The sequence below is a fragment of the Notechis scutatus genome, chromosome 2 (genome assembly GCF_049901735.1).
Source record: "Notechis scutatus isolate UNSWTSFEM ecotype Mainland chromosome 2, rNotScu1.2, whole genome shotgun sequence".
NCBI classification, from domain to species: Eukaryota; Metazoa; Chordata; class Lepidosauria; order Squamata; family Elapidae; genus Notechis; species Notechis scutatus.
In genome coordinates this window covers 111104429-111225983 of record NC_142010.1, presented here as the reverse complement: position 1 = coordinate 111225983, position 121555 = coordinate 111104429, and the positions used below count along the sequence as shown (strand labels likewise).

Here is a 121555-nt window from a genome sequence, read left to right as displayed (position 1 = left end):
TGGAAACAGTGAAGGACCAGCCTGCAGTGCCTTTGCTAGCAAAAATGGAGCTTGGTGGGAGCACGTGCTTCCCGCCCCCTCAGCTCCATTTTTGCCGGCAGAGGGCTATCAAAACAAACTAAAAGCAAAATAAAACAAGAGAAATGTTTCCTCTTTTGCATTTGAGCATCCAAGGGAAAGGAAAGGAGAAAGGGAAAGAAAAGGAGAAAGGGAAAGAGGAAAGACAAAGAAAAAGATGGAAAGAGAGTGAGGAAGGAAGAAGAAAGGAGAAGGAAAGAAGGAAAAAGAAAAAGGAAGGAAGGAAGGAGAAGGAAGGAAGTCCTACCTTAGCATTTGGCCACCAGCAGACTGCAAGGCTTCTCTGGAGGACAAGGGTTTGGCGCTGTCCCTGCTCTCACCTTCCTCCACTGGAGACAATGGACCCCCCCAGTCCCGCACAGGTCACCTCAGGTGCCCCCAACATGAGTGATGTCGAGCTGGCCAAGCCCACCCCAGCCATGCCCCCCCCCATGGTCAAACACAACCTTGATGCAGCTCTCAATGAAATAGAGTTTGACACCCCTGGCTTAGTGAGTGATCAGGCAAGGTTTTCACCAAGTTCAACAGCTGTTTTCTGTAGCCAGGACAAATGGACATTAGACCTGGCCTCCCTATTTCGTACACGCTTTATTTAACTTATTAATTTTTAAGCCAAGATCAGATAATCAGAGTTGGAAGAGACCTTGTAGGTCATCTAGTCCAAACCCCCACCCAAGCGGGAGACCGTACACCATTTCTGACAAATGGCGGTCCAATCTCTTCTTGAAGGTCTCAACTGATGGCGCTCCCACAACTTCCGAGGGCAAGCTGTTCCATTGGTTGATTGTCCTCACTGTCAGTCAAAGGGAGTCTTCCCTCAATTATGGAACTATACTGTAGTTCGGTGACTTTCAATATTTCAGAGTCATTTTGGATTAAAAAAAATGATCTGGGACTTGAAATTAATTTATAGAACAAGAAGACAAATTTTGGGATTTTAAAACTCTTTTTTGGGAGGGGCTAAGATGCTTCTTTTTTAAGGATTAAAATATAGATTTGAAGAATCTGTATCTGTGATCTTTGAAGCTGCATTCTTTTCCTTTCTGATTTTAAAATTTTCACCTACCTCACTGCTGATTGGTTTGGCTCTACCAATGTATGTAAATTGGAATAGCTCTCTGTATCTGCCATCCCACCCCCCTTCTCTGAGAAATCATAATTTGCAATTATTCTCTTGTACACTAGAGTGTGCTATTTAATACGGTGGAGAGAAATCACACCAAATTCTTAGAGATGTTAGTTCCTAGAAGCTAAGTTTGAGAGAACTCAAAAATTACTGGATAATAAATTATATGATTCTTGTGGAAGATGGACAAATAAAAGATAAAATGGAAATTAAAATAAAAGGACACCTTATAAATTCATCTTAAGTTATTATTGTCTACAGAAAGAAAGAAAAATACAGGAACAATTTTCTTATGATCATTTTCATTTGATTTAAGATTAAAAGCTGAAAACTTGAATATAACTAGTTTGAAAGAAGCCTCTACATGGAGTTTGAGAAAAAGAGGGGAGGAAACATTTTATTTTACTTGATGTATACCACACTCACTGTATTTCATAGATCAAATGGGAACTATATTTTGTCCAAGGGTTATTGACTTTCATACTAGAAATATACTATATTTTGATCAAAATGTATCAGAAACAGAAAAAATGCATATTCAACAATACTCTGGAGATTATGGATAAGGAATTGGAGAAAATGCTGATAGGAGTCATATGTTGGAAAGGGAAAATATGTTACATATAGATTATAGGGCTTTTTTTTTGGTCATGTTATAATGAAGGTCGATTACAGATTTGTAGCAAGATGGCCTACGACTTTTTATTGATTATGCTGAGTAAATTATTTTTGTTTGAATAAATTTTAAGTTAATAAGAGAACTGTAAAAGGAAAATAAGGGTGTGCATACATATATTTGATAGAGTTTGAATGAGAAAATAATTAATAGAGATGTATTAATGATCACTATCAAGGTATATTTTTAATTGATAGTGATTAAACTTCTAAAATGGGTATAATATTAATTTTGATTGTTGGTGAATTTAAGGAATGAAGTTTATGGTGAACTTGTGTTTTATATAAGAATGTAAAGATAGATGTGTAATTGAGATTAGGATGAATAGAATGGAGGAAATATGGGAATTTTTAAAGGATTATATTAGATAACAGAATGCATAGAGATGAAACAAAGGTAAAAATCGGGAATGAAAAAGTGGATTTGGAAAAATGAATTGAGAGATGCTAAAATTGAATATTTTGTTTATCTTAAGATTTTCTTTGTTTATTTTTAAATTATAAATTATATTTAAATTTTTATTTGATAATGAATAAATATATGAATAAGTATTTTTGAATTAGTGATTGGATAATTAGATTGACTGTAGATTGTACATGTTATTGAACTTAGATATTGGCTATGCTATGTTTAATTTATGTTTAATTTATAATAAGATATTATTTAGTTATATATTTGTATCTGTACTGAGGAAAATTGGAAGTCTTTTTAAATATATTTTGCTTATCCCTCCACCCCCCTTCCCCCCACTTTTTACTTTTCTCCCTTTTGAATCCCTTCTCCCATTTTTCATTATCTTGTATTTTATTTTCTCTTGAAACGTTATTTTAAAAAAGACCAAAAAACTAGTGTGCTCTGTGTCTCTCACACATACATGTATGCAAACATAATTTTGCCGTGGGATGATTTAAAAAATCTCCACATATTACCATCACCTAAGTTTTTTCGTGCGGCTGTTGATAAAAATAGGATCACCAACATGATCGTCAACGTCCGATGACGGATATGGCACAAGAAAAAGATATTCCCCTATCTCTTTTAGAGTCTTAATCTGACTTTGAACTTTTGACATCTTTTTGTTACTGTTTGCTAGTTTCATTTAATCAGAATGCTTTTGCAAACAAACAAGAGGAATCTGCATTCCTGAAACTATGCATAACAATATTATTAATCCTTGGATAATCAAGGGCATCTTCACATCATTACAATTTTTACTCGATTTCTTCAAAAGCAGTTTAAAGTTAACTAATGGTCTTCCCTGCCACCAATTTCAAAACATAGGCTAGCACGAGCCACTCAAGTCTTCCATCCAACTATCCTACAGGAGAGCATGAAAAAAATGACGCAGAGTTAGTGGCCGCGAATCCATTATTTTTAGTTCCTGGTACTTGCTCAGGGCTTTGCCCATCCTAGCAGAACAGCCAATGCTGTGAGCAGATGCAAAGCTTCCAAGGCACCAGCTGTCAAATTGTTTTAAGAACATTTGCTGAAATGATACCACCTCACTACAGCAGCTGAATCTCTCTGCAAAGGAGGGGGTGGGAGGTGGGAGAAGCTGGCTTAACCTCAGAAGGGAGAGGAAAGCCAGTTCCTCAGTAATAGGCAATAGCCTGCTTGTCTATGGAAGCTGCAAAAGGACAGTTTTCAATGGTTTTCATGTGCACAGTTAAAAGAAAGGTTTAATATGGATAAAAAGACTCTCTGAATTGAAAAGCAAAAAGCAATTTGAAATGGAATTATGTAAAATGGTGAACATGTACCGTTTGCGGCGTATAAGACGACTTTTTGCCCTGAAAACATGCCTCAAGGGGGGTCGTCTTATACGCCGGCAAATCGGTATATCTTCGCCTTGTTGGTGAGGAGGCTCGCTTCTCCCTCTCCTTGAGGTCATAGCAGGCGCTGGCGAATGCAAAGGGTTCCTCGTAAATTAGCTGCAGATCTCAGAGCGGGACTTTGCATTCAGTTGTAGCCTTGAGCGTCGGGTTACCCGTAGTTCTGCCAGGAGGGATTACGCCCTGCAATCCGGCCGGCTCCCTCTCGCTGAGGTGGGGCGGAGGTGGGATGTGGGTCCCTACTACCGCTAAGGCTCAGCTAGAGGTAGCGCAGCTCTTGACCCGGCTTGCTCGGTTTCTTCCTTCCGTTTGTTTTGCTTCGCTGGCGATTTCACCTTTTGTGGAGCTGGGCGAAGGGACTGATTGGACTCCGCCTCTGGGGCTTAGACGTTACCCAGAATCAACCTGGTTTTCAGGCGCGTCCTTGGATGGACTCGGGAAAGGCAGGTGGAGAGGCTAGAAAGAAAAAGGATCTGGAACTCCTTCTTTCCTGCCAGATCCCTGGCAAGCAGCGTTAGGTAAGACCAGGCAGGGCCTGGCGCTTTTCCGAAAGGACTTGCCTGTTGAGTGACATCAGCTTCTGAACTAAAGCCCACTATGTCAGATACAATAAAGCAGAATGGGTGTCTTTTTCTCTTTAAAGACGAAACAGAGGTTGGGGGTGGGAAGAGAAGAAGGGGAGCGATCATGTTAAAATGACAACTTTCTAGATCCAGTCCCAAGGGGGAAAGGAAAAAAAACACAAACGCCTAATTTCCTTAATTTCACTGCGATTTCTCCTCTTTCTCACATCCCACATTGTCTTCTCTTGCTGCGGGAGCAATGTCACCTTTTACTCTGGTATCGATGGAAAAGCAGGTTTGGCAGTGGTATCAAGTAAAAGACAAGTGAAAGGCTGGAGGATTGACATCAAGATCAACTTATCTTCATTATGGGCAGCTTTGCAGGGTAGTTCATATTTCAGTTCATATTTCAGTTCATATTTTAGCAAGCATAATTTAATGATAGTGGCTGGCAAGTCAAATCTTAGATGCATTGCTAAAATGGGATCTGCAAATGTGGGGTTTTCAGAAAGCTAAAGGAAGGGGAGTGTGGGTGTGAAAATTTGGATATAATTAATCATGGCTAGTTTAAAATGCAACATTGCCACAATTAATATCAGAGTGAAAATTATGCTTCTGCAGGCCATATTTGTGTCTTTCCGGCTTAGCTGAAATAGAATTCTTTTAATAAAGTTGCCTGTCCATGACAAGTCATGGTAAATGGGTAATTTGAAATTTAGGCACACACACACATTTTATAAAACTATGAACTATAACCTGCTCTGAATCGGAAAATTACTTATGTTCTATTATTTGGCATACTTTCACAGCCTTGTGAGTTTTCCTGCATGTCATAAGCATTTGAATATAAATTAACATGTTGAAATCAAATCTGATGTTCTTTTACCTTTTATTTGGTATGTGGAAGGTGTGCGGAAGAGGGGTAGTCTTATACGGCGAGTATATAACAAACTCTATATTTTGAGTGGAAATGTTGGGGGTCGTCTTATACGCCCAGTCGTCTTATACGCCGGCAAATACGGTAATAACAAAAATATAAACTTTTGTTAAGATTTGAAACAGAAGAACAGATTAAAGACTGCATGACAAAATGGGCTATTAGATTTGGATATAACTGAGATGAACACTTGGGAGAGACGGTGGGTAATTTATTACATTGCATAATTTAAGAGAAAAATTTTATAAAATGAATTGTTGCTGGTATATGACACCAGATGAATTTTAAAAAATGTATAAAGGCATTTCAAACCAGTGCTAGAAATGTAAAATGTATGAGGGAACATTTTATCATGGTGGACTTGTGAAAATGCTAAGAAATTTTGGATACAAATTCACACCTGATACAAAGATTTAGAGACCAACAGTGCAAAGAAACTAGAATTCTTTTTATTGAGACTTGAGAACAATGAATGAGAAAAGATTTGTGATAGACTGATTGTTGCATTTCTTTTTCATTTCTTGTACTTTTCTCTTTCTGTTCCTTTGTTTCCTTTTTTTCTTTTGATTAACCTTTTATTCTATGTAAAAATTTGATATGAACAAATAATCAAATCATTCTGCCCACCTGCACATTTAGTAGGTCTTCAGGGTTTCAAGTGGGAAAATTCATGTCATTTAAGACAGGGGTCGCCAAACTTTTGGAACTCATGGACCACCAAACTCATACTTTTAAATCCCAAGGACCACTAATACAATTTTTTTAAAAAAGATAATATATTTAATGTTGTGGCCCTGACTCCCGAGCCTATGCTGTCAGAGGAAGACGACCTGGAAGATGACGGGGAGGAACTGGCAATGCCTTCCTCCCTAGCACCTTCCTCCCTGGCAATGCCTTCCTCCCTGGTAATGCCTCAGGTTCCATCAGACAACCGAGAGGAACAGCCTGAGATGAATAAGGAGGAAGGCATGTCGGAGGAGTCCCTGACAGGGAGTGAAGAGTAGTAGTCTTGGCTCGACCCCAAGCGGCGTTGTAGGGAGAAACATGAGCAGCAACGTAGGAGGTGTGGGAGGGTCAGAGAGTGAGCTGAGTCACTGAGCCACACCCCACAGGGGATAAAATTGGGTGTGCTTTTTCCTTAAACTTTGTACGGGACAAAGTTTAACTTACTTTAGACTTTATTAATGACTATGTTGAAAGAACGATTGTTTTGTGAACTGCCTTGTGCTTTGTGAAGTAAGACCCATTTCCCTCTGTGTGAGTAAGACTTTGATTTACAATTGCTGCCAGCTCGGACTTGGTAGGCAGGATGTAGTGGGATGCCAAGAATGGTATCAGTTACAGAGGATTTGCTCTGCAAAGTTCGAGCCAGCTTGCCCGTCTGTGTTTGTGTGTGTGTATAATCCCTTACCTTTCGGGGTAAAGGGAAGGGGAGACAGAACAATTTAATATTTTATTTTTATTTTTATACTATTAAGTGTGTGTGTGTGTGTATATGTGTATGTATGTATGTATGTATGTATGTGTGTGTGTATATATATATATATATATATATATATATATATATATATATATATATATATATATATATATATATATATGTGTATGTATGTATGTATGTATATATATATATATATATATATATATATATATATAATCGTAAATGCTTAATCATAACTGTGGGATAGAGCAAAGGGAAAGGAGGGGCCCCTCTCATCTTTTGTGGGGGAAAGAGGGAGGATTTAAGAAGCCACATGGTGCCTGGAGGCTGGGAAGATCTGGACGGGAAGGGACCGGCTCCCCCTCAAACGGAAGCAGAGCCATCTCATATCTCCCCCAAATCAGAGGAAACCTGTCCCTCCTTTGCCAGGTGTGGCTGCCTGGAGTTGGGGGAGGGAAGGAGGGCCGGGCTGGAATCGTTGATGAAGACAGGCTCCTAATAACCAGGCAACACCCTCCCCCTTCGGCCTCCACATAAGAAGAGGACTCCCTGAGGCTAAGCTCCAGATTTCTCCCGCCACTTCCAAGAAGAGAAGGGTCCCTCCCCGTGTGGAGGCCGAAGGGGGGGGGGTCGAGCTCAGAAAAGCTCGAGCTCTCACCTGCACAAACAGGCTGGTTATTAGGAGCCTGTCTTCCTCGGCGCTCTTTTGATCTGTGCATTTGGCCTCTCCCCCCACCCCCCACCCCATGCCAAAGGAAAGCCAGATGGGCTTCTCCTTCCCTCCTACCCTTCCCCCTGCTCCTTTCCCACAACTCAATCCTACTTCAGGACAGAGGAGAGTGTGCTGGAAATGTGTGTTGGCATTTCCAACACTTCTTTCCCCAGCACTCGCCCACAATTCTTCACGTTCCTCCAGGCCTGGCTTGCTGAGGGGGGAGAACAGCCCTGATGTCTCTGCTTCCCCCCCAGGAAAAGAAAGCGAGCAGAAGCATAGCTCTCGCTGGGGTGAAAGAGCAGAGATCGGAAGGCACAGGCAACAGAAAGTGGCGCTTTTCAAAGGCATCAGCTTCCATCTTCTCTTGCCTGTGCCTTCCTCAATCTCAGCTCTTTCATCCCAGCAAGAGCTATGTTTCTGCTCGCTTTTCCTGTGATTTCCCCAGGCAGCGATGGCTGGGGCCGTGTGGGGGGACGGGGGACAGCAGAGCAGAGCGCCAAGAGGGACGAGGAAACTGACAACGCTGACAACGCCCCATTCTGGACCTCAGAACTGGATGGTAAGTGCAAACTTGCTCACTCCGCCCCCTCCCACCACCAGCAGCTGGTACTTTTCCTGCCCTGGGCCATCCCGTGGCCATCAAGGAAGAGCCCAGGCCAGGAGAGGCAAACTAGAAGGTGCAGGAGCACCACACAATTAGTGCGGCGCTGCTGCACCTTCCGGCCATCTCCACTTCAGCCCGCCTGTGCCGCCAGCCCCCTCTTGCTGCAACAGCATCATTACCTCGTCCTGGCTGGCAAAGGCTGTGCTGCTTTTTGCAGGTTTGTGTTCGGCCGAAAGATGGGGGCCAGCGGGTAGGCGGACCATAATCCGGGGCGCAGCCTGGATTAATTGCTTTGGGGGGACATTTCTCTGCGGCCCGCCAAAATTTTCTCACGGACCACCGGTGGGCCGTGGTCCACCGGTTGGCGACCACTAATTTAAGATACACTGCAGTCAGAAATAAATCATCTCAGCTGTTATACACAAACAATTGTGTGCACACTTTGCATGGAGTGCAGAATGGTTCCCACTGGAAATTCTCTTAGTTCACAGACTATGCTAAGTAGTGACTGATTTAACTTTACCAGACATAGAAAGATTTGTTCTGAATAAATAAAAGCCACTAGAGTAACATCTTTAACATTAATTTTATTAGCAGCTTGCCATGTACCTTTAAAGTTACAAAGCCTATTTCTCCAGCAGAAGCAAATTTGAAGATCTCTTCCACAATTCTGTCTTTGTCTGTCAGTTCTCGACATCAGAAAGATCAGTGGCTTTTCTAGGGACAGATCTAAGGCACAGGTCAAAAAACAATAATGATAAAAACTACTATTTTAACCAAGAATCCCCAAATATATTCAGTTTCTCTTAAATATCAATAAAGGAGCCTTTTCCTTGTAAGCTCTGGGTCACTTTGCCATAATACTGAGTTACAAGTTAGGCCCAGATTGGAGGCACAATACAGTAGTATGGCTTTTAAGTATGTGACATATGAAAAGAATTATCTCATTTCTTTCAAATGCACATTTATTTCTCTACTTATGATAGGGAATGTGAGCAGGCTGTAATTATCTTTTTCTTGCCTGAAAACAAAACTATTTGAAGCAACTCAACTTCAAGGTGGGAATTGGAGACTACTACAGTAGTTGGTAATTTCTCACATTTTTCATATTTTAAAGTGCTAATTTTACATTATTTACCTAAAAGCATTTTAGTACAACAAACCCATGTTTATAGTGGGGCAAATCCAAGAGTTCCTCAAAAGGTTACAGCTCCTCACCATACAAATAATCTGTGTAACAGCCTTGCAAGAATCAACTGAAAATGTTTGTGAAGAATTATCTTCTTTAAGGGTCTAGAATTTACTCCATATGCAAAAATAAAAATGCAATGTAAAGTATTAAAACTAAGTAATTTTAGAGCAATGTGCAGATACTGCAATGGCAATTTCCCTTAAATATATCAGGCATTTCCTTTCGATTAATATAGAAGAACAGAATCTTTGGGAAGGGAGGTATTGTTGACCTTTATTCCTGAGGTTTTATGAAAAGAAAAATCTGCTCCTAACTAGACATTTCTAACCACATTAGTGTGTATAGTCCCTCTTGGATAAAGAAAGACATGTCAACTAGGAACAGAAGCAAGACACAATATTAATTCTCTCCTTAAAAACATTTTTGCACCATAACTTTCTTCCCAAACCCAGTCTAAAGGATAACTTCCAATGTTCCCAGCCAACAAAGACCCTGGTCATACTGGTGAGAGATGAAGGAAACTTACACTAACACCTATCAGATAGCTTAGGTACAAAAAGCAAATACTGACAGATGATGCAGAAGGAGGACAGAATTCCTTAATTGCACATTTAGAACTTCATAGGAGAGCAGGGTTACTGGAGCAGTAATTGGGAATGAAAATAATGTAGGAAAGTTTAAGCATCAAAATAGTTCCTGTTGCCTACATTGGAAGTCCCTCTTGTATGTGTTTAATTAGTACTGGTTGCTATGCCCTTAATTTGCTGCATTTAATTTGTTATTATATTACTAACTCAGGGAAAATTCGGTCAATATGCTGCCCAGTCAACTCAGCACATTTTGTTAGCTTTAATTTTTTTAAAAATATTCTGGTGTAAGGGAACACTTTTGGAATAAAAGAAACACGTCAATACCATAAAATAACAGAAATCTAAAGAGCTTTGGCCAAAATAACTCTTCCGGGTTTCCTTTCAATTATAAATTAACTGGTCTTCCCCAAAGTACTCTCTAACACTTTACTCTCACAGCAAAGAAATCCTGACTGAGGCAAATGCATGTCTTCTATTTAAGGCAGCTGCCAGTAAAATCTGTATTAAAAGACTGGAGACTCTCCAGTCACAATCATATGCCTAGCCAAATAATAAAATTCAGTTCACTCATACTTGCTAGAAGAAGAAAGTAGGCTGCCCTTAAAACCTGACAGCAATATGACTTTTTCCCCCCCCAGACATACAAATGGTGTATGGTGCAGATCAAATCCTTAACCCTGGAGCCTCTATCTCCTCAATTGCCCTCTCCCTCCGCTCCCTCATTGCATCGTTACAAAGTGTAGCTACAGTGAAACTTGGAGAGACAACAGTCTTCTGTCACAACCAGCAAAATGAAGCAGGGCCTTTCATGAGTCACGTTTCAAAAGTGGTCAGCTCCTGCCAGTCCGTTTCGCTTTCACACTTGTCCCGTCTTTTGAAAAATGTCTTGATCTGCCTCTGCGCTTCTTCTTTCACTGAAAACAGAAAGAGTGCCACCTGAGATAATGACCTTCTTAATCACAGTTTATTTATCACACCTCTCATTAATTACCAAATGCAAATGGTGCCTTTTGGCTCAAACGGCATTTGCAAAATACAGTCAACAGTACATGGTAGGACACAGAATGTGGTGAGAATAACGTTAAGAATAGAATTCTTTATAGGCCAAATGTGATTGGACACCAAAGAATTCGTCTTTGGTGCACAAGTTCTCAGCGTACATACAAGCAATAAGTGATAAATCATGATTATAGTCATTATAAAAATACATTCATTATAAATTATAAGATACAACACTTACTGAGTCATAGGATACTAAATAAGCAATCAACAAAAATCATACTAGGAAATATAAATTGTAAAGTTACCAGCAACAAAGTTATAGTCATAAGTAGAAAGGGAGATAGGTAATAGGAAAGATAAGAATAATAATAGTAATACAGCCTTACTAAATAGTTTGACAGTGTTGTGGGAATTAGTTGTTTAGCAGAGTTATGGCAATGGGAAGAAAACTGTTCTTGTATCTAGTTATTCTGGTGTGCAATGCCCTATAGCGTCGTTTTGAGGGTAGAAGTTGAAACAATTTATGTTCAGGATATGAGGGGCTAATAAATAAATAAATGAATAAAAGTGAGCTAATGGTGAGCAAGAAAAATGTGCAGAAAACAATCTCCAATTACTGAAAGTCATATATATCTCCAATTCCTATACTTTATCAACAACACAAACATTTTCAAACATTTCCATTATATCAAAAATACTACAAGCGTAATTATACCCTATCTCCCCCATACCAAAAAAGGAGCTGAAAATTACAGATCTCTACAAGTCAACAATTTTGCCAAATATGAGGGACAAAGCACAAGACATTCCTTTACCCCATCCTTTATTTGGCAACTCACCTGTTTTGCGGAAACTACTTTTATCTGCAGCCAACAAATGAGAGAGGTGTCGAGCAAATCCCTTGAACAAATCCTGCCAGGTAAGAGATAAGGGAGCAGAATAAGCATCATGGAATGCAATTCCCTCATTAATATCTAACTCTTGTGCTTCTATGCAAGACAAAGTAATTGATGCCCAGCTGGGCAGCCTCGTAATTAAGGTGCTCTGTTTATCATACAATAGGGAACATGGTATCTGTGATTCAAATAGGTGCCTGGGCAAACAATTAGACATCACAAGTCAGTCAAGGCTGTGAAACTAAAATAAATTCCACGTTCTGCTAGATCAGGGAGGGGCAATTAATCTTCCCAAGGGCCCACATGAGAAACTGAGACTGTGGTGAAGAGCCGAACTGATTTGATGTCCTCAAATCACTTCAATGCCTCAGATTGCTTCATTTAAAGGGCGAGTACGATGCAGGAGCAGAAAAGTGCTACGTCTCCCCACCCCTCTACACCTGTCAATTGACTGAAGGAGCGAGCGCAGGGCAACTGCAGAGAGTTGAACCCGACTTAGCTTTGTCTCCTGCTTATTTACATTTGATTTCTAAGTTCCAACTGACCTCATGCGGGCTGGACGGGGACAGAAAAAAAGCCGAAGGTGGCTCAGAGGCCATAAAACGCCCAGGCCTGAATTAGATGCTTGTATAATAGTATTCGATCCAGGGATCTACAAGGGATTTTGATTTTTTAATTTTGAGAATCTGTCTTACACAATGACTCCCCTTAATGAGGTAGCCAGAAGGCACACTGGGAAGTTGCTCCCTGCCAACCACTCAAACTTTCAGTGTTTTCTACCACATGTTTTATCTTTGCCTTGTTCTCTTGAGGAGTTAGGTAGGTACATCTAAAAAGCACAGGGTTGTCATCTGCCATTTTTATTTTCTAAGAATTATACTAGACCCCAGAAGCATTATTGGAAATAAAACAGATGCTTGATATTGGTGGTTTGCTTTGATCCACGCTAGATAGGGTCTGGTATGTGCTAAGGGAGGTATCACTAGATATATCAGTATTTTGCTTATTTTAAATGAATAAGCAAGCAATAAATAGGTTGTTCCCTATCCAATAGATTGTGCTGAAGTAATCTGGGCCGACTCCAACTCATAGAAGCCTTTACTGGACATACTGCAGTATACTCTTTATCCTTGTGGTAGAGTAGCAAGTATAGAATTCAACATTTTTGTCCTGGTAAGAAAGCAAAGTAGCTCTAGTGATGTTACCATTCTGATTAAATGCACAATCACCCATAAGTGAGATCAGAAGAACAGCTGAACTGATAAGAGAGGTTCATGCAGACATCAATGTCTTGAAGAGGAATAAACTGCTGACTTACATGCATATTCCTCAATGAATGAAAACTACAACTGAGAAGGCGCTTCCAGGCAGTGGGCTTCTACGTGATGTGCAAAACATTATTTGGTGAAAGGCTCCGGCTTTGAAGTGGGCTGTTCAACCATGGAATGGGAGTCGCAACAAGACACTCAAGAGCAGGGGTGTCAAACTCATGTCGTCATATGATGTATCGAGACTTTTTTCCCATTCGCTAAACCGGGGATGGGCGTGGACAGCGCATGACGCAGCTGGCCCGTGGGCCATGAAGTTTGACAGCTCTGCTCAAGAGGGTTCCAATTTGTTAAACTGCTTGTGGAGTATTCGGAGAAGCCCATTTTGAGGTCAGATTAGTTCTGGGTCACATGAAATGTTTTGTTCTAGGGTGGAACCTTTTGTGGTGTCACAATTTGCATGTCCCTACTTACTATTACTTACCTATCCCGAAACACTGCTGCTATGTTACATTATTCCCCTTGAATGTGTTTTGTTAGGAGTTGATGGAAGTAATGGGGAAGACAGAAAAATTATAAATGGAGGACAGTGCTGTCTGCTCATAAAGAAAGCAAGTTAAATACCGATAACTTTTTGCCTGAAAAGATGCCCAATTGGGGGCGCTTATAGCCGGTGTTCGCAATAGTATTGGGAAGCACCGCGGCGCTCATGCTGAGGCACTTTTGGGGGCTGCGCGTAGCCGAAGAGGCGGCCGCGCCGGGCTGCGGGCGGGCGCCGCGGCCCGCCGCGTGCCTCGGAGGGGCAAACCAGGGCCGCTGCGCCTTGACAGCGCCGCGGGCTTCCTTTTGCTCCTTCCGAGGCAGCGGACGGGCCGGCGCTGCAACCCCAGGGGTCCTCAGCGGGCCCGGCGTCGGGGCTGGGAGGCGGCGCTCCTTCGTTCACGCTTCCTCAAAGGCCTCAAAAAAAAAGGCAAAAGGGAAGGCGGCGGAAGAGGGGCGGTATTAACAAACTATATTTTGAGGGAATGTTGGGGGCGCTATCGCCGGGTCGCCTTATCCGCATTACGGTACATGCAACTGTTTGAAAGTACTGTGCTTATTTCACTGGAATACAGTGGCAGGAAAATAATAATAATAATAATAATAACAAGCTTAGCTCTATCCAGCACTGTCCCATCCGCACCCTGTAGGACGAAGGACTAAGATGACACGACTGTGGAAATTGTAATTCCCATGCATTTCCTTAGATATCGTCTGCAACAGCATTTAATTTCATACCTAACTTTTGTGTCACCATGGAGGCTTTAACCGATCGGGAAACATAAATCAAAAAGAGGAGGAGGAGGAGAGGGAGGGAATTAAATAGTTCATAACCCACCTTAGATGCAAATTTCCCACTTTTGTAGAAAGGAGTCAAATATTTTACAACAATATTTGCTGTTTCCTTAAGCGACAATGTTTTAGAAGGTGGCTGGATGGCTCTCGTGGTCCCTTCTTTATCATCCTGTGATAAATTTGGGTCAAAGGTGACTTTCTTTTTTGCCAGGCTATCAGCTTTCCCCTCTGACTGTGACAAAATGGTGGACTTGTTCATCATCCGTAGCCTCTTTTCAGCAGGGCTTTCCAGGTCCTGGAAAGGCAGAAAGAAGAAATCCTTTAGGCAACTTTACACGGCTAAACCTAAGCAGCCTTCCAGAAATACAAGAAACACATGTTTTTTGTCTATAATCAGAGGTCTCCAACCTTGGCAACTTTAGACTTGTGGACTTCAACTCCCAGAATTCTCCAGCCAGCTCTGCTGGCTGGAGAATTCTGGGAGTTGAAGTCCACAAGTCTTAAAGTTGCCAAGGTTGGAGACCTCTGGTCTATATGATTTACAACTTAGCCCTCAACATTGCGTGTGTCAAGAGATGATAATGTGATCTGATTTCTTAATTCAAGAAGCAGAAGGGGGAAAAAAAACACCTTATTTCTTTTTTATATCTTTACCAAAGTTTGAAAGAAAAAAAAGATGGAAAATAGCAAGAACTAATTCAGTATTTAAAATAAAGAGGGGGGATGAGAAAAAGACAAAAAGCAAAAGTGCAAAAAAAAGTTATAAAAATGTTAAAAGGTAAAGGTTCCCCTTGCACATACATGCTAGTCGCTTGCAGCGGTCATGCCCCTGGTGGAGACTGACTCTGAGCAGTCAGAGGAGGACCCAGGCCCACCCCTATCCATCCTAGGGCATGCAGGGAGGAGAGGATCAGGGTAAAAGCAGTGGTCTACTTGGGAGGAGAGGATCAGGGTAAAACGTGGTCTACTTGGGAGGAGAGGGATCAGGGTAAACGTGGTCTACTTGGGAGGGAGAGGATCAGGGTAAAAACATGGTCTACTTGGGAGGAGAGGGCCATGATCCTCTTCATGGGTTGCAGGTGTGAGATCTGCATGAGAGTTTGGACCTGCTTGCTAACAGACGCTGGAGACAATTGTGTTTATTCCTAAGCAAGGTTTATCTTGGTTGGCGATTCTTCCAACGGACTGGCTGGTTATCTTCCTGGTTGGCAATTATCTATCCTGGTCTGTCGTGGAACTTTATTCAATGCGGTTTTGTTTTGGTTTTTGCTTCAGTTATCGGCCCTTAATTTGAACTGTGTTTCTTTCCTTTGAAAAGTTATTTTGAAAATAGTTAACTCCTCCACTGTGAACAATTAAACAGTGAAGCCAAGTTGAAGGCATTAAAGGACTTTTTAGTTACGTTTTGGGTTTTGTTATATATATTTCTGATATACTCTGGGTCATCACAACAGCTTTACAGGGCGGTGCTCATCTCCATTAAAAAGCCAAAGAGCCAGCGCTGTCTGAAGATGTCTCTGTGGTCGTGTGGCCGGCATGACTAAACGCCTCGGCGCACTGAATGTTGTTACCTTCCCATCAAAGTGATCCCTCTTTTCTACTTGCATTTTTATGTGCTTTCAAACTGCTAGGTTGGCAGAAGCTGGGACAAATAACGGGAGCTCACTGCCGTTACGACACTAGGATTCAAACTGCCGTGATCTATTAACCTTTCTGATCGACAAGCTCAGCGTCTTAGCCACTGATTCACAGTGTCCCTATAAAAATGTTAAGTAATGCCATAATGACAGAGTAAAAACTGAATTTTCATTTGCACTTATCACAGTCGTAAAAAAGAAAATAGGAAGTCACTTCTTCTCAAACAAATTATTCCCATATGGAACAAGGTGCCTCTCCATAACAACTCATAATTCTGGAACTTTTAATTTTTAGTTTTAATTATTTAAAGGCACTAATGTACAACAGAACACATTTTAATGTTACTTAAAATTTTTGTTAAAAACAACAAAAAATAAAAATGGCAATAATCATAAAGGGTATTTCACTAATTCTATACAGTTATGATAAGATTTGTTTTTCTTAATTGAGCAATCCAAACCAAATGACAGATCTAAAAAAAAAAAGCCAGTAACACTGACAGATACAACAAGAAACAATATAAAATTTTGTGAAGCAGGTTCACAAAAACAGTTTCTTTTTAAACTATCTAATATTTTCACTTAGTAATATATGAAGATTCATTATATAATTAATCAGGAAGGTCACTATCAAAAAGTGTTAACAGCTTTTTTTAGTTTTAATTTCTTTTGGAAATAACTCAGTAATATCTTGTTAAATAACTTTTATAAACAAAAGGTACAATGGAAACCTCTTCAAGATAGAGACAGAAATTTGGCAGGCAGGCCCAACAAAACACAACAGAATATTCCTTTGTTATCTACATTTCTCAGTGAAGATGCATCATCATCTCAAAAGATATACACTCATCAAAGGAAATTATCATGACTTTTCTGAAGCCTGGTTCTATCCTCATTAATAGTCTGAAGCAAAGGATCAAACAGATATCCAAGAACACAAATTAACAAGCACAAAATCTTCAGTGCTAATCACATCTCTTCCTCTACTCTGTTTGACCCTTTGCTTTAATTTGGACCAGACAAAAGCCACAAGACTAACAAAGACTTTTTTGTCTACATATCTTCTAAGGCAAGATGTCATATTAGTCATTGCCCACATTCTGCTATTACATGATCAAAAGAGGACAATCTTTGTTTGAGAAAAATAAATGAATACTATTTACTCATTAAAAATAGGAACAGTCAAAAATAAACCAAAAGAAGGCCAGTTCCCAAATATGATATTAACACTGATTTGTGCATCACTAAAATGCAATGCAATGAAACCAATATAGTGTTAGCATTAAATTCTAGAAGTAACCCACACAAAATCCTGTTTGTGCTAATATTATTGTGTTTTTATTATTTTTCTGTCTGCTGTGTGTTTTATTTTCTGTATACGTATATATTATATACTCTTCTCTTTCCCCACTCACAGTCATGTACTTCAGATGCATGACCAATTAATTACATTAATTAAGTCAGACAGCCTTAATGTCACTGTCATTTGGTGGTTAGCACTAGAGACAAATTCTATAAAGAAGAAACTGACTTCTCTTGGATGAAGCATCATGTATTTATCAATTTATTAAATTGCCACCTGAATCTTAGTTGGCCTCACTGCAAATGTCATTTGGAATTAGTTCAGGCAAACAGAAATCATCTCACTTGCTACTTCCTATTCACTCCTATATTCCTGTTATCAAATCTCGGGCCCATCCCTCTATATGCCTCTTTATCTCTCTCCCTCCCTTTCTCTCCCTCTCTCTCTCCCCCTCCCTCCCTTTGTGTGTATATATGGATGGATAGAGAGACAGGCAATTTTAATAAAATATAACTCACTTCAGCTGATCCTGGTCTTTTTCCATTAAGATATTCACAATCATTGGTTGTATCTTCTTCAACCAAAAATTCAGCCCTTCAAGAAAAAAAAAAAGTATAACAGATACATCTTGTAAGAATAATGTTACATCTTTATGGGGACAGAGGAAGAAGTGCCTGAAATTAGCCTACACTTAGATCTCCAATGTCTACATACTGAGCTATCCTTCTGCTCAATTTCAATCCAAATATAGATAAGGTTTAGCTTTTTCACCTTTAGTTGTACTCGTACAACCTGTGTCAACTCTCAGGATGAGCAACATGCTTAAATTCAATTGCTTCTCCAGTGTGATTACAACAATCTCAAATTTGACGGGAGAAACTATAGTTGAATCATTGCTTCTATTCAACTGCCCACTGTCTATCCCAACTTCAAAAAAGGTAATAACTGAGAGGCAAAGAAAAACATATCTCACTTTAGCTTTTCAAAACTTGATCCTGAGTATGAGTACTCTCTCCCTAATCTTTGACCGCTCAAAGGCATATTTTCTATATTCTTGGATTCCTGCTCTTTTGCGGGGGATGAACTTGATAGTTCTTCTTTAAAGACAGTGGCAGTTTCTGGAGGTTCAGCTTTCACTTCACATGCTCTTCGGGAGGGAAACTGAGGCAGTTCATTGAGACAGTTGATGTTCTCTTCTGCCAAATCATTTTCTGAAGCCTTGACTTGACATCCTGCTTTGGGGATGGAGAAGAATTTGGAGATGTTCTGAGATTCTTTCCTAGCGGCTTCTGCCAACAGCAACTGCTTCTTAGTAGGTTTTCTCTTTTCAGGACTAATTGCTAAGGCGGTGACAGCCTCAGCAGTGTCATGCTGTCCTTTCTTTTCAGGGGATTCACCACCGTTTTTGCATATTTTGTTGGTTGCTTCCTCCTTATCAAGAATGTCCTCCATATCCAAAGGCTTGGGACCACAGCTACTGTCCTCCTTCCAGTTTGAGCCAATTTCCTCTTTTATAACATTAATGTCATCTCCTTCCTTAGCAGATAGAACCTCTGAAGCAGACTGGAACATGCCAGACATCCTTCGAAATCCAATCCCCATTCTCTTGGGTTTGAACTTGGGGAAAGAGATGAAAAGTAGTTAGATTTCTAAATCGTTTAAACTTGCCTAAGAAAATTTGAAATCAAAAGCACAATCATTTACGATCTTTTTTTTTTTTTATTTCTAATGCATGCAGAGCTTCTTTCCTGCCTTCACAGGAAACATTTTTTAAAAATTCAGGGAAATATTCAGAGATGAATCTGTCTTGAAAATAGCCCATGTTGAATTGTATAGCCCAGTCAAATATCAGGGCCACAGGGAAAGGTTTTTTATTTTGTATTAGGTCATAAAATGTTATAGAAAATTTGCCAAATTTCAATTTCAGGGGAATTATGGGTTTTGGATTTTGGATGCATTCTGTAAGTTATCCTATTTGGAGTACTTTGGTTCAAAAACTGTTCCATATGATGCACAATTTTGGCCAGTTAAAGTTACACACAAACAAACAGGAGAATGTAATAGTAATATACTAGACAACATGTGATGCCTTTGGGCCATCCTTGCAGAGTTATTTCCTCATTAGATTTCTCAATGCCTTCAACGAGAGAACTAATGTACTGCCTTCACTGGAAAAATTGGGATGCATTCAGAGACATGTACCTGCCTTGAAAATAGCCCATGTTGAAGTGTAGAGCGCAGACCAACAGGAAGCCCAGGAAATGTTTTATGACATTTTGTATTACGTCATACACTGTTTGGCGTTAATTTTTATGTCATAAAATGTTGTATAAAATTTGCCAAATTTCCATTCTATGGGAATCATGGATCCCAGATTTTGGATGCATTCTAAAAGTTAGCCACTAACCTTATTCCAAAAAGTTTTGCCCTATGGTGTACCATTTTGGCCAGTTCAAGGTTATAAGAAAGAGAATTGTAGTAGTACATGGATAGGTATTTTTCCTATATGGCAAATGTCTATGGAGATTCATCCAGATCATGGTTGTCCCAAAGGTGCTTTTTCAAGAGGCAACTGGAGTTCTTGTTTTTCTTTGAAGATGTTTTGCTTTTCGTCCAAGAAGCTTCAAGAGAGCTGAAGAAGCTTCTTGGATGAGAAGTGAAATGTCTTCAAAGAAAAACCAGAAAGTCCAGTTGCCCCTTTTGAAAAAACACCTTTGGGGCTATATGGCAAGTATAACAAAGGGACTTCTGAAAACTCAAGGTAATTATGCATCAAACAAAATCTGTTGCAAAAATCACCTACCCAATAATGAATTATAAACAAAAGGTTCATAGCACTTACAGTATTCACTTTGGATGCTTGACAGAAGACGTCATCATGTGTAGTAGTTGGTTCACCTTTCATCTTGGGATAGTCACTGATTCCCAAGTCCGGGAGAACGTACAACTCCCCATTTTTGGAAGCTTTGTTAATTTCTGTGACCTTTATTGAAAAAAGGGACAGAGTAAAGAGGGCTATCCAGAGGATTCTGTCTCCCATACTTTACTGTGTTTGTTTCAATATACTAGTCCTCATTTAGTCTACATAGTCACCAACATTGGAATTTCTACTGCTAACTGACACACTCATAAAGCACAATGTCAAGTCACTTCACCGCTTTGTGACAGAACATCTGGCACTTCTGGTTGCCATTATTAAGCAAATGGGTGTTAAGCAAGGACTTTACGTGGTCACTTCCTGTGACCTCCTACTGACTTCCCCTATTGACTCTGCTTGTAGGAAGCCAGGAAAGAAGGTTGCACATGGTGAACCTGTTATTGTGGGATACTGCGGCTGACCTGAGTACAAGCATCAGTCATAACTATTACTTGATCAGCACTGTCATAAATTCAAACGGTTGCTGAATGAGTGGCTGTTAAGCAAGGATTATCCGTAGTTGCAACAAGCAGGAAATCCATATAAGGAAATGTTGAGGAATTAGGCTTTCCTTATGCAAACCAATTAATGTAGCATTACCATCATTCCCAATCAGGTTCTAACAATCTCACCTGGATTAACTTTCAACTATTCCTCCCTTGTCTGAACTCTCATTCAAATGTCTTGAGCACAGATAGCATGGACTTTTCTCCCCTTATTTTGTCCAAAACAAAGTTCTGGCTTTACAATGAATCATTCAAAATAGATGCACTCCCCCCTTTTTTAAATGCATATCCTATCCTAAGCTTAAATATAGGAATGTGAGAAATTAACAAAGAAAACAACAAAATCTTTAGAACAATAATGATCAGTGAATTATGGGACAAATTTAAGTTCAAGTTGTACTTAAGATTCCACTGTAGTGCCAAACAATCAATGCAAGAAAGGGCAATCCATAATTGGGACACGGTCTGCAGCATCAACCTCTGAGAGTGGGGCAATTTCAAGGGGAAGGCAGCAAACCTTTAGGTGCCTGTCTTTCAAGCCGCTTATTTATACTGTACCTATCCAAAATGAAGCAAGATCCTAGAAATTACAGAGGAGCACTAGAAGTTGAGTGCAGAATTGTTACTAATTTTTGGTCAGTGGTGCTTCTTCTCTACCTCTGAGAGGAAGATTTTGCCACTGAAATTGACACTTATGTACACATCAGATCCTTAAAGAGCACAGGTGTCAAACTTGCTGTGTCACATTGCTGTCACATGACATTTCGCAAAAAAATTTCCCGTTTGCGGAGCTGGGGTGGGTGAGGCCTGTGCATGACACATCCAGCCTGTGGGCTGCCAGTTTGACACTCCTGTTATAGAGCTACCCACAAGGAGAGTCGTGCAAGTCTCCATTCTCAGTGTTAGAGAATGGCTTCCAAAGCATGCAAAAGAGAGCAACGCCTTCAGCTGCTGAAGCGATGAATTTTTCTAGATATCCCAAGCCACTTGTCTACTTTCATTTGACTAGAAGGCTCTGCCAACATTTATAGAAGAAGTAGGTTCCCCCCCCCCTTTAATCCTTTGTGAAATTTTATTCTGTTGCTGCAACCACTATAGTCTTAAAGAAGGGCTGTTCAGAAATGAATGAGGGACAGCTGTACTGCTGACACAGATACAATTTCAAAGCATACATTCTTGAGAAGATATTCAATGCTTGATTTAAAAACTGCTACAAATCTGATTATTACTGAATCTGCATTCTGTTGAAGATCTACATGACAACAGCAAACACACCACCTTTTTTCTTTATGACCATATGTTTCAAGAAATCCAGCTATCAGAGAACTCTGGCCCACAATGTCAATCTCCACAACTGTTTATTACCTTCTTTAGAACTGATGCCTTGTAGAGGTTTGCCATCTTATTGGTCCGGAAAGCTTCATATTCCATCTCTACAGCACACGCTAGAAAACCTGAACTAAAACAGACCCATAGTTTGAGAATCAGTGGCCAAAGGCGTTTCTCCCAATACAAAGGAAATGTTCCATACTTTCTTATAAGAGGTGTCATTGTAGAATCCATATTGCGACAGTTGGCAGTTCCAAATTATTGCCTGAATGCAAAAATACTAGTGGCAATTGGCTATTCTTCCCCAAAGAAGGAGACAAAAAACAGTAACCCAAAGTTATATTTTTCATTTCAATATTTCTAGTTTATTGCACAAGTACTTCTAACCTGCCTATTTTTTTATTTTTATTTTTTGCAGTATGGTGTATTTTTATAGTACATTGCTATCCTCTGGTGGAAACAAAAGGAATTGCAGTATTTAGATCACAGAAGAAAAGATGCAAATATACTTGGGTCATTCAGATAATCACATTCGGATAAGAAAAAGGTTTACCCAGTAATACAAAAATGACCACATAACTACATACTTGGATTCCAACAATGGCATTTGCTGGAGAACCAACATAGTCATCCCTAAAAATATGCATATTTAGAGCTTTAAACTGAAGCATGATGACACTTTGTGTGACTTGTGCAAATACTCTTAAATTTTTCCATGGTTCAAAATATGGCAGCGATATGCAAGTTTACTCATTTATAGACTGTCTTTCAAGAAGAAAAACAAATCCCAGGGCAACTTGAGAACAAAAATAGCAATAGAAATAGCACAAAAAAATTCCCCACAGAAGTGATTTGTTTCCTTAGCTCTTTTAAGACTAATAGAAAATCTGGCAAATCAACATATTGGAATTTGAAACTGAAACAAGTATGTGTGTGTATATTCCTTCCCTATCCAAAAATTTCACCTGCATGTGTCCCTTGCAAGGGCCATGAAGGAAAGGCTGGATGAAACTACAGGGAACAGCCGAAGCTCTTATACACGGTAGTCCTTCTGTGTAGTATAGAGCTCTTATATTTGGTCTGCATCTGTGCCCTTAACTTGTCTGAGGGCAGGGAGAAAAAGGATCCAAAGGGAGCTCTGGGACTCTTCCACCAAATTGGATTAGATCTACCTATCTGTAACTGGTGTTGCTTGCTGGTTGGTGATCAATGCTTCTTCCAGCATCCTAAGGCAGTGTTCTCGAGCCTAAAATAAAAAGAGGACATATGGAAGTGTGTTCCTTGCCAAAAGTGAAACAATGTACGTGCAACAGGATAATTTCCAGGATCATATCTGTCCTGCTATCCTAATAATTGTTCCAGGAGTTGGGGTTACAGTATTACAGTCAAGGTCTATGTTTTGCTTATTAAGCTTTTTCTTTAAAAAGATTAACCCAGGCCTAAAATGAAGTAAGAAAGAACCCAATGCAATAATTGTTTGGTGTATTCATCAAAATCAGGATATGTATGACAGATTACAATATCATTAACTGATTTTTAAAAAACATGTTTCAGGGTATAAATAAAAAGGTTTCACAGAGTTGGGATGATAAGGACTGGAGAAGTCAATACCATGGTCTGAACAGCTAAGACAAGTTTAAAAAAATCAGAAAAAGAAATACAAATTTATTTATGGAACTCTGAAAATACATTTAAAGCACTCCCTGAACATTTCTTTTGGTGGGGATTACAGAATGGTTTCTAGACCACTCATAAAGTTCAAATAATGCACAGGTATTAATAAAAAAAATAACCATGAAGACATTTTAAAGCTATAAATCAATACCTGTGTGTGAATGTTATATCATATTGGAGACAAGTAGTTCAGAATGAACTAAACTGTATTACGTGAAAGCTGAGGCTAAGACTTACTATGGTTCTTTAGGTCTGGATGTGGAAGAAGCAGTGAAAGAAGGGTATCTGAATCCTCATCACATCATAAAAATTCAGGTGAACAGCACATAGATTTTCTTTTACTAGTAAGGATTTGCTCCACTAGTATAAAACCAAGTAATCAGAAAGAACTTTTAGAAATCTTTCTACATTATTAAGCACATCTGATATTAAAACATCTCTCTCTTGCTTTTAAAATTCCATGTATAAGAGCATCTGGTGGCGCAGCGGATAGAATAGTACTGCAGGCTGACTCTGCCCACTGCCAGCAGTTGACTCAGCTTTCTATTCTTCTGAGGGTGGTAAAATGGGGTCCAGATTGTTGGGTGCAATATGCTGACATTTGTACACTACTCACAAAGTACTGTAAAGAGACAGAGTTGCACTGAAGAGGTCTCTCACCTAGATTTTGGTTGATCCTAACTTTATCTAGGAAACATATCTGTGCTATATTTTTCTTCACTTACTCTTCTATTTGAATATCAGAACTTAAGCAGTTGACAACAAATAATAAGTAGATTGTATTAAAATAACCTGTCTTGAAAAAAATTCCACTTACCTTTACTGTAATTCTAGCAATTTTCCTACTGGCTGCATCCTTCAAGGGACAATCGCTATCTACCAAAAGGAGCAAATACACAAGTTAAGTTAATAAATTCTAATATGTTGTCAAACTTTTCACAAATGGGAAGAATAACTGTACATCCTGTTGGTTGGCGTATGTGATGAGGATACATCTTATTGGCTATCTGGAAATCTGCCAGTTATATTATCTTTGGGATAGATCATAATGAAAGTGTATCATTTTACTGACATTTACCCACTATTTATTATGCATTATTTTGCTCATATGTTTTTGATTATCTCTGAAATTTTCAATAGCATAAAAGCCATTCTGAGGCCAATTAAAGGAGTGGCAGGTTTTTTTTTCCTCTCCATATCTTTAAATGCCACCTAAGTTACAGAACCAATTACGTTATCTTGTACTTCATCTTACTCATAATGAGATAGCTCTAAAACACATTTACATGATGTCCAAGCGCCATTATTAATCAAACATCTGTATTTATCACAGATTTCCAGAATGGTATTTGGCACTGAGCAAAGCAAAGTGCTAATGAAAATATGATTTAGCTATTTGTGCCAGTGTTGGGCTTAAATCCAAATGCTTTAGCAAGGAGCTCTTCATAGGCAATAATACTATCTGTAGTTCAGTCCAACATGGAATCCTGGGGTCAGTAATGTCATATACAAAGAGCAAATAGCATTCTAATATCCATTAAACAATTTTCTGGTGGTAGATATTAAATTTATAAATGTTGCAGGCCTACAGTAAACAGAAAAACTAAGAATTCCAGCAACTACTATGTATAAAATGAAAGCTCCATTTATAATTAAATCAAAGTTCAAATTTTTGCACCTTTTTCTTCTACCTGTGTGCTAAAGAGGCTAGAAGGATCTCCTTTTTGAGCAGGATGAACAGTTTCCACCTGTTCTTCATTACTGTAAACTATCATTAATTTCAGGTTATTTGTTTCTAATTCTATCAAACTAGCCCTCATATTAGAGTTCATGAAGATTAAAGCCTTGACTGATTATGCATCCTCATAGACAGATCTTCTGGACACACTATCCCCACCTGGTCCTTCAATCTTCCAATATAGCACCCATTGCTGCTGTGATTGAATCCCTTTATCTTACAGGCTAAACTATTATACAGGCTGTAATTAATGTCAATTCCTCAAAAACACCCATGCAAACTTTATCCAAAACTGATATGTGAAATAATATTTACCCGGAAGAACAAAGTTATCATTTTCAGATTCTCTGCCCTAAAGATATAAAAAGATGGAAATTAAAGTTAAACAGAAACAACAAATTTCAAATGACCATATGAAATGTTTTTAAAAAAATGTTGCATGCTAAAACTTAACTAAGAATCTGAAATTTGAACTCAAAAAATCAATGCATTAAAATATTTTAAAAAACATTTTAAACCAAATTTGGTTACTTAGGCTAATTAACAGGATTCAGGTTAATAACAATAGTGCCCCCAACTTATGTGGCAATTACGGTATTTTATCTTTCGCTGCTTAAAGTAGAATTACTGTTAAACTTATCATATACAGTATCTTCATCTACATTTTCTGACTTCTATAAATAAATTTTGGATGAATATTACTAGATAATATTCTAGTCATATAGAAACCACTCAAGAAAGTGCTTAGAAGCAGAAATAATTTAAAATTGTCTCACATGTGAAGAAACCCTATTCTTCTTATCCTTGAGTTGAGATCTGTGTTTGGCCTATGGGTTAAGGTACCAGGCTAGAAATCAGAAGACTGTAAGTTCTAGTCCCCCATTAGGCACGAAAGCCAGCTGAATGGCTTTGGGCCAGTTACTTTCTCAGCTCAACCCACCTCACAGGTTTGTTGCTGTGGGAAAAATAGGAGGAGGAAGGAGTATTATGTATGTTTACTGCCTCGAGTTATTTATAAAAATAAGAAACACAGGTATAAATGAATAAATAAAATTAAACAATTCTCACTACGCTGTCCAAATTCAGTGGCAAGATTTCCCATTATTTTAAAAAAGGGAATGAGCTAGCAATTCAAGAATGGTGGCTCCTCTAACAGGCTCTTAATTATATATTTACAACAATATTTACAAAAAGTACATTAAAATTTAATTAATTTAACTGATCTATAGAGACAGTACATTAGAAAAAAAGTAAATAACAATAAATAACAATAAATGAAACATATTCAAAGTGGGCAAATTCTTGTGAAATGGCCATTAGTCACAAAATCTCTGTGGTTTTATGTCATCTTGCCCACTTTAATGTCTGATTTTTAAATACAAACTACTCTCTTTGATGCCTGCTGTTTGTACTCTAAGCCCAGAAACAATTCTCAACAATCTCAATTTAAAAACAAAACAAAATAAAGGCAAAATCCCACTCTTGCTCAAGTACACTATATCAGTGATCCCCAACCTTTTTACGCGCGGCCCGGTACCGGCATCAGCTGGGCGCTGCCATCTTTTTTGATGAAAACGTGCTTCCGGTGAGCTTTCTGCCCAGAAAAGCTCACCGGAAGCACTTTTTCATCAAAAAAAGATGGCGGCGCCCAGCAAGCCAGCGGCCCGGTAGGACTTGTTCCGCGGACCGGGACCGGTCCGCGGACCGGTGGTTGGAGACCCCTGCACTATATGGTTCTACCAAAAGACACATATATCTGTGATGAAGCACAATAGGTGCCCCCACAATATGATTCTCTTAGCAACAGAGAAAAGCCAGAATGATATCCAGTTTTTAAAGGAACTGAATGGCTTTCTTTCTAATTAGTATTTGTACAAGGTTTCATCTTAATATTTTAGATCAATTCTGAAGTCTTACAGATAGTCCTCGATTTACAACGGTTCAATTAGTGACAGTTTGAAGTTACAATGGTACTGAAAAAAGTGACTTATGGCTATTTTTCAGTTCCAACCTTTGCAGCATCCCCATGATCATGTGATCAACATTCAGATGCTTGGCAACTGGCTATGACCACTGCAGCATCCCAGGGTCTTGTGATCACTTTTTGCAACCTTCTGACAAAATCGATGGGAAAGCCAGATTCACATAACAACCAGGTTACTAACTTATCAACTGCAGTGATTCACGACACAACTGTGGCAAGAAAGGTCATGAAATGAGGCAAAACTCACTTAACAAATTCTCACTTAATATAAATTTTGGGTTCCACTGTGGCCGTAAATCCAGGACTACCTGTATTTTCTTGGGAGTAAGTTCAGTTGAACTCAATGTGACTTACTTCTTAGGAAGCACAACTGGATTCAAATATATTCAATCCAAACATGCTTTTGATGTTTAGGTAACCCTTGAGTTATGACAATTCACTTAGCGACCATTCAAAGTTACAACATAGCCCCCCCAAGTATTTACAACAGTTGCAAAATTACGAATATTGCATCACCACAGCAGTAGTTCACATAAATGACTACAGAGCCTCTAGAAAATTTGTCCTGCCTATTCATCACCCCTCCATCTCCCAAGCTGGGTCTCCATAGGCACTAGGCCTGTGGATACTCACCTTGCAAAGAATTAGCGAGCCTTCGGTTTCTTGGCCTGCTTCGGTGCTTCAGGCCTTCGGTTTGCAGAGAATGGTGGCCTAAAGTACCACAAGATCATGTGATATCAATAACGCAAGCTCTCACGCTACTGATCTCGCATGATCTCCCTTTACTTTAGCCTTCTGTTCTCTGCAAATGGAGGCCTAAATGAGATCTGCAATAACAGGCTTTGCAGATGGAGGCAAGGCCTGTAGCATCAAAGCCTTCCCTCCATTTGCAAAGCCTTTTGCTGTCTTTGCCGATGAGAAGAGAGCCTGGGAGGGGTTCGCGTCCCTCCAGGCCTCCATTCTTGTTGGCAAAGGACTTGAAGAAAGGCTTTTGCTGACGAGAACAGAGGCCAGAAGGATGCGCACACCCCTCATGGCCTTGTTGGCAAAAGCCTTTCCTCAAGTCCTTTGCCAACAAGAATGGAGGCCTGGAGGGACGCGAACTCCTCCCAGGCTCTCTTGTCATTGGCAAAGGCTTTCTGCAAAAATGACTGGAGCCGATAGGAACGCAATCTCTCGTCCCTGTAGGCCTTGGAAAGCCATTGCTCAAGATGAAATCGCAGCAGAGAAGCTGGAGAGCAGATAGCTCCATTGATCATCGAGATCTACGTCAGGTGAGTGACCCAGTTGGGCAGGATGGTAGGGGTGGGAAGCATGAGATATCTCAGTGGGTTGAGGAAAGCACTAGGCCTCTCGTGGCCTTCTTCTTCCTGAAATATCTCATACACTTAGCGACTCACACGTTCAATTAACTAATGTGTGGGAAAAAGCAGCAAGTGGTCACATTCAAGTTACATAATTCACTCCTACGAATCCTCAGGTTACGAATGTAATTGGCAGGCTATGTAGGTGAGGCTCTATCTTCTATAGAAAGCCCTTCCACTTACCCTGCGCAACTTCATCTGTTTGTTATAGAAAATGTTCCATTCCTTTTTCTGGCTGTCCTCATTAACTGCACCCACACTCCTGGTATCTTCATCATAGCTGAATAGTAACTCAGAAAGAGATGGAAGTTGAACAGGAGAGTCATGTAAAATTATATCAAATCTTAAATTAGGATTAAAGCCCAATATTCTAGGCATTAGGATTGAGCATCAGGATCGTGGATCCTTGTATAAAACAAGATTGAATGAACTATGGAACCATGATGGACAATGTGTTTCAAATTCAAACTGAAATTCAAATTTCAAGCCTACTCAGAGGTTCACTAACTTAGCCAGCATGACAGCTGATGAAGGTTGATGGGGTCTCTATTAAAATAACATCTAGGTCACATACTGCCTGTCCCAGCACAAACACAATGGAAACAATTTTGTATAACTATGTAATGTAAGAAAATGCTGTTAACTTCCATCTGGTGTGCTGCAAAGATTTAAAACAAATATTAGAGTAAGCTGTTAAGCTAAACACTTGGATCTTACTCTCACTCGCAGGAAGAAAGTGATGCAGAATGTATGCTTAATTTTCCAACAGAAATTATGAAATCATCTTTTTACCAACCACAGTTGGCAGATTGTTATTTTAAAAAACTGTAGTTTTTTTCCTGAACAGTTTTGAAGGTCAACCCTAGCCCTAACTTAAAGTCAATTTGGGAAGCATGTGCATGATTATCTTACCAGATGGACATGGACATGTTTCCATCTCCCTACTTTGTTTTTAAGGCCTGCAGCCTTCCCTTAAGCAAGGAAATAGAAATAAGGCAGAATCACTGTGCAGCCCCACAAGGGAGAACAGCAACTTTTACTTGCAACAGGTTTACACAACTCAACACATTCTGAGATCCAGTTTTACATTTGTATTAAGAGAATTGCATAATTACATTTAAACATGTAAAAAGCATTTCTATAACAATTTAAAACAATATACATTTCTTATCCTCCTTGTTCTTAATCCTTTTGACTTTCAAACTGAGCTACAAAGAGTAATTGTGTAATCTACTGAAGTGAGATTCATGAAGAAGCTGTCGTTTTTGAGATCATTACTTTAGCCCACTTACGCAGAAAAAATTCTCAACTTTTATCCTCCTTAGTCAGGAGAATCATTAAAGTTACCAAAAGGAAAAAAAGAGAAGAGCAGTTCTTATTTGTCACTAACAACATTGGCCAAAAAAAAAAAAAAAATATGCATCTTCCCAGTTAGTTAATGCAGACCTACCTTTCAAAGCCACCCCAACCTCGCTTTCCTCCTCCATATAGCTCAGGATCACAGGCATTCCAAGATGAAGCAGAAGGTCCAATATAGGTTCTGCTCCAACTTTTGGTGCTATGCTGTAATGCTTCTACTTGCTTCTTCACTGCTACTGGATTCTTACAGTAATCACAGCTTCTGTTACATTGGGGGACATCATCTCCAAAGTAATTGGCTATGGCAGCATGGCGACAACTAACAGGCAAACAAGAAGCAATGTTAGATTGAGGAAAAGGAAAGGAAACAGAGAAAATGCTTTTTTTACAGTGGTTTGGAAGGTTCAGAGACTTAACAGATAACAGATAATCAGAGTTGGAAGGGACCTTGTAGGTCATCTAGTCCAACCCCCTGCCCAAGCGGGAGACCCTACACTATTTCAGACAAATGGCAGTCCAATGTCTTCTTGAAAGTCTCAAGTGATGGTGCTCCCACAACTTCCGAGGGCAAGCTGTTCCATTGGTTGATTGTGCTCACTGTCAGAAAGTTTCTCCTTGTTTCCAGGTTAAATCTCTCCTTGTTCAGTTTCTATCCATTATTCCTTGTCTGGCCTACAGAAGCTTTAGAAAATAGCTTGACCCCTTCCTCCCTGTGGCAGCCCCTCAAATATTGGAAGACGGCTATCATGATCCTTCTCTTCACTAGACTAGCCATGCCCAGTTCATATGTTTTAGTCTCCAGTCCCCTAATCATCCTGGTTGCTCTTCTCTGTACTTTTTCTAGAGTCTCAACATCTTTTTTATAATGTGGTGAGCAAAACTGGATGCAGTACTCTAGGTGTGGTCTTACTAAGGCTTTATAGAGTGGTATTAGTACTTCCCTTGATCTTGATTGTATCCCTCTGTTAATACAACTTTATTAGTTTTTTTGCATTAGTTTTTTTGGCTGCTGCTGCACACTGCTGGCTCATATTTAGCTGGTTGTCCACTAAGACTCCAAGATCCCTTTCACAGTTACTGCTATTGAGCCTGGTTTCACCCAGTCTATATGTGTACTTTTGGTTTTTCTTGCCTAAGTGTAGGACTTTACTTTTCTCTACATTGAATTTCATTTTGTTAGACACGGCCCAGTGTTCTAGTCTGTCAAGATCCATCTGGATCTTGAGCCTATCTTCTTGGGTGTTAGCTAGCTGCCAGCTTAGTATCATCTGCAAATTTGCTAAGTTCCCCTTCTATTATCTCATCTGTCGTTAATGAAGATATTGAAGAGTACTGGGCCTAAGACTGAACCTTGTGGCACCCCACTGCTTACTTCCCTCCATGTAGACTTAAAGACCCATTAAGGACTACTCGTTGAGTACGGTTTGTCAGCCAGTTGCGAGTCCATCTAGCAGTGGTGCTATCTATTCCACTTTTTTCTAGCTTACTAAGACGTAGGTTGTGGTCTACTTTGTTGAATGCTTTGCTGAAATCTATTATGTCCACAGTATTTTTCTGGTCTACTAATTTAGTCACTGTGTTGAAGAATGAAATAAGATTGGTTTAGCATGACCTGTTTTTAACAAACCCATGCTGACTGCTAGTTATTACTTTACTTGTTTCTAGATGTTGGCAGATCTGTTTTTTATTATCTTTTCCAGTATCTTCCCGGTATTGATGTTAGGCTGATTGGTCTATAGTTTCCTGGGTCTGTTTTTTTTCCTTTTTGAAGATGGGAACCACATCAGCTCTTTTCCAGTCCTCTGGTAGTTCCCGGTGCTCCAGGATTTTTGAAAGATATGGTGCAGTGGTTCTGAGATGACCTCGGCCAGCTCCTTTAAAACTCTGGGATGTAATCCATCAGGCCCCGATGATTTGTTTTCATCAAGATCAGACAGGTGTTCGCTTACTATTTTTTTGCTTATTTTAACTTTTATTTCTGGTCTGTCTTTTACAGTTAGGTTTTTGGTGGGTTGAGCTATAGTTTCTTTTTGCGTGAAGACAGATGCAAAGAATGAGTTAAACAGTTCTGCTTTCTCTCTGTTGCCTGTTACTTCCTTGCTGTCTTCTCTCTTTAGTGGACCAACTGTTTCCTTGATTTTTTTCTTGTTATTTATATGATGGAACAAACTTTTTTTATTATCTTTGACTTTAGTTGCAAGTCTTTGTTCGTTCTGAGCCTTTGCTATCCTGACTTCGTCTTTGCAGATTCTGGCTATCTGCTGATATTCTGCCTTAGTTGTATGTCCTTCTTTCCATTCTTTGTACTTGTTCTTTTTTTCTTTCAATTTGCCAGAGAGATCTTTGTACAGCCATGCTGGTTTCTTCTTGGATTTCTTGTTTTTCTTTCTCAGTGGCATTGTGCTGGTCTGGGCTTCTACGATCATACTTTTTAGAGTTTCCCAAGATTCTTGAGTTGTTTTCCCCTTTAGGATTTTCATCCATGGAATCTTTCCCAAGTTCTCTCTGAGTTTATTGAATTCACCTCTTTTAAAATCCAAGACTCTGGTCTCATTATGTTCTGTTGCTTGTGTTTGTGTTATGTTGAATTCTAGTATGACATGGTCACCCTTACCCAAGGTTCCTGCAGTTTCAACTCCCTCTATCACTTCTTCTCTGTTTGTAAGAATTAAGTCCAATATGGCTGTCCCTCTAGTTTCACTCTCTACCTTTTGGACAACAAAGTTGTCAGCTAGGTTGGTTAGGAACTTATTTGATTTCTCACTTGGTGCAGAATTAGTTTTCCAATTGATATTAGGATAATTGAAGTCTCCCATTACTATTGTTGTGTGTTTCCTGCATATGTTTGTGAGTTGGCTGGCAAAAAGGACATCTATTTTTTCTGCTTGATTGGGTGGCCTATAATATACACCTATGGCCATGTCATTCTTTTTTTCTTTTATATTGACCCATATGCATTCTAGGAGGTTTTCATCTTTGGTTTCATGCATTTCTGTAGCAATATAGTGGTCCTTTACATACAGTGCAACTCTACCTCCTCTTTTATGGGGTCTGTTTTTTTTAATAGTTTGTATCCTTCTACCAGTATGTTCCAGTTATGGGTTTCGTCCCACCAAGTTTCTGTTATTCCAACTATATCATATTTACCTTCATGTATTCTTAGTTCGAGTTCACCCTGTTTGTTCTCCAGACTTTGTGCATTTGTATATAGGCACTTGAGATCTTTATGTCTGACACTGTGTTTACTGTCTCTGTAACCTGTGTTGTGCCTGCCTGCCCCTACTTTCTTGCCACCTGTTTGATTAATGCACTTGGTATGGCACTCACTATTAAATACTTGGTTTTGATTGGCATCAAGGTTGATAATCTTATCTGCACAAACATCTATTTTGCATGCACTGGTATCCTTATTAGTTTTAGGTTGCTGTGGACAGAAATGTTCTGGATCCATTAATTCTCTGTCCCCGCTGTTCAGTTTAAATGTTTATCCAGGAAATCTGTGAATTTAATGCCAAGTATCTCAGTCCCTTTCTTTGATGGATGCAAACCATCTCTTTTGTACAGTTTTTCATTGGACCAGCTGCCGACATCATGACTAATAAAACCAAAGCCTTCCCTTTTACACCACTCCTTTAGCCACACATTAAACTCTGCTACATGCTGCCCTTTCCCTTTTTGTTCCTTGTATACTGGTAGAACCTCTGAAAAGATAAGCCTACAGCTAAGTTCATACCCCAAGTTCTGGAAGTCTTTCTTTCTTTCTTTTCTTTCTTTTGTAAATTTTACTTGAGTTTTAAAAAGAATACAAATAAAACATCTTTTTTGAAAGTAGCGTAATCCCGGGTTACATTTCTTCGTACAGACACAAATTCAGGTTCATGCTCATTTTTATATTCTATTCCATATCTTATTACTATTTTACATTTTCTGCATAGCTTCTCCCCTCTTTTAATTTTCTCAATTTTATTTTAATTATCTCATCTTAATTCAAATCATTGTATTTATATTTTTGTCTGTCCTGTTTCAATTATCTATCTATTTCTCATTAAACAAAATTTCTCCTGTAGTTACTGATTGGAGTATGATGCCTTTATATCTTTTCCCTAAAGTTGTAACATTCAATATAATACATAACTTCCATTCAGATTCTGCTTGGTACATTCTTAAAATACACACTGTATTCTTTAAAAAAGAAAAAATTATAAATGTATATAATTAAAACAACATTCCATTCCAATTCAATTCTATCATTAATATTAATATTCATTAAAGTCTTAACATCTTTAACATTACTTTTCAATTAAATATCATACTTCTATGGGAACAATTATAAGCTTTCCATGGTTAATTCCCCCCCCCCCACTTATATTTTATAAAACATTAACTACTTAAAATGTTCCCGTTCCTTCCTAATTCAATTTTCTCATTTATTTTATTTCACTTATTTTATTCACAAACGTTTCACTAAATTACATGAACTATTTTATCCCTCATTTTAATCATACGTTGTTTCCAATTTTCTAAAGTTATTTCTATTACTAATATAACAATACAATCTTATGTACCTTTACAGAATCCCTTTTTCAGTTAGATTTTCACCCATTATCTCTAAATAGGTCCTGTTTCTCTATATCTTGCTCCGGTCCTTTGTAACTTCTTTTCCTTACCTTCTTCCCTCTCTTCTTCTCTCTCCCTTTACCCCCTTGTCTCTCTACCTCTATTTCTCTCTTCTGTATTCCCCTTTTCTGTTGCTTTCCAGTATTATACTTATTTTTTGAATTATTTTTCTTTTCTTTGGTTGTTTTTTTAAGTCTTAAATTCTCCATTCTCTTTCCCCTCTTTCCTTTTTCTTCCCCACATAGAATTGCTTGTTCATTAAAGATGGCTTCTTCTTTGTCCCAGTCTTGTTTTGCAGTCGTATCTTGTTGTTTCTCATAGTTCCAAATCTCCATTTCTAAGAATTGAAAACGAAGCCAAAAGAACCCTTCCTTCTTGTGCATCTTCTTTGTACTTTTAAGTTTCATTTTCAATTCATCCAGAAGTGGTGCCATTGTATAAATTTTTAAACAACCACCCGATTGATTTTAGTCATTCAAATATAATAACCAAAAATCCAAAGATCACCAAATAATCCAAATACACGCAAGCTGTTTCTTTTTTGCTCTTTTTTTTCACTTTCTCTTCCTGGGGTTACTATTTAGTTGCAAAGTTTCAGTTAAAATGTATCTTTTAGAAGTCTTGTTGAAGTTTTACTGTAGATTCTTTTTAATTCCAGGCAGTCTCCTCCCTCTTCCAGATCCTGCCCTTACTCTTTTTCTCTCCCTTCCTGCTTATGAAAAAGAAAAATTTTAATGTCCAGAAATCTTTATTATCCCTTTGGCATTTTGTTTTATTTTCAGCTTAATTGCCTATTGATGTCAAAGCGGATTTTTCCGATTTCTTATTTAAGTCTCTTAGTTGTCAGTATAGGGAAGGAGAGAGAAGAAAAAAAAAGCCAAACCTTTCCCTTTTCACTTTCCTTCGCTGCTTCCGACTCTTCTTTGGGTGCGATGTTATTTTTTGTAAGTTTAAATTCCAGGGTACCTTAAGTGTTGCTTTTACAATTTAACCCGGTCAGCCAAAACTTTCACTTCTTATCTTCCTCCTGCACATTCTTTTCCGGTCGAGTTCTCCTTTGTAGTGGCCATTTCTGACCACCGCTGCAACCGCCTTCAGGAAAGGGAGTAATGGCCAGCTGAGGAGGAGAGATGCGGCTCTCCTCAACCCTGCTGGCGGTCTCCCCCCTCTTCACCACCTCTACGGGGTGGCTTAGCCCTGAAACCAGCCGCCTCAGGGTGCTCCAGTGGCGAGCCCAGAACAGAAACCGCGCACGATCGCGGATTTCTGTCTGTCACCGAAGCCCTTCAAACCGGAAGTCCAAGCTCTGGAAGTCTTTCTGAACAGAAAGTACATCCTTCTGGGACAGATCATTTGTACCAAGATGTATAATAGCATCAACATCACAGTCCTTGCTGGCATTCTTGACTATCTTAAGAATACGCTTCTTGTCTCTGCTGGCAGTAGCACCTGGTAGACACTTGACCTCTTTCAAAACCAAAACTTTCTGAAGGTGGACAAAGTAAAAATATTCACAGGATAAGGACATAGTGACACAAAGCATTATTTGCTTACCATGCTTTCTAGACTACTGAAAAATACTAGCCTTCTATTTTGAGATAATTTGAGTATAAAGTTTGGTAGCCTTAATTATCTGTTGGCAACCTCTCCTACTAATCTCTAACCAGAAGTTATAAAGGCAGTTATAACACATCAAAACCACAGGAATTTAAAATTACAATGAGGTCTTGTTTTACGGTTGGTTCATATTAACATTTCCCTTCATACATGTTTTTATGAATGTTATTGGGCAGAATGTCAAGTGGAAAAATATGCTGTATACTGTTCCTGTTAGAGCAACCACCTAACTGGCTGGATGAATGGAACTGTCTGTACAGACCATAAAAGATCAATAAAAAAGGAGTCCTTGTTGACTGAGCTAAAAGATACCTTTGGGAGAAGGATAATCTATTTCTGTAGACAACATTAAAAAAATAGAACAAATGCCAATGAACCAACATTCTCTTTTCCAACCTTGCCATTTAGCACAGATGGAAATTACTATTTAAGAGAGACTTTCAAAAATATTTTTCCCTAGTATATTAATTTCCAAGCATGCCACAAATGCAGTTATAAGCATATAAACTGATCATATATTTTGTCTCATTCTGCATTACCAAAAGAATGTAGGCTTCAGTTTATGTCCTATGATAGGTACAATATCCCAGGAGTTCATTTACAATAATTTTAAGCACTGGCACTTTTCCTTATTCCAAATAATATGAAAACCAAAACATCTTCCATTTGAAAACAGGCTTATGCTGGAAAGATATGAACCATGGTAGTAGAGTATTTTTGTGGCATTTAAAAAAATGCCTTCTGAGGCATTTCCCTATTGAATTGTAAGGAAGAAGGAGTAAAACTTTCCAACAGTAAGGACTATTTCAGCAAATGTACAGATAAACAAACACCTGTTTGTGCTAACACAGGACGATTTAGTACCCATCCGGTTGAGAAAGCTGTATCTGTCAGATACTCAGCTGGTGGCTTAAAATCCCAGTATACAAAAAGTTAGGATGGGGAAGAGGAAAAAAAATGCTACAAAGCTACCCTTATCAGTTCTGCAAAGTGACACTGACTCACACTGGGCTCTTGGGCTAAAAGAAAGCCTCTTTTCACAACCAATGAAAGATTATCTGGTTGAATTTTTTTCTTCATGCCCTTCTAGCAATTGCTAGCATTACCCAGCTGGAAATGCCAAGGGTCTTTGGCAGTCCCATTTTTTTTCTCTTCCGAAAAGGAAAAGAACAAACTATAATTTGGTTACGCCAGGAAGGAGACTTTGTTTTTTAATTATCAGCACTCCCGCAGGGCTTCCAAGGTAACAGAACTCAGTATGTACAACTAAAGCCATATACTCATATTTAAAATGATACCAGTTAATAAAAATGCAGGCAATGTTTTTAATTAGTAGTTGAGGCAATGGAGTTACAGGTTCAAGTCAAAAGGTCAATCTCTGGCAGAGTTACAAGAACTGGCCAAGTTGTCAGTTGGTTTCTTGGCTGGAAGGGTTGATGGTCTTTCTTAGAATAGTCAGAGCAGCTTTCTTTGGAATACTTTATTCATGACCTTAGAGCAGCCAACTCTCTGAAAGTGTTCAACTGAGGCAGGGGAGGAGGAGGGGGAGGAAAAAATGAAAATCAGAGAAGCCACTCTCTTCCTTGCAAGGAATAACATAGAATCAGAATATCTATCCATCCTTCCCTCTCCCTTCCTTACCCTACCCTGCCTTGCCCACTGCCTTGGAAGTGCACATGCTTCCACTTGTATTTTCCATGTATTAACAGTTCTTCTCAAAACCTCTCTTCTTGTGAACTATGGAATTATTTTCTCACTCCTGTGGAAGGGGGGGGGGCACAGCCATTGCATAAATTGGGTCTTTTGATTCTTTTTCATGGAGTATTTCACAGGGGGGAAAAAAGCCCGCAAAGATCTTCATGTATCCATGGAGGAAGAGCCTTTCGGTTATCCATGCTGTTGATTTTGCTAAGAGCAAGTAATTCTTTTTCTAACACCAATTACAAAATTAGCAGTCTCTAGTGGTGTGGAAAAGAACTCAAGAGTTGCCCGGACAGTGCAAGAAAAGAGCTGAAGAAATTTCTCAGATGCAGTCAAGAGTTACACGAAAAGTTGCAACAACTCTTGATTCAGGGAACCTTGTGGCAATAGTGAGACTCCAGTTGTGCTTTTTCCCTTCTTGGTGAGTATGTAATATGAAACTTTACATCTCCAGGATACTAACAACAAAAAGAGAGAGTGCCAGCACGCATGCACACGCAGGCAGAGAAAGCAGCTGGCTGTCAGTAACAAGGATAAGAGAAACAGAGGAGGGAGATATGCGTTGAGAATCAAAAATGCAATGGGAGCTGACATGAAAGGGCAGTGACAGAAAAATACAAAGGACAGAGAAAACAGAAAGTTCTTCAACACCACTGGAGAAAAGCTCTTCTCAAACAGAATCACAGAGGAAGATTGATTTGTTCAACTTACAGTTGTATACAGAGTTCAACGTAAGTGTTTGTAAATGGAGCTTGCCAGAGGAAAGTGTGTAAAAAGGACACACCGGGGCAGGGAAGTGCAGGGTGGGGAGATAAAGGCTTTTTGCTGGGCTGGCAAAGTTGCTCTGCAGGAAAAGTGTGTTAGCAGATCAGTTTCTGCACGTTCCCTTGTATTCTTATTTCTTAGAAACTCAAAGCACTGAGAACTTAAATTGGTAAAGGAAAAAAATAGCAACTACTACTTGAACATTTTTCTTATGCATGCAAAAGTAAAAAGTAACTACTTAAATTGGTAACGGAAAAAAATAGCAACTACTACTTGAACATTTTTCTTATGCAAGAAAAAGTAACATATATTCCTTGCTACTTTGAAATTTATGCATTATCCTAAACAAATAAACTAGTACTATGAACGAGAATTTAGGAAATATTTTCAGGAATTTTCTAGTCTTGGTCTATAAGGCATTTTCAGACAATCAGCTATATAGATGTTCAAGGAATACTTTGGAACTTGCCAATCGTTATTACTGTAGAACTTTTTTCTGAAAGAGTGAAATCTTTATCTTCAGGAAGAGAGCTCTATTTCTGTTGCACAACCGCTGAAATTTGACTCACAGAATTGGACATTGTACCAAATAGAGAAAAAAAAATATCAAAATTTGTATGCTTTTATTTCACTCTCCAGCAGTGTCAGAAGGGGAATAGCTGCATAAATATCTTTTAACAAAATCAGTTATTAAGGAATTCAATGTTAATTTATGTTGATGTGTAATTTATTATTACTGTTGTGTAGACAATGTAAAGGAAAAAGCTTCAGCTGCTCTAAGAGCCGCATTACATTTAGTAATATTCTTTAAAACAGTGACATCTTTGTTTTAGGTTTGGACTGCTCTAAGAAATAGCAGAGACCCTGTGCTTGTTTGAGGACGGAAACACTTCTTTCAAATATCTTTTGAAGCATGCAAAGCCTAAGCAGAGTATAATTTCAGAACAGATTGGTATTTTATGGAAAATTGAGCTTTTTTTTTATTAAGAAGCACTGACTAGATTAGTGTGGTGTTTGAATAATGCAGGTATTTTTTAAAAAGCAACTGGATCAATTAGTGACATGGTCACAATGGGCTACATAAGGTCGCTACAATAAGGAGCAAATTCACTTCCAAAATGAACTGTAATGTTACTGTTTTGCCTATCTGCATATTCAAAAGCATGGCATATCTGCTGATACTCATCCACCAATATGCCAATGCTCCTGTTGCTAACCTGTCTGGATTGGCAAATTTCTGTGTAAGAAAAAAAAATGAAGCATTAAAAGGGCAACTCCCAGAAACCTGTAGGATGACATTCCAAACATTGTGGATAATATATAGATTCCTCCAAAAATCTTCAAAAGAAGACCAGCCTAAAGCTCGGATAAATTCCACAGTAAATTTGACCTAAAGAAATCTTGGCACGGGCTTCTGTACAATAAAAATATGGTTGTTCTCTCATTTACCCTGTGCTAACAAATGAACATGAGTACTCACTTAACATTAATCAAATATTCATTTTACTGTTCATTAAGAAAGATCTGTATTTGGAGGTGGTCAAACATGCATTGATTGGCTTGATCTAATATTATAATTTGGTTTTTTTCTTATTCCTATTTTTAGGGTTATACATATTTATACTTTTTCATGTAAAAGATTTTTGAAGCTGATTTTGTATTTTGTTTGTAACAAGTGCTGTTAGTATATGTTATTACTGCATCCTGTAAGTTGGCCAAAGGCATCAATCTAGTTGGCAGCATATACATTTTCTAAATATATACATAGATAACTCTAACCTACAAAAGCATAAGTTGCAATACATATGTTATCCTTCAAGATATAATAACATACATAATTATTTTAACTGTAACAGGCTATCATCTTTAAAAGATTTAAAGAGAGCTTTGAATCTGAAGAGTTTTTGTCCAAGAAATTGGGGAGACTTGTGGAAAGAAAAGAAAAATGTTTTTGTAAAGGAACATTGAGGTACAATTTGATATTTTCTGTCAGTTTCTATCCAAGCCTGCCATCACCACATTATATTATCAGCCTCCAGCTAATACCAACAACTAGTAGAAGTTATTGTCTAAAAAAATTAATAATCAGTTGTGGCAGAGGGCTAACTATACATAATCTGAATATACTGTATAAACTATACATAATCTGAATTTTAGTTTAAGGACTTCCAAAACTGCTTTTCAAAATGTAAAAACTAATTGAGAATTTTCTCCAAGATCTAAACAGTTATAGGGAGATTAATTTAAAAAAATGAGAGGCCCAAGCAGCTAAGCTGCAGAAATAAAACAACAACAGGCTTCTTAGGAATTTGGCATCAACTGGGGCTTGAAGATAGTTTGTAACAGCAGTCCCAAACAAAACAAACAGATCCAGAACTGTATAAAAACAGAGGCAACAGTCGCCAGACTACATTTAATTAGCAAAGGGACACTTCATATCAAAATACACAACAGAACAAAAAACAACATTGAGATGTGCAAGGTTCAACTAGATGTTATTTATACTATATCTCATCCTTCCATTTAAAGAGTTAATGATAGATATAATAAAGGCAAAGTTAAAACACGGTAAAATTGGAACAAGTGAAAACGTAAATATCTGAGTTTATTAAGCCTACAAAAAGACTTTGTTTGTTTGTTTGTTTGTTTGCATTAATGTAAAACATTTCAGTGGTAAGCTCCCATAGGAAGAAAGGACCATATTTGTAGTTAATATTCCTTTCACTTCCAAAGGGATAGAGATCGATGGAAAAATCTTTGAGGAATATCTTAATCTTTAGACAGATTTGTGTGAGTAAATTTTGTCTTTAGAAATCCTTTTCTGTCAGCTAAATTGCAATGGATTGTTGTTGTGGGGAAAATATGAGGAAGAAGGTATGCTGGATATGATCACTGTCTTGAATTATTTGCAAATCTATTAAAGCTGGGTACAAAATAAAATAAATAAATAATTCCATTTGCATAGGTCAGTCATTTAAATTTCTTTCCATTATTGCCTCTACATTTTCTGGATAAATTTTACATTTGTTAATGGTTCTTTCATAACAATCTTGGGTTCTAGGACTAAAAACTGAAGTTTTTCTCATTTTGTGTGTTGGCAATATAGGCTTCTAAACTATCTGTTGTATCAGCTTTTTTCTAAATATGCAGCAACATAAGAGAATAAATCGGAGGTTTAAAAACTCTATGTTACCCTTGATCCTGGTTTAGATAACTGTGTAATATGGGATAACTCATAGTCTCAAGCCTTCTGACTCGTAAGGTATGTGACAACATAAGAAATAACTGAATAATACTGTTACAGAACTCAAGACATCGTGGAGATGCTCATTTTAATCATATAAGGTCTCTGTGCTTAAAAATAAGACAATTTGCTCAAACTCACCAGAAAACAGGTTTGCTTCAGTAAGGATCTGCCTTACTGAAATACTTTAGTCACTTTTTGTTGGTGGAGATAAAAATTAACCAAATTTCTTTTTCTTTGTATATGAAGCTAATTAGATCAAACTACTAATATAATGGTCTGGGTGACAATACAGCATAAAGTTTCAAATAAGTCTATAGTCTTGATGGAAAGAAAAGCCTCAAGCTAAATTATCCACAATAGGACCTTTTCCAGAGTTCCCTAATTGTCTTAAACTTTTGATACAAATTCAGGTTCAATGTGGATCCAGCTGATCTTAGGGTTTTGTGTCTTTTTGCTAAACTGTTATGCTACTGTTTAGAAGATTCAGTAAGGAGGGGGTATAATTAAATTACTATTAAATTATTAATTAAGTAGGAGAACTACTATTGTCTTTCTCTAGCTAGAACTCTTGCTGCTATTAGCTGAAAACAAAGAATGGAAGGAAGGCTAAATAAAAAAGAAGATTCCAGAGAAGGCTAAAAGACAGGGAGGAAAAACAGTCCAATTTTCTGTGGCCAAAAGAAAAGAAAAGCATCCAACATTTGGCCAGAAATGTATGCAGCAGCTAAAAGGAAACATGCAATTTAAAACACATGTCTTGACATAAGAATCCTTACTTGCATTGCCAGCTGTCATGTAATAAAGAGGCCTCTTGGTCTTCTAAAGTGGTGTTTTTCAGCCTCAGCAACTTTTAAGGTGTGGACTTCAACTCCCAGAATTCTCTGCCAATAAGCTGGAGTCCACAACTACCAAATAGCTTTTAGCAGGGCTAGGCACAACAACAGGCTGGCATAGTGCCGTTCACTTTACGAAAACTTTGAACAATATCTAGATGAAACATTAACACAAAAACTAATTTTCTTTTATTTCTATAAGTATCTGGACTTCATCCCTTTTGTGAAAATAACATTGGCCGCTTCTGAATATCTGTATCATTATACTCACTTGAAGAGACCACTTGAAGAGACAGCACTTTAAAACAGTGGGGTAAAGCACTTTCAGGCCATTGTAGAAACAAACACCCCAGTAAAGTTCTGAATGTATGCACATGACCGTAACCTGCTGATTTGTTATCCTGTGCTGCTTCTTGAGGAATCAAAAAGCAAAAATAATAAACCCCTAATTCAGGTTAATGGGGCAGGACAGACAAGTCTAGAATACGTGCATACAAAAACAGGTGAAAAAACATCTGTACAAATTTTTGCTAATTAAAAGAGTTTTCCTTATTTTCCCAAAGGAGGCCCATTTTCAAACCACTTCCTACAACAGACAAGCTTTGTTCCAAGGGGTACACTTAAGAAAGGCTCTTTTAAGCTAGCTAGCCAGACCGTGTTGGGCTCTTGCACATAAGGCGAGGAAATGAACAATGCGATCCCTGCATCCAACTGTTCAGTATAAGCAACTGGCAGTTTTAATAAAATAATTTCACTCTTAGATTCCATCAGGAACAACTAATTCTATGGCTTAGAGGAACAGTGGGCTGTGTGATCCTCTGTAATGTTTCCTCTCTCTTTAGATTTTTGGAAGCATAGAAAGGGGACCTGCATATGCATGAATGAAAAACTTGCCTTATTTTTTTTTTGTGTGTGTAATAAATTCATAATAATAGAAAAGAAGCGATGCTTCATCACACGTGCAAGCTACTCAGTCCAGTCAGAGGGGATTGCAGTTCTCAGAGAGCTCAGCTAACAATCTGCATGTCCTTGTGTAAGTTAAAAGAAAATGCAGAGTGAAAGAGAATTTGAGAAAAGGGGCGTTGGTCCTATCTGAATGCTTCTTCTCGGGGAGCCGAAGGGAGAATCCAGGATGGGTAGTCTCTAGTCTCATAGCTCTGCAGACCGAGTTGAAAAACTGATGACACGCCCCCTGGTGACAGTCCCCAGTTCTGAACAACGTCGAAGCGAATCCAGCTGCTCCTCATCCTCTAACAGATAGCCTATTTGATACTGCAAGAAAAAAACATTTCCTCCCTACTCCAACCAGACAGAATACAGGGTGGGACTGGATTCTCCCTTCGGCTCCCCGAGAAGAAGCGTTCAGGTAGGACCAACGCCCATTCTCCACTGAGCCGAAGGGAGAATCCAGGATGGGACATACCAAAGCTGGCTGATGGCTGTCCTATGGGAGGGAACTGGATTGGTCAGAGGTCCCCACTTCTACATGAACACCCTGCAGGACTCGTCTTCCAAAGGACACCTCTGCTGAGGCAAAGGAGTCAATTTTATAATGTCTTATGAATGGGGTCACAGATGACCAAATCGCAGCTCTACAAAAGTCCAGAACCGAAGCCTGCATTGCCCAGGCTGCAGTGGTCGCTGCAGTGGTCGCTGCACTCCTGGTTGAGTGCGCAGTGATTCTCCTGGGCACAGGAAGAGACAGTAACTCATAGGCCTTCGCAATACAGGCTCTAAGCCAGCGACCCACGGTAGATGGTGTCACCCTGCGACCCAAAGTTGACGGCTGAAAGGAAACGAACAGGGCTTCAGTCCTCCTAAAAGAGGAGGTTCTTTTGATGTATATACAGAGGGCCCTTCTAAGGTCCAAGGTGTCCCATTTTCTCTCCAGTGCATGGGTAGGCCCTGGACAGAAGTCAGGCAAAATCAACTCCTGTGAGCGATGGAATAAGGAGTTCACCCTGAGCAGAAAGGTAGGGTCCAACCGCAGAACCACCCTGTCTGCATGGAATACACACAGATCCTTCCTGATGGATAAGGCCGTCAACTCCGAGATACGCCTGGCTGAAATAACGGCCACTAAGAATGACACCTTGCACGTGAGTAGGCAAAGACTGACTTCACGCAAGAGTTCCAATGGGGGAGAAGTCAGTGCCTGCAGGACCCTAGGCAAATCCCAGGTGGGGAAACAGTGGACCACTGGTGGCTTCAAATTAGTGGCTCCCCTAAGGAAGGCTTACACCCTGGGGAGTTGGGCCAGAGTGGTTGAGTCCTTGACAGAAAAAAACCGAGGCCAAGGCAGCCACCTGTCTCTTCAAGGTACTGGGGGCAAGACCTCTGTCCAACCCGTCCTGCAGGAACTCTAACACATTTGCCACAGACGTAGCAGTAGGTTCCAATAGGTGACTGGCACACCAGCCACAGAAAATCCTCCACGATGCGTCGTATATCCTGGTCGTGGAAGGTCTTCTGGCCGCCTGGATGGTCTGAATGACCTTTCTGGAAAACTACTCCTGTTTCAGGAGCACCCGCTCAAGCGCCAGTCAACCGAAACCAGGCTGGATCCGGGTGCTCAATTGGGCCCTGGCTGAGGGAGATCCTGTGCAGGGGAATTTTCCAGGGTCTGGCAACCGACTGGCCCACCAGATAGGTGAACCATGGGCGCATGGGCCAGTAAGGGGCTACCAACAGAACCTCCGCCCTCTCTGTCAGTACCTTTCTGATTGTTCCCGGAATCAGGGGAAGGGGAGAAGGCATAGAATAGCCCTTGGGGCCATCTGCACTGGAGAGCATTGACCCCTTCTGCTCCCGGTGCTGGGAACCGTGCAAAGAACCTCGGGAGCTGCGAGTTCTCTGGAGATGCAAAGAAATCCAAAATCGGATGGCTGAACCGTTCCGTCATCTCCTGGAACAGACTGGGATGCAGTTGCCATTCCAACTGGTCGACTGTGGGCCTGCTCAACCAGTCTGCTTGCACATTGGAAACTCCTGAGATGTTTTCTGCTCGCAGGGACAACAGGTGTCTCTCCGCCCACCTGCACAACCGAGTCGCCTCCTGCATTAGAGATCTGGAGCGAGTGCCCTCTGCCGGTTTATGTGGGCCTTGGTGGCCAGATTGTCTGTAAGGAGAAAAACCTGTCTCCCCATCACCTGCTGCCTTAGATCCTTGAGAGTTAAGCGGGCAGCCCTGAGCTCTAGCCAATTTATGTTGTGGGCGAGCTCCTCCCGTGACCACCTAACCTGGACTCCCAGGTGGGCCCCCCAACCATACAGACTGGCTTCGGTGGTGATGGTAATCCTCTGGGACTCCCTGTTCAAGCAACCCTGATCCATGGCTCGGGAGTGCCACCAATGGAGAGAATAAAGAACCAGCAAGGGGACGTGAACCCTCCTTGGTGAGTCACCCCTGCCCGCCTTCTGGTAGGGGAGCAGGAACCACTGCAGGGGCCAGGCAGGAAGCGGGGCCTGGGATGATCCCAGTGCATGATATCATCTTGCCGAGAAGTTGAGACAGCAAGACAGAGACAGGCACCTCTCTGTCAGACAGGATCTGTGATGTGATGTCCCTTATACTGTCTCAACGCTCCTGTGAGAGAAAGACCTGGACAGTTAAGGTGTCTATGATAGTCCCCAAATGCAAGAGATGGTTCGATGGTACTAGGTGGCATTTGTCCAGGTTTATCGAGAACCCATGCTCTCGAAGAATCCTGATTGTCGACATCATATCCTTCTCTGCCTGGGGTCTGGAAGAGGATGCTATCAGGATGTCGTCTAAATAGCATAGGATCCTTATGGGTAAGGATCTGAGGTATGCCACTACGGCTGCCAGGAGCTTGGTAAAAGTCCGTGGGGCTGATGACAGGTCGAACGGGAGAGCCCTGTATTGAAAATGGTGGCTGCCATAGCAAAACCTCAGGAACTGACGGTGGTTGGGGTCTATGGGCACATGGGATGTAGGCCTCTGTCGGGTCTACCGAAGCCTACAGGCCCTGTAGGATAGAGTGGAGGGAGTGCAATTACAATTAGTTCAAAATATAGTGACTCACATAACTTCTGGCCTCCTGGAGGTGAAAATATACAACATTTGGTTTTTCAGACCTTGACTTGGTTGCCTATTGGTTTTCGAGTTTTCAACCTATAAAGCCCTTTATGACTTGGCATCTGGACACCTGCAGGACTGCCCACTCAAAACCAGTAGTGTGTGCTTCTATGAAACAAAGGTGAAGCAGACGCTGACATTAAATTGGTGAAGGGGCTCTGCACAACACATAGCGTATTTCACTTAGTGGAGTCTTAGGATCAATATGCTGCTACCAAGGACAGTGAACTTCCGAATATTCCTTGGAAGAATGTCTAAGAAATTCCTTCTACAGAGCATATTCTGGAGAAAGAAGTCTGCTCCATCATCAGGGTTTGGAGAAACAACCTAAAGGTTGAGGATACCTACATAACTATCTGCAATTTATTACCACCTGACAGGAAAGCACACAGGAAAAACAAGTTTAAAATCATTACTATAGCATACCTAAAGGTGGTTTTTCAAGAGGCAACTGGACTTTCTGGTTTTTCTTTGAAGAAGTTTCACTTCTCATCCAAGAAGCTTCTTCAGCTCTGGCTGGATGGTGAGGAATGGAAGGATTTATACTTCTTGCAGACAGCTAGTCATTTGCATTCTAGAGTAGAGTTCTTTCGTCTTCAAAACCAGAAAGTCCAGTTACCTCTTGAAAAACCAAATTTGGAACAATGACCTGGATGATTGAGAATCTCCACAGACATTTACTATACCATACTATTATATAAACAAAATATCAATATTGCTTCACGCTGTAATGAATGTTTGTATGAGCTGAACTGCAATTGCATTTCAATGGAGAAAGTGGCATTCAAAAAGAAGAAAGCTAGCTTAAGAACAGTTCATTTTTAAAGTGGCTGGATTTTTCTATTGGAGAATTGTTTATTAATGGAATGGTATACAATAGTGCATTGCTTATTATGTATTTTGCTTAGAATAAGCAAATAACTCCATAATTTTGACTTTAAAAGCTGCATCCGAATGGAGAATGAGAGGAATTCTCCAAATCCCCAACCATAATTTATAAAAGGAAAAGCTAATGCAGAATGTTACCAAATTATCCATTTTCGGAATATGCTTTATATTCAGTTCACTATTTTAGGCTGGTATTTTTTCATTGTTTTATAGGTACTGCAATGGAAATCTACATCTAAAATAGGCTTTGCAAAGGAAATCTACATTTAAAAATATCAATTTAGGAAAAAATTAGTCTTCTTTACCTGCAATCCCACAAGCCACCATTAATTATTATCATATGCTCCAAATTTTTTCTAAGTCTTGCAATGACACACTTTTTACTTTCTCACATTAAATCCTATAAACTTAATTAGATTTTTGCCAATTCAAATCCTTCAGTTTGCAAAAGTATTTATACATGATAGAAGAATGGCTTAGAATTCCAAGATTTTGTATGAACACAGTTAATTACTGTTTTCAAATTTTTACCCATGTTAATATAAATGCTGAAGAATCAACAGTAAACCCATAATTCATTGGACTTAGGCGGAAGATGCCTATTAAATATGACTTTTAAAGTCTAAAACACACAGTACTCCTTTACATAAAAATATTGTAAAGAGACTGAAATGATACTATAGCAGTATACTATCTTAATGGCTTCGCAGAACCAGTCATGAAAAATGCATATTTTTTCAGTCTTGGATTAGATCAGGGGTGTCAAACTCAAGACCCGGGGACCGGATCCAGCCTGCAGGGTGCTTAGATCTGACCCACGGGGCTGCCCTGAAAACAGTGAAGAACTGGCCCGCAGTGCCTCTGCCAGCGAAAATGGAGCGCAGCCCACCTGGGCTCCGTTTTCAGCTTCAACAACGTCCTGCAGCCTTCTGCCAGAGAAAACAAGAGGCCTGGGGAGGCCGAGTGCTCCATTATCGCTGGCAGAGGGCTGCAGGAGGCTGTCACAGTCAAAAATGGAGCCTTGAGTGACATCGAGCTGGCCACGCCCACCCTGTCTACACACACACACACCGACTACTACCCCAGCCCCCCAAGATCAAACACAACCCTAATATGGCCCTCAATGAAATTGAGTTTGACAACCCTGGATTGGATTATTTGCTAACTATGAGTAGTTTTAATCCATGTGATTAATCAGCATTTACACCAATGAATATCAGAACTCTTTGCCTTGCTAAGTGTTTTTCCAGTGAGACCGATCTATCAGGGCAACCTGGTCTACCCAAATATGGGATGGAGCATACTGCTGCCATTTTTGCCTTTTAGCCCCAATCCAGGAGCCTTCACAGGTAAGCAAAGGGGGTTCGAATCCCAGAAGGGTATGGCTAGCTGATGAGAGCTAAAAAGCTTGAAATAGCTATACTAATCTCCCTTTATTTTTTTGTCGGTAAATTTAACTCTTCTTGCTTTTGGCCTAAAATTGATATTTCACATTTGAAGATCAGAGTATACTTGGAAAGTGAATGCTAGAAAGCATTCTTCGACTTACAATCATTTGTTTAATGACTGTTTGAAAAATTACTTCTGACCAGTTTTCACATAACGATTATAGTATCCCTGTGGTCATGTGATCAAAATTTGGGCACTAGGCAACTGGCATGTATTTATCACAGTTGCACTGTCATGCACTGTTATATGTGTTCACCAATTGTAACCTTCCCAGCCAGCTTCTGACCAAGCAAAGTCAATGGAGGAAGCCAGATTTTGCTTAATGACTGCATGATTCACTTACCAATTGCAGTGATTCATTTAACAACTGTGCAAAAAGGTTGTAAAATGGGATGTGACTCATTTAATAACTGTCTTGCTTAGCAACTGAAATTTTGTGCTCAATTGTGATTGTAAGTTGAGGATTACCTGCAATCACTCTTGCTAGCCTAAAAATAGTAAAAGTATGGTACCTTCATAATCAATGATATTTTTAAAAAATCATCAATAGTTTTTCTGCTTATAGGCATTAAAAAATTTTCTTGCCTTTTACAAAATGATTCCTTGCCTTTTACTAAATTGCAACAGTCATTCCAACATTAGCTCTGAAACTTATTTTCACATAGTTTGCTTCTGTAAAAGCTTCAGAACTTAATTCCACTGAACATGCATTAATATCACATGTTGATTATACATATTTTTCCTGTGACATTTTTATATCTTTTCATGCCCTAGCTACGGTTTTCTTATTGCAACATCTACACAGTGCATTCATAAAAATATTAAACTTTTGTTTAATACTTCATAAATATCTGGTAGTTTCTTTAGACATTACTCATTACAAATGTATGGAACTAATACCCGAATTCTAATTTTTAACCAATTCTTTTTTTCCCCCACCTCACTTTAAGCATGATTGATTAAATATCTCTGAAAAAGTGTAGGGCTTATCTTGGAAAGCCTTGAGAAGAGGAAGAGGCCAATTAAATGTTCAGGCAGGAGAAACAGCAGCTCAATTGTGAGAAAGTAGAAAGTGCGCAGTGAAAAATAGCTCTGTTTTGATTTTGTTTAAGATTAATATGTGGAACAGAGAAACTCTTAAGAGGCTTTCAAGACTCTGCCACTATGTCCTATGACAATAAAGAGCATTTCTAGGTTTCCTGCTATCCCATTTCTACTTGAACACCAATCCTTGTGACAATTAACAGAAATACAAACTGATATTTTATGCATTGAGAGAACTCCCAGAAACAATGCAGCTTTAGTAACATTAACATCAGTAATGTCCAGAATGAAAAAAAATATTCTGTACATCTGCAGAAAGAAAGAAAAACTGTGCAGAGTGCAACAATTAATACTTATTTTTGAGGAAAATCTGAGCAATTTGTTATCTGGATTGATCTATCTAACAACAGCCAGGTTTTTACAAATCCCTTGGAAGCAGCATGGAAGCAATCTTCACCATGAGAAACAGGCTTTACCAAAGGAGGGCGCCCCACACAGAGAACACTTGCTATCATGTCCCTCATGGTATCTCTTGAGAGAATATGAATATAAAATATAAGATTAAAGTGATAAAACCAAAATACTATATTTCATTCTCATTCCTTCTTCTTGATTTCAGTCAAAAAACAGCATAGAAAACAGATATCACCAAACAATAGCACCATATAGAAAATATCTATTTTCCTCATGTTTTATATATGGGTTATTAATATTCTAAGATGCTATAAGTGTGTATAAATTCTTTTGCCCAGTAAAGAATTATATTGTATCAGGGAATTGTGCAGTAGGTGTCTAAATGAAGTCAGAGATGCTGACACGAACTTGTAGTTTTACGTAAATAAGTATATTTAACACCTATATTTCCAGCAAAATAAGATAATCGGGCACATCACTACACCATGAGGTAAATCATCAGGTAAATCACAGAACATGTAGAGCACACAGAAAAGACGGGAAAAAGGGAAATGTTCTCTTTACACCCAGCAATCAATCATGCATAGATTATCTCATTCAGGAGCCCGCATTCTCCAACCAATCAACTATCACTGTGAATTCTAGCCCATTATCCACTTTACTGTTCCAGCTATTAAATATCTTAACACCCCCTCCAATATAAAGCTGGACAGTATTTAAACCAAGTTGTTTCACAAGATCTTTGTGTCTGTGTATGCTCAATGGCTTTATCAGGTAGTCAGCTAAATTGTTTTCTGATGGACAATAAAATTAGGCCTATTACATTTCCTTTCACTGCTTCTCTGATATTACAATATTTTATGTCCACATGCTTGCTTCTGGTTTTTACTCTCTCACCTGTTGCTATTTGTATATATGTTGTGTTACTTCAAATATTGGTGTAGCTCCTTTCACTTCAATATCTAAGTCCTTTAACAATTGTATGTAACATGTTAACTCTGAACACAATTCTGACAATGCTATGAAGTCCGCCTCAGCTGTGTAAATGGCAACCTAAGTCTGTTTTCTAGATTTCCAACTAATAGTATATTTGCAAACACTACAACAAATCTTGTCATTGACTTTCTATCTTGTACATCATTAGCCCAATCACTGTCTACAAAACGTTTCCATTCAAATTCATTTGATAGTTGCAAATGCAATGTTTTTCTTTTAAATGTAGTATTCTTTTAATTCCGAAACAGAGTTGCTGTGTAGGCTTTGAGCAACTAACCTTGCTTTATATTGTACTTCATCGAATGAAGTTTCAAAAGTTTCTTTTTGTACACCCATCTGCATCCAACAGCCCTTTCTCCCTCTGGAAACCCCACTGGAGTGAAAACTGTTTTTGCATAGACAGCATTTATCTATAGCCTGTTTCTATTTCTTTTGTTCTGCTAGAAGTAAATTGAATATTTCCTGGTAATTTGGGGGCTCATAAAAATGTCACATACTTTTTATCTCATCAACTGTGAATCTTTCTGGAGGAACACCTTTGTTTGCTCTTTCAGACCTCCTTGGAATAAATGGTTCCTGTTTCACTGGAATCTAACTCTCCAAACATTCCCCTGAGCTATACACAAACCCTAAGCTACACTTGGATTCCTGTTTAACTTGCCTGTGTGAATGTTCATTGGAGACCTCTGACTAACAGGCATTAAAATTTCAGTACTGGCATGTACCTTTTCCCAATTCTCTGTTCTGAAAAATTTGCAGAACGTGAGATAATAACATTTACAGATGGACACAAAAAAGTCTTTGATCCTGATTGATAACCTACAGGTGAAACTCGAAAAATTAGAATATTGTGCAAAAGTTCATTTATTTCAGCAATGCAACTTAAAAGGTGAAACTAATATATGAGATAGATTCATTACATGCAAAGCAAGATAGTTCAAGCCGTGATTTGTCATAACTGAGATGATTATGGCTCATGAGAACTCCAAATCCACAATCTGTATAAGTTTCATTACCCTTGCCTTTGGCTTTCTTCCTCATTGTGTTGGGAATGTGCACCCATGCACTGTTGCCAAAGATTCTTAAATGTACCAAGGATGGTTGTCTTTTATATAACATGTAATATGGAATTTCATTAATTGCTGAACTCCATAGTCTATTGGCCAAATAATTGGCAGTTGAAATTGCCTCACCCCAATATAGCTTACTCATTCCTGCATCTGCTAGTAATGTATCTTTCATGGTTTTTAACACACCATTTCTGCATTCAGCAATTCCATTCTTTGCCAGAGTGTAGGGGTTCATTCTTCTATGGGTTACGCCTTTCTTTCTCAGCCACTGCTAAAAAATGTTAGACACGAACTCTGTTCCTCATGAACTCATACCCTTTGATTATACTCCTCTCTACAAACATTACCCATTGCTTAAATTGTTGAAAGTTGTTTTGCTTTTTAGTAAATAACAATACCCATATCTTGAGAAATAATCAACAATTACCAAAGCATTTGGCCTCTCCCATTGATGGATAGAAGGCCAATTAAATCAGCATGTACTAACTGAAAAATCCTGTTAGATTTCCTATCATTTCTTTTGCTGACAGAGTGTACCTTCGATTTGGTTTCTTTGCAAATAGCACAAGCCAATTAGTTGTCACAATCTTTTACATTCCAATCTACAGCCAAGTCAGGCATTTTATGTAATATTTTAAAGTTTGCATGATCAAGTTTTCTGTGTAATAAATGTGCAGAGCCATTATGCTTTGATTCATTAGAAATTATTGTTTGCACACTACTAGTTTTCTTGTGGTTCAAAACATATAAATTGTTCAGTTTCGCACACACCCTGATAATTCTTTATGACTTTGCATGTACCCTTTGCGAAAATTACCTCATACCCTTCATTCTTCAAGCAAGACGCACTCAACAAATTGTGATCTAAATCTGGTACACAAAACCTTATCAAACGACTTACCAATCCATGGTACATATACTTGCCCCTGTACAAAAGAATAATTACCATTTGCCAGGCGTACATATTCCTGGGCAGCTGGTCCCAGACTAGAAAAAAGTTTATTTACAATATACTCACTTGCCTCACTATCCAACAATCAAATGTCTTTAATGCCTTTGTTGTTTGCCTTCACCACAGAAATCTGTGTGTTTCCCTTCTTCAGTTGTTTTGCTGTCTCTCTCCTGTTTCTTTCTTTTAATCTTTTTAGTGGGCAATTTCTCTGGATATGTTGAGTTGATCCACAAGCAAAGCAGCATTTTTAGTACACAGAATTTCTCTCCCACCTTGTTATCTCTCTGGAATGCAGATCTTTTTTGACTGAGCTACAAATTACTATTGTTACTCTCAAGTGCAATGTTTCTCTCTAATCTTTTCTGTTCTTCTTCCAAAAGCCTCCTGGTTACATAATTCAATTAAATCACGCTTTTTCATGGGCTCAAACCTTGCTATTACTAACATGTCCCATGTATCATCAAGGGAATACAGCACCATATACTTTGTGTGCTTCTGAAAACACCATTCCTCGCTCTTCTAATTCAAGGAAGGTTTCCTCATGAAGTGGAGGTGATCTGACAGATTTTCTCCAGCTTTGCTCTATAAAGTTTTCTGGTGAGAGTTACTTTGCAGCTTGCCATCTCCCTTACATAAATTCTGGGTAATGCAAGGCAGTATTCTCTAGCAGATGTGAGCCCATGTACATGTATTACCTGACTATCCTCCCAGCACAAAATTATGCTGGCTAGCGCTTTTCCATTTAGCTTTTGCTATTCCTCATTAAGATTTGCTGGAGGATTGCTTGCAGCTTTCTACAAATCCTCCTTCCCAGAAACATCTCCATATTTACACTCCATGAGAAATAAATCATCCTAATTAGATGAGCCAAAGGAAATCCTCCTCCCATTCCTGTAACATAGCATCATGCTGTCTGTACAGGCCAATAATCCTCAACCTTTCTCACAAAAAAAAACTTTTATTTCAGAGAAATTTTCTACTGTCACTTCAGGGAGCTTTTGGGTCCCAAACCCTGTTAGGGAATTGTGCAGCAGCTGTCCAAATGGAGTCAGAGATGCTAACACGAACTTGTAATTTTATATAAATAAATATATTTAACATCTATATTTACAACAAATAAGATAGTTAGGCATATCACTACACCAGGAGGTAAATCACAGAATAGCCTACAGAGAATACAGAAGAAAAAAGTTGGGAAAAAGGGAAATTCCCCCTTTATATCCAGCAATCAATCATAATGTAGATTGCCTCATGCAGAAGCCCACATTCTCCAACCAATCAACTACCACTATGTATTCTGACCCATTATCCATTTTACTGTTCTAGCCATTAAATATCTTAAAACATTGCTTAGATAATACTTTTTAATTGATGAGTTCTACCCTATATTTGATGCACAAGAAAAAAATCAACTTTATTTTGACACAATGCTAGCAATTATTGATTCAAATGTGATCAATTTTAGGTATTTATAATTTTATTCCCGTATTTGTGCCAAGACTACATACATTTACTATTTATAATTTAAAATAAAACAATATTACAAGATGTAAAATAACAAGAACCTCCCATAAATGTAAAAGTAGGCTATGTCATGTCTATAGGCAATTTATTTTATGGACTCCTGTTTTGACATTCACCAATTTTCCCTGAATCTCATTTTAAAGCACAGGTGTCAAACATTTTCTTTATTCAAAACTACATCTCTGGACTTCCATGTAACCAACCGTTCGTTTAGAAATGCGTCCACATTTTCCCAGGTAAAAAACAGGATGTTCTGAAGAGCAGGGGAGGTAAGGAGAAGCACTGTCCTTGATTTGTAAATCAAATGTGTAAATGGACACCCTGTGAATCACCCTGCCCAAATGATAGGGTGATTTTCTCAAACTGCCTGATCCCCCCACCATCAGTAGCCAAAATCCATTTTCAAGTCCAATGCCATTAATACTATAATTGGAGCTAGTCTAATTCCTTAGGTTAAGGAGTTCCCCTGAGATTTTAATTATATTACATGCTATTACATTGTCATTTTTCAACAGCTTTAAGGCACTACTGAGCTCATAACAAATTGGTAGCTAGGTCAGAAAGAATGAACCTGTAACAGATGTTTTCTTTGTGGTTCCTTTCTTATTACTTTCTGGTATTTTATATGTATTGCACTATACATAAAGTGCTATATTTTAGAATATATCTAATTTGAGTTATACTATAAAACACTGAACAGAACATTCAGAATGAAATAGTGATGCCACTCTTAGACTAGAGGTTTTGGAATGTACCATGTAGCAGATAGAACCCCAACCACTCTGGAACAGAAACAAATACTTCTTAGTAGAGTGGAACACAGAACTTAGAACATCATTTACTATGTGAAAGGCAATATGATACAGTAACACTTCATGTTGAATTTGCCCAAAGCTTGTTTTACTTTGAGATGGAAGTAACTGGAGCACTAACAGTTTGTTTTCTCAATGGGAGATCAAGAAAAGCTAGCAAATGAATTATAAGATCCCCTTCACTGTCGATATGCTGTCAAAATAGAACAAATCATATCACCATTGGTAATGTACTATGAAGATACAACACACATACTTTAAATAAACACATATGCCCATAATTAATTGTTTGGGCTCTATACAAGGAGATGATACACTCATGCTTCAGCTCTAAATGCAAATTAGCATTTGATTGTTTTCAATATATTTTTATGTTTGGGTAACTTTGGAGAATCTTCATCTAAGCAGCTGTCTGAAAATCCTGGGGCACAGCCCGGATAAACTTGTTTTGTTAATGATCTTGCTTTTTGCTGGCTTCAAATAAAAGGCAGGTCTTTTTCCTGGCGTTCACAAGCTGAAACTAAAGCAAAACACATTGTCTTCTGCCTTTCTCTCTGTGCCCCAGTGCTGCAAGCTGTGAAAACAACAGAATGTCCTTCAAAGAATTTCAGAAGGAGCTCAGTGCTGTTGGTTACAAATTATGGCTTAAGCTCCAGAGACTACCCAAAGCTGACCCACTGGAGATTGTCTGTTTTTTTATTATTATCTTATTCATTGGTAAGTATCCAGTTTCCTGATGCTTGCAACAGATCCAGGCTCAGCTATTGTGTTTGATAGGAGCTCTAAATAGTGCTGCTTCATAAGCTTATTTTGTAATTTAAATATTTTCTGATTTGTTAAAGACTATAAAGTTCAGAAGGAACTAAATGCTTTAATTTAGAATGGGAGTTTAAAGTCTTTATGTATAGTGCAATACAGCAAAGCTTTCAATATGGTAAAATGTATACAATATTTAAATTAAGTTTCTCCAACTGGATGGGTTCAGATATGCAGGACTACAATGCCTACTATTCAAAATCAGCATGGTCAATCAATATAGTAAGAATTATGAAAATAAGGCTTTTGATTTAAAAACTGTACTAGCATATTTTTTGTTCCAGGTTATGAACACTCTCTAAGCATAGATAATGACTATTTGTTTAATGACTATTAATAGTTATAACAGTGGTGAAAAAGTAACTTTACAACCAGTTCTCACATCTATGATCTTTGCTGGGTTATAAAGAAAAAGAAAGCTGAACTAACATCATAAGAATGGTTTCCTTTAACAACCGCTTTACTTAATGACCAGGTAGCCAGTCCCAATTGTGACCACTAAACAAGGTCTCCCTGTAATTTTAAATATGCATATCTCAACATTATATTGAGGTATACATAATTATAACTGGACATTTATCAATGTAAAAAGAAGGGATACTTGAAGCATTAGAAAGCAGATTGTGTGGAGCAATGAAATGTCTGTGATTATATTTCCATGGAACATATTTACTTCTGAAATATTCTAATAACATGTGCATATTTGAACCAACTCCGAATTAGATCAGGAGGAGCAAAACAGTTCATGGAACAAATGAACATTTAATTAAGGCCTGTTAATTTTTAGGAAGATAACCATTAAATAAAAGCAGCTGAAGAATAAGTTGAAGTGTGAAAAGGAGAGGCAGGCAGACAAGCTTGAACAAATCTAAGTAAATTGTTGAGTCTATTCCTCCCCTTCTCCTGTGTGGTGAGAAGATTTATTATAGTGGCAAAGGAAAGAGGAAAACCAGGATTTGTGGGAGGTGAAACTAAATTCACTAAAATTCTCGTCTACGTAGAAGGAGAAGGGTGGGATGTGCATAAACACAACACTTTGCTTATACTTTTTCTACACCAGCTATACCTATCTCTCCCTCCACATCTCCTCACTGAGTGTGGCAGAAAGCAAAACAACAATTTTAAGCCCAAGAAGCTCAACAATTAAAAACACTAAGCCACAATTTATAATTTGAATATCAAAAGTAATAATTCTTATCAGCTATCATTTTGTTGGCATTATAAGCAATCTCAGAAATTACTTTCTAAAGCTACATCTGGACTACATCTGCTACACTCACTGCGTAGTGGGCTGGACTGGTTCTAATTTCTGATCCATTTCCAAAGCCAATATTCTTTGTCTCCTTTCACCTTTCAGCTACGATGCTTTCAATGATGATTATAGCTTGCAGCTTTTGCTGCGGCTGCTTCTACAATGGAAAACCAAAAGAGAAGGCCAAAAGGATTGAGGTTCAGCCTGCAGATGATTTATAAAACTGAATTTAAAAAAGAATACAGAAGTTGGGGAAAGACTTGGAATGACTACAACATGGCATACTAATCCATGGAACATAATGGTAAATGAGGAGATAAAGTAAGAGACAGAGAGAAAGAGAGAAGGAAAAAGGGATCGAACCTGAACATAGGACTCTATTTTATGGCATTTGACATGTTGACAATGCACCGTTTGCAATAGTTTTCTCTCCTCCACCTATCAAGACAATATAATTTTAAAAATTCCAAGTGTAAAATCTGGATAAACATGCAGAAGAAAGTTGCACCAGATTTCATGTCAACATTACAGCTGAGGAAGCCCCAGACAGATCAAGATATATGCAAGCATTCAGCAGAATGAAGTCTAACATAAGCATGGTTTCTCCTCTGATCAACCATTTAAAGCTAAGTTAACCAGAGACACGATAGCTAAGCAAGTCACGCATTTGGAAAATGATGCAGGCTTGTAGATGACAAACAAATTCAGAGACAACAAAGAAAATCAGCAACAAATTCTCTTGTCTTCCTTCCCTCCTTAATAAAAGAATAAATAACTGTCAGAGCACATATGCTGTTCTGACTGTATACCCAAGGAAAGCTGAAGGGATACGATAATGCTCACAATGGTGTATTGTTTCTTGTCTTTAAAAAATTACTGTCTTTTTTAATGTTTTGGTGTCTTCTGTTTAAACTTTGTATATGACAAATCCTTAACTCAAAGGAAAGGGAACAAAAGAATCATTTGATTTTATGTTGGGCTTAAGAATATGTCCTCTACAAATACTCTTACGAATAATTTATAGTTGCGGTGGGTTCATGTTATATTTAAGGCAATTTTAAAAAGGCAACTCTTGGATTATACTCAAGGAGGAGGCATGGTAACAGGAACTCTTCCTATCATTCAGTGAGGTTTACAGTTTAATGCCTTGCTCCCTTTATAGGGAGTCTGTGTTTTAAAGTGAATTTATACACAGAGAGATCAGACAAGAGTACAGCGAAAGCAGGTTTCATTCAAGAAATGAGTGCCACAGCTGGACAACAGTATTATGTTAAATGATACAGCAAAAACATAACTAAGAATGAACTACCCAGCTACAGCTTACAGCAGAATATAAATCCCTTTCCAAAGAGACACTTTTTGCTTCAACTGATTTCAAAGAGGGCTACATGTGCACAAAAGAGAAACAATGGCACTTGACCTGTTTAAGTGGAAATAGAAAAGTTGGTGGTAGATAACAGTATATCTGCAGTTCTTTAGAGGTGTTGGACTATATCTGTCATCACCCACAGTTAGACTGCTAAGACTCCTATTGTGGTAATAGTATCTCATTTACCCCAAAACGATTTGACTCAGAATTTAACGTGAAATAGGGCTACCTATTATCACAGTACAATCTCATAGCTACCTAGTAATATCCCGTGAATCCACATTTCTGAATTATATAGATTAATAAACCCTTATTCTGGTTCACTTTAAATATGCTAAATATATGCTGTACCTCAATTAAAACTCTGCACCTTTTCCACTCAAGCTTAGAACAATGTACCAGTTATATATTGTGTTGCAAATATTTAATTTTTCCAAATTTCTGCAGTTGCAAAACCAGATTTATCAAACATCTAACCGAGTTGTCATGCAGTGTCGCTGCATTAAGGTACAACGGAAGTTGTTTTTCTTAGTGGAGGGATGACAAACTTATGGTCCAGACATTTAGAACTATAATTGGGAAGAACCTCAGTCAACATAAGTAAAGAGGAGAGATGCAGGGTGCTGCATTTCAGAAACATCTGCCAGCAAGTTCTATTTCTATATGCTATGAAGAGTGATGAAAAGCCTCCAGTATATTTATTTTGGGTGTGCACTGTTGCAGAAGTCACTCCCTTGTGCAAATGACAGGAATAAGAAAACAGCGTCAGCAACCACAGAGACACAGAGATTAACTTGATTTCAAACATGGCTGCTTTTTTATAATTGCACAGCTGCCAGACTGTGGAGAGAACAAGGCAGCCACGCAAAATGATCCCATAGCCAAATCATTGCCCAGCATTTCCAACAATACAATGATAGTGCGCTATAGAAAAAAGATCTGTACAATATCCTGAATCTCCATTAAGACTATAATAAATTTAAACCAAGTATTACACTGGAAAAAAATGCTGGATTAAAAGAAACTGAAACCAATGGTAGACTGAAATAACTGTTTTTAAAGATTAGGGAGGAAGTCTTCCAGGAAAAAGTGTTCAACTCTTTTATAGGACATATCTGCTTTTCTCAGAAATCTGTTAAAGAGATTTTTTTTTTTTTGGGGGAAGCAAAAGTATGTGTTATATTGAGAATGGCCTTGCAAGGGAAAAAAAATAAGCACCTTTTTTGAAATACTAGTTCCACTTATCTTCAATGAAGGCATGTGAAACAATAAATACTTTGTTTCTGAAAAGTCTAGTGTGTACTTATTTGTCATCATTCACACCTTCATTTTGGGTGGATTACTGTGGCTTTAAACTTCTATAAAATATTTATTACTTTAACGTGAATTTATAAAACATATTCAGCACCAAAAGCTAAATAACTGCCTGATTCTTTATAGAATATAGACAAAATCTATACAAAGGTAAGAACAGAGTCATTCTTTTGCTTTTTTATTCTCCAAATATATTAAAATTATTACAACTAAATGGGTGTTTTATAAGGATTTGGGATTTGAAGCAACTGCTGTTGGCAAAGTTGTCATCATTTTGTAGGAAGTTCTTCTGGGATTCCAAAAAACCCTGAAGGCTCACAGATGAATTTTTAGAGAGGTTTTTTGTTGCTTCTATCTGTATTAGCTGAATGTAGTAATAAATAAAAGATCCTTTTAAAATAAAATATGTACTACTATAAGGAAGCTTCAGGTAAATGGAGTCACTAATGTGCAGATAAATGACAACATTTCAAACATTCAAAGAAAGTATGGCCCTATATTAGACAAATTATTACATTTTACTTAGCCCCTTCTCATTCCAAACCAGATTTAAGGCAAAATTTGAAAGTAAGACTAGTTAGAAGCAGGCTGAATCCAGCTATTGTGTAGTAATTTTCAGTCTTTAATCAGTTCACTTTACATTTGCTGATTCAATGCATAATTCATATGTTTTTTTCAATGAAAACAAATCAAGGAAATTACTGTAAAAGTGAAAGTGGCTTTAAAATGTTGTCTTTTAAAAAGATGGCATTTCACACTAAGTTAATTAGCCATGTCACTTTCACTTAAAAAGTGAAATGCTAATTATGGGAAATTTCTGTTTGAAAGGTAGAACATTAACATTTGTGAGACACAGGAAAAATTATGCTCAACAGTATCAGCTGACAGGTAAATGGATCCTAGTGTGGTGGACCTGGGCTTCCCAGATGTGGTGGGGTGGGAAGGTGAGAGCCTCCCAACCTGCAGCAAATTTTCATGAACTGGTAGATAATATGGTTTTCCCACCACCCGAGGCACCCCGCACTCCAGTAAACGACCCACAGAATCAATTATTGACTGCAACTGGGAGAGCCTAGAATGCGGCCATTGAGCAAAGCAGTAGCATGGGTATCTTGCCTAATGACTGCTTGGTTCAACAAACAAAATCCCCATTCCAATTGTGGTGGTAAGTCAAGAACTACCTCTTCTAGTGACTTTCTTCCTTTCTTTTCATACATTTTAATAGTTTGTTTAAGTATAAAATACAAAAAGAAATTTTAAAAAGTCATAGTAACTGGAGGGAGAGGAAAAGAGAAAATATGGAGTAAAGAGAAAAGGCACCGACTTCCAACTCTCTTTAGCACAGAAGATAACAACATTATAGCCTCAATGTTTTTTTACTTTTAAACAATATACTCACCATTTCTATAGCAACAAACCTATCTAATCAGCAAAAACACAATCAAAGTTTCATTTCCCACCCCATTGCAAGCACAAAATCCGGAAGCAATTTCCAAATAGAAACAAAATTAAATATAATCTCTTCTTGGGATAAAATAATCGATTTAACAACCTCTGCTTCTCCTTGCTGTGGGGAATGGTATCTAGAGATCTGATTCCTATAGCCATCTCTAAGCGTTTCTACAGGTTGTCCGTGACACATGACTGTAATAGAGCCTACCCATTATAGTCACAAGTTGTAATGGTTGCAAAATAGGTCAGTCCTGTGACTGACCCGATTTTACAACACTTTTTGTAGCAGTCGTTAAGTGAACAATGTGGCCATAAGTGAAAATTCTGCAGTCATTAAGCAAATCCTTTTTTTTTTTGTTTTGCCATGGCATGCTTTTGTCAAAAACTGGAAGTAAGTGCTGGGTTGGGTTTTTTTTGGCAAAACCTTTGTAAAATGCAGTAATGTGACTGCAAGAACCTGTAAATTGCTGCGTAAATGCAGCCATGTTGTCAAGCACCCAAAATTTGCTCACATAACCAGTGAGGGGCTTTGATTGCTGGAAGTTAAGAATCTGGATCATAAGTAGCCTGATTGTACCTTTGAACAATCGCTAAGCAACTGGCCATAAGTTAAGGACTACCTGTATTGTTTGATAATTACTAGCCTGGAAATAACTTTGAAGTATTTTTCAAAGCATTGTCAATTAAATAAGTGTACATATACGTTTCATTTCCTGCATTCTTCAGGGCCTGGAAACAATACCAACTGCAAAGCAAGCAGCTTTTCAATTTCTAGAAGATATGAAAATACAGATTCTGATGGATGATTGGGTTCTTGGGGGACTAGTGGTGATAGTTTCATTTCCCATTATCATTATTGTGCTCATTTTGTTTGCTGTGATTTTTGGCTGCTGTTCAACTGAAAGGAATAAACGAAGTTCTGGGTAAATCATCAGATCACTTGCCTTTACGGTATTTCAACTACAGAGTGACTGAGCAGTGTAAAGACCTGCTTCTTCTTGCTATTTTATCTTTTGAGTTTAGAAATGAATGTATCAAAGAAGAAACTGGTGCTGCTAAAGCACAAAACCAATTAGCATCTGAAGGATGACTTCAAGTGAAGTTCGCATTAAGAAACCATATTTCTGCTGGTTTTTGATGCAAGGATGGTGTCTACTTGCAATGGAAAACTGAACAATAAATGGCTGTGGTTGCAGAAATCTACGTTTAATTTTTCAAAAGTCCAGTTCTATAATTCAGATTATGTCTAATTTTTCTGAAAATTGTCTACTTAACTTTTTTCTCTAGCAAACTTTTTAAGTGTGAAAGGACCTGAAAATTGGTCTGTTTATAGCATCTGCTGTATCTGAAATCAATTTTATGAACAACAACAAAAATCAAATTGTTATTTAAAATAAAGAATAGCCTTATCCTTTATACAATCTATTCTGTTGTCCAAGTGTAACATTTTTCATACAGCATATGTACAGTCTTACATACACAAAATGGATTCTTTCATGGGTACTTGGATGCTATGTCTGAGTATTACATAGGGCCATGTGAATGTTGATTTCATAAAATTTTCACCAACAATTTGGAGGCATTATGGAGAGTTAGGATTATTTCCATAACAATGAAAACATTCTTCTCATTCTAATGGGCCTCAGTTGCCATTCATTCAATATATAGCCAAATCTATATATACGTTATCCCAACCAATATGTAACCTAGGTCCAGAGGTGGTATTCAGCAGGTTCTGACCAGTTCTGGAGAACTGGTAGTGAAAATTTTGAGTAGTTCAGAGAACCAGTAAATACCACCTCTGACTGGCCCCACCCTCATCTATTCTCTGCCTCCCTCACTTCTTTTGTTGCCCTGCACAGGAGAACAGAGCTGGAAAGCAGGTTAATGGGGTGGGGAGGAAATGGGGATTTTGCAGTATCCTTCCCCCAGCAGTGGGGTGGAAATGGAGATTTTACAGTATCCTTCCCCTGCCACGGCCACCAAGCCACGCCTACAGAACTGGTAGTAAACATTTTTGAATCCCACCACTGCCTAAGACCACTCAAGAATAGGAGAAAAAAATGACCTAAAGCAGTCATAGAGATAAGAAAAAGCATCTGTTATAAGAGTAATCTCCATTCTCACCTATATTTAGACAACTGTCATAAAAACTAGGATTGGGCAACAATTCAAAGGATATGCTGTTTGAGGCACAGATGAACATACTTGTACCAACTGCCTGAAATACTTTAAGCCAAATGTGAATTTTCCTGAGTTTGCATGCCATCTGTAGATGGCAGCTGGGTGTCCCAGGAAAAATTGCAGTTGCTTCAAAGTGTTCTTAACAGATGTGACGTATACATACAGGAAGCTGTTGATTCAGATTTGCTCTTCAATTTAAATTACTACCATAATGAAAAGTACTTAGTTAAGTCCCTGAAGGACAATTTGCTTTATGTTGTTTTTTTTCTACATATACAGTATATGAAAAATTTATTTTTGTTCAATTATCTTTTCTATATGTGTATGAAAAATCTATTCCTTTCAATCAGTGTGGCACAGTAGGCATAACACCTGACTAAAACCAGGGACATCAAGTCTATAATTGGCCACAGAATACTGAGTAATGTTGCCCAGATATTATCTTTCCTACTTTTATTGTAACTTGCCTCAAAAAAGGTAAGGTGAATACAGAAACACATTCTAACTTAAGTTATGGGAAGAAAACATACAAAATATATGAAACTCCAATAGCTTTATAAGTAAGTCCCCACTATTCCAAGATTTAGGTAGCAACTCCCCAAAAATAATTTATTTCAGAATAGATCAACTCATCTTACAAGTCTTATTCAACATGGGAATGGAAGTAAATAAAGTAAATATATGAAATGACACTGTAGTACCAATGAGCAACAATTATTCAAGAATAATGTAAACAAAATTGTGTTATCTTCTTGTAACCTTATTCTACCACAACAGTTACCATCATGTAGGTAACTTGGGCTGATCTTGAAAAAGTAAAACAGTGTAATACTTGGTCAGCATTTGGATGGAAAGCCACCAGGAAATTAGAAACTGAAGGAGTCCTTAGTGATCTTTGAATTTGGTTGTTTGCTTGCAAACATGTTATTACCTAACTATTCAAGCACTGATCATCCTACCTGCCATATTTTTCAGTCTATAAGACGCATTTCCCTCCTAAAAAAGAGGGTGGAAATGTCTGTTCATCTTATGGAGCGAATATTGTGGTGGTGGGGCAGCGGCAGAGATCCCTGCCGCCTAGAACAGCTGATCGGTGGTATTCTGGGAGGCCAATCCAACCACCAATCAGCTGCTCAGCAGTGAAAGCTCCAGCGTTCCCGGCGGAGGCAGCAATGGCAGCATTTCCGCTTGCCAGCCCACTGATCGGCAGGGCTATGGGAGGCTGGGATCCAACTGTCGCTCAACTGACCTGCGGTGGGCACAATGGAGCAGAGCCCTGACGAGCCATGTGCTGGGGATGCAATAATGTGCTGAAATTGACCAGACTGTTTGCTGTTTGTTGCTAGGATGAGTACCAGATGAATATTGGATGGATACTGGGAGGCAGAGGCAGATTTTTTTTTCCTCCTCTAAAGCTAATGTGCATCTTATGGTCCACAGCATCTTATAGACCCAAAAAAATACGAGTAATATTGGTAATGAAACATCTGCAAGTGAACAACCAAGCTTACAGAGCACCTAGGACTCCATAGTTCAACTTCAAGCAACATACATTCTTTTCTATTGAAATTTGAAGTTGTAGGCTAGATTGGAAAGTTGCAAAAAAATCCTGGAAGAAACCAATGGCAACTCAAACTATTGCCAAAATAACCATGCAAATACTACCACAAAGTCTTAGTTTTTATTCTTATTCTACCATAATATGGATGAAGCTAACAAACTAGTGCTCTGTAAATGAGTGAAATTTGTTAAATAATTGGTATCACGATGTTTCTTCAGCTGAATGAAGGTACAGAGAAAGCTTTTGAACCTCTTTATTACAGACCCAGCCTTCGATTAAAACCCCCAAAACTAAGTAAGAAAATGTCTCTTCTCTATCCACATGTAATATCAGTCCTGCCCACCATTATTGCCTGGCATCTCTGTAATACATTAAATGCCCTCTAGAAATCCAACAATGGCACACTAGACTACAGACAAACCTATATTTTCCTATATTTAGCACTATACATTACTGTCTTACTGCAAAAGTAAGTTCCTCATGGCTCCAACAGCACAATTTATTTTAAATATAGAATTTATTTTTGTACAGGTTGTAATTTCTACACTAATTACTGAATATTGCAGCTACTGTTTTATATAAGGTAACTATGGAGGTAACTATATTGGTAACTATGGAGCATCCAATTTAATTTTTCATCCTCAAGCTGTTAGGCTTCACACCTTTTTTTTTCTTCAAACAAAAGAAGCTTCCCAAAAATGGTAAAATAGAGGTCAGGTTTCTCACAGATCTTCTGAAGAAAAAAACTGATAGAATACAGGCCTCTTCTGTGTGTGTGTGTGTGTGTGTGTGTGTATCTGTAGCATAGAACAGAAAGCCTTCCAACCCATCTGAGTATCCATCCATACTTACACAAGATCTTCAGAGAAGGCGACCATAGCCTCAAAGTTTTTCATCACAGCTTTATCAGACTCCTTCAAAGAACCCCGTTTCCCCTGAGGAAACATAAAACTGAATAAACAAAGCTATCTATGTCCTGAAGCACTGAATTCAGAAAAACATTTATTCACAACGTCACATTATCCTTAGTTGCATAATGAACAAACAAATACGCATTTTATTTAAACCCTGTAAAAGTACTGCAGCAATTTGAAGTATACTCTTTATGGGTATACGTCTCCTTCACATAAGATTGCAGCAAATAAGTCTTCTTCACTTTTTTCTCAGTATTATTATCAATTACAACGTATTACTTGTGAATAAATAAGAGGAGCCAGATGCGTGTGGATGTGGCTCTTTACTTTTTGTAAGGCTAGAATGTACCTCCACATTAAATTTGTCTTTCTGTGTATTTTCTATGTTGTTCTAAGAAACATAACATATGTAAAAAATCAACAGAAAAAAATTTGGATGGTACTATGTAGCCATGAAGCAGCAATAGCCTTCAGATATGTTTTTTTGGGAAATGTATAAAAAACCTGGAAAGAACGCTATATTTCAGCTGTACTATGTGGGAAGTAGAACCAACAAAAAGAATGGAAAACCACAGACAGCTTCATTATGCATGTTGCTAGGGAGGAGTTGCTAGGGAGTAAGTTTTTAATGCATTCTAATCTGAAGATAAGCAGTCTGATAAGCAGAACCTGCAAGTGCTGTTGAGAAATCTGAAAATCACTGTGCATCGTAAAAGAATGTTAACAAGGAAACAAAGGGGAGGCGAAGGTATTAATGCCCCCATAATATTTATTATATTATAATATTACAGGTTTTTTTTTAGCATATTCTTGCCAGATTGGGCAATTATGTGACTAACCTTTCACTAATTTAGTATTTGTTGTCCTAGATCAAGCAATGAATTTTGCAAATTCAATGAGATGACACAAGTTAAGCTACCGTGTTTTTTCCTCGAAAATACAACCTACTCAGAAAGTAAGGCCTAGCTTGATTTTTACACGTGACCTACCCCCCAAATAAGCCCTAATTAAGACATCGCCCACTCCTAGGTGCACAGGTAAAAATTAGGATGGGATGGGGGTGGTGGAGCTGCCCTACTATTTACCTTAGGATAGTTGCAGCCAGGCCTCGCACAATTCAGGCCGTTTCTTTTGCTGAAGCCAGCAAGGCTTTCCTGAAGGACTCCGTAGCCGATAACAGAGCTCTGGATCGATCCAGAGCTCTATTATCGGCTGCAGAGGCCTTCAGGAAAGCCTTGCTGGCCTTGCCCAATGAAGAAGCTCCTGAAGGCCTTTGATAGCGAAAAAGAGGCCAGGGATTATGCGCGCAAGTGAGGTCAATTAATGACATCCCTCCCGAAAATAAGACCAGGTGCCTTTTTTGGTGGCCAAAAAATATAAACATGGGGAAACAGGGTATTTAAATTCAATACACCCTTTGGAAGACAGCAATTCAAAGATTTACCATTTGATAGCTCTTCAGAAGTATTTCAAAAGAAATACAAACTCTGTACTGATTTGCAAATTCTGGAAGGTTTAGAAAGAGTATTGTGTTTTATTGATAATATCAGGATAAGCAATTACAAGATAAGAGAATTACACAAGTTCTGGAATGGTGTGAAGAAAGAAATTTGAAGTTAAATAAGCAAAAATTTAAATTTGACATAAACTGATTTCTAGTGGTGTGAAACCAAGATTGAAGCTATTGTTAACATGCTAAACTCAAAGGATAAAATAGACCCCAGCAATTTTTAGGTATGCTTAATTATTTAGCAAAATTTGTTCTTATAATGGCTACTCTGAAAACTCAATTAAGGTAGCTGATGTTATAAGACATGGAAATGCCAGTATATAAGATGTATTTATAATACATTGAAAGAATTATTGACGTGTAGCTGACTACTTAAATGGGATGGTAGAAACAATTATACAGACTGCAAACAGAATGTTAGAGAAGCTGGATGGTTCTGATTTTTATTTGCGTCTTTGAGCTTATGGAAATAATCCTATTTGGACAAAAAATCACCAGCATAATTACTGATGGGAAATGTTTGCAAACTAGGTTACCAGCATGTAGCATTTTGTTAAACTCACAGGATGACTGCAGAGATATGTGTGAACAATTGAAGCATAGATAAGAAAACAGAGCGTAATATTATAATTGGGGGGAGGGGAATTAACCCCTTACCTCCTTTGAGTGTGTGAGATCATGTGAATCTTAGACATAGTAAAATGTGAGGACTTGCCCAAGTTGTAAAAAAAAAAAAATCAAACCCCTAGATCCTGCTCTGTGCAAACGGCTGAAGGACCAGTTTATTGAAAAAATTGATAAAAGTTAAAGAAAGTTGAAAGATCTTATGCTGTCTTCATTCAAGTGCAGAACATGGAATAAATTACAACTGGTGAGATCATTGCTAAAAAGGGCAACAATCTGATTTGGGGGGAACACGGACAATAGTGGTATTAAGGGGAGAAATGGAACATAAGCCAGTACAGTATGGAAATTTTGTACCTCAAAAAATCCTTCATTTACTTGTGAGTTGAATAGAATATGTACCGTATATAAAAAGAGCCAAACGTGTTTAAGCCTGCAAGTTACTAGCGAGAACCTGTCTGCATATTAACAAACATGACTGTCACCTTCACGAAGAGAAAGCAGTAAAACCTGGAAAGTTCTACACTGCCATGTATGTATTAAGATGTATCTTGCCTGTTTTATTCAAATATAAAACTAAATTTACCTTCATGAGCGTCAAAATGTGAGCTATAGTACACAGTAAATGAAGGATTCTTAGTTATGAGCAGTTGATTTGACAAAGAAAGAATTCACTGAAGCCATACCACACAAGGCCCTTACCTGAAGCGTAGTAATTTCTTTCTTGATGAGAAAGCAGATTTGTTCTCTGTCAGTATGAGAGTAATAAAGGCGACAGCTTGATGGATTCCCATCTCTCCCTGCCCTTCCTGATTCTTGGTAATATCCAGCCATTGATTTTGAAATATTCCAGTGTGCAACGAATCTGTGTGATATGACCAATAATAATCTTTACATGGGATACATCTAAAATACATTTAAAATATATCCATATAAAAGACCAACATAACCACAGCAATAAATATAGGCCAGTTTATGATTCTTTCCCCCCTCGCCCCTATTTTATTAAATGAAAAGAAGCAAAAATATATACTTCCTGATATTGAAAGCATAGTTTGTTTGGCTACTTGGTGATCATTTTGCATATACCTGACGTTGGGTTTGTCAACTCCCATTCCAAAACTGATAGTAGCAACGATGACTGGAAATTTTTCCTCCATCCATTCATTTTGAATGGAGGTTCGCTCTACCAGCTTCAGCCCTTAGGAAAAAAAACAAAGGACAATAGTATAATATCAGCAGACTTTATCTTTATCCATCCATTTATCCATTTTTTCTTACACTTATATGTCAGGAAATACATGTTGGAACAGCATCTTAGAGACTGTAGATGGGCCATCAAATCTGACTTATGTTTATCTCAGAAAACTAAGCAGAAGAGCAGTTGTGTTTGGGCACTTTTTAGTCACTCTGCAGAGAGGCAACCACGTCAAGGCAGGACATTTGTTACTGTGGTTGGGTGTCTGCAGGAGACCCAGGTTTTCCTCCTCTTAATCGAAGTCAGCAACTTTGTGCCAGTCACTCCCTCTTAGCCCTAATCACTGTTGAGCTCTGCAACAAGCTATCTGTTAAACAAAATACCCATATCACATCATATATTGATAGCTTCATGTATGCAATGGGCAAACACTGTGTAAAAACAAATAAATCCTGTAACCATAAGGAACTAATATTAAGAACAAGATTAACATTCATAAATGTTATTAAATATAGGGTGATAGTATTCTATTGTCGTGGTTTTTGTTCACTTTGTTTTTTTCTCCTTATGATATTGATTATGAGCATAATGTAATTTGACTTTTTCATTCAAAATTGAATATAACATTAGAAAACAGAAACTGCTGCAGACTGCATCAAAATATCACTTATACCAGGGGTCCAACCTTTTTGGACATCAGGGACCACCAAACTCATAATTTTAGATCCCAGGGACCACTAACTGGTTCTGTGAGCGTGGCCTAATTTGTTGGTGTGGCTGGCTGGGCATGGCTTGTATGTAAATATTATAAATATTTATATAAATATTGAATTTTTTACAAAAAAGAGCAACTTTTACCCAAAATCAGGCAAAGAAGGCAGGCAGATTGGGTTGCTCACAGAATCACAGTTTCATTCAGAAATCTATCTATCTACCATTGGCTAGTTCAGTCTGTCACATCAAATTTGCTTGCAAGCAAACTCACAAAATTAACTCACAACATACCATGTATGTAAATATTGAATTTTTTTATATAAAAAACAACTTTTATCCAAAATCAGGCAAAGCGGGCAGATTGAGTTGCTCACAGAATCATTCAGTGATCTATCTATCTGCCATCGGCTTGCTCAGCCTCTCAAATTTGCTTGCAAGCAAACCTTCAGTCCTAAAGAAGGTTCAGCTATGCTTAGCTAGAAAGCAAGAAATCCAACCATTTCCTGCTTCCTAGCTAATGTAAATCTCCCAGCACAACAGAACAGATGATGGTCGGAAAAAGAAAAAATAGCAACTTAGCAAACAAATTTGCCGGGTAAGGAGTGAGTGGGCAGGGAGGGTTCCCGCAGGCCATGTGGGCGGCACAGCCTTGTGTTTCTGCGCAGCCTGGATTAATTGCTTTGGGGGGGTGCTCTGGGGGTGAGATTTCTCTGCGGCCCACCAAAATTTTCTCACAGCCCACCAGTGGGCCACGGCCCACCGGTTGGTGACCATTGCCTTATACAATAAAATTTCAGCCTTGAGCTGATTATTTAGTGCTAAAGTCTTCACTATGCACTCTAACAATATTTAAAATATTTTTTAAAAAATAATTTTAAAAAGAGAGAAAAAAAGAACTAAAAGAACTACGCTAAATAATTGCTTGGAGTGGAAAGAAACAGAGCTTTCATTACCTGCATGATATGCCTTTGCTTTTACTCCTCTATTGCTTAGCTCAATAGACACTTGTTCACAAGCATCTCTCATCCTGCAGTAGATAATTCCACAGCCAGGATACCCCTGCACAGAGGAAAAGAGAATGAAGCTAACATTAGCATCATAAGGACACGCAACAATAAACAAGCTACAGATATGAAGGACTAAAAGATAAGTTTTCATACGCTTGGCTTAGGGTTAACACTATACATATTTTATACAGAAGTCAACAGATTCTCATGAACCTTTTGATTTTGTACCAGAACTTGTACCAAAGTCTGAACGGTATCTGCTACACTGAACAGTCAAGCCAAAAAAGACTATCAGTGGACAATGTTTATATTCTCTGACTCCAGCCATTCATATAGAACAGAAGTAGAGTACTATGGTCCCTATGACTTGTGGACTTTAACTCCCAGAATTCCTGAGCCAGCATGGCTGACTCAGGAATTCTGGGAATTGAAATCCATAAGTCATAAAAGGGCCACAGTTCCCCGCTTGATTATAAATTTATTTATAATTGTTTATTTCAAATATTTATATGGTTGCCCAACTTGTAAAACACAACTCTGGGTGGCTCTGGATTTTAATTTAGTATTAAGCTATCTAATTATTATTAGACTCATATCCTGCTTTTTCTCAGGGAGCACTAGGTAACATACATAGCATCCTTTTCTCTGATGTCTTCTGTAACAATCTGTGGGGTACACTGGGTTAAGAAACAGTGACTGGCCCAAGAATGTCTATGACTGATCCTGGATACGAACCTGGGATCAACAGGTTAACCACACTGCCTCTTTAAAAAATACCTGTAACTTTCTTTTTTTTAAATCAATATAGACTATACAACTTGTGTCACCTTATGGGAAAAAGAATAAAGTAACATTGCATTTATTCTGTTTCCAATCAGGTGACACAGGTTCTGTTTACTCCACAATAAGCTAGATTTCTATAACACTTACATTAGTTTATATAATCTCCTGTTCCTATACAATATTTATATAGTCTGCATTTTCATGTACATTTCATGTTTTGCTGCCATCTGACTCTGCCAAGCTAATCAAGAATTCAAACTCCCATGTGCTGCTAAAAAGTTCATACTTGCTTAATGAAATCTGTAGGGTTTGAATTCTTTCTTTTGAACCTTTTGGATACATGTCACCTATGTACTTATTTATTTATATCCCTCCATTATTCCTGCATATCTAGAAATAATATTGCGAGAATGGGATTATAGTTCTCCATATGCTGTGAAATAAACTCTTCCAGTAGCCCAAGTTAATGTGGGCAATGCTGAGGGCTGTTGAGATCTTGCAATAAAGAAAATTTAAGAGGATCACAGTTTCCCTTCATGGATATATAGGCAGTCTTTGACTTACGACTACAATTGAGCCCAAAATTTCTGTTGCTGAGTGAGACAGTTGCTAGGTGAATTTTGACCCATTTTATGACCTTTCTTGCCACAGTTGTTAAGTGAATCACTGCAGCTGCTAAGTTAGTAACCCAGCTGTTAAGTGAATCTGGCTTTCCCATTGACTTGGCTTGTCAGAAGGTCACAAAAAGGTGATCACGTGAGCTTGGAATATAGAAATGGCCGTAAATATGGACCAGTTGCTAAGCATCTGAATTTTGATCATATGGGATCATGGGGATGCTGCAAAGATTGCAACTGTGAAAAATGGGCATAAGTCACTTTTTTCAGTGTCATAATTTTGAATGGTTACTTAATGAACTGTTGTAAATCAAGGACTACCTGTACATAATTATTCTTTCTGAAATACTCTTATCGTTTAGCTGTTTTTCTGAAAAAAAGCCACTTCAACAGAATTATCCCATGCATGTCTACTCAGAAATAAATCTTGAGTATAGTTTTGACTGAACTATATACTTTTGAACCTCTTAAATATTGATATTATCCATGAAACTACAGGTATATTTCACAGCTGAGTTCCTAGTTATCTCTCTATAGATGCATGTGATGTCTTATGTATGTTCTGTCAGGGAATTCCTCTCTCTAAACAAATAGCAAAGGAAATATGATTCAATCCAAGTTTTGTCCTATCATGTTAGTTGTAAGTTACCTAAGACCAAGAAGCCACAAGCAACCTTTTTTTAAATAGAGATTTCACTCACCCCTAATTCATTTTGCTGTCCAAGAGACTTCAGACAGAAATCCTTCAGATTTTCATAGGGATCTGCTAAAAGGTCTTTAAACTGCACGTCATAGAACAGATTGGGCCTGAAGCAAGGTGTCCTGAAAGTGGCAACAGGCTGCTTTAGCTTCAGCAGGGCTATAATATCTTCCTGAACTTGCTTAGTAGCTGTGGCTGTCAGGGCTATGCATGATATATTGGGCATGCGACAACGCAAGGAGCCAAGATGCAAATAGTCCGGTCGGAAGTCATGCCCCCACTGGGAAACACAGTGAGCTTCATCAACTACCAGGTAAGAGATAAGATTTTGAGACATTAGACGTTCCAAGGAGGGCCGAAAAGAAGCAGAAGCTGCCATCTCTGGAGTGATGTACAATAACTTTATCTTAGGGTGGTCACTTGTCAAGTCAGCAAGGATGGCTTTTCTCTCCTGAGCGGACATCTTGGAATTAAAAGAGCTCACTCTGACTTTGAGAGAGAGCAAATGATCCACTTGGTCCTACGGAAAAAGTGAAAGGTACTTTACAGAAAGAAACTGACCAGCCAACTGCTGCAATTTGAAGATTAAACAAGTTGATTAAAGAAAGATGACAATGAGCATCATCCATTATAGTATCAAGATTAAAAACAATGAATTCCTTGAATTTTTATTTACATGAAATTTCTAAACACCTAAAAAGTTTGATAGAAAAAGATAATTCAGAACAATTACATATATGATCTTCTGTGGCAATGCCTGAAGGCCAAAGAAAATACTAATTCCAGAATTTCCAATTACTTTCAGTTATGAGACTGAACTATGCAATAACCTGCATTTATTGATCTGAATTAAGCTAACAAGCTCTTCAGAAAAGGCAGATTCTAAGACATTTTTCTATTTAAAGAAATGTATTTCTTCTTTCAAATATGTAATTATAGAAGATACCTGAATAAGTGAAATTAATGGTGAAATCACTATCGTGATGCCCTTTGCCAAAACTGCTGGAAGCTGATAACACAAAGATTTCCCTGCTCCTGTTGGCATACATACAAATGCATCCTTTTCCCCTGCAAAAGCAACAACAAAATGGACAAAGATCTTTTTTTTCAATTACAAGTGTCTCTAGATTCTGTTTTGAAAACCAGAACATTTTTTTCCTAGGATATGCATAGGATATCAAATCTTACATATATCCATATAAGCACAACACTACCATGACAACTCATTATAGTGAAACATATTAGAGCTAGGTACTCTATGAAAATGATTTAAAAGAAATGTTTTAAGTGAACTTGACTTTCTGCTGTTCATTGAGAGAACCTATTTTTTTTCAGTCTGAGTCCAGAAAAAAGGTACCAGAGATTATGTTTAATGAGTGGATTTTGGTATCATATACCGAGATATTATTTAAACGAGGCTCTAAATTGGCCATCAAAAGGCTACAAAGCCCCGTAGCAATGACCATGTCTTACTCACTGATGTTGCTGAAATGTGTCCATGAGCTTCATTCTTACATGGAGTGCCCATGAAATTAATCAAATGTAACTGGAACTATGAAATTTGCACTTCTGGGTGCCATATAATAAATTATTTTTTAAAGAAAACTCCTCCTTGGTCAAAAAGCCCTGTATGCATTCACACTATCAGGTCTCAGTTTTTTGGCACAGCATGCTCTTTTGGTATAGCAGCTGCAGGACAAATGGAAGATGGAGCAGAGTGTCATGGTGAGAAGAACAAGCTCTTTGCAGTTGTTTTTTCTAGGTGATAGATGGGACTGGATTTCTATTTGCTTTAATTCCAGGTAGGCTGGGAGAACCAGAGGTGCTGGGTTTCCCAACCAATAGCACACGACTAATATTGATTTTTTAAATTAAGGTGAAATGGTTCATTTTTGTGAGTCAGAAAAATAGTCATGACTTATAGGTAGTCCTCAACTTACAATAGTTCATTTAGTGGCCATTCAAAGTTACAACAGTACTGAAAAAAGTGACTTACGACTATTTTTCACACTTATGACCATTGCAGCATTCCCATGGTCAAGCTATTTATATTTGGATGCTTGACAGATGGTTCATATTTATGATGTTGCAGTGTCCTGGGATCATGTGATCATCTTTTGCAACCCTCTGACAAAAAAAGACAATGGGGAAGCCAGATTCACTTAACAACCTGTTACTAATTTAACAAACTTCAGTGATTCACTTAACAAACGTGGTAAGAAAAGTCATAAAATGGGCCAAAACTCACTTAGCAAATTTCTCACTGAACAACAAAAATTATGGGCTCAATTGTGATCATAAGTTGAGGACTACCTGTGCAGTTTTATTTGATTTCCATTCTAGGAATGACCAAATTTGACTCAAGTCCATAGCTCTTCAGTTTGGATGTATTATGAAATTACTGTTAACTGAAAACTTTCAGTATAAATTGTAGTAAATCACATTTCAGTTTATAAAGCTAAGCCAGCCATCCAAATTGATGTAAAATCCAATACCAGGCAAGCACTCTCTAAATGTATTAGGATTGTAACACATTTGCATGACTTCTCAGCTAGCATGACCTTTGGAACTTGCAATTCATTTTCTTAGAAATGGGTCTGTTTAATGGGGTTTATTTCCAAGATAAATCGATTTTTACTACAAATTTGGCCAAGTTCAATTATTCATTTTAAGAGTCTAGGGAAATCTGGAACTGAAATAATCAATCTAAAAGATTTTCTGTAATTTCAGCAGTAGAAAAAAGTCTTTTAAAATATTCAGAGCTTTTTCACTGTACGTTTTTATCTTATTGTTGCAGAGAATAGAATTTAATACTTGCCATGTTTTGGGAAGCTGGGAATCTTTGAATGACATGTTAAAAATATTTTACACTGTCATAAAAAGTACTTGTGATTTACCTTTTACCACAGTCATAGTTGCACTTCCTTGCAATGAAGTCTTGAAAGAGTTAAATCCAAAAACTTTTGTCAGAGTTTGCAGAACTCTATCTTCCAATCTTGAAGAAGAGATGTTACTCATCTTAAAAGCCAATACTAGGAGTAATTCAAACTAGAGGTAAGGAGAGGGCCTTCATGCAATTATTTTCTTTTCTTGCAAACCATCACCTGTATAGGCATAACAGATGTACTTCAATACCATCTTCTTTAAAATGAAATATAATTTATTTTTATACAACCATCACCATGCCAGTTATATTCTCTGATTTAGTAAAATACAAAAGGGTTCTTACTATTCATTAGCCTATAGAAAAAGCAAAGCTATAAATATATTGGATTATAATCCAGAGACTAAAAGAACCTAGGCACAAGAAATGTAACTATTTTCTTGCTTTTTCGGAATGCAGATTATTATCTTATAATGTGTACTACTTTTTCTATTGCCTTGCAGCTGTGTCCCAACCTGCTCAATTCCATGCGATTTTCTAAACAATAGAGAAGCAGCTGTCTCTTCAAGTTGTTTTTCTTCTTCCCAGTTTAGGCTATAGTTTTGGGATTGTTCAAGGGGTGATCAAGCAAGTACTGAGCCAAATCTTAGCTTTTTTACATCAGCCTTAAATACTCCACAAAATGCAGAAGATCCAATGGAGTCAGGGACCTATCTAATCCAAGAATTAGAAGAATATGGGGCGGTAGCAGGACTAAAAATTAATAAAGATAAAACAAAAGTAATAACCAAAAACTTGATAGAAAGTCATAAAAAACAATTGGAAAGGAAATTGGGACTACAAAATGTCAAAAAACTTAAGCATCTAGGACTTTGGTTAACAGGAAGATGCTCTTCCATAAAAGAGGATAATTATATGAAATTACTTTCACAGATAAAGAAAGATCTGGCCAATTGGGGAAAATTACAACTATCATTATTAGGCCAAATAGTGGCCATAAAAATGAACATACTACCAAAACTATTATACTATTTTCAAACAATACCTATAAAATTGGATAAGAAATTTTTTCAGGAATTAGATAGGACGGTAATGAAATTTATATGGATGGGGGGAAAAGCACGAATAAAATTGAAAACGTTACAAGATAGTGGAACCAGAGGCGACCTTGGACTCCCAAAGTCAAGCAGCAATTTTACTATGGGTTAAGGAGTGGATAAACTTAAAAAAATAAAAGAATTTTGGCGAAAGAAGGTCATGACCTCCAAGTTGGGTGGCATGCCTTTCTATGGGATAAAACGAATAAGATCCACTCCAATTTCCATAGACATTTGATAAGGGACTCACTTTTACAAACATGGGAGAAAATAAAAAAAGCATTATTTGAAAAGACCAAACTGGATCTCACCTATGGAAGCTATATTATATCCAAATACAAGGGACACTAAAAATATGATTAGATATAAAGAATTGGTAGATGAACAGGGGGAATTAAAAACACTGGATAAACTAAAAGAACAAGGGATAATATTAGACTGGTGGGTATATTTGCAAATTCAAACTAAATTTAAGAAAGGTGTAAAGGAGCTAGGGATAGATAAAGGCTTACAAAAATTGGACCAAATCTTGCCAGGCAAGGATATAAAATTTATAACACGAACATATAATTATTTACTGGAGGAAGAACTAGAGGAGGATATTGTTAAGGGACCAGTGATTGCCTGGGCAAGAAATGTGGGTCATAATATAAATTTGGATGAGTGGGAAAAGACTTGGACCGAGAACTGGAAGCTGACTTTGTCGACGGCATTCAAAGAAAATCAATATAAAATGTTTTGTAGATGCCACTTAGCGCAGGCATGACTGGTGAAAATGTATCCAACCTTGAAATCAAAATGCTGGAAGTGCAAACAAAAGAAAGGAATGTTTTTCCATATGTGATGGCAATGTATAGAGGTCAAAAAATACTGGAAGAAAATACAGAGATGGCTTTTTGAGATTACAAAATATAAATTGAATTTGGAACCCAAAACGTTTTTATTAGGTATGATCAAAGGGAATTTGAGTAAAGATAAAAGATACCTTATTGTACACATTTTAAACGCAGCAAGAATCACTTTAGCACAAAATTGGAAAAGTAATAAAATATCACCAGATGAAGTTTTGATTCAAAAAATAATGGACTGTGCTGAACTAGATAAATTCACTATGGAACTGAAAGGCAAAGAGGATCGAGAATACTATGCTACATGGGAGAGGTGGTACGAATGGGTGAAGGATAAGGATAAAAATAATGTATAGTCACAAAATAAGAAACATGTATATACAATGACACAACAACTGTTAATGGAAATGAGCTTTTTGTATTTTTTGTTTTTTAAGAATAAAAATTTAAAAAAAATGCTCCACGAAATGCGATTTTTTTTTAGGTCCGAAAGTACTCCACAAAATGCATCTTTTAAATTCGCACGATATAATATTTAACCCTTCAAGGAGGGGGTGAGCTTGGAGAACAAATCGCTATTTAACCAACACCTAACTCTTGAGACCAATTTGAATTTCCCGACCTTTTTATTATCACTTTTCTCAAATTACTTTCTAACGCAGATCTGCCAGAGAAAACCTAGCAGGTTCGAAGAGGTCGATGAAAAGTTCAGACCCTTGTCCGCGGATAGGAGTTAACAAAATCGGCGGGATTAAAATAATCTCTAGGTATAGACCACTCCAACCTTTTCCATCTGAGGGAAGCCGAGACCGAAACTCGAGACCGCGGCCCCGCGGGGAAGCGTTTTAATGCATCCATAAGCTAGCTATTAAACTTCTTTCCTTCCCAGCTCTCCGAAACTATGTTCTTGCGCCATAGGCCTCAATGAGGGCGCAGCCGTTGCCAGAATCCCGGTTAATTCAGACGGCTTTGTATTCCAGCAGCATCGGGGACTTCGGCATCGCTTCAGCGCGGGTTGATGACGTAAGAGGCCGATGAAGAGCCGAGACTTTTTTGGTGTGGGCGGAAATGCTCTTCTTTTCCACTGTGTTGAACGACATCCAGCAGTACACGGAATCCTCCTTGGGAGGGAGGGAAATACCTGGGGGGGGGGGGAGATTAGTCCGCGGCTATCGCGGTCCCGAACAGAAGGACGGTAGTTCCGGCGATCACTTCGCTGACGCCATTTTCTTGCGCCGGAAGAGAATTCTAACGGAGTTCCAAAAGGAAGATGGCGGCGGCGGCGAAAAAAAGCGTTCTATCTTCCTTGGCGGTTTATGCGGAAGATTCCGAGCCCGAGTCTGATAGCGAGGCCGGCGGAGTCGGTAGCGATCGAGGAGGAGGGACGGGTGAGGCCTTGGGGCGGCGGCTGGCGGTGGTGGTGGCTGTTTGGTTGGGTTTAATAAGACGCCATGCCTCGTTTCTTCTTTGAAAGCTGATCGGGATGGCTCCTGATCAGCTTCAAGTCTTTGCTGGGTATCCTGATGCATCATAGGGTTGGCTTCGGCTTCGTGTTCAGGGAGGTATGATAAATGGCTTTATTCGCCGTTGAAGCTTTCTCCTCCCTCCGTTTCCCGGTAGGGTTTATCGCCCATGTTTTTCTTGACTGATGGGTGTTGTGGCGGTACGTTCCTCTCGAATGTTCTTGGGCGGATAATTTGGCTTTTGGAGAAGGTGCCTTTCTGAAAATATGAAGCACCTTTTTTATTTGGCTACGCTGTTAATTAACTTTAACCCAACACGGTTACTTACAGCGACTGCTTTCTTCAGCCTCTAAACTAAAGTGTGAGTTCTACCATACTGTTTGTTAGATAAAATATCAGACATTTGATTTGGTATGTTTGGCAAAGACCTAAAATGTGATCTGTTCTCCCCGCCAATCCTAAAGCTAGATAAAGAGAACCCAATTAAACAAGTGAGCCAAAAGATATTTAATGATTTGTTGGAGGAAATGATCCAGAACTGCATACCTATCTGTGTGTGGCAAATGTATGTGCACCTTTGTTTTCAGTAACTGATACTGCCACCACCATGTCTCACAAATGGAATAAAGTTCTTATGCTGAAATACAGTGTTTGCCTTTCACCAAACATGTTTTTCATTCAAGTCAGAAATGTCTATTTTGGTCTTATCTGTGCACAGAACATTCTTCCAGTTGCCTTCTGGTTTGTCTGCATGGTCTTTCGCAAATGGTAGATGGACAACAATTTTCTTCGTTTGGAGAGTAATGGCTTTCTCCTTGCAACCCTGCCAGGTACACCATTGTTGTTCAGTGTTTTTCTGATGATGGTTTCACAAACACTGACATTCACCAGTGCAAAAAGGCCTTTAGTTCTTTAGATGTTACTATGGGCCTCTTTGAGACCTCCTGAAGACACACCTTGCCTTTTGTATGATCATGGTTGGTCAACTATTCCTGGTAAGGGTAACAGTGGTGTTGAATTATCTCTATTTGAACAGTGTGCCTGAAAGTGGACTGATAGAATCCAAACTCTTTGGAAATAATTTTGTAACATTTTCTAGCCTGGTTAGAATCAACAATATATTTTGGGAGATGCTTAAAAACCTCCCTTGTTTGAGCCATAACACATTTCCCTTTACCTGTGTTGCAAAGATCAGGCTTTGAAAGTGAATACTCAGAATTCCATTATTTAAATAAGGCAAACCTTCCACACATCACACCTTATTATCTTCCCATTGATTGCAACCCCTGAATTTCCCCTTCACATGAACTGATAATCCTAGAACACGGGTGCCAAATTTGTGGCGTCATGTTGCCATCACATGACATTTTGCAACGTTTTCCCCATTCACGGAGCTAGGGTGGGCATGGCTTGCATGTGACACATCCGGGCTGCAGGCTGCCAGTTTGACACCCCTACCCTAGAGGGTCATTACTTTAGTCACTTTACAAGTTTGTATCTTTCCTAAGTAAATAAATGAATTATAATGTTTTCACTCATTTGTTTATTTGGCTTTTAGTTTTAGTAAACTAGTTTTAGTGTCTGTATGGAGAACAGATGTTTTAGGTTATATTTCTGTAGAAATATTGTAAATTTAAACAAGTTCACACACCTTTAAGTATATGCAAAACAGTAAGACTAATGCCTGGTATTTTATTGGACAGTTAGCAAGGAAGAACTTACACTATAGAGGGGCTGAAGAAAAGTTACTTAAGTAAAATATATTTCTTGTTTAGCAGGGTAGTTTTATTTCAGCAGGTATGTTTATATATGTGATTTTGTACAACAGTATCTTCTGCATGTATTTTCACTGGGTTGCAAAGTAACTATTAACCATTTTCTTCCCTCTTTGGATGGTTCAGAAGAAAAAGCTGGTTTGGTGTCAGAAAGCTATGGAGAAGATGACTTCAGTAAAATGGAAGGAGAAGAGGATGGTTATGATGAAGATGATGATGAAAACAGCAGACAGTCAGTAGGTATTTTGTTATACAGAAATCATAACTTGGATTGCAGGTTTCACTAGAGCAGGGGTGGGCAAACTACGGCCCGCGGGCCACATCCGGCCCATTGGTCTTTTTAATCCGGCCCACCGAAGATTGGTACAGAATTAAGGTTTGATGTGAATGATTGAATGATTGCATTCATTTGATTTTGACTTGTAATGACAGGCATTTCGACACCAGGCGGCGGCCCGTCTGTCAAATTTTAAAAGTCAATGAGGCCCCCGAGCCAAAAAGTTTGCCCACCCCTGCACTAGAGCATAATAGGAATATTAACTTTTTGTATCTTTGTTGCTTTTGTCTATGTATATTGTATTTGAAGTTATCACAGAATTGCTAGAGGAATGCTTAAATAATATGGAAAAACACATTATTTATCCTTAACTTCCTTCAGTGGAAATGCATTTTTGTTTGCAAGATCAAATTTTAATGTAATAATAAAACGATCCATTTTATAGATGATGTACACATGACATTTCTAGATTCTAGAAGTACATTTCTAGATTCAGAATTTAAAAGTAAAAAAATAAATTGATAAAAACAACTGTAACATGATTATAAGATAGTAACCAATACACCATTATTTCTTCCACCCATGCATTGCTTGAACTGATTATTCTTGCAAAGCTTTTAAAATGTAGCTTCTCTTCTATGTTCCTTTTTCTTTCTTTTTTGCTTTAGATAACTTTCCCTTCTTTGGCCAGGATGTTAGATGAGCCCATTCTATGAACATTTCATTAATTTGAAATGTATTGTTTTTATTACTCTTGGGTATGATATATTTTTGTTTTCTTGCTTTTAATCTAATTCCGAGTGCCCAGAGTTGCAATTGTGAATTGGGCAGCTCTCTAAATTGATAATTAAAAGCAGTCTTCAAACAGTATTTTAAAATTGCCAGTTTTTCAAGTGATCATTTATACCAAGATATACTGTGGCATTTCCCAAGCATATTCTCCTTTTACAATGTATTATCCCTTCAGCTTGGGTTAAATTTCCCTGTAACTTTTCCATTCCTATATGCATCTCTATTCAGTTTTGTATTATCTCCAAATACCTATTATTTAGATATATAATTCTTATAAATGAGTGGCATGAAAACACTTCTGATTCCTGCTTAAAATGAAATGTAATATGACCTTCCTGGGTGACCTCTTGAAAATACAAAGGGACACTAATCTGAGTAGTAGGATAAGTATATTGCTCATCTACTTTGACTAACGACTTAGTTTTTATTTCAAGAAGAATCTTTTCATATGAATAAATCCCAAGGATATTTAAAGCAGGAGAAATCAGTTTTAAAAAAAACCACTTGCTTTATAGCTGATAACAACATCCAATATTCAAGCTAATGCTGTTGCATGAACACCTCAGAATAAGTTCATAAAGGTAGCACAGTTCATCTAAGTGAGATTCTATGTCTTTACGCTGATTGGCAGAATCTATAAGTGCTATCCAAAGCATCTGCAGATGGGGGCTTATTCAAACATCATAATACAAATATTTGAATATCACAATGCAAATCCCACTTGTGTGCATGCATCAGTATACTTGCTCAAAAACAGCAATGCCAGACCTTGTCTACTATTTTGCTTATTTTGATATCCTCTGCAGATGGTTATTACTGTATACAAGACACATCCAGGACACCTGTCCAAGATTCCTGCCATTTCTTTTAGATCAGATAGTAGCAATAAGAGGGAGAACTGTGTAGTAGTAATATTAATACTGGTACCTCATCCCAAACCTCTACCACAATATTGATGTTTCATGCAGCTATGTTAAAATTAAATTACAGAGTTATGACATAATGCTGTTTGTAAATTCTTCTAAGCTTAACCTTAAATAATGGTATTCCATTCTTCATATTAAAGAAAGCATATTTGCAATTTTTAAAATTTCATAATGTGGTAGCAAAAGAGTTAGGTGATCCTTTTTGTTGTGGGCATTCCTATAACTGATTATTCAGTATTTAATCTCATATTGAGTTTGAAATAAGTACGTAAAGTAGAATCTGGGTAGCAAATCTGGATAACTTCAGTTTCAGAAAACACAGTGGATGTGATAATAAATGTGGATGCTGTAACTTACTGAACTCTAAAGTAGAAGTATTACAGAATTTCAGGGATGTTGTTTAGCAATGAAAAACCATGCTATGGATTGATAATACAGTTCTATGGTAGTAGTTATATGCTAGTCTTTGGAAAAGTGCTCTTTCTCATTGTTCCATTCATTCCATTGTATGCAAGAAAACAGTCAAGCTCAAAAGGGCACCAAGTATATGGCTAGTTGTCTTCATGTTTGTGTGACCTGCTTTATTTATTAGAATAAAATTGGCAAAAATAATTCTCTACTGATAAAATTTATCCTATCTGCTGACTTGTGGTGCCTTTTTTAAAAAAAGAAACCCAGTATTGTACGAGTTCCTAAAATCAACCCTTCCATCTTAGAAGTAATCTTAACTTGTTTACATTTCCTTGAATGCCTGTTTTAACAGAGTTTGGGAAAGAAGTTGAGAGAGCAGCCCAGCTGCATTAAAAAGTAAAATTGGGCTATTTAGTACAAGTCCCTTCCAAATACACAACTTGCTGACAATTTAAAGCTTAATTCTGTACATTCTTTGTCTTATAGGAAGAAGATGATTCAGAGACTGAAAAACCTGAGGCTGATGATCTGAAGGTATTTGGAAGAATATTATAATGGGATGGGAATACACTGAAGCGTATAAAAGCGTGATTTAGTTAGTCATCTGTATCTTCTATTCTTGACATAATAACTCTTGTTTGGGGAGTGGTAGATGGCTCCTGAGATGTCCTGAGGAGTCAGGAGGACTCAGCACCTTTTCAGACTAACAGGTTTTTATTAAGCGATGTAAGATTTTGTGAAAGCAGTTCATCAGCTGCAACTATGGTTAGTCAGAAAAAGTGCTACCAGACTTCTAAATTTTGATCATACCGTAGACTCACCACACTTTTCCTTCTACAAAGTATATATGAGCAGTTGAATGTTATGAGTAACTAAGTTAATCTTCCATATCAGATATTGATTAATGATTAGGAAATGCAATATTATGCTTTTTTTTTGTAAATTTTATTTGAGTTTTCACAAAGAGAAAAAAAAATACAAATAAGACATCTTTTTTGAAAGTAGCGTAATCCCGGGTTACATTTTCTTCATACAGACATAAATTCAAGTTCATGCTCATTTTTATATTCTATTCCATATCTTATTAACTATTTTACATTTTCTGCATAGCTTCTCCCCTCTTTTAATTTTCTCAATTTTATTTTAATTATCTCATCTCAATTCAAATCATTGTATTTATATTTTTTGTCTGTCCTATTTTAATTATCATCTTTTCTCATTAAACAAAATTTCTCCTGTAATTACTGATTGGAGTATGACGCCTTTATATCTTTTAAGTTTATTCATTTAACTCTTATTTAGGCTTCAATATATACCCTAAAGTTACAACATTCAATATAATACATAACTTCCATTCGGATTCTGCTTGGTACATTCTTAAAATACACACTATATTCTTAAAAAAAGAAAAAATTATAAATGTATATAATTAAAACAACACATTCCATTCCAATTCAATTCTATCATTAATATTAATATTCATTAAAATCTTAACTTTTTTAACATTACTTTTCAATTAAATATACTTCTATGGGAACAATTATAAGCTTTCCATAATTAATTCCCCCCTCCTTCACTTATCTTTTATAAAACATTAACTAATTAACTAACTTCCCATTCCTTCCTAATTCAATTTTCTCATTTATTTTATTTCACTTATTTTATTAACAAACATTTCACTAAATTACACAAACTATTTTATCCCTCATTTTAATCATACATTGTTTCCAATTTTCTAAAGTTATTTCTATTACTAATATAACACTACAATCTTATGTACCTTTACAGAATCCCTTTTCAGTTAGATTTTCACCCATTATCTCTAAATAGGTCCTGTTTCTCTATATCTTGCTCCGGTCCTTTGTAACTTCTTTTCCTTACCTTCTTCCCTCTCTTCTTCTCTCCCCTTTTTACCCCCTTGTCTCTCTACCTCTATTTCTCTCTTCTGTATTCCCCTTTTCTGTTGCTTTCCAGTATTATACTTATTTTTCGAATTATTTTTCTTTTCTTTGGTTGTTTTTTTAAGTCTTAAATTCTCCATTCTCTTTCCCCCCTTTCCTTTTTCTTCCCCACATAGAATTACTTGTTCATTAAAGATGGCTTCTTCTTTGTCCCAGTCTTCTTGTTTTGCAGTCGTATCTTGTTGTTTCTCATAGTTCCAAATCTCCATTTCTAAGAATTGAAAAACAAAGCCAAAAGAACCCTTCCCTTCTTGTGCATCTTCTTTGTACTTTTTAAGTTCCATTTTCAATTCATCCAGAAGTGGTGCCATTGTATACATTTTTAAACAACCACCCGATTGATTTTAGTCATTCAAATGTAATAACCAAGAATCCAAAGATCACCAAATAATCCAAATACACGCAAGCTGTTTCTTTTTGCTCTTTTTTTTTCACTTTCTCTTCCTGGGGTTACTGTTTAGTTGCAAAGTTTCAGTTAAACTGTATCTTTTAGAAGTCTTGTTGAAGTTTTACTGTAGGTTCTTTTTAATTCCAGGCAGTCTCCTCCCTCTTCCAGATCCTGACATTCTTTTTCTCTCCTTTCCTGCTTATGAACAAAAAAAAATTAGTGTCCAGAAATCTTTATTATCCCTTTGGCATTTTGTTTTATTTTCAGCTTAATTGCCTATTGATGTCAAAGCGGATTTTTCCGATTTCTTATTTAAGTCTCTTAGTTGTCAGTATAGGGAAGGAGAGAGAAGTAAAAAAAAAGCCAAACCTTTCCCGTTTCACTTTCCTTCGCTGCTTCTGACTCTTCTTTGGGAGCGATGTTATTTTTTTGTAAGTTTAAATTCCAGGGTACCTTAGTTGTTGCTTTTACAATTTAACCCGGTCAGCCAAAACTTTCACTTCTTATCTTCCTCCTGCACATTCTTTTCTGGTTGAGTTCTTCTTTGTGGTGGGCATTTCTGACCACCGCTGCAACCGCCTTCGGGAAAGGGAGTAATGGCCAGCTGAGGAGGAGAGATGCGGCTCTCCTCAACCCTGCTGGCGGTCTCCCCCCTCTTCACCACCTCTACGGGGTGGCTTAGCCCCGAAACCAGCCGGCTCAGGGCACTCCAGCGGCGAGCCCAGACCGAAACCGCTCACGATCACGGATTTCTGTCTGTCGCCGAAGCGACTTCAAACCGGAAGCCCGGAAATGCAATATTATGCTTTGTATGGGGTCTTAACACAAATGATCAGAGATAATGCAGATGTCCGAAAAGGAGTTATATGTTTCAGGGAATTGTATTAATAATCCGTTTCCAAATTTTCATCTTTAGCATGATTTGTGAAGTTCCTGCAGTACTTGAGATTAATTTGGGGTTGTTAAAAAAATAAGACCACATATGTATTTCTCAGTTTACGATGACAGAATTTCTGTCAATAAAGTGATGCATGACCACATTGCAAGAGCAATCTCTTCAGTCCCAAATTCCATTGACAACTGAATACCACAGTCATTCGGTGAAACAACTTCCTGTTGGCTTCCCATAACCAAAGTTAGTGGGGAGATTGGTAGGAAATTGCAAGTGCCAGGCCCACAGGAAGATGGGGAAAGAAGCAAAGGGGTGATAGGGAAGATTGGAGAGGATATGTGCAAGGAGGAGGTTCATGAAGTTGTGAGAGAGGGCCAGCGAGAGTGCGAGGGTTGCAAGAGAGGTGCCACATAGGTCAGAAGGGTGCAAAAGGTGTGAGAGAGATGCTGTGCAGGTTAGGGAAGGTGCAAGGGTGTGTGCGAGAGATACTGGTTTAGAAAGGTATGAGGGAGTAGGTGAGAAGCATTGTGTGGGTCAGAGACAGTGCATGGAGTCTGTGAGAGGTGCCATGTGAGTCAGGGAAAGGGCATGGGGTTTGTTTATTTGTGTCAGAAGCATCACAAGTAAAATAAGTCATACCATATGATACAACACTTAAAAAATAAAATACAAAATTAAAATATGTACAAATTAAACAGATCTTGCTCAGAAACTAGCAGCGTTAATTGCATTGTGTCATGCTGCCACGAGGTTCTCAAGTGTATACTGATCGGGGCAAAGGGCAGGTGTACATATGTTTTGCCTGCAAGTTACCACAATCACAAAGAGCAGAAGCAATCGGATAACTATTTGTTCAGAGTGTCTCTGGATTTTGTTGTACTCTTGTGCAGTCTGTTCAATGATTTCCATACTTCCCAGTTTTCGTCAGACCCAGGTCCCAGCTCCTCCACTGATTCCATCCAGTGTTGGTTCTTTGCAACTTTCCATTGGTCCACTCTGCTTTCAAATTCTTCTGTCAACCTAAGGAAACTTTTCCGGGATTTTAGCCTCAGCTGAGCTGATTGTAGGCCATAGAGAAGGTGTTGTCTAAATATTGATGATTTGAGTCTCCCTCTGCATGCTGCTGCTTCTCTGCTGGCTAGGTGATAGATTTTATGTTGAGTAGGTTTAGGGCATCCGGTAATAATTCTGCTAGCTTCATTCTGAGCAACATCTCCTTTGCCAGCATGTGTTGATTTTTACCAGATTGAGCAGGTGTATTCACCTGTTGAGTAGCAAAAAGCTAGAGCTATTGTCTTAAGGATCCTTGGTTTGACACCCGAGATAGAGCTCATTAATTTCCTGAGGATATTATTTAGTCCACTGACCTTTGGTTTAATGTTGCTACAGTGCTGCTTATATGTTAGAGCCCTAGCTAGAGTGACTCCTAAATATTTAGGGCTGTGCAAATGCTCAAATAATGTCCCTTTCCACATAATAGTGCATGGGGCTGTGGAATGGGTTATGTGTAAGGGGATGTTCAAGAGTATGAAGGAGGCACAGCAGGGATTGGGGTGGGTGCTTTGGTGTGCAAATGACCATCACAGTGTGGGCACAGAGGGGATGGCAGAAATTTACCCCAGCAACCTGCAACCTTCTCTGCTGTCTTCCCCATTGACTTTCTGTAGAAGGTGGAAGGGAATGTTGTAAGTGATGATCAGGTGATCATGGGGCGCTTGGACAACTGGTCATAAGTGCAAACGTCCAGCTTGTGATCACGTGACCATGGGAATGGCCAAGATGTCTGGAACTCAAGGACCAGTCATAACCCCCATTTGTTCAGCTTTTATTAAATGATGAATAGGATTATACATATGCATAGCACTGCTTTATGTATATGTAAAATGATAAGCAGATTTTTCTCTTGCAGTCAGAATTTGTTAAAATAGTTCAAGAGAAGCTGAAAGGTTCATAGAGAGAGGAAGATTGCTAGTCCCATGAAACTATTTTGTAGATGCTGCTACTTAGTGGCCACTTGTATTAATATGTGGCCACCTCCATCAACCAAAGTAATAAGTTCACAATCATCTGTGTTAAGCAGTCCTCATCTTCCAACCCCAATTTGTTTGAATAATTGGTAGAACTGATTTGAAATATGCACTGAAGCCCAACTAGGGGATGTCAATGTCTGCAGAACTTTCCTTCCTTTCTCTCTCCTGCCAGTTTCCCACATGAAACATTTTTGGTAGGGCAAAAAGCTTCTCTTTCTCATTTCTATTTGATCACTGTGCTTGTGCATGTATTTCTTACTTTCTATATTTTACAATCTTCCTAGCCCAAGATCAAGATTCAACTAGCTGATCTCCTGGGAGCTTTATGTTGCTAGATTTTGAATTAATTTTTAGTTTCTCAGTACATATATAATGTTTAAATGTATACCTACATATCAATCCTGCTGGAGTGATACCTACTGAAGCTATATAAATGTGGAATATAAGCTGTTGTCCAGCCATATACATTGTTATAAATCAGAGAGATGTATAGACCTGCTGTAAGAAGGCATTATAATCTATTTTCGACAAATTTCATCTGTTTCCTTACTGTCACTTGGTTGAAGTTAAACTATTGCTTCACATATTCAAATATTTTAAACTGAATCCTGAACAATCACATATATCCTAAAATATGTCCATTATAATTTGATACCAAATTTGTATGACTTGGATGAGGCCCTCTTTTACAAGGATTTTTGTTGTAAGGCAAAATGGGAAGAGGAACTACTGAGCTTCAGATTCAGGATTTAAATGTCTTATTGCGATGTTGATTAGATGCTTTCTCTCTCTGTCTGTACACGAGATATTTATTTGGTTTATTTGTGTACTTAGGAAAATACTTGTTGAGTGTTTTAAAGCATCCTAAAGTTATATTTCTTTCCAAATGTAAGCCTGTCAATATCTAAAACATCTGAGACTTAAACATTAATTAAAAACTGTGGTTAATTAACGGTGTTGTCCATGTAGTGGCAGTATTTCTCCACTAATTTTTCTAAACCTCTGATTTCATTACATCAAGCTGTATCAATTGAATGACTCAACTGGTAAACCCAGGTTGATAATTTAACCAGCCTGATTAATGCTCCAAATATAACAGTACAAATAAGCCTAGTAGATGAGGGTATAAAGAAGATCTGAACTGAATGTTTTGAAAAATAAACTTAGCAATTATTTCTATTCGGGTGGGCATACATTTCTATTTTTCAAAAACATTTTTAAAGTTATAAAGATCCTCCTTTCTATAATTTCTGCAATTTATATTGAACCAATTAATATCTAAATCCAGGTTTTCTATATATGAATGCTAGCTGATTTGATTTTGCTTTGTTTTTTAAACTACTTTTTTCTCTTTCTGGAGACTGTTTTTCTTTTATAAAAGGCTGCTTTTTGAAGCTTTTTAGTCATGCTGAATAACAGAACAGCATGTCCAAGTCAGCTTTATAAGTTCAGACATGGATGTCAAGTAGCAATTTTCTCCTTAGCTCCAGGGCTAGGCTAGCTGCAATTGAGGACAGCCTTTAAAAGAAAGGCTTTTATTGTACAATGCTGATATAAAAATAATCATGTAAATATAGTGGTTTTTAGTGATCCAAAATCCTTGTAGCTTTGATGTCATACCAGTCTGGAAAGAATTTTGAATAATAATCACAGATTTATGACCATAGAGTAGTAATAGGTATGACTAACTCTTCTGCTTTTCAGGGAGTGTTCTCAGAGGAATGATTAACTACTGGTATACCCATTAAAACTAGTCTGATGTGATTGACATAAACACATTGATCAATAGAGTCATGCCATGAACACATTTCAGTACCCACCTTTAACACTTAATTCATAAGGAGTGCCTGCAGTAGAATCCCCTGCTACTTTCCTTTTAATTGTTTATTGGGAATATTGTCAGGTTGGAAACCTGCCTTAAATAAACACATATGTACAGAGCAAAATATGAGTCCCTAGCCATAATTTTCAGCCTTTACTCTTAGAAGTTAGATTTATTTATTATTACAACCTTGATCCAATTTATTCTTTGGTGTTAGCACTGGGGAACTATGTGAATTGTAAAGATCTGCAGTGTTGATGTAATATTTTTTTCTTATATATGATTTACAAATGATAGACATGCAAAACATTTAAACATTTTTAGCTGCCTTGTATCCAAAAGCAACATGGTGCTTATGAATGACCATGTTGAATCCATATGAAAAAGTTTGGAATAACTCTACCCATCAAGTCTAATTTAAATATAGGCTAATAGTTAAATATTTACCTGAAAGCCTGTTTGACTAATGACTGCTATATTTTGAAGAGATGGATATAGTGTCAGACACTAAAATTTCTTGGTTCTTCCTTTTATCATGGATTCTCAGTATTTTCATATATAAATGTTGCAGGATGTTACATTTGTTATACATTAGCATCTTGTTTGATGAAGCCATATTTTCATTAAAAGTTCCTAATTCCATCTCTGCACACTTTCTTTAAAATAGCCATCAAGTAACTCTATTAGTTAAGGGAAATTATAGACTTCGTAGAAAAGATTATAAGAACCTTCAGTTCACAATGGAATGTGTTAGCATGTTAATGATTGCTTTATGAGTGGCAAAGTTTAAATGTTTGATTACTAACTACCAACTATTGTATCATGAATTCTGTTTTCTTTCCAGTTAGATGATTGTGAGTCTATTGAAAATCTTCGGTCTTTGAATTATGAACTAATTCTCGGGCAATCTATTCCTAATATGTATTTTGTATTTTACATAAAAATAAGGAATTCAATTAAGGGACTATATTTATTATTTGTCATTTTTCAATTTCCATACATTGTCACATAGAATTCCTTTGTCAAATTCATGAAGTATAATGCTTCATTATCCAGAATCATGCCATTGGCTCATTTCATTTGGTGTTGTATACAATAATAGTGGCAAGCTTTCAAGGTCCCTGTTAGGAGTGCTTCCTATCTTTGTCTAGAGATGCTAGGAAATAACCCTAGGATCTCTTGTATACAGAGCTTATGCTCTACCAAAGGTATAGCCTCTCTTTAATTAACATTAAAACTCACAAGCTTAGGATATTTGATCCAGTCTATGGTTTACGGTGGTTTTCTTTTTCCCATATGCAAAATATAGTTGATATTTTTCTCCTTTTTTATGTAGACAAATCCCCTTGTGAAACCACCAGTGAAATTTAAGCATAAAATAATGCTTAGCATCAGAAGTAGGAAATTAAAATAAATTTATTCTAGCTGTAGAAAAGATGAACAGTGGTGTATTTTAAAACCCACCCCTAAGAATTTTACTAAAAAGGAGATTGATTCAGACATTCTGTAGCAACTGAGGTATAAACATCCCCAAAACTCCCTTTCTGGTTTGGTTCTGCAACCCAACAGGACAGACATAGACTTCAGAGAATAATTAGGACTGCAGAAAAAACAATTACTACCCACCTGCCTTCCATCGAGGACCTGTATACTGCACGAGTCAAAAAGAGGTCTGTGAAAATATTTACAGACTCCTCACATCCCGGACATAAACTGTTTCAACTCCTTCCCTCAAAACGACGTTATAGAGCACTGCACACCAGAACAACTAGACACAAGGACAGTTTTTCCCCGAAAGCCATCCCTCTGCTAAACAAATAATTCCCTCAACACTGTTCAACTATTTACAAAGTCTGCACTACTATAACTGTTAAAACTTGTCATCATTCCTTATCACCCATCCCCTCCCACTTGTGATTGTAGGACTGTAACTTTGTTGCTTGTATCCTTACGATTTATATGGACTGTTTCCTAGTATGATTTGATTGCTGATTGTACCCTATGACCATCATTAAGTGTTGTACGTTATGATTCTTGATTCTTAACGAATGTACCTTTTCTTTATGTATACTGAGAGTATTTACACCGAGACAAATTCCTTGTGTGTCCAATCATACTTGGCCAATAAAGTATTCTATTCTATTCTATTCTATTCTATTCTATTCTATTCTATTCTTTCCGGAGGCCTTTCCTAACTTTCCAGAAGCTTGTTTGACAAACAGAATCAGAAACAAATAGCTATTTCTGCAGCACAGATATCTATTAAAATAAATATCTTTTTAAACAAGATAGAAGCCATATAATTATATCATGAAAACAGTTTCCCCTAATACTAAGATAAAGTGCACATTTTACATTCTGAGAATTGCTCTTTTTTGTTTTGTTTTTTAAGAGAGAATATTCTATATTACCAGATTTTCTGCCAGGTATGAACTAATGTATACATTGGACCTAGGCTTGTTATTTAAAGGACTGTGTTTATGTTCCAGTTCCTAAAAAAGGAGTGATGGTACAATATCGTTCTAATGCAAGTAGTCCTCACTTAGCAATCACTTGTTCTGAAACCATTTGAACTTGACAGGGGTGCTCAATGAGTGGTGCTTAGGACTGGTCCTCCTACTTCTGTCAGTTGCTGTGCCCATGGTCATGCAATCAGCATTTGCAAACTTTCACTGCTGTCTGCTGACAAGCAAAATCAATGAGGAGAAAGAGACATGGCAGTAATCTTCAATTACAGGTAACCCTCGACTTACAACAGTTCATTTAGTGACTTTTAAAGTTACAATAGCACTGAAAAAAGTGACTGATGACTGTTTTTCGCACTTACAACCATTGCAGTATCCCCATAGATACTGATACTATACTATGTCTGAACAAAATTCAGGCATAGGGCATCTAGTTCATGTTTATGACAATTGCAGTGTCCCAACGTTCCATGATCACTCTTTGTGACCTTCTTTCAAGCAATGTTAATGGGGAAGCCAGATTCACTTAACAACCATGTTACTAACTGAACAACTGCAGTGATTCACTTAATGACAGTGGCTATATAATAACCTACCACAGATAGTATAATTTCATCCAGTGCTAAGGCATTAATCATAAAAAGAGGTTCTCCAGTATTGTCCTTTCTCCCCAATTCTTTATACTATAAAAGGAATTGTTTTTCCTGGGGCTTTGTAGGTTCTTTTCTTGTTTTTTTCTGTACTTTTTAGAGGTTAAGGCATGTCTCTTACATGCCTGCTTGGTCCTTCCTTAGCAGAAGTACAAGCTACAACAACCCCCTGACTCGTTCAGTTCTGAATACCACACATTGCTGACATGGGTGCGGTGTGGCTTCCAAAGGAGAAATTGTTTTTTTTTTGTTTGCATTGGCTTATATTATTACATTACATTATTATTCTCCCCATGTGCCCCTTCCTGACAAATCTGACAACTCAGATGGGCAAACTGATGCTTCATTCCTACTCCTTGACTGTTGACTATCTTTAGTTTTTAAAAAAATCTGCCTGTCTAAGTCTGTCAAACAAACCAGAGTAAATGTGAATGGTTCCACATTTCTGGTTATTTAGACAGTGTTCCAGCTAGTTTTCTGAATTATTTGGAAAGAATCAGACTGAGGGTATTCTCCCAATCTATTGCTTAGTAAACAGCTTTACGTTTTCCTGTGCAAAATGAAATCTATGGTACCTACTTGGCTGACCTGAGCATTTATAGTATTTTAAGTATTTGTGGAGAGGAGGGAATTCTCACATTCAAGCTAATAATAGGCTTCCTTTCTTCCACGAGAGTCTCCAGTGTTTGTTAAGCGTGTTCAGAAAAGTGCCTTTTTCCTGTGTTTTTTTTTCCAGTGAGAAATAATTTTAAGTAAATGGTAGATGTTCAAATATAGCTGCAGATTAGGGAGTGGGTAGTCATTTTGGAGAGAGTGTAAGGCATCTGTAGCATCTTACTAAAGCTAGCAGATGCTGGAAAACTGTAAAGAATTTGGCCTTGTAACTAATCTGGAACAGTTGAAGTCTGCCATTCTTAACTGGTTTTGTTCCTAACAGTTATACACAAAATAGAACTAATGTGTTAATGATAGCATACATCCTGGGTTCAGTTAAACATTTATAAAATATTGAACAATTAAACACAATGTTGAGCTACTGTTGACAGTACCCTTTCCCAAATTTTATGTTCAACAAAACAAAAAGTGGGCCAAGAAGAAACCAAGGAAAAACTTTACTGGGTAAAAGTATAAAATAAACCTTGCCTAGAATATATAGCAGTTTTAAACATTCCGGGCTTATTATCACTTGTCCTGAATTATTAGTCAGGGTTAGTGGTTATCCCACAAGCTTTGCTGATTTGGCTAGTTTATGCTTGGTGCAAATATTTCAGGTTGCATAGAAAAATAAAAATGCAACTCTTGTTTTGAAAAGGTATGTGTGTACAGGTAGTCCTCGACTTACAACAACTTTGAGCTCCATATCTCTGTTGTTAAGCGAGACAGTTAAGTGAATTGTGCTCTATTTTATTACTTTTCTTGCCACGGTTCTTAAGGGAAACACTGCAGTTCTTAGTAACACGGTTGTTAAGTGAATCTGGCTTCCCCATTGACTTTGCTTATCAGAAGGTGATCACCTGACACTGGGACACTGCAACTGTAATAAGTAAGAGTCAGTTGCCAAGTGTCTGAATTTGGATCACATGACCACAAGGATGCTGAAACAGTCCGATTTATGAAAAATGGTCATACGTAAGTCACTTTTTCCAGTGTTGTTGTAACTAAACAACTAAAATGAACTGAACTGTTGTAAGTAGAAGACTACTTGTATATATAATGTTGGCCTGTATAAAATTTGAAGATACTGCATTGAGTTGTTGAAACGTTTGCCATAATCTGTGAAAAGAGTTTCTTTCCATCATACCTTGTTGTCTAGTGAACTTCACTGTAGTAAAATGTATTGATGATGGGACTGCGTTTATCATTCATTATTGCTGACTTAATGTTAGGAATCCCTGTTTTTAAAATCTTTCAATATCCAATCATATTTTGCCAAATCTTGTTGGCTTGATCGAGAGTCTACTATTTCAGTGCTGTGGATTTGTACTGTATTGATAATACATACTAAAAATAAAAGCAGAAGTAATCTTTTGCTGCTATTGTACTATGATGTTAAACATTAGCATTTAAGGAATAAAATGTTCCTTGATAGTTGCTCCTTCTCATTTGCAAACAAATTGCTACTTTCTTTTGTAGAATAAACTTGATTGTCCTGCAGAAACCTAGAAAATCGGATTTCTAGATAGAGGCACATATAAATTTATTCACAGTATAGCCTGCTCTGTTTCCACTAAGCCATAATCTTTCAAACAAATTTAACTGTCTTTTAGTTTGGCATTTGGCCTGGAGCCTTGTCACAAAGCTGGCAAACAGGATACACCCATAGGAAATACTTTTAAGGGTTTCATTTCCCTAGCATTCCACCTCCCCACCACCACCAGTGTTGGGCAAAGGAAAAAAAAAATACAGGATTCTCCCACTGAAGCTTCATGTACACAGAAATCTATGTAACTAACGTGTTGGAAGCTTCTGTATACCAAGAAGTTTCATAAAATGAATCTGCCATGTCACTTAGATCTCCAGCGTGATTTCCCCCCATTGAATTCAGGTAGATTTTTAGGTTTGGAATGTGCTGGAAAAACTTGATTAAAAGTTCCTTTCATACTAAGTGTGATCATTGATGAGTTTATGGACACACCCGTGTTGTTTTCTGACAACAGTATAAAGCTGGTTTGTGGTTGCATTCTTCTACTACTTTTTGACTTCCCACTCTGACCTTGGCATTTCCTTGGGGTAATTAATGCAAATTCTAATCAGGTCCAACCTTGCTTTTACTTTTTAAAATCAGCCATGATTGACAAGGTGCTGCCACCTAACTGGGCCATTCCTAAAATGCTTCTAGACTTTTGTGGTATACACTGTTAGTAAGATGTTTGATGATTGTGTATCAGTATATCTTCTTTTTCACAGGGTAACTTTACAAATAGCTGCTTATTAGTGGCAACCAAGTGAAGAGCTGCTTAAGCATTATGTTCTACCATCAAGACCATATTGTATATGGAATTTCTTGGTCCATTTCTCCATGGTGTAGAGTAGACCGTGAGTTCTTAACCTGAATCCATGGACAAAATTTACAAAGCTGTGAACTTGAATGGGGAAAAAAGTACAAACTTTATTTTAACTAAATTAATTGAAATTTAGCTTTCTGTTCAGTAAGGTAGGTAGGCAATGAAGCACTTTATATGACTTTTAGACCTGAAAAAAAGGTTAGTTAGCTTCCATTACTCTCGTTGTCTAAAATTATTATACCCTAGAAAAGGGTATTTTTATTGATTTAATGGATAATAAAGCAGTTTATCTATTGTATAACTTGTTGTTATTCAGTATTTTGATAAATGCAGAGTAATATAATTGATATTCTTTGTAACATAATCTATCCCAAAACAAGACATGTAGCTAGTCTGATGGTAACATTTTTATTTAGCAAGAATAATTTTTCTCCAGTGATATAAGCATAATCAAAAATCTGTCCCCCATGAATATCTTGCGGTCTTTCTCTCACATAATGTTGATTGTTAACAAAAGGCTACATAGACATCTTTTTAAAACCATAACCATAACTTTAGGATGGACTCAGGTTTAGGTACAGTAGACCTGATTTTGAATTGCCAGGGCCATGCTGAAGAGGAAAATGAAAAAGCCGCCACTATGGACCAGATTTGATAGGTTTATGCATAACATGCTTTGTAAGAGGGCACTTTTTGTGATATTCATCAAAAATGGTTTCTTAGACTGGAGACAAATTTCTAGCAGCCTAATTGTCAGAAATTATTCATTTGTATTATTTCCTCCCTCCCTCCATAGATAGTACCACATCTGAATTTAGGATATTAAAAACCAGTATCTGTACAATACACCTATCTAATAACTGATAAAGGAAAGGTAAAAAAAATTAAAAAGCTATCATATTACTCACCAGGCTCCAAAAGAACAGCCAGTTTTTTTTATTGCAGCATAAATTCTCAATCATATTACTAATGATGAATCACTAGGTTTATAGAATTGAATCTGAAGAACGTCATTATCATATAAAGAGGGCCAAATGTCTTTTTATCAGAAAGATCTGAAAGTGCATAATGACTATCCTGGAAATATTTTTCCCCCATCTAGCATCTATAAAAACTATCAGAAAAGCACCTGCTCTAACAATTTCCAAATTCCGCATATGTGTAGAATATATGACAAGTGTTCCATACTGTCTGGTCCTTCACTTTTTAGACAGAAAATATTCTTTTTAGCTAGAAACTCCCTTTTTTCAGTCTTTGTTGATTTCAAATCAACTGCTGATTTCGTCTCGAGAGAATCGGGGGAAAAATCCAAGAGGGTCCTCTTGATTGGAAAACTCTATATAAAATCCATGTTAAAAGTGTTACTAGAGCACATTCAAAATGCCAAAGCCAGTTTGCCAGTGGTAACTTTGGTGAATCTACTTCTGATTGGTTATCATGTCTCTTTGTCATTGATATCTATGTGATTGATTTAAACGTCTGAAATGAAACTGAAAGCTGTGTATGATGGCTTTCCCAAAGGTGTACTGTACTTGATAGTGGTAGTGATTTTAATATTATAATAGCAGGCTGTGGTTTGGACTAGTACAGTCTTAAAACTTCTGGGGTTTTGGTTTTTTTGAAAATTTTATTTGGGTTTTCACAAAAACAAAATACAAATAAAACATCTTTTTTTGAAAATAGCATGGTCCCAGGTTATCACTTCTTCCTACAGACACAAAACTCAATTTCATGCTCATTTTTATATTCTATTCCATATCTTATTACCGTTTTATATTTTTCTACATAGTTTTTCCCCCTCTTTTAATTTTCTCAACTTTGTTTTAATTATCTCATCTCAATTCTAATCATTATATTTATACTTTTGTCTGTCCTGTTACAATTTCATATTATCTTTTCTTCTTAAGCAAATTTGTCCCTGTAGTTACCAATTAGAGTAAGGCACCTTTATATCCTTTAATTTTATCCATTCAAACTCTTATTTAAGCTTCAATGTATAGCTTTAAGATTATAGCATTCAATATAATACATAACTTCCAATCGGGTTCTGCTTGGTACATTCTTAAAATAGACACTATATTCTTAAAAAGAAAAAATGATATATATATATATATACATATATATATATATATATATATACATACATACATACATATACATATATATATATATATATATATATATATATATATATATATATATATATATATATGTGTGTGTGTGTGTGTGTGTGTGTGTGTGTGTGTGTTTTCTGAGGTTCTCGCTGGTATTTATGTGGATCTTTGGTTATTCGGGTTTCTCCCGCGTAAGATTCAAAGTATCTAGAGCAGCGTTTGTGAGGTCCCACTGCCATCTTCAGGCTGGTGCTTTCGGCAGTGCCAGTGCAAGCAGGCACTGGCACTAGCGAAAGCACTAGCCTGAAGATGGCGAGTGGGACTCCTCGCACGTTGCTCAGATACTTTGAATCTTACGCGGGGAAAACCCGAATAACTAAGATCCATATATATATATATATATATATATATATATATATATATATATATATATATATATATATATATATATATATATATGTGTGTGTGTGTGTGTGTGTGTGTGTGTGTGTGTGTATGTATATGTAAATAAAACACATTCCATTCCAATTCAATTCTATCATTAATATGCATTAAAATCTTAACATCTTTCACATTTCTTTTCAATTGAATATCATACTTCCTTGGGAACACTTATAAACTTTCCATGGTTAATTCTTTTTTTTCCATATTTCTTACTTATATTTTTTATAAATCATTACTAATAATTAAAAATGTTCCCTTTTAATTCTCTCAATTATTTTAATTCATTTATTTATTAACAAACATCCCACTACATTACAATAAATATTTTATCCATCATCATATTTTTTAAAATTATTTCTATTTATAATATAACAATGCTATCTTATGTACCTTTGCAGAATCCCTTTTACAATTAAATTTTCACCCATTATCTCTAAACAAACTTGTGGTTACAATCCTTATATCTTTTCCCTGTTTCTCCATTTCTTGTTTCTGTCTTTTACAACTTCTTTTCCTTGCCTTCTTCCCCCTCTTCTTCCCCCTCCCCTTTTTACCCCCTCGTCTCTCTACTTCTAACTCTCATCTGTAATCCCCTCTTCTGTTGCTTTCTAATATTATACTTATCTTTCAAATTGTCCTTCTTTTTGGTTGTTTTTTCTAGTCTTAAACCTTTCACTCTCTTTCCCCCCCTTTTCTCCCCCCACTTAAAATTATTTGATCATTAAAGATGGCTTCTTCTTTGTCCCAATCTTCTTGTTCTGCAAGCGTTTCTTGTTGCTTCTCATAGTTCCAGATCTCCATTTCTAAGAATTGAAACATGAAGCCAAAAGAACTCCCTTCTTGTGCATCTTCTTTTCATTTTTTTAAGTTCCGTTTTCAGTTCTTCTAAGAGTGATGCCATTTTAAAAACTTTTAAACAACCACCCAGTTAATTTTAGTCATCTAGATGCAAAAACCAAAAATCACCAAGTAATCCAAATAATCCAAGGCTGTTTCTACTTGCTTCTTTTTTCTACTTTCTCTTAATGGGGTTCTATTATTTTGTTTCCATTAAAATGTATCTTTGAGGAATCCATTAAAATGTATCTTTGAGGAATCTTATTAAAATTTCACTGTGAGTTCCTTTTAATTACAGTTCCATTCCTTAATTCCAGGCAGTCTCCTCCATTTTTCCAGATCCTGCCCTTCTATTCTTTTTTTCTCCTTTCCAGCTTTTAAAAACTTTTAAATGTCCAGAAATCTTTATTATCCCTTTGACTTTTATTTTCAGCTTAGATGCCTATTAATGTCAAAGTGGACTTTTTTTTTCAATTTCTTGCTTAAGTCTCTTAGCTGTCAGTATAAGGAAGGGAAGAAGAAAAACCTAATCCTTTCCCTTCTCTCTCTCCTTCGCAGCTTCAAAATCTTCTTTGGGAACAATGTTGTTAAGTTTAAATTCCAGGGTACCTTATTTGTTGCTTTTGCTGTTTGACCCGGTCAACTAAAACTTTCTCTTCTTATCTTCCTCCTGCACATTCTTTTCCGGTCGAGTTCTTCTTTGTGGTGGCCATTTCTGACCACTGCTGCAACCGCCTTCGGGAAAAGGAGTAATGGCCAGCTGGGGAGGAGAGATGCGGCTCTCCTCAACCCTGCTGGCAGTCTCGCCCCTCTTCACCACTTCTATGGGGTGGCTTAGCCCCGAAACCAGCCGGCTCGGGGCGCTCCAGCAGCGAGCACGGATCGAAGCTTCGGAGAGACGAGGTTTTGGTCTGTCACCGAAGAAGCTCAAACTGGAAGTCTGGGTTTTTTTTTCACTTTCAGTAAAATTCATATCCTCTGGGCAAGATGAACTCTTGAAGGTTGATTTTATTTAGGAGAACCTTGTATTTTTTATGTGACTAATGGTTTTGATATGTCTCAAATCTCCAAAGGCTACAGTTAGTTTTAGTTCTAAGTTTTAATCCACGTTTTGGCTGCCGCTATATTTTAATTAAAAGGGGTTATTGGTCCAATTGGAGGGGGGATTATATCTGTTTCTAGTAATTTTCTATTGGTCAAATTTAACCAAATGAGTCCGGTATATTTTTCCTTTAAAATATGAAAAGATACAGGAGTCAATCCAAACACTAGAAGAAGTAATTAGTGTATATAGTGGTAGTGTTTTTAAATAAATTCTTTAAAATGCATTGGCATACATAATGTTTGTACATAATGGAGTGCCATAGATATAGGCTTTGCTTTTCCTGTTCCTGGATTTCCATATACTTCATACAGAACTTTGAGGAAGAGAGTAGAATAGAGTAGAACTGAAGATGTTTTCAAGGGGAAAGAGGGGAAAAAACCAAGAAAGTCCAGTTGACTTTTGGAAAAGCACCTTTGGGCCTATCATGACCTGGATGATTGAGAATCTCCATAGACAGAATGGAAGAGGACTTGGCAGCGCAAGGAAACAACAGCCAATCCCTGGCCGTCACCACACCAATCAACCTGTAGGATTGCACGACATAATTAGGATGCATAGAATAGCCCAAAACATACATTCCAGTAGAAAGAAGTTCTCTGAAGATGTCTATGGAAATTCTCAGTCGTCCAAGTCATAGTTCAGCTCTGACTGGATGATGGGGAATGGAAGGATTCCTTGTAGATGGGCTCCTTCATGAATCTGAAAGCTCAGAAGACTAAACCTCTGGTCCCGGTGATTGACTCAGATTGGATCTTGTAGAGTACACGTTTCTTTTTTAGATTAACTGCAGGCAGGAGGAATTTCCAAATGTTAATTATAATACCATAATTTATTAAGATAAGTAGTTCATATTAATTAACTTTGTAAATTATGGTTTGCAGCTGATTTATTTCTATAGCTTTGTACATTGAACAAAATCTAACACTTGTATTGGAAAGAGAAGGCCACTGTGGCCAAGGAGATCTTAAGTTGGTTTCTATTTATCGTTCAAATTAACTCAGTGAATGAGATGCTTCCCTTTAGTCTTTTCAAAAGGCTACAGTAGTGATCTTCCAAAATCATGACTATTAAAATATTTTCAAATTAAAAGTAGGACTAAAACTGAAGCAGTTCAAAGTTCTGCTTTTGATTAAATTGGCATGAGATCTCCAACTAGAAGTGTGTGCGGGGTGTACCTGCAGTGAGTAAGAAACACAAACTTCATGTGCATTGTGGTACCAAATTCAGACTAGAAGAGTGCAGTTAGAACAATATAGCCCTTAAAATTAGAGAAGCTGCTCCTCAGTAAATTTACAGTAAATTTATTTTATGGGTTACTTGTTCTAATATAAGGAAATGGGAACTAGGAGAGATTTCCACACAGTTAAAAACTGGTGCCCAAGAAAATTAGAGAGCGTTGAACCTTTTTGTCAAATGATGTAATTCCATTTGCTACGTTTCTCTTCTGTGTAACTCCTGGTAAAAATACATACTCATTGGTTGAATCAGTAGTTGAAATTTCTACCTATACTGCTATATTTGAGAATAGACTAGAACCTATGTTCATCATAGGTTCTGGATTCCAACAAAAGACAAACACAAAGAAGGGGTGGAAAGGTTGTTATTTTTCCTGCCTTGTTTGTGCGATTCTCAGGACAATCTGTTTCTGATGGGATCATTGGGCTTTTAAATTTTTGTTTACTAGCCTTTGTACACAGCAATGTATACTTAGCCATGATGAGAACAATAAAAGATAATGATAACTGCATTTTAATTGTTCTTTCCCTTTGAATAGAACAGGAACAGTTTCTTATTGTGACAGCCAGTTTTGTGTAGCCGTTAAGGCATCAGGCTAGAAACTTGGATGAGTTCTAGTCCTATCTTGGGCAGTAAGCCAATTGGATAACCTTGGGCTAGTCATTTTCTCTCAGCTCCAGGAAGGAGGCAATAGCAAATCACTTCTAAAAGGCCTTGCCAAAAAATTGCAGGGACTTGTCCAGGCAGTCTTCAATTATGAATGCAAACGTACTTGATATGTTAGATCTTGTTTTAAAATATGGAGATGGGTAGTCAGTCTCCGGCTGACATCATTGCAAACTCTTTTTTTCCCCATTTTTTTGGAAAATGCTCAGGATCCAAAATTTATGCTTAGATAATTATAGGCATCTTCTAAGACAGAGGTCTCCAACCTTGGCAACTTTAAGACTTGTGGACTTCAACTCCCAGAATGCCTCAGCCAGCTTTGCTGGCTGAGGCATTCTGGGAGTTGAAGTCCACAAGTCTTAAAGTTGCCAAGGTTGGAGACCTCTGTTCTAAGAGGCATCCATATCTATGAGCATGAAAAGGAAATGGCTTCTTTTAAAATGATGTTGCCATTACTTGTTTTCAAAGTTAACATTGACCATACCTTTGTTTGATTTTGACAATTTTGATTTTTGGCCTGCTAGTTTAATATATCTTAAATATCAAATTGTAAAATTTCCCAGATTTTATGTTTTGTAGCCTTTATTATTACCCCTGCCTTTATTTTGAAAATTGCCTGTGCAACTGGAATCTCAGTATAGGGACAGCTTTAAATATGTAGTTTGACATTTAACATTTGACTTTAGTACAGTTTGAACGTGTATCATGAATTGTAGACAGTTGTATGGAAAAATAAAGCAGTCAGTGTTTGCTGCAGCAAAATGTTGGAAAGAAAGAAAAGAAAAGAAAAGAAAAGAAAGAAAGAAAGAAAGAAAGAAAGAAAGAAAGAAAGAAAGAAAGAAAGAAAGAAAGAAAGAAAGAAAGAAAGAAAGAAAGAAAGAAAGAAAGAAAGAAAGAAAGAATTCTTCCTATTTATGACCTAAACATTTTTCTAACCATGCAACTTTTTTTAGGAAAAAAAAACTATATAAAGTTATTTAACTTTCTTTAGTGATTGAAAAAAGGTCTTAAAATCCCTTAGAGGTTCTTTAGAAAAGGTTATGTTGATATCATGGATTTGGCAGAGCCAATTTCCAAATTTACTGAACATTGGCCTTCTAAAACAAAATCCCCTGCTATGCCCACCTGAAATAGAAATAGTAGTATTTGTGACTGTCATATTGCTAGGCAACAAATGGGCAGTGTTTCCTATTTGAATGGTGCCATGCTAGACAAACCCTGGATATTAAAAATCTTGGCAAATTATAAAAGACCTGCTACTGCTCCCAGTTAAATTCATTAAATTCTTATTAAATTCATTTAATAAGAATTTGTGCTTTTATACTTTTCTTTTTTCTTCATGTCCCTTGCACCCTTCCTCCTACTTTCTCATATTTTGCATTTAATATTTCAGGAGTGTTCTGAGTAAATTCTTCTGTTTGTAAACCATAAAGCTGAGCTATAACAGCCTTGGTGCTGTCATACTATCAGCTGGATCTAATCAGTCGTAGGGCCGGAAGTCCTGTTCTCTTCAAATACATTCAAGTTCATATCTGTACGGTCTTGCCTACAAAAATGTGTGAACAATTTTTTTCTCAATAATGATTTCAACATTGGGTTAAAATTGGGTTCTCTGCAAGTTATTAACTTTAGTCTCATTTGTGAACACTAATCCAGTAGTTTTATTTTAATCAGTTAAACAGACAACCTATAGGTTTCCCATATTATAATGAGAATCTATATTGTTACTGCCAACTGTATCATACATGTCAGTAAATTCCATTGTTTTGCTTGTCAGAAATAGTTTTTTTTTCTTTTTTCTGTATTCAACTGCTGCACTGATCGATACTTGATATCTCATGAATGATGACATTATGAGGGTGGGAGAAAAGTTTCTTTATTCGTTTCTCCATAATCACGCATAACTGATATCCAGACAATCATATCCCTTTTATTTGTCCTTTCCTTAAGCCTAAAAACAACCCATTACCATAATCTTTTTTCAAAAGCTCTTACTCTCTAAGAATTTTATCCATTTCTGACTCTTTTTTGGGGATGTGGAGAACAGAAAAGTAAAACAATATTTCTTCACGCCTACTAGCTTTTATACTTCACTCCTAAGGATTATCATGATGGAACTTTCCTTTTTTTTTTTTTACAGCAACCAAGCCTTGGGTTATTAAACTCATTAAGCTATCCACCATAATTCCATGTCACTTTCCTGTTAAGTACCATCATCTCAGACCACGTGAGCATATACATAAAGTTAGATTGCTTTGCTGCGTTGTGCAGCATCTTACCCTGAAATTTGAATACCTCATTCTCCCAATTTGGAAAGATATTTTTTCAAGCTCTTTGTTTCCCCTTTTTATTATTTCAAATCAAACCTAAATTTGGCACTGGCCTTCTGACAGCAACGTAAATTGCATTAAAGTTCAAAGACATTACTGGAATAATAGTTATTGCATTCACTTGTAAAATTTCATGAGATGATACATTGGGAATATGGTTGATCCTGATTTTCTACAATTCACTTGATGTTTAACCTTTTTTGTTCTAAATTTAGGCTCTCGGTTGCACATGCTAAGCATTTGTATTGTGAGCCTCTGAGTAGCAATTTATTGCATAAACTTGGGTAATAAACACTCTACATTCAGGAATTCACAAAGTCTCAATACCATACAGGCTTTTTGCTAATCTTTTGTTGTTGTTTTCTTCTTTGCTTGCACTTAGGACTTTTCAGAACTAGAAAAGAGGGATCCCCAGGAGTTAGTTGGTAAGTACTATAAAAATATTGTTTTACCTCACCTTGTTTTTCTTGAACAATTAATGCTATCTGTATTTTCATACAATTTCGTTCTCACTATAAAATCAGGCAAGGTCAATGGATAGAGGTGAATGAAGAAAGGCTCCACAGCCTGGGCCTAACTTTTGCAAGATGGCCATGTACCATAATGGACTCCTTTTTCTTCCCTGGGACCTTTTTTCCGTCTATTCATGTTTTTTCTTCTTTGTTTGAGTCTGCTCAAGTACATGCTTATTCATAACTCTTCACAACCAGCTACTTTTCGTCCTTTGTATAAGAATTATACCGCTGGCAGCTATAATTCTCATTTTTCTTATGCAATCATTTCTTTTTCATGCTTGTTTCTTTCCCATTCATCCCAATTATTCCTTATTTCCCTCAAATGGCTACAGAAGGCAATAGTTATCTTGCCCATCTACTATAGCAAGGTGGTTGGGTTTTTGTTTGTTTGTTTTTTGCTCAAAGACTATAGGTGAACTACAAAAGAACTACCATTCTACCCGCTTTATTTATTTTCTGTTTAATTATTAAATGAACCCATTTTATATCCTTAAATGACACTGAGGAGATAGCTGGGAAAAGTTGCTTGAGGAAAAAAGAAAGAAATCCAAATCTCTTCAGTGGCTACTTGCTCCCACAGATTAATATTTTCTTTCTATAAATGAATTTATGCTTCTTCTTGATGCAGGAATCAAAGACCCAAACAAGTTATCTATAATTTAGGAAGAATAATAGGTACAACACTGAGATTTTATTAGCGCTTATAAAAATTTCCCCCAGTGTTATTAAAGTGATATACAAGAGTTGGGAAAAGAATATTATCAAGAATTAATATTAAAATACGTTGGTTTCATTGTGTATCCCTGAATCCACAAATAAGCTGACTGTATTTCTGTTGCAAAATGTATGATTGATTGGCACATTGATGCTCCTGATATGTCTGTTTTGCTGCTATCAGAAAGTAAGAAAACCTGCTCTGCTTTGCATGAGATCAAAACAGTTTTGGACTGAGGAGAATGCCAGTTTAAAATCCATTGCTCCCTTTTGTTTCTGCAAAGATTTTTGTGCACATGGAATACTTAGGTGCAACAGCCAGGCATAAAGTAGGCAATTCCATTTTATGAAAGACTGGCTGACCCCTGCTTTTTTACCACTTATTCCTTCATTAATATTGCTTATTAAAAATGTATGTATAAGCATAATTTTGCAATATAGTTAAAGCAGAGGACCATTTCAACATGAGAGATATGCACAATAGTCTCGTATTTTCTCTTTTAGCTTGAGCATGTTTCCTTCGAAAATTAAATGTTTAGGCTTTTGTTCTACTCTGGCTTCTTATGATAGTACTACAGTTAGGTTTCGCGGTTGTTGTTTTTTGTGCAGATACCCATGCTGCTCGAGGCAGCTTACATGATGATTTCTATTTATTTTACACCTTACAAAGTGATCCTGTAAGATAGATTGCTCTGAGGGAAGATGGGCATCCCAAAGCTATCCAGTGAAGTCTGTGGCTAACCCGGAATCTTCAGCCTATATGGTACCAGTCCAGTCCAACCCCACTTAATCAACACTATAAAGAACTAGGTTTTTCCCCTCCCTTAATAATACTTCCAACCATATACATATATACGCCTACACTTTAATATACATATATGAACTGAACTGCTGGCAGTGGTGCCCAAATTAAATGCCATCTTCCAAACACCAGAGTCATTGAGAAATGACAATGATGGGAGATTAGAGCCCCAACACATTAGACTGTAGCATGGTCAGTGGCTCGATGAAAATATATAAAAGGAAAAGGGATTTCAGAACTGCCATATAAATTGGGGGAGGAAGGCAGAAATAGCTTTAGAGAGGCAGCTTCGCCTTTCTCAGGCTGGCACTCAATTCCTCTCCCTTTCTTTGTGACAGCCCAGCGTGCGTGCCATCGGGACTCAAGGGTGGGGGATGGACAGCTGCCAACTCTCTCTCTCTCTCTCTCTCTCTCTGTGTGTGTGTGTGTGTGTGTGTGGAGGGTAGTTCCGGCTATCTCTGGCCTCCGCTCGGTTTTAAAGTCGCTTGGCCGGTTCCCAAGTCGCAGCGCTGGCGCTGGCCGGGAGACGGCGCCGGGTGGAAGCTTCGGTGCAGGGAGGCAGATCTTTCTCTCTTAAGCGGGGAGGGAGGAGGGGACAAGAGGAGGGACGGACGGGACGGGACAGGGGCGGGAGGAGGCGCTCGCCTTCTTCCACCGCCCACGGACCCTTTCTTCCCAAGGGGACCCTGGAAAGCAGCTCGGGAGCCGGGTGGCCCTGCCCAGGGGGTCCCATCAGGAACTTCCTGAGGACACCCCCCCGCCCCAAGCACAGCCCTCCCGGTCTTTCAAAGAGGGAGGGAGAAGCGGGAGGAGCAAATTGCCGCCCGCCCCGCTGCCCAGAAGGAGGGGCGCCACAGTCCACCCCCACCTTCTCCCCCCACTCCCCGGGCCATTCGCGGCTCGGGGCTGGCTGGGCCGAAGCGGCCCGCCAGAGACCCTCCAGCTCCACCCCCACCCACCTCCAGATTGGCCTCCGCCAGCGCCCGAGCCGGGCGGAGGGTGGGTGGGTGGGTGGGAGGAGGAGGAAGAGACTTCGGCTGGGCTTGAAGGGGCTTCGCAAGTTGCGGAGCTCCGCCCCGTCGCTCTTGCACCGAGTGACAATGTATTTACCGGCGTATAAGGGCGACCCCCCCACTTGGAGGCATGTTTTTAGGGCAAAAAGTGGTCTTATACGCCCGGCAAATCTGGACACATATATACGCCTACACTTTAATATACATATATGAACTGAACTGCTGGCAGTGGTGCCCAAATTAAATGCCATCTTCCAAACACCAGAGTCATTGAGAAATGACAATGATGGGAGATTAGAGCCCCAACACATTAGACTGTAGCATGGTCAGTGGCTCGATGAAAATATATAAAAGGAAAAGGGATTTCAGAACTGCCATATAAATTGGGGGGAGGGGAAGGCAGAAATAGATAGGAGTGGGCCATAGCAGAGCATGAATGCATCAGTTTTCATAAGCTGAACACAAAACAGTTGAAAATGATCAATGGCCCTGGAATAAAGAGAAAAAAATGGAAGTTTTAACAAGTTGCCGAAGGGGAAAAATAGTAGATCGAGTGTTAATTGAACAGGCATTTGATTTGGGCAATGAATATGTGGTTTGACTTATGAGTGATCTTGGAGAAATAACTTTGAAATCATTTATCTGAAGTTAATTTGCAGAAGGCTAATTGGCCTGCTTTCTCTTGAACTTGGGCAGCTCCCACTCCATGGAGCAAAAGGCAAGTTTAAGTCTCATTGTATGCCTTCTGTAAAGTGTGAACTATATTTCTATAATATATAGCCATAATGATTTACAGTATCTTTTTAGGAATCGTTTTATGATTGACTGCACCTAGATTGCCCGTGTCTTAGTCTGCAGCCATGTTATGCTAGCATGTTTAAACCATTCATAAAATGGTTGGGAAGTTTTGAGCTAGAAGTGAAAACACACCCTGTTCTTCTGTGCTCTGTAAAGATAAGATGCAAGCAATAGGATCACACTTTAGAGCACAGATCTGGATAATGTTGATGCCTTTTCTGCAACTCGTGTTGCAGAATTTCTGGTACTCTTCTATAGGGATGACCTGCAAAAATAATCAACCTTATTTTGCTTTAGGAAATTATTAAAAATAGAACTATTCTCAGTGTCGCTGTGTACATTACTGCAAATCTACTGATTGTTTCTATGATTTTTATTGAACGGCTTTAGTTTCCTTATGATTACTTACTGGGGGGGGTGTAATTGTGTTGTTGATGTTTTGTTACTGCTGTAATTGTAACATCTGTCAGTTCTTTGGTTGAAATAAATAACTAGTAGGTTGCTACACAGAAAGGCTTTTTCTCTGAGAAAACAGTTGATTCCAAATGGTTGCTATAAACCTTATTTATTGTATTCATCCATCCATAGAGGGAAAGCTTGAAAACGAATGAAGAACTCAGTTTTCAGAAAATGCTGTAAAGGCATAATGTAATTTCCCTGTGAGGCACAAGGAAAGGTCTGTAATTGATTTGATGAGAAACTGCACCTTATTAGCGGGTGGCAGAAGTATAGGTAGTACTCGACTTACTACTATTCATTTTAGTGTCTGTTCTAAGTTAAAATGGCACAGGAAAAAAATGACTTAAGACCAGCTTTTACACTTACGACCACTGCAGCATCTCCACGGTCACATGATCAAACTTTGAAAGCTTAGCAACTGGTTCGTATTTATGACCGTTGCTGCGTCCCAAGGTCATGTGATCCCCTTTTGCAACCTTCTGACAAGCAAAGTCAATGGGGAAGCCAGATTCACTTAACAACCGTGTCACTGACTTAACAACTACAGGGATTCACTTAACATCCATGGCAATGAAAGTCGTAAAACGGGTCAACACAACTGCCTCTCTCCGAAACAGAAATCTTGGACTCTGTGGTGGTCATATATTGAGGACTACTTGTACCAATAAGATGATGAAGGCTTTTGGTTTGGAGAAATGCAGGATGATACAGCTCTGTAGAGTCCCTTTAAGAGCAGGGGAGGTTTTGTGTCTTTGAATCAGACTGGACTCCTGGCTACTGCCTGGGCAAGGTCCTGTAGTTTTCTTAGCAAGGTCTTGGCAAGATTTATCATGGCCTGCTTCCTAGGGCTGAGAGTGACTGGCCAAAGTCACCTGGCTGGTTTTGGGCTTAGACGCGGCTAAAATCCATGCTCTCCCAGCTTCTAGCCTGGTGCTTTGACCCCTAGAAAAGATTCTCTCATGTCAGGTGGTTAGGTAGCATATCTCTGCAGTGTCAGCATATTTCTTATACTGCTGATGTTGGATTATTTAATGGTACATTTCTAACTCCAGTCAAGTCCCAGCTTATTAAAGTGGCTTGCATTGCCTTAGTCAAACCTTTTGTCAAAACCATAGCTGCAAGGTATAGATAATTATTTATTTTGCAAATATGCTTGTTGCCCTCATAGAGATGAGTCACGTCTAGAGTCAACATCCTGGATTCCCAGCACAGTAGACTGGAAAGCAGCAAGGGTACCACACCCTGGCAGGGGTTGCAACCAGTGTCACTCATTGGGCTTCGACAAAAATAAAATTTCATCTTTGCCAAAATCCCATACATGTAGAATACATAAATGTCTACCGTTGCATCCTGGCATTGTGCTCCTTTTCAAAGGAAAGATACTGGAGTGAAAATACCAGATGTAATTACCCTTTGTTTTCTTCTTTCTATATACTGTAATAATCTTAGGCTTATCCAGTTGATTGAAATACCCATGCTCTCCCTACAGATGCTTTCCCTACCCCACTAATTTCTTTTTAATACATATTACAACCTTTTTCTCTCTGGGATTGTCTTTCTCTTAAAGGACTAGTATAATATGTTACCTAGTGTGCTAAATTGATACAGAAAAACCCAGCATCGATTTACCCACTGGGCCAAGGAACACCTAGGTGACTTGAGGCACCCATTAATAAATGAGCATAGAATACACCATAATCGAGAATTACTATCTGCTGTTTAGTATTTGCTATTTGATTGTTAAGTCGTAGGCTATTTCTGTGTGATTTCTCTGAACATGCCTTCATTTTTTTATGTAAAATGGTAGTAAGGAGAAGTTTTAGATGAATTGAAAGCTTGTGGCACACAGTAAATATACACTTAAGTTCTCCATTCTCCATTGATTTCAGAATGTAAGTAATACATTCAGGAAAATCCCTTATGGAATTTTTTTTTAAAAATCCTTATCTTGTCCCAGGTATTGGACTCTTCTCTAATCTCCAATATCAAGAAACATCATTTGTGTTTTGCTTTTTGCCTCACGGCCCCTATTGAAGCGCACTTCTTAATTAAAAACAATCACCAGACTCTCACAACAGTAGCTGTAATCTGCAGCTTGTTGTCAGTAGGTTCTGGAACCAGTTTGCGTTTCTCTGGAGATGTTGGCAAGATTTCTTTTCTCATAAAAACACATTCTCTGGAAATGTCAAAGAACATTTCTTTGTCACTTGTGACTGCTGGAGAATTCAACCCTGCATACCATCCTAAAAGAAACTATAATTGAGGAATTGTTCCAATTATAGCATCTTCAACAAATTTCCAAAGCTTGTTAGTAGAACAGAAATTCAGATGCATGTATGACCTATATATCACAATGGAGGCCTGGCTGAGAGTCACTATAAGTAAGCTACATACAGAATTGTGGCTTTACCTTTACTTAGGTTTTTTTTTTTTTCCATAGACAACAGATAAAGGTAATAAAGATGCAATCTACCAGGAGGTTCGGCAGTTAGTACTATTAAAATGGTAAAAGCGTATGAAAAGAGGTTTTGTTCTTTTCTGTGAACTGCCCCACCCTATCATGTTCTTTATAGTAACAATTGAAAATTGAGCAAAAACATTTTGTTCACAAATGAACTTTTCAGACTAGAGACAGAGCCTCATGCCGAGGGGAGAACTGGAGTGCAGTACACAATGTTGCCTTGGAATAATACACTTAGAAAAGCAGCCATTTTTCTGTTGCCCATAGTCTATACACAATCCTCCTGAATATTTATCAGATTATGCCTTTTGCAATGTGTTTTAAATGAGGAATATCAACAGACATCTTGTAGCACGTTGAGGCTCTCACATTTTAGTCCAACAATCACACCCTTGATTAACAAATGACTTAGGGAAAATACACAAACAGGTTGCCTATATATGGGAAAACTTCTGAATTGACCATCTGTCATACTGAAGACCGTTTAATTTATGTATTTATTCATAAAACAAATTTAATGAATTGGATGACTGCAGGCAGCTTGCAAAATTATAGGTGATGAAATGTAAACGTTGGCTATATAACGCCACCAGTAGTCCTGATCCCTAAAATATTCAATTAGTATGAACCGCAGCTTCTACTAACTCTAGCCAAAGTGTCCAATAAGAAGTGGAGATTGGGAAAATTATAGTTATACAGTTATATAGTTATATACAGAGAAAAGTGTATTGTATGGGTGCTTATTTATCAATTAAATTACTTTCCAGATTTTAGGAACTGCTTGTTTGGATTATATATTGTTAATATCACAATGCAACTTTTACGAATAAACTTAATTTGCTGTAACTTCTAATTCTGATGGCCTCTTTCTTTCCAGCTTCCTTCTCTGAGCGGGTAAGAAACATGTCACCTGATGAGATCAAAATCCCCCAAGAACCACAAGGCAGATGTTCCAACCACTTACAGGTAAGATTTTCCTTGAATTTTTTTTTTCTTTTTTCTAATCACTAAGGTCTTCTGTATTTAATCACCATCTTAATCTGAGATTCTGCAAAAAGTATCTGTTTCAGGAGTCTTATACAAAGGTCTAACCCTGCACATTTTCTTTCATATTCACTCCTGTTATAATAGCTTTATAATTGTAAAGAGATCCTGTCTGTCAGATGCTATTAAGCCAAATGATGCTGTTATTTGTCACTTGACACTCACGTATTCATCCTGGTTTGTTTGTTTTTAACACAAAGTGGGCTGAAATCATGAATAATATCTAAAACGACAGCTTATTGGTATGGGACTCTGAAGAACACTCTTTGAAGAGGGAAGAATGTATTTGTGTATCAAGATATCTATTGTTTTTTTCCTTTCAAGAGAAGCTATTGCACACTGAACTCTTAAGAGGCCTTTCATATATACTAAGGAAGTGTTTGTACTTTCAGACATGCTACACTCTAGATATAAATTTTTATAGCCTAACCATGCATGTTCTTAGTTTATTAACCAAAATTCCTGTTAATGTGTGACCATGCATAATTGTAATTATAGCTACTGTTTAATGTTTTAAGTTCAAATATTTGTACAAGAGCAGTCTAGTTCACACGCAACAGATTATGAATATTATACTGTTGCAGTGTAATTAAAATGGGGTTGGGGAATCTGTGGCTCTTCAGACATTTTTTAACACAAACCCAAAGTTGCACTAGCTAATATAGCTAATAATGAGAAGATGCTAAGAACTTTAGTTCTTCTTGAGAACCATTGACCTTGTCTTCTGAGAATACCTGGATTTTAATTAAAAACATCTGGAATGTACTAAGTTCTAGATCCCCCATCCCTTGCTTTTGGGGGGGGGGGGGTGTCAATTTACCTTCTCTTTCAATACTATATACCTGACTATTGCCATTCGTTTGCTTATATTCCTATAATTTTTCGTTAGGACAAAATACAGAAGCTATATGAAAGGAAAATGAAGGAAGGTATGGACATGAACCTGATAATTCAAAGGAAAAAAGAGTTCCGAAATCCCAGGTAAGTAGTAGTCTGGGAGCATGTTTGTAGGCCACCAAGCTCAAGCTTGAGTGAATGCCAAATGTTCCTACAGGGGCTTCACCAAGATCATCATATTGACATAATAAACTCAAGCTCTCAAATTTATATGCAACAATGACGACTCAGAGTCCAGAAGTATATACTGTACTACTACTTAGAGAATATATGTGGACTCTTCATGAGTCGGGATTGGACTGAATGGAGGTCAGTTTTTGTTTCTGGAACTGGCTAAAGATGACAACAATTGGTTTCTATGTAAAACATATTCTTTAAGCTTGATCAAAATATGCAAACTAGTTGATGCTTGAGTTCTGCCCCCCCTCCCCCCCCTTGCCTCCCAAAATATATAGTAGGCAGGTACCACCCGCGAGAACTGCATGTGGCCCTGGACAGCTTGTAATGCAGTTCTACAAGATCATAATATAAATATTTTAGAAAAAAGAAACTTGTTATTTGTATGTGGCCCAAGACATTCATCTTCAATGAGCTGCAGTGGTGCAGGGGTTAGAGTGCAGTACTGCAGGCTACTTCTGCTGACTGCCGGCTGCCTGCAATTTGGCAGATTGAATCTCACCAGGCTGAAGGTTGACTCACCTTTCCATCCTTCCAAGGTGGGTAAAATGAGGACCCAGATTGTTGGGGGCAATATGTTGACTAAACCGCTTAGAGAGGGCTCTAAAGCACTGTGAAATGGCGTATAAGTCTAAGTGCTATTGCTATCTTTACTCAGTGCAGCCCAGACAGGCCAAAAGGTTTGACACGTGCCTGTTCTGTAGGTGAACATTTTGTGTTCTGAAATATCATTTCCTATAAATGATTGATGGCTTATTCTTAATAATTCCCCCAGGTTCAGTTAAATGGTTGGCTATGTGTTTTGTAGGCAAGAGATTTGGAACTTTTCATCTATAGAAGTGGAAGGGCAATAGCAGATAGATAGCATTGCGTAGTCATGGAAAGTTTCAGCCTTGATTTCCGCATTCCTTGTCCCACTGACCTCTGAGAAACAAATTAGAGTCACATTCTTTTTAGTGTGTTGTCAAAACTTCCTGAAAATAATATAACTAATATAATGCAATATCAATTTTGAGCATAAATATGTCTTAACACACACTGGTTTACTCCAAGCCAGCCAGAAACTATTCAGTGATTTGAAATGGGACATGAAATAATGGAAATAATATGTTGCAATGCTTCATTTCAGCATCTATGAAAAGCTGATCCAGTTTTGTGCAATTGATGAACTTGGCACTAATTATCCAAAGGTAAGTAGATTTAAAAGACTGGACCGACCACAGCTTTTTATAAATTATTTCCCATTTAGGTTGGAGGATTATATTCTTTTCTGATTAGGAACAGCTTCTTATTTTGTGGCATGAGAAAAATTATTCACCATTATTATGAATTATTCTTCTTGTACCTAGGACTAAAAATAAAATAAAATAAATAAAGATGAAGCTGTAGAACCATTACTTTCCAGAATTTGTGGTCCATTGTAATTCCCACTGTCACAGCACAATTTGATATACTCACTGCCTTGAGTTATATATAAAAAAGACAAGATAAAAAAACAGCACAATCTTTTATGACAGTATGATTCTAGATTTTATCTGTTTAAAGACATCCATAAATTTATAAGCTATTCTTAACTAGGATGTGAAATCGGGGTTTCTTTTCCTTAAATATTGCATAATTTAAAATTTACAAATGTAACAGGGATTTTTTTCTGTTTTTCTTTTAGGACATGTTTGATCCTCATGGGTGGGCTGAAGATTCATATTATGAGGCACTAGGTATTGAAGATTTTTCTTCCATGCTTTCTCTAGATTTCTACGTTCTAGTAAAATGAAGAAAATGTGTGGTTAAAATAATGCATTTTCTTTGTGTGCTCTCTGTTTTTCAAAGAGCTCAAAGCATTAGTTATGGCTTTTATTTCCCCTTGAGCTAAATTAGAGGAAACTGGCAGTATTCTGTAATCTAGAGAAGAAGTGTTTTTAATAGATAAGGTTTGATGCTGAAAATATTGAGATACTACTTCTTTTGACCCACATATTTGAATCTGTTGGATGTATTTACTGTTATGTGGCTCTCTTTTCAGCAAAAGCACAGAAAATTGAAATGGACAAGCTAGAAAAAGCCAAGAAAGAGCGAACAAAGGTATCAGTTGCATTTTGGAATGTAAAGAATTAGAATGTTGCATTCCCCAGGTTGCACTTTGATAAATCTGCAGTTAATTAAATTAAGCAAATTAGACATTCTTCTCTTGACCAAAGATGACATATATTTCAAGTATTCCAAAAGCATAGATAAGGGTGAGAAGTAAGTACGGAGATAAATAGTCATGTTTCTATTCCCAATAACCTGGCACTTTCCAACTTTATTTATATTTGTGTGTATGTACAGAAAGTCCTCGACTTACAATTTTCAAAATTGCAATGGCACTAAAAATGACTGTTTTCCATACTTACAACCATTGCAGCATCCCCATGCTCATGTGATCAAAATTCAGATGCCTAGCAACGGGCTCATATTTATGACGATTACAGTGTCCCAAGGCCGTGTGATCACTTTGTTGCCTTCTGACAGCAAAGTCAATGGGGAAGCCAGATTCACTTGAAACTGTGTTACTAACTGAACTGTGGCAAGAATGGTCATAAAAATGGGACAAAACTCACTTAATAGATGTCTTGCTTAGGGACAGAAATTTTGGACTCAATTGTGGTTACAAGTTAAGGATTATCTGTATGCGTGTTTGTTTACCTCAGAACCAATCTGATCGTCCTCCTGTAGAACCCAATATATATTTAGCCAGTAAAGGCCTGGATTTAGTATATATTATCCAAATAGTTAACAAGGTATACATGAGGGTTTCTCAGTGGCATGTTTTGGACCTTGGTTCTTTTCACAGCCATTCAAATTGTTCCTTATATTGTATTGTAATTGCATAATTCTGCCATTTGCCTCCTTCCTGCAATGATCTTGGGCTTGTCAAAGTATGATGAAATTGTTGGGATTTTCCCAGCCACTGAGTTGCCATTGTTAATGCAAATTGTTAAGGTTAGGCTTGAAGAGACATGTTTTCTAGAAGTTCTGATTTCCTTATGTTTTTACTGTTAAATAGTATGGAATTCTAATTAATTAATTGTTTTAAACCCCTTTTATTCTAATTAAGAGAGCTAGTATTTAAATAAGACCGAATAAGATAGAAAATGGAGGAGACTCCCTCTTGTCTACTATTCATGAAGAATCATTATTATTTCCTGGTGCTTATGCATTGAATCTCTGTGATCCTGCCAGAATTGAGAACCGGAGCAAAGATGTGTCCTTAATAATATATATTGGGGGGGGGGGGGCATGTTCTTAATTCCTTTGGATAAAAATCAGAAGCACAGAGTATAATGGCCCTTCCTTTTTTTTTTCTAGATTGAATTTGTAACGGGTACTAAGAAAGGGACAACAAATGCTCCTTCTACAACCACCACAACAGCTAGCACTGCGGGTGGAGGTAAGTGAGAAGTCTAGATTTGAATTGTTGTTCTTCCTTATTTGATGAAGCCCTGCTTCTTCATTTGTCCACCGCTCTTTCAAGATTGTACATCTTGACCCCTGGTCAACCAAGTGATGCTGTTACGTTTAGTGTCTGGAGGTTGTTTAAGTCACATAGTCCTGTCCAAGACTAGCATTCAATGTGGGAGTCTTCCTGGACTTCACAGCCTCTGTTCAATTATCACATGACGACTGTGGACCAGAGGGTCTTCTTTAGGTTCATGGTCTTTACAGATTCATCTGGTATGCTACAAGTTGTACTCTTTCCTGGACTCGGAGGTCCCTTCTTGTGATCACTCAGGCCTGGCCATCTAAGAGATTGCCTCTGTCTTGTTATTTTTGCTTGCCTCATAAGATTTGACACAGTGGATGTGCTTTGTGTCCTAGCTATTAAACACTCCCATCCGACGAGGTCCAGAAGGTGCATCTTTTCTGTGGTAGTGCCTGCCTCCTGGTACCCCCAGGGATTGGGCCGCCCTGACCATGCAGTCCTTTATACATTTTTCAAAAACTGGCCATTGGCCGCAGGCTGCGGGATATGTTGGTGATGTTGATATGTATTGTTGCTTTGGGTTCTGATCCATGTTTCCCCCTCTTAATTTTCTTTATGGGTTTTTGCTGATTTTAATAGTTTGCCACCCAAAGTCGGCTTTGAGTTGGGCAGTCTTATCAATCTAAACACATAAATAAATAAGGTTTCCGTTGATAAGAGTATCCATGAAAGTTTATAGCAATCATTTTGTTAGTCTCAAATGTGTTGATAATGTTGTTGAATTGGAAAACTCATTTGAGATTAATGATTTCCCCCAAGAGCATTTTGAGGTGGGATGGGATGACTTTGAAAGCATTTTACTTTGGGAGGGAAAGTAAATTTGTGATAAAGGAGAATTTTGTCTAACCAAGCCTGTTGAAATTCATGCTTTCTTTCAATACACAGATGCACAGAAAAGGAAAAGCAAATGGGATTCTGCCATTCCTGTGACAACAATAGCTCAGCCCACCATTCTTACAACCACTGCAACATTGCCGGCTGTTGTAACTGTAACCACCAGTGCAAGTGGCTCCAAAACAACAGTAATTTCAGCTGTTGGCACCATAGTGAAAAAGGCAAAACAGTGACAAGCGCAGTAAAGAAACTGATTGAGTGACGGAAGCTTTTTTTTTTTTTCATATTTGACTGACACCAAAATCATTGAATTTGAAATACAGAGGGACGCTCTTTTCCTGATGTGGGAATGAAAGACTGAAAATAGGAAAAAGATGAATGGACTGTCCTATGTATAATGGAATTTTTCTGTGGAAAAAAAGCTTTGCTATGACTGCTTCCTACAGTACTGTGTACAATGCAGAGTCTCCTTGTCAATGTTATACTTCATTGAAAACTGCATTACAATTGTCACTAATGTAAGGTCTTCAGTGTGAAGTGTGAAGCTTTTTAAGAAGATTTTAGAAGAAAAACTGAGTTGGACCATTTAGTAACATTTTTTTTCTGTTTGCCTGCCTCCAAGAATTATAGGCAAGATTCAATACTCCCATCAAAAATTTAAGAAGAAAAAGAATATGTGACAGTTCAGTTTCATGGAGGTCATCATATGGACTAAGATGAGTTATTCCCATGCAATCCTTGTTGGAATGAAGATTAAATGTCACAAATCAGGAACTGGAACATTTTGAAAATAGAGACTTCATATTGGTAGCCCTTCTTGTCTTTGGGGGATCTTCGTGCAGATCTGAACGCAACTGGTAGGAAGGTTTATGTGAACAAGAAATCAAATAGAATCTCTGAATGGTGACATTTTTGTTAGAGTTCTACATAAACATTTTAGATGTCTTTTGTGTATGTGTGATAGTAACGAAGGTTTCAAATAGAGATGTATACAGCTTACTGATTTCAGAACAGAATTTTCCAGAGATTTCCAGAACATTCTGCTCTCTCTCTGGACAATGCTGACCCTCCTCACAAACCATGCCATTTCGGGGGCAGTTAGGCAGTTTCAGAAGTAAATCCTCTGAACCACTACCTATGTTCCCTACTTTCCAACTACATTGTACAATAATGCCATTTTCACCACTGTAATTACAAAAATGCTATCATTTTAAATTTGTATAAGCTTTCTTACTGGTTTGACTTAAACGTTGGAATATAAAAACAACTTTTGAAAATGTGTCTCATTTTTTATTGCTGTCATTTGTTTTACGTTGTAGCTGTCAAATATATATTACGCGTCAGAGCATTCAGTGGATGTTGAATTTCCTTGGACTTGAGTTGGGAAGGGGGAGCAGCATAGATGAAAGTGTTCAGCCAGGTTTTCTTCATTCCAACAGGAAGAAGCTCGATGCTATACATTTAAAATACTTATAGGAGAATAAAGGGCCTCCTTTAATCCAACCATCTGCTTTTTCTTCAGCCATTTGGGTCTCCTTGAAATCCTTCATGCAAGTCGCACATGGATATTACCTTTCAGCCCAAGTTCCTTAGCAACTACAGGTAGTCCTCGACTTACAACAGTTCATTTAGTGACCATTCAAAGTTACAACAGCACTGAAAATAGTGACATGGCCATTTTTCACACTTACGACCCGTTGCAGCATCCCAGTGGTCACGTGATTGACAACTCATATTTATGATGGTTGCAGTGTTCAAGAGTCATTTTATGACCTAACAAGCAAAGTCAAG

At 37.8% G+C, this 121555-nt stretch overlaps 3 protein-coding genes and 1 long non-coding RNA gene across 9 annotated transcripts; 3 read left to right on the top strand and 1 right to left on the bottom strand.

Moving 5' to 3' along the window:
• Positions 1-8539: 8539 nt before the first annotated feature.
• On the bottom strand, positions 8540-80073 carry RECQL5 (RecQ like helicase 5). 5 transcript variants are annotated; one of them, XR_015747666.1, is made up of 22 exons: positions 79723-80071; positions 77007-77213; positions 76106-76236; positions 75056-75177; positions 74111-74629; positions 71956-72061; positions 70180-70291; positions 69793-69955; positions 66895-66977; positions 30158-30385; positions 28891-28987; positions 25675-25711; positions 24439-24497; positions 23120-23193; positions 21984-22077; positions 20038-20178; positions 18169-18812; positions 17714-17789; positions 14299-14550; positions 11596-11668; positions 11143-11298; positions 8540-10668 (listed from the first exon to the last, which is right to left on the bottom strand). XR_015747666.1 is itself a non-coding variant. In XM_087955804.1 (21 exons), the coding sequence occupies exons 3-21, from the start codon at positions 76128-76130 to the stop codon at positions 10568-10570; spliced, it is 3006 nt and encodes a 1001-aa protein (XP_087811930.1). In that variant the 5' UTR covers positions 76131-76236; positions 77007-77213; positions 79723-80071; the 3' UTR covers positions 8540-10567. The 5 variants fall into 5 exon arrangements, 3 of the variants coding, with proteins under 3 accessions (XP_087811930.1, XP_026523245.2, XP_087811931.1); XR_015747665.1 differs by lacking the exon at positions 76106-76236 and having other exon boundaries at positions 79723-79963; XM_087955804.1 differs by lacking the exon at positions 11143-11298.
• Positions 38205-41735, top strand: LOC148132179 (uncharacterized). The gene is made up of 2 exons (XR_015747664.1): positions 38205-38732; positions 39600-41735. It is a non-coding gene; the product is annotated as an uncharacterized LOC148132179 (long non-coding RNA).
• On the top strand, positions 56226-60821 carry SMIM5 (small integral membrane protein 5). Its single transcript, XM_026667466.2, has 2 exons — positions 56226-56811; positions 58268-60821. Exons 1-2 carry the CDS (start codon positions 56685-56687, stop codon positions 58381-58383), a joined length of 243 nt encoding a protein of 80 aa, XP_026523251.1. The 5' UTR covers positions 56226-56684; the 3' UTR covers positions 58384-60821.
• SAP30BP (SAP30 binding protein) lies at positions 79994-121041 on the top strand. 2 transcript variants are annotated; one of them, XM_026667465.2, is made up of 12 exons: positions 80188-80326; positions 81120-81231; positions 82303-82412; positions 85069-85116; positions 106910-106952; positions 114167-114255; positions 115223-115314; positions 116537-116597; positions 117074-117125; positions 117431-117489; positions 118756-118837; positions 119816-121041. In XM_026667465.2, the coding sequence occupies exons 2-12, from the start codon at positions 81174-81176 to the stop codon at positions 119995-119997; spliced, it is 876 nt and encodes a 291-aa protein (XP_026523250.1). In that variant the 5' UTR covers positions 80188-80326; positions 81120-81173; the 3' UTR covers positions 119998-121041. The 2 variants fall into 2 exon arrangements, with proteins under 2 accessions (XP_026523248.1, XP_026523250.1); XM_026667463.2 differs by lacking the exon at positions 81120-81231 and having other exon boundaries at positions 79994-80326.
• The last annotated feature ends 514 nt before the right edge of the window (positions 121042-121555 follow it).

Coding starts and splice junctions, on each gene's coding strand:
- SMIM5 (XM_026667466.2), top strand. CDS start 56,685: ATGTCCTTCAAAGAATTTCAGAAGGAGCTCAGTGCTGTTGGTTACAAA. Junction 56,812..58,267: donor TATTATTATCTTATTCATTG/GTAAGTATCCAG, acceptor TTCACCTTTCAG/CTACGATGCTTTCAATGATG.
- RECQL5 (XM_026667460.2), bottom strand. CDS start 77,127: ATGAGTAACATCTCTTCTTCAAGATTGGAAGATAGAGTTCTGCAAACT. Junction 66,978..69,792: donor AAGAAATTACTACGCTTCAG/GTAAGGGCCTTG, acceptor ATGTTTCCTCAG/GGGAAACGGGGTTCTTTGAA. Junction 28,988..30,157: donor GGTTGGGGTGGCTTTGAAAG/GTAGGTCTGCAT, acceptor GTTACTATTCAG/CTATGATGAAGATACCAGGA.
- SAP30BP (XM_026667463.2), top strand. CDS start 80,209: ATGGCGGCGGCGGCGAAAAAAAGCGTTCTATCTTCCTTGGCGGTTTAT. Junction 114,256..115,222: donor GATGTTCCAACCACTTACAG/GTAAGATTTTCC, acceptor ATTTTTCGTTAG/GACAAAATACAGAAGCTATA. Junction 117,490..118,755: donor CCAAGAAAGAGCGAACAAAG/GTATCAGTTGCA, acceptor TTTTTTTTCTAG/ATTGAATTTGTAACGGGTAC.